At 48.2% G+C, this 144,179-nt stretch overlaps 2 protein-coding genes across 2 annotated transcripts; both read left to right on the top strand.

The window, feature by feature from the left end:
- Positions 1 to 52,206: 52,206 nt before the first annotated feature.
- Positions 52,207 to 130,381, top strand: LOC140386464 (alpha-tectorin-like). Its single transcript, XM_072468833.1, has 11 exons — positions 52,207 to 52,270; positions 54,716 to 54,770; positions 61,000 to 61,026; positions 64,834 to 64,857; positions 66,319 to 66,438; positions 68,496 to 68,680; positions 74,582 to 74,745; positions 103,108 to 103,356; positions 103,467 to 103,629; positions 106,418 to 106,496; positions 127,621 to 130,381. Exons 2-11 carry the CDS (start codon positions 54,731 to 54,733, stop codon positions 127,707 to 127,709), a joined length of 1,140 nt encoding a protein of 379 aa, XP_072324934.1. The 5' UTR covers positions 52,207 to 52,270; positions 54,716 to 54,730; the 3' UTR covers positions 127,710 to 130,381.
- Positions 130,382 to 138,475: 8,094 nt separating this feature from the next.
- On the top strand, positions 138,476 to 142,445 carry LOC140386463 (protein FAM187B-like). Its single transcript, XM_072468831.1, has one exon. It carries the CDS (start codon positions 138,611 to 138,613, stop codon positions 139,829 to 139,831), a length of 1,221 nt encoding a protein of 406 aa, XP_072324932.1. The 5' UTR covers positions 138,476 to 138,610; the 3' UTR covers positions 139,832 to 142,445.
- The last annotated feature ends 1,734 nt before the right edge of the window (positions 142,446 to 144,179 follow it).

Genomic DNA, 144,179 nt, shown 5'->3' with positions numbered 1-144,179 from the left:
ACAAAACTAATGTATTAGAAAACTATTGATTAAATGAACTTCGCACATTTTACTGAGCTACAGTTAATAATTAAATTATATTGAATCTGACTAGCAGTACTCAATAATCTAAATAGTCACTGACTGCACTATGATCGAACCTCGTGTGAACTCTAATCTAATCTTCTAATTGCTGTCACTATGCTTTCTCCTTCAGCTACTCTTCACACGATACCCAGAATTCCCACAGCGTCCGATTTATATAGAGAGAAGTGGTGGTGCCCTCTAGTGTTTGAATTACACAGAGATGTAATAATTAATTCTTCACTACCCTGACTATATACATATCATTACAGATTTGTTCGTTTTTGGGTCCTGCACACAGTCAAACTCTCCCGTCAAGATGAGTTGGTGAGAGTCCAGGTCAGAGAATTCTGCCATTGTTTTCTTTATGAATTTGGTGTTGTCCCAGTTTCGAGAGTATATATTTACTAGAACCACCTGGGCTCCTTCCACTGACCATTACAACTCATCCTCCTGGGTCCGTCACCGTATTCATTGCTGCAAATGCTACCTTTTTGTTAAAGAGTATGGCCAACCCCCTCACCCTTGGGTCGAAACACGCCTGATATGTCTGATGTACCCACACTTTCTTCACCTTTTTTTAAAAATTAGAATACGCAATTCTTTTTTCCCAATTCAGGGGCAATTTAGCGTGGCCAATTGACCTACCCTGCACATCTTTTTGGGTTGTGGGGATGAAACCGACTGGTAGATTACTGATTTGTTGATTCATTGATTAATTTGGTGCCTTTAAGAAGGTGCATTGACAGAGAATAGAATAGTCACAAGGCCAGAAATGTGGAAAGATAGTCATTGTTTCAGATAATGCATAATCCATTGCCGTGTTTTTCAAACGTTTTTGCCCAGGACCCATTTTTACCAACCGGCCATCCTTCAGGACCCACGCCGGCCAACCTTCGCATTCCACGCAGGCCGACATTCGTGACCCGTGCCGGCCAACCTCCGCGACCCACCATTTTCTTTTACCTGAATGCGAGAGGTGAGCCTGGGCTTATATTCCATCGTCTAGAGTAGCGAAGAATGAGAAATGGCCTCATTGAATCAGGCATTATTCTCTCAGGACTCTACAGAGCAGATGCAGAATGTGAGTTTTCCTCGGAAACGTGGTTCACAGCCTGGGGATATAGTCGGCAAATTACAACGCAACGATTTTAAACATAGATGAGGAGGAATTACTTAACTCAACGTATTGTGAATCTTTTTAATCTCGAATATTCACTACCAAAGAGAGTTCTGAAAGCTCAGCCATTGAGCATGCACAAGACAAATGCAGGAAGAATTTTTATAAAAGTTTCCCCGAGGTCAGCGCGCTGACGTCAGGAGGAGGCGGTGTTTCTCTCTGGGCTCCAGGCGTGCGCACTGATGAGCAGGCACGCATGCGCAGCACGCCCGCATTTTTAAAAGCCGGCTGCTGCAGCCGTTGTGCCTGAATTCCCGCGATCGAGAATGCCGTGATGGATGGCTCCACTACCCTCCCGACATCCCCTGCGACCCACTCCCCCACCCCCCCCCCCCCCCCCCCCCCCCCCCCCAAGCAGGAGACGCAGGGTGCGGCCTCCGGACCAAGCAGAGGGGACCGAAGCGGGGACCGACCAACCGACCCCTCCCGGCGGCGACCACCACGAGGCAGGAACAAAGAGGGACTCCCGACCAGAAGCCTCTGTCCCTCTCTCTCTCTCGACCCTAGGTGAGTAAGAGAAAAGAAAGAAAAAAATAACTTTTGCAAAAACAAAACTTTTCAAGAGAGGCGGGAAAAAAACCTCTTTTTGCACTTTTTTTTTCTCACCCAAAACAAGTTCTCCTGAAAAAATGTTTATAAAAGAGGAAAAATAAAGTGGTAAAGGAGAGAAAGGAGGGGAAAAGAAAAAAGTAAGAAACAAACAAACAAACAAAAAGGTGGGGGGGGGGAAAGAAAGGGGGAAAAAAGAAAAAAAAGAAAGGGAAGGGGAAAAAAAAAAATGCCAGAAGGGAGCCAAAGCAGAGGGAGAAGGGGCACCAAAGTCAGTTGGGGCAATGGGCGAGCCAGTTCAGACGAGCTAATCAGCGCACGAAGCGGCAGGACGGAAGTATCGCCGCATCAAAAAGAGCTGGGCAGAGAGGTGCATTCTCCCCCGGGGCCAGGGGGGAACTGGAACTGGAAGGCAGCCTTTGCCGAGGCGCTGAGGGAACATCAGCAGGTAAACAAGGCAGAGGCTAGGGCAGACATAGAGGCCGCAGTGCAGGCAGCAATGGCCAAGGTCCTGATGGAGGTGCAGCATGCCCTGGGCAGAGCAGAGGAGAAACTGGAGGCCCAAGGGGAGAAGCTGGAAGCCCAAGGGGAGAAGCTGGAAGCCCAAGAGGCGACCATTAAGGAGCTGGAGAAAGCAGCGACTGACATGAGCGACCGGATCACGGCCCTGGAGAGGGAGATGGCGAGACTGGGCACAACACAGGGGAGCCTGAAGGGCAGAGTGGACGACCAGGATAACCGCTCAAGAAAGCAAAATGTCAGGATAGTGGGCCGCCCAGAGGGGATCGAGGGTAGAAACCCCACGACATACGTGGCCGAAATGCTGGGCAACTTAGTGGGCAGGAAAACCTTTCCCAACCCACCAGAAATGGACAGAGCACACCGGTCGCTGCGCCCGAAGCCCAAAGCAGGGGACCACCCGAGAGCAACTTTATAAAACACTCGCTGAGGCCGCAAGTCTCGTAAGGAGCCTACCGATCCCGTAGTTTCTGCTCCAGGGCTGTCCCCGAGAACAGGCCCGAGTTAGCGGCTGCCATCTTGTTTCGGCGGGCAACGGAGCTCAAGCGCGGACTCTGCAGGCAGAGTGGGCGGGGCTTCAGGTCCCAGTGACCCGGATGATGACAACACTGGAGAACTTTCCACTGCCCAGATTAGCCTTTCACTGCATTTATTGGTTGGCCTTCGGCTTCACTGATTGGTTGGCCAGTCAGAAGATTCAAATTGAAACAAATTCCTGCAGATGCTGGTAATCTGAAGTAAAGACATAAAATGCTGGATAAACTCAGCCGGTCTGGCATCATCTGTGGAGAGAAACAGTTAATGTTTTGGATCTAAATAATAGCCACAGGGAATGGGGAACAAAGATCGGGGAAAGTAGATTCTGAGTGAGCAGGGGCAGTTGGAGTAAGTGGGGGAGGACATCTGAAGAGAGGAACCTCTGAGTGAGAAGTGGAGGGGGGTTTGAAGGGCTTCTGAGTGAGTGGGGGAGGAAGTTTGATGCAGGGTCTTCTAACTGTGCAAGGGTAATTAAATGTGCATTCGCAGGGTTAGGGAGGTAGGCTTCAGGGGAGGGTTGCTGGACAGAGGTTTTGTGTTTATATGTTGGGGACCAGCATGGAGTGTCTCGGAACAGCATGAGGCCTGATGGGGCTGTGTGCACATTGTTGGTGGTAGAAGAGGCAGAGTGTAAGTCAAATATTTAAATCTGGGATGTTACAAGAGTATATTTTTGTTTTTGGACAACTCTTTGGCCTCCACCACCATGTAAATGGTGTCCACTTGGCACCCCTAATAAACCCACATGGCTCCAGTTTCCACAATCCAGTCTCAAAAGATTTTTCCCATTCGCCCCTGCCAATGGTTTCCTCATTAAGACCTCCCACCATCCACCCCATCTCGCAAGGCAATGGCAGGCATTCAAGCAGTAAAGAAGGCAAATGGTATATTGGTCTTCATAGTGAGAGGATTTGAGTGTAGGAATAGCGATGTTTTACTGCAATTTATAGGGCAGTGGTGAGGCCACACTTGGAGTATTGTGTGAAGTTTTGGTATCTGAGGAAGGATGTTCTTGCTATGGAGGGAGTGCAGCGAAGGTTTACCAGGCTTATTCCTGGGATGGCGGGATTGTCATATGAGCAGAGAATAAGTCGGTCAGGATTATATTAATTGGAGTTTAGAAGAGTGAGAGGGGATCTCATTGAAACTTACAAAATTCTAACAGGATTAGACAGAATAGATTCAGAAAGAATGTTCCCGATGGTGGGGGAGACCGAACTAGGGTTTATAGATTGAGGATAAGGGGTAAATCTTTTAGGACTGAGATGAGGAGAAATTTCTTCACCCAGAGAGTGGTGAATCTGCGGAATTCGCTACCACAGAAAGTAGGTGAGGCCAAAACGTTGTGGAATTTTGAGAAGGAATTAGATAGAGCTCCGAGTGTGCAAAAAGATTCACTCATTTATCCAACCTGCGGAAACACCAACGCAGTCACACTGCGGAGAAGCCGTTCACGTGCTCCGAGTGTGGGGAAGGATTCACTCATTTATCCAAACTGCGGAAACACCAGCGCAGTCACACTGATAACCTGTTTGAACGCTCACCTCCAGGGAGTGCTACAGAGGTTCGGGAGAACTGATATCCCATTAACGTGTTCCCACTGACAAGTGACCGTTCAGGTGCTCTCATACGAGACTGGGTTCAGGCGATCATCTCAACTCACTAACACCAGTGTGCTGATGCCGGAGAGAGGCTGTTCACCTGCTCAGTGTGTGGGAAGGGATTTATTGTTTGTCCAGCCTGTTAATACATCAGCGAGGTCACATGTAATTACTGTGATTGGATTCTGCTGTGGGTAACATCCAGGATGCAATAGTGTTCATTGGGTCTGTTTCTGCTGATGCTAATATACTCCTGCTCAATTGGGGGTTAATATTCTGGATAAAGGATAAATATTCTGGATAAAGGATAAATAAATGGATTGCCGTCCCGCCAATTCCGGGAGAATCCCAACCAATATCTTTGAGTGTAAAGGGTTTTGGAATGTCCCAAATTCCTGAAGGGTGCGATATCAATGACAGTCTTGCTCGCTTTCATGAAGAATTTAAAAATAAGCATCTATAAACAAACATGCATTTTTTATGAGTGTTCCGGGAATTAGGGATGGGAAGAATGTAATTACTGAAATAGTTGATTAATCACTGAACAAGGGTTTACCGTCAAATTCACATGGTTTACATCAAATACTTTAGAACTTTTGCTCTTGAATTGAGAGTGATCAGAACCGGTTCTGCCAGTCATAAGATCACTTTATTATTTACATAGAACACAGAACATTACAGCGCAGTACAGGCCCTTCAGCCCTCGATGTTGCGCCGACCTGTGAAACCACTCTAAAGCCCATCTACACTATTCACTTATCGCCCATATGTCTATCCAATGACCATTTGAATGCCCTTAGTGTTGGCGAGTCCACTACTGTTGCAGGCAGGGCATTCCACGCCCTTACTACTCTCTGAGTAAAGAACCTACCTCTGACGTCTGTCTTATATCTATCTCCCCTCAATTTAAAGCTATGTCCCCTCGTGCTAGACATCACCATCCGAGGAAAAAGGCTCTCACTGTCCACCCTATCCAATCCTCTGATCATCTTGTATGCCTCAATTAAGTCACCTCTTAACCTTCTCTCTAACGAAAACAGCCTCAAGTCCCTCAACCTTTCCTCATGAGATCTTCCCTCCATACCAGGCAACATTCTGGTAAATCTCCTCTGCACCCTTTCCAATGCTTCCACATCCTTCCTATAATGCGGCGACCAGAATTGCACGCAATACTCCAAATGCAGCCGCACCAGAGTTTTGTACAGCTGCAACATGACCTCATGGCTCCGAAACTCAATCCCTCTGCCAATAAAAGCTAACACACCGTACGCCTTCTTAACAACCCTCTCAACCTGGGTGGCAACTTTCAGGGATCTATGGACATGGACACCGAGATCTCTCTGCTCATCCACACTGCCAAGAATCTTACGATTAGCCCAGTACTCTGTCTTCCTGATATTCCTTCCAAAATGAATCACCTCACACTTTTCTGCATTAAACTCCATTTGCCACCTCTCAGCCCAGCGCTGCAGCTTATCTATGTCCCTCTGTAACTTGTAACATCCTTCCGCACTGTCCACAACTCCACCGACTTTAGTGACATCTGCAAATTTACTCACCCATCCTTCTACGCCCTCCTCCAGGTCATTTATACAAATGACAAACAGCAGTGGCCCCAAAACAGATCCTTGTGGTACACCACTAGTATCTGGACTCCAGTCTGAACATTTCCCATCAACCAACACCTTTGTCTTCTTCCAGCTAGCCAATTTCTGATCCAAACTGCTAAATCACCCTGAATCCCATGCCTCCGTATTTTCTGTGGTAGCCTATCTGGGGAACCTTATCTAACGCTTTACTGAAATCCATATACACCACATCAACTGCATTATCCTCGTCCACCTGTTTGGTCACCTTCTCAAAGAACTCAATAAGGTTTGTGAGGCATGACCTACCCTTCGCAAAGCCGTGTTGACTATCTCTAAGCAAATTATTCCTTTCCAGATGATTATACATCCTATCTCTTATAAACCTTTCCAAGATTTTGCCCACAACAGAAGTAAGGCTCACTGGTCTATAGTTACCTGGGTTGTCTCTACTCCCCTTCTTGAACAAAGGGACAACATTTGCTATCCTCCAGTCTTCTGGCACTATTTCTGTAGACAAATTATTTATATTGAATTTAGGTCAGAATTAAAAACACATAAAGGTGCATTTTATTTCTCGGAGTGTTCAAGTGAGAAAGAGACATCAGGGGGTAAATAAGTAGAGTGGGATTAGCGGCTTGACCCACATCAATAAGAAACTGGTGCTTCACCTGATGAAGGAGCTGTGCTCCGAAAGCTAGTGATTCGAAACAAACCTGTTGGACTTTAACCTGGTGTTGTAAGACTTCTTACTGTGCTCACCAGCATCTCCACATCATAAGAAACTGGACCAGGCTTTGAAAAGCAGCTCAGCCTGCCCACTCTGTCTCCTCGATTCAGGATTTTTAATCAGCTTTTTGTCTCACAAGATCCTGAACCATCCAATGTGTTGCCTGTCATGGTATGCAGACATGCACATAATGAGATATAAACAGGCAGCTAATGAATGCGAGCCAGGACGGCATCGGCGCGGTGTTGCTCCAGCGTGATGACACCTCATCCTGGGCACCGGTTGCCTACGCATCACGGGCAATGACACCCACCGAGCAGCGGTACGCCCAACTTGAAAAGGAATGCCTGGGCCTGCTTACTGGAATTCGCAAGTTCCACGATTATGTCTACGGCCTGCCAACATTCACTGTCGAGACGGACCACAGGCTACTGGTCCACATTATCCACAAGGACCTGAATGACATGACGCCCCGGCTGCAGTGCATCCTCCTCAGACTTCAGAGGTATGACTTTGAACTAGTGTACATGCCTGGCAAGGAGCTCATTATTACGGATGCCTTGTCCTGCTCCATAACCTTGCCTGCTGACCAGCCGGCATTCGTCCAACAGATCGAATCATAGATGCAGCTGTGGACCAGCAACCTCCCGGCGTTGGATGAAAAGGTGATTCGTATTCGCGACGAGACAGCCAAAGACCCTCTTCTGCCACCTCGTCACGCGCCACCTCGCCAATGGCTGGCAGTGCCCTCAATTCTTCAATGTGAAGGATGACCTGACGGTGATTGATGGCATCCTCTTCAAGCTGGACTGCATTGTCATTCCACTCAGTCTCCAGAGCTTGGTGCTCCGGCAAATCCATGAGGGACATCTGGATGTCGAGAAGTGCAGGTGCAGAGCCCGGCAAACTGTCTACTGGCCTGGGATGAGTCAGGACATCTCAAATATGGTCCTCAACTGTCCGACCTGTCAGCACTTCCAACCAGCACAGAGCAAGGAGACGCTTCAGCAGCACAAAATCGTGACTTCCCGGTGGTCCAAGTTGGTTATCGACCTCTTTCATGCCAATGGTCATGATTATGTGTTAATCATTGATTATTTTTCTAACTACACAGAAGTTGTGAAGCTCTCGGACCTCACATCCAAGACCCTCATCAAGGCCTGTAAGGAGACATTCTCCAGGCATGGTATTCCACTCACTGTCATGAGTGACAACGGTCCTTAATTCAGCAGCCAAGAGTGGTCAAGATTTGCCCAGCTATATCAATTTCATCACGTCACTTCCAGCCCACATTACCCGCAGTCCAATGGGAAGCTTGAGAAAGGGTTGCACATAGTGAAGCAGCTCATCTGCAAGGCCGCGGATTCTGCTTCTGATGTCAACCTTGCGCTGCTTGCATACAGGGCAACCCCTCTGTCTACCGGCATGTCACCGGCTCAACTTCTGATGAACAGGGACCTGCGGACGACTCTTCCAGCCACACACTTGCCTGACCTGGATCACCTCCCGGTTCTGCAGAAGGTGCAGAAACTCAGGGACCGCAAAAGCAGAGCTATGATGCTCATGCCACTGATTTGCCTGTGCTACTCCCGGAGGATGCTGTTCGGATCAAGCTACCTGATGGAGGCTGGTCAGCTCCAGCTCCAGCTGCTCCCCGATTGTATGTTGTGCGTATGGCTGATGGCTCTGTTGTGTGCCGCAACAGACGGGCACTGCGCACAGTTGCCCGCCCGCAATCACATTCTTCATTGTTTCCATCCGTTATTGTGCCACCTCCTGATACCTCGAACCAAGAGGCCATCAGTCAGGCTTCAATTCCACCTATCAAGGTGCCGTTGTCCCTACCACCACCTCTCCGGCGGTCGACCAGGATCAGATGCAAGCCCCAGAGACTGGACTTATGAACACTTGTTTTGTTTGCTATGTTCTGCTTTCGCACCTTAAACACCTGTAAATTACATGTACATATGTTCCCATCTGCTATGTTCCCATCTGCTACTGTATGTAAATAAGTTGATTTTTCGGCCTACACATGTAAATACTTTCACATAGGCCATGTTAAAACGGTAAGATGTTAAAACATACTGCTGTGCAGGGGGACCTGGGTGTGCTGGTGCACGAGTCGCAAAAAGTTGGTGTGCAGGTGCAACAGGTGATTAAGAAGGCTAATCAAGTTTGGTCTTTCATTGCTAGAGGGATGGAGTTCAAGACTAGGGAGGTTATGCTGCAATTGTATAAGGTGTTGGTGAGGCCACATCTGGAGTATTGTGTTCAGTTTTGGTCTCCTTACCTGAGAAAGGACATATTGGCACTGGAGGGAGTGCAGAGGAGATTCACTAGGTTGATCCCAGAGTTGAGGGGATTAGATTATGACGAGAGGTTGAGTAGACTGGGACTGTACTCATTGGAGTTTAGAAGGATGCGGGGGGATCTTATTGAAACATATAAAATTATGAAGGGAATAGATAGGATAAATGTGGGCAGGTTGTTTCCACTGGTCGGGGAAAGCAGAACTAGGGGGCATAGCCTCAAAATAAGGGGAAGTAGATTTAGGACCAAGTTTAGGAGGAACTTCTTCACCCAAAGGGTTGTGAATCTCTGGAATTCCTTGCCCAGTGAAGCAGTTGAGGCTCCTTCTTTAAACGTTTTTAAGAAAAAGATCGATACCTTTCTAAAGAATAAAGGGATTCGGGGATATGGTGTACGGGCCGGAGAGTGGAGCTGACTCCACAAAGATCAGCCATGATCTCATTGAATGGCGGAGCAGGCTCGAGGGGCCAGATGGCCTACTCCTGTTCCTCGTTCTTATGTTCTTATGTTCTTATGGAAAAACATTTCAAAAGGGGAGATGTCATGATATGCAGACATGCACATAATGAGATACAAACAGGCAGCTAATGAATACAGAGAACAGGACATAAGCAATCAGCAGGCAGAATACTTGGGGGTGGATTCCCACTATAAAAGGCACGAGGCACTCACACTCCATCTCTTTCCACGGGTGACATCTACAGTGTGAGTCAGGGTGTACATATCATATAAGTCCTATAGCACGTGGCTAAGAGCTAGTCTGGTTCAGTCAGACAGATTAATCATACTAGGTTAGCAGAGAGTCGAAGTCTCGAACGGCGTGAATCCTGCCCCGCCGCTCCGACACCGGCTGCCGAATTCTCCAGCGCCGTATTTTGGGTGGGTGCGGGGTATCACGCTGCGCCGGTTGGGGGCCGTTGGCAGTGGCCCCCCCCCCCGGCGAATCTCCGGGCCCCGATGGGCTGAGCGGCCGCCCGTTTTTGGCAAGTCCCGCCGGCGTGGATTGGTGAAGGTCCATACTGGCGGGACCTGGCTTTGAGGGTGGCTTGCGGAGTCCTCGGGGGGTCGTAGGGGGATCCGGCCATGGGGAGGGAATCCACGGTGGCCTGGCCCGTGATCGGGACCCACCGATCTGCAGGCGGGCCTGTGCCATGTGAGCACTCTTTCCCTCCGCGCCGGCCTGTGTAAGGCTCCACGTTGGCCAGCACGGAGAAGAAGCCCCCTGCGCATGTGCAGGAATCACGGCAGCGGTTCTGCGCATGCGCCAGAACACGCTGGCGCTCCTGTGCATGCGCCAACTCGCGCCGGCCGGCGGAGGCCCTTTGCGGCGGTCGGCGTAGCGCCGACCACTCCAGTGCCAGCCTAGCCCCCGGACGTGCGGAGGATTCCGCACCTTCCGGGCGGCCCGACACCGGAGCGGTTCACGCCACTCTTTGGTTCCGGTACGGCCCACCCCACCAATTGCAGGAGAATCCCGCCCTTTGGGTGGGATTCTCCGTTTCAGAGACTAGTGTTGACTCCGGGACAGAATTGGTGGACTTCCACAACAGCAAAATTGGCACCAATCCTCGAGCCATTCCGGAACTGTTAATGGGCTAGCGGTAATACGGGGAACCCGAGCGATTCCAATGAAAAACGGTGTCCGCTTCGCCAGGGTTCAGATTGACACTCGAGAGGCTGACAAGCTGCAGCCACATATTAGCACTCCGCTCCCCACACACGCTCATCCCAGCCAACAAGATGGCAGCAAGGAGAGCGGCATCCCGGCTTGCGGGTGCGGAGATTTAGAGCTTGCTGGACACCATGGAGGAGAGGCGGGCTATCCTGTACCCCAGGATGGGAAGGTGGCTGCCATCCACTGCTATACATTGGGCCTGCACACAGGCGGCAGAGGCCATGAGCACCATGGGCCCCATCGCCAGGAGCAGCCAGCAGTGCCGTAAAAAGCTGCACAACCTCCTCAGGGCAGCCAGGGTGAGTAGGCAGCACTGTGCTCTGGTACTAACTCCACGGACCGGTAACTCCACCCCCCCACCCCTCCACCCCCACCCGGAGGGTGACTGGACCCCACCTGTCGGCAGTGTGCACGCACCCCATCCTACACCACATGCCAACATTCATACCAGCCACCATGGCCAGATGCCCTGGCCATGAAGACCACCACCCCCTGTGCTGCATGCGTCTGTGTGGTAGTATGTATTAGGGGTCATGTGGGACTGGAAGCCCTAATGTCATTGGCTGACAGATCCCGGGTCCTGGTTGGCCGTTGACCTCTAGCTCCGCCCTGAAGGCGGAGTATAAGAAGCCGGAGTCCTCCCCCGCAGGCCATTCTACTATCGAGCTGCGGGGGAACAGACACGCTTAATAAAGCCTCATCGACTTCGCTCTATTCGTCTCACGGAGTCTTTGTGCGCTACAATTTATTAAGCGTGCCTAAAAAGGACTATGGAGCTCAGGATCATCCCGGAATGCCTGAGGATCAGCCCCCACGCAGTGAACGCAGCAGCAGCCTTCAAGCACTGGCAGACCTGTTTCAAGGCCTACCTCAGAACGGCCACCGGCCGGGTCACAGAAGACCAAAAACTACAGATCCTGCACTCGAGGGTGAGCACGGAGATTTTCTCCCTCATCAAAGACTCGGCGGATTTCCAGATGGCGTTCGCAGCACTGAAAAGTCTCTATGTCCGCCCAGTTAACCAAATCTACGCTCACTACCAGCTCGCGACGAGACGGCAAGGTCCTAGAGAATCGATGGACGAATTCTACGCCGCGCTGCTGATTTTGGGACGAGACTGCAGCTGCCCTTCGGTGAATGCAAATGAACACACGGACATGTTAATGCGTGATGCTTTTGTGGCAGGTATGAATTCCTCCCAAATCCGCCAAAGACTTCTAGAAAGAGAGTCGCTAGGACTCTCAGAGGCCCGGGCCCTAGCAGCCTCCCTAGACGTGGCCGCGCGTAATACCCGCGCCTACGGCCCTGACCGCGCGGCAGCCCATTGGGCTCCGTACGTACCCGTCGCGACAAACCCACCCCCCCCGGACACCCCACAGGCTTGCGCGGTCCAAACGCCAAGTCGCACCGGGGGCGCCCGCTGCTATTTCTGCGGCCAGGCGAAACACCCCCGACAGCGCTGCCCGGCCCGCGCAGCTATCTGCAAGTGCTGCGGGAAAAAGGGCCATTTCGCGGTTGTGTGCCGGTCCCGCGAGGTCGCCGCTGTCCCGGGAGAACAGGGAGCCCTGCAAGCCGTTTACGCTCCCCAACCCACCCAGCGCACCATGTACGACCCGCAGGCGCAGCCGCTCTGGGTCCCGACCACCGCGGTCCCGGGAGAACAGGGAGCCCTGCACGCCGCTTACGCTCCCCAACCCCCCCCCCCCGCACCCCATGTATGACCCGCCGGCGCTACCGCTTTGGGTCCCGACCACCACTCTCCACGGAGAAGAGGGAGTTCTGCGCATCTCTAACGCCCCCCTAACCCCCCCTGCGCCCCACGTCTGACCCGCCGGCGCTACCAACTTGGGTCCCGACCACCGCTGTCCCCGGAGATGAGGGAGCTCCGCGCGGTCCTAACGCTCCCCAACCCCCCCAGCGCCCCATGTGCGACCCGCAGATGCCGCCATTTTGGGTCCCGACCACCACGAGGGGAGGAAGGGCGCCGCCATCTTGGACCACCCCAGACCTGTACGACGCGTGGGGGTGGCCATTTTGTCCACCCCCGCCGCCATCTTGTGACCCCCCAGCCATGTGCGATGTATGGGGGCGGCCATTTTGTTCATCCCCGACGCCATCTTGGACGGCAACAACGGACCCCACTCCACTACTACAACCACGTCTCGCTTCAATTACGCTCGATCAAGCTCGGCCCCGGACACTCCAGACGACGACGACAACGGTGCTAATAAACGGCCACGAGACACCATGCCTAGTCGACTCCGGGAGCACGGAGAGCTTTATCCACCCCGACGCAGTAAGACGCTGTTCCTTGACCACCTATCCCAGCGCACAAAAGATTTCCCTAGCTGCAGGATCCCACTCCGTACAGATCCAAGGTTTCTGCATAGTTACCCTAACGGTGCAGGGGAGGGAGTTCAAAAACTACAAACTACACGTCCTTCCCCAACTCTGCGCCCCCACCTTACTGGGATTAGATTTCCAGTGCAATCTACAGAGCCTTACATTCAAATTCGGCGGCCCAATACCCCCACTCACTATCTGCGGCCTCGCAACCCTCAAGGTGCAACCCCCGTCCTTGTTTGCGAACCTCACCCCGGATTGCAAACCCGTCGCCACTAGGAGCAGACGGTACAGCGCCCAGGATCGGACCTTCATTCGGTCCGAAGTCCAGCGGCTACTAAAGGAAGGCATAATCCAGGCCAGCAATAGTCCCTGGAGAGCACAGGTGGTAGTAGTGAAGACAGGGGAGAAACAAAGGATGGTCATCGACTATAGCCAGACCATCAACAGGTACACACAACTAGATGCGTACCCTCTCCCCCGCATATCCGACATGGTCAATCGGATTGCCCAATATAAAGTCTTCTCCACCGTGGACCTCAAGTCCGCCTACCATCAGCTCCCCATCCGCCCAAGTGACCGCAAGTACACAGCCTTCGAGGCAGACGGGCGATTATACCATTTCCTAAGGGTCCCATTTGGCGTCACAAACGGGGTCTCGGTCTTCCAATGGGAGATGGACCGAATGGTTGAACAACATGGGTTGCGGGCCACGTTCCCATATCTCGACAATGTAACCATCTGCGGCCACGACCAGCAGGACCACGACGCCAACCTCCAAAAATTCATCCAGACCGCCAAAGCCTTGAACCTCACGTACAACGAGGACAAGTGCGTTTTTAGCACCAACCGGCTAGCCATTCTGGGCTACGTAGTGCGCAATGGGATAATAGGCCCCGACCCCGAACGTATGCGCACCCTCATGGAATTTCCCCTCCCGCACTGCTCAAAAGCCCTGAAACGCTGCCTGGGTTTTTTTTCATACTACGCCCAGTGGGTCCCCCAGTACGCAGACAAGGCCCGACCCCTAATACAGACCACGACCTTCCCTCTGTCGACAGAGGCTTGCCAGGCCTTCAGCCGCATCAAAGCGGATATCGCAAAGGCCACGATGCGCGCCATCGACGAGTCCCTCCCCTTCCAGGTCGAGAGCGACGCCTCCGACGTAGCTCTAGCGGCCACCCTCAACCAAGCGGGCAGACCAGTGGCCTTTTTCTCTCGAACCCTCCACGCTTCAGAAATCCGCCACTCCTCAGTGGAAAAGGAAGCCCAAGCCATAGTGGAAGCTGTGCGACATTGGAGGCATTACCTGGCCGGCAGGAGATTGACTCTCCTCACCAACCAACGGTCGGTAGCCTTCATGTTCGATAATGCACAGCGGGGCAAAATCAAAAACGACAAGATCTTAAGGTGGAGGATCGAGCTCTCCACCTTCAACTACGAGATTTTGTATCGTCCCGGAAAGCTGAACGAGCCGTCCGATGCCCTATCCCGCGGCACATGTGCCAACGCACAAATTAACCGCCTCCAAACCCTCCACGAGGACCTCTGCCAGCCGGGGGTCACTCGGTTTTTCCATTTTATCAAGTCCCGCAATCTCCCATACTCTTTAGAGGAGGTCCGTACAGTCACAAGGGACTGCCACATCTGCGCGGAATGCAAACCGCATTTTTTCAGGCCGGATGGTGCGCTCCTGATTAAGGCTTCCCGCCCCTTTGAACGCTTTAGTCTCGATTTCAAAGGGCCCCTCCCCTCCACCGACCGCAACACATACTTTCTTAATGTGGTGGACGAATACTCCCGCTTCCCATTCGCCATTCCCTGCTCTGACATGACCGCGGCCACAGTCATTAAAGACCTGAACACCATCTTCACACTGTTCGGTTGCCCCGCATACGTCCACAGCGACAGGGGGTCCTCTTTCATGAGTGACGAGCTGCGCCAGTTCCTGCTCAGCAAGGGCATAGCCTCAAGCAGGACGACCAGCTACAACCCCCGGGGAAACGGGCAAGTAGAGAGGTAGAACGGCACGGTCTGGAAGACCGTCCTACTGGCCCTACGGTCCAGGGACCTCCCAGGAGGTCCTCCCGGACGCTATCCACTCCATCCGGTCGCTATTATGTACGAGCACTAATCAAACGCCTCACGAGCGTCTCCTTGTCTTCCCTAGGAGGTCCTCCTCTGGAACGTCACTGCCGACCTGGCTGGCGGCCCCAGGACCCATCTTGCTCCGTAAGCATGTGCGGGCACACAAGGCGGACCCGTTGGTCGAAAGGGTTCACCTCCTCCACGCGAACCCGCAGTACGCTTATGTGGAGTACCCCAACGGCCGACAGGACACGGTCTCCCTGCGGGATCTGGCGCCCGCCGGCAACACACACACCCCCCCGACACCATTCACCCTTCCTGCCACCGCCGCACCCCGCGACCGCCCCCTTCCCAGGAGGATCGGTTCCCCTCCCCTCAGGCCCGACCAAGGATAAAGCCCAAGCTGAAACCGTAAGGCTCCCGGAGACAACAACACCGGTACAAGCACCACCACCACCACCGGGGCCGAGGCGATCGACACGGACGACCAGACCGCCCGACCGACTCGTGGCGTCGATCTAAACCAATATATGGACTTTTCACAAGAACATTTTGCTTTTCTCCCGATACTTTCTGTAAATAGTTGAAACAGGACAAAATTGTACATACTGTATTGCCATACGAATGTTTTTCCCTCCCAGGACCAGCCCTGTAAACCCTTACCACCATGCGAAGCATCACCCCGCCGGGTTCATTTTTGACAAGGGGTGAATGTGGTAGTATGTATTAGGGGTCATGTGGGACTGGAAGCCCTAATGTCATTGGCTGACAGATCCCGGGTCCTGGTTGGCCGTTGACCTCTAGCTCCGCCCTGAAGGCGGAGTATAAGAAGCCGGAGTCCTCCCCCGCAGGCCATTCTACTATCGAGCTGCGGGGGAACAGACACGCTTAATAAAGCCTCATCGACTTCACTCTATTCGTCTCACGGAGTCTTTGTGCGCTACAGTCTGACTGCCTAATACTGCGCACTCTCTGTCTCCCCAGCCCCCCCCAGCCACTCCAAGGAGAAGGCGGCGCAAAACTGCCAGGAGATAGAAAAGACCGGAGGGGGAACCGCTGGATCTGTGGCACCTCACCGCAGTGGAGCAGCAGGCACTGGACCTGTTTGATGGGCCCAGAGAGAGGACAGTCGCTGAGGCGGAGGTCAGCAATGGACGTGCCAGTGAGACCTCACAGAGTTGTGGTTTCCCATGACACATGTGGCACAACCCCCACACCACCCCACATCAACCCCACCACCACCCACCATTCCTACACCCCCCACTACCCCTAGGATTCCAGGACCGGCATGTTCCTGTGAGGAAGAAGGATAAGTATGGCAAGTTTCGGGAACGAGGGATATTGTTAGCCTAGCCCGAAAGAAAAAGGAAACATTTGCAAAGGCCAGAAGACTGGGAACAGATGAAGCCCATGAGGAATATAAGGAAAATAGGAAGCAAGGAGTCAGGAGGGTAAAAGGAGTCACGAGAAGTCATTAGCAAATAGGATTAAGTAAAGTCCCAAGGCTTTTTACACATATATAAAGAGCAATACGATAGCCAGGGAAAGGGTTGGCCCACTCAAGGGCAGGGAAGGGAATCTATGCGTGGAACCAGAGGAAATGGGCAAAGTACTGAATGATTACTTTGCATAGTATTCACGAAAGAGAAGAACTTGATGGATGATGAGTCTGGGGAAGGGTGTGTAGGTAGTCTGGGTCACTTTGAGGTCAAAAAGGAGGACGTGATGGGTGTCTTGAAAAACATTAAGTAGCTAAGTCTGATGGGGTCTACCCCAGAATACGGACGGAGGCAAGTGTTACGTTCTAGTGCATTGCAATGATTGAGTCAGTGCACCAGAGAACGTCTAGTTCGTGACTATTTAAAGATTTATTAAATTACAATAACGTGGGAAGGAAAACAATACTAATACTACTAAACTATGAACTGTTAATAACTAGAATATGAGAGCTAACCGTAAACATGACAATCCACGACGACCTCGAACCCCAGACTCCTCGAGGCTGCAGTAACACGGGTACATTTCTACTGCCACCTGCTGGCTGGAGGTCTGACATGTCAACATATAGAATTGCTTATGCATATCATTACATCCCCTTTCCTTTAGAGTATAACAAAATTAACATACATCATTTAAATCAATTATCATGCAGATGATATGCATAACATAACAATTCCAACTATTTACAATTTCAGTGTCCATTACAGGTTTGGTCTCGCTGTCTTCTTTCGTGGCCTGGTAGACCTTCTAAGTTTTTGTTGATTGGCTGAATCTGATTGGCATTCAAGTGGTTCTGAAGATGTTTCTGGTGGAATTACCTTACTGTGTTCATCTTCAGATTGTTCATTTTTGTTCAGGTTGCATTGGTTTGGTTAGACAGAGACTGTCACATACATCATCTGCTGGCAATGAAGTAACAGGTTGCTGAAACGTTACCAAAGCTCTCCTGTTCCTTCTGAGTTCTTATCCTTATTCTGTGCTGACTGTATATGACTTTAGACCTATCTTTTGCATGAAATTTGTCCAGCCATCAGGATCTTCCACCCTGACTGTGTTATTTTGTTCTAAAGGTTGTAGATACCTGGTTGACCTGTCATAGTATCTCTTCTGCTTCTTCTTCTGAGACTGCAGTTGATTTGCTATGTTATGACTGGTTGGCTGATTTGACGTTGTTCTTATCTTCCTATTTATAATAACTGAGACAGTGATAAACCATTGCTCAACGGTAATGCTCGGTAGCTGAGCAATGCCAGATAGGGATCATCTTGGCTGTTCATTTATTTCTTCAGCAACTGTTTCATGATCTGTACACCTTTCTGTGCCTTTCCATTGGACCATGGATATAAAGAACTGTGCAGTGATATGCATGTACACATAAATGTATATAGTTGTATATCAGTGCGCATAGTTGTTGGTACGACCTCCGACCAGCAGGTGGTGGCAGACATCCATCACTTGACTGGAGACACATGCCGGTTGGTAGCAAGTCGTACAAGAAGATGGCCGCACGTGGAGTAGCTCCAGGAGGATTCACTGAATTCACCTAATAGCCCTTCTCTGTATAATAGTCTGTTAGTTATCTCTCCACGTATTTGTCAATAAATCATCTTTCTAGTTAAACAATTGTTATATTACTTGAAGTAATATATGTTACTCATTTGTTTATGCCGAGAAGTTCTTAACTTTGATGATGATGAATACCCAAAGTCGTCCAGTGATAACAAATAATCTATTGAGTAACTAATCAATTAACTTGTGAGTTCAATTCTTTAATGCTTTTACTAGCTATTGAATTAAACAGGATAGAATTAGATTAAACTATGAATATTATACTTGTACTCTGAGCTAACTCTATACCTCTGTCCTCTAGTCACAACACACTCGAAGAGAGCGGGAAAACAGATTGAGCTTGTAGTGTTGCCCTCTAGTGATCATTTGACTGTGCTGACTAACCATTAACCCTTTATGTATATACATATACAGAGATCTCTACATCCCCTTTTTTTGTGTTACATATTTTCTGTATCCTGTAAAGAAAATTGTACATAAAGAAACGATGCTGTGAACAGCTGTACAGGTTTGTAATGCATTATATATATAGCCAATTAATTAATCCAGTTCAATGTTCACAAATTCAAACGATTGGGTTTACGTCTTCTTCTGCTTGATCTCCTTGGTTGAATTGAAGTGGTTGAAGCTTTAATGTCCTTCTGAGCAATGTCAGTTGGTTGGTTGATATTCAAGTGCTGCTTGGTAAGTGATTCATGTAAATTCAACGTGGGAAAGACAGATTTTGGAAGTTGTATTTTAAGTAGGTCTTGCCGATTTCGTCGAAAAAGTACACCCTCTGCAGACTTGGCAATGTATGAACACGGTGCTGCTTGCCTGAATACTGTGGCGGTAGTAGACCATTCTCCTTCTGGATGTCTCAGCTGAACAATGTCATCCTTCATTCGTGGTTTTAGTGGAATCGCATGCAGATCATAATACTGTTTTTGTTTGTTGCATTGCTGTTTGATCTTTTTTCGTCCACACGATTGATCCGGATTGCTGATTTGAATTGTGGGTAGCATTGTTCTCACATCGCGGTTGAAAAGCATTTGAGCTGGAGATACCCCTGAGCTTAATGGTGATGCTCTGTAAGAAAGCAAAGCCAGGTGAATGTCGAATTGCGAGGCATTCGCCTTGCTTATGAGTTGCTTGATAATGTGCACACCTTTCTCAACTTTGCCATTTGACTGTGGAAAGTGAGGACTCGAGGTGACATGATGAAAATTGTACTGATCGGAGAATTCTGTCCACACCCAGCTCGCGAAACAAGGACCATTATCGGACATAACCGTTTGTGGAATCCCATGTCTCGAAAATATCTCCATACAGGCTTTTATCACTGATGAGGAAGTAAGAACCGGAAGTTTCATCACTTCAGGAAAATTTGAGTAGGTGTCTATGATGAAAACATAGTCACGTCCTGTAGCATGAAACAAATCGATGCCTACTTTTGTCCACAGTGACGTTGTTAACTCATGCTGCTGGAGTGTCACCTTACATTGGGCCGGTTGATGTTTCTGACAAGTGGTACAAGTAATTATCATGTCGGTTATCTCTTTATTAATACAAGGCCGATACATGGCCTGCCGTGCTCTTCTCTTGCATTTCTCGATTCCGAGATGTCCCTCGTGAACCTTGCTGAGCATTTCTGACCTTAGACTTAGTGATATGACAATCTGGTCATTTCGGAGTAACAGTCCATCTATGACCGTCAATTCTGTCTGTATGTTCTGATACTGTGGACACCGTCCCTTTGGCCAACCATGCTGGAGATGATGTATTACTCAGGGGCAAGGTTGCATCTTTTTGTGTCTCGAGACAAATTTGTTTCAGCTTCTCGTCAGATGCCAGAAGATTCTCCTTGTACAACTGCATTTGAGCTTCAATATCGTCAATGGACTCAGGTGGTGAGCTTTCAGTATCGATAGATCTAGATAGTGTTTCAGCTATGATGAGGTCCTTCTGGAGTGTATACTAGTGTGAAGTCATACCTCCTCAACTTCATCATCATGCGTTGTAGACGAGGAGTCATGTCATTTAGGTTTTTAAAAAATATGTTGACTAGTGGTCTGTGATCCGTTTTTACGATAAACGTAGGAAGCCCATACACATAGTCGTGAAATTATGTGATGCCTGTGATCAGCCCAAGACATTCTTTTTCGACCTGTGCACACCTGCACTCCATGGCAGTCAATGCTCTGGATGCATATGCAACTGTAACCCAGTCTAATTGATCATCTTGTTGAAGAAGCACTGTGCCGATCCTGTCTTGACTGGCGTCGGTGGAGATTTTGGTAGTTCTGGTTGGGCCAAAGAAAGTAAGAGTTGGAGCTGTCATCAGTTGATGCTTGAGATCCACCATTCATCTTGGCGGCGTTGTGATTTTATATTGGTAAGGTAAAGTAACCAGACCGCAAAATACGTCAGGGTATTCATTAAGCAGTTGGTGGATGTCATCGTCCAGTCTTGATGTGTCTTTGGTATTCATGAACATTCTTTGGACAAGCCGCAAGTCCTTGCAGGCTTGGGCACCTAACAGCCAAGATTTCTGGTCACCCACGATCTCAAACCGTAGTATTTTCTTGGCCTGCTTATTAACTACTTTTAAATAGCACGATCCTCTTGAAGTTATCTGGTTGCCATTGTAGTCTTACAGCCTACATGCAACAGATATCATCTCATGTTCCTCTGGAATCGATGCAAGATCTTTGCTTATCATTAAGTTTGCTGAAGCCCCAGTGTCAAGCTTGAACAGGATTGGGAAGTTGTTGACTTGCACTGTCAAGGTCCATTCACTGTTAGAGTCAATGACATTTATTTGTTGAGGAGCCTAGGTCGTCGCTTGAAGTTCCTCTGTTTTGTCAATGGTTCCAATAAAGAAAGTGTTCTCCAAGGAAAAATTATCCTCTTCGTCTGAAAAATCTTTCTTTGATTTGTGATTCTCCGTCGTATCAATGCTACAAACATTGATGTTTTGTTGTTTCTGTGTTGGAGAATAGTATGTCGCTGTAGATTTGCATTGTGAGGCAAAGTGATTGAGTTTGGAGCATTTCATACATCTTTTCCCCAGTGCAGGGCATTTCCCCTTTAATTGGGCGTTACTACAGTGGTAGCATGTCATGACGTTGTCTCTCTGATGCATGGTGCACGTTCGCGCATGTGCAGACTTCTTCTCTTGAGCCCCGCATTTTTGTACGAACTGCGCATGTCCCAGGCAAGAGTGTGCACGCGCAAGATAGCTGCCATCCAGAACGTGTTTCTATGCTGCCTGCGACACCATTTTTACACTCTTGACCTCGTGGTGGATTTTCGCGCGCCCTTTCCCCGGTGATAAAACTCGAAATATTGAATCTTGCTTTGTTCATGCGAAATACATTTTTCAATTGCGATTTTAAGCGTTGGATCGTTTTGTCTCAATAATGCTTCCCTGAAACTTTCATCACAAAGCCCATAAACAATTTGATCCCTTATTAGTGAACTATGCAAATCAGCAAAGTTACATGTCTGTGCTAGCAACTTTAAGTCGGTGACAAAGCTTGTGATCGGTTTGCTATGTTTCTGCAACCTTTTATGAAATCTAAATCTTTCCACGGTCTCATTAGTCTGCATCGTGCAGTGGTCATCAAACTTTGCGATTATCACATTATATATGCTTTTGGACTCCCCTTCAGAGAATATAAATGAGAATATAAATATAAATTTCGAAAGCTTGCTGACCTGTCATTGACTGTAAGAGTGCTATTCTTCTAGCTTCAGAGGCAGTGTTTAAATCATGCGCTTCCAAATATAACTGAAACTGCTGCTTAAAGAGTTTCCAGTTTAAGTTTAAATTACCGATAGTTTTTAGTTGCCGTGGAGCTTGAACATGGTCCATTGAGTCGATTGGTCGTCAAGGATCCAAATACTGCGAAGTCTTCCACAGTCAAATAGTCGGTACTGGTTTCTCTTGTTTTCTTGTCTAATCTTACTAGTAATCTTTCTTAAAGCTAGTTTCCTGGTACCATGTTATATGACTTGAAGTAATATGTTACTCATTTGTTTATGCCGAGAAGTTCTTAACTTTGATGATGATGAATACTCAAAGTCGTCCAGTGATAACAAATAATTTATTGAGTAACTAATCAATTAACTTGTGAGTTCGATTCTTTAATACTTTTACGAGCTATTGAATTAAACAAGATAGAATTAGATTAAACTATGAATATTATACTTGTACTCTGAGCTAACTCTACACCTCTGTCCTCTAGTCACAACACACCCGAAGAGAGCGCAAAAACAGATTGAGCCTGTATTTATACCCCCTGTTAGTGTTGCTCTCTAGTGATCATTTGACTGTACTGACTAACCATTAACCCTTTATGTATATACATATACAGAGATCACTACAACAACTAGATGTTCTGTGTACACCATTATAAAGGTTATATCACAGAACACAACAGACTGGATGTGATATGTTTGAAATCGTCTTTCTGCGCAAATTCCCTCCTTTCCTGACAACTAGAACATGGACCATTGTCACTCATGACAACTTGTGGAATGCCATCATGAGCAAAAATAGGCTAAGTATGCATGATGACACACCTGGCTGATGAGCTGGATAACTGTGCCACTTCAGGAAAGTTGAAAAAGTAGTCTATGACCAACAAATAGTCCTTTCCTTCGACATAAAATGAGTCCATCCCTACTTTATGCCATGGAAGTGCCACTATGTCGCCCATCTGCATTTGTTCCTTCATTTGTTTATGTTGGAATTTTTAACATGTTGCGCACTCTTCTACCATCCTTTGAGTGTCCTTGTTAATCCCTGGCAAATATACCGTGTCTCGCGCTCTTCTTGTACACTTTTCAATTCCAAGGTGGCCCTCGTGAATTTTTTGTAAAATTTCAGCTCGCAGAGACCGTGGTATCACTATTCTTTGTTGCCTTAGGAGGGATCCATTGGCTACACATAGTTCCGCTCAAATACTGTGATACTTTGAGCATGACCCTTTTGACCGTCCCTCGTTGAGGTTCTTGATGATCATCTGCAGAATTTCGTCCTTTTTGGTTTCCTCGAATATTAGCTTCGATTTTTCAGTGTTTTCGCCTACATGCGTATTTTTCGATAACCGGCAGTGTCTCCGTTATCATATTGACATTCACTTGCACATCATCTTCAATATGTCTGTCTTCCAGCACAGCTGTAGCTCTTGATAGGGCATCTGCAACAACGATGTGCTTGCCTGGAGTGTAAATGAGATCAAAATCATACTGCTGGAGCATCATCATCATCATTCTCTGGATTCACGGTGGCATCTCACTTAATTTTATTCTGACAATGGCGACTAATGGTCTGTGATCCATTTCGACCAGGAAAGTCAGTAGGCCATATACATAGCTATGAAACTTTTCCAAGCCATTAACTAATCCAAGACATTCCTTCTCAATTTGAGCGTATTGACACTCAGAATCGATCATCGACCTAGATGCATAGGCAACTGGCTTCCAATCTTCTCCATCTTCCTGCTATAACAACACTGCACTTAACCCACCTTTCAACACATCAGTCAAGAGTTTTGTTTTCTTGGTCGGGTAAAAAAATGTTAGCACTGGAGCTGTTGTCAAAGCTGTCTTCAGAGTAAGCCATTCTTGATTAAGCCTCTCTGACCATTCAAAAGTATTAGCCTTTTTTATAACTTTTCTCAAGCATGTTGTATTCGCAGACAAATTCGGAATAAATTTGGAAGTTGATCATTCCAAATATCCTCAGAACTTCTTTCTTGTCTGATGGTAGTGGCATATTCTGTGTTGCCTCTAACTTCATCTGTTTGTACGCTTGAGCAAACAATTTGGCCCCAGAAACGTAAATTCTTTAACACCAAATTGACACTTGGCTTTGTTCAACCTGAGCCCACATTTCTTTAGACTTATATTACTTTGTTAAGTCTGTCATTGTGACGAATGTGATATAAAATAGTTACTTTAGAGATATTAGTTACTGTAATGTAGAGATAGGCCAGTCTCATTCTGGTGAGTTCACAGACAAAGGATTTCAGACCGCATGGCAAAGCAAGGAGGAGGTGTGTCCACCAAAGGAGGAGAAAAGGATGCTGGGTAATAGGGGCCAGAGGAAGGGATTGGAAGTGAGCCAATCAGAATATATCAACAGGTCAGGATGGATATAGGATGACCTATGGGCATCGTGTATGTGAAACTTGATGCCATTTGAATGTATCAGTACAGACTCCTTTGTTCTACAGCCTCACTTGATTCCAGAAGTCTACGAAGCAGGATGTGCTTCGTGCTCCTGAGAATTGAGGAAAGCTTGCAAGCTAAATAAAATAACTAATGCTGTACCTGCAAATCCATCTCGACTTTTATTGAGGCCAGACTGACGGGTAAAGAAATTTGGGATTTGACAATTGGTGCCGAAAACCCGGGATTTCTCAAGACGGTTCTGACCAACTGCGAAATCGGAATTAGACTGATTATGAACAGGAGGATGGGGAAAAAGGGCCCACAATGTACAGCTGGAAAATGACCGCGCATTGATTTTTCCCCTCTTCTTATCGTCTGATTAGTCTGGTCACTCGGTTGGTACGGAAAGATCGTCTCGATGAAATCAAAGGTCAGTCTGGGGATTAGAAATTTAATTGATGGGATTTCATATTGTTGATTCGGCTTGGGTTAGGTTTTGGGTTGATGGGACATCTAAAATGATGATTCAGTTCCAAGTATAAGTGTTTTTATGGCTGATGGGACTTCAGTAGATGGAGGTTCAGTCAAGTATAAGTGTTTTTATGGCTGATGTGACTTCAGTAGATGGAGGTTCAGTCAAGTATAAGTGTTTTTATGGCTGATGTGACCTCAGGATGAGGGTTCAGTTCAATGAGTGTTTTTAAATCTGAAGATGATTCAATTCCATGTGTGAGTGTTTTAAATCTATAGTTGATTAAGCTAAAAAAGAATTGTACCCTTGGACTGTAGTGGCGAAAAACGCAGTTCTGAGGGCTAGTTGAGATTGTGGGGAATTGCTTGGATAAATTTCAAGACAAGAACATCCTGTCTTGAAAGCTGGATGCTGCATATTGGTTGAAGCAGAAGTCTCTCAAAGGGTTAACAGCAGCAGCCAAAGTTAAACACGACAGACAGTGCTTCTCACTCAGGCCTTGAGATAACAGCAGCAGCCTGTAGTGTAATCGGATACCTTTCCTTTGAGTCAGTGAACTCCAGCAAAGTTACGTTTTGAATTAATTAAAGGAAACCAGTGGGTTTCTCCACCTCTTTGATAAAAGTTATTATTTTCGAAAGCAATTGATTGAAATTGCCAGAATCTTAAGTTTTACTTACTTGAAATAATGTTTATCTCATTTTATTTGTGAATTAATAGAAACTTAAAGAAGATCACTGACACCATTTTAAAAAGTGTAAATCTGGAGATGATAGTTGACTTTGCCAACATTTTTGTGAATGTAAGAAAAACTTGTTAAAAGAAAAATTGTTAAGATAAAGAATTAAGTTGTAAATGTTATACAAGTTGTGTTAAGCAAATCGTAAATTTAGTTCTGAGTTGAGATCAGAGCTAAGCTTGCAAGTTGCAGTAATTCAATTTGAATTTTCAAACATTTTTAAGTTTTAAAAGAACACTGTTAGAACCTTTTCAATCGTTTTGCCAAGAAAAAAAACAAAAAAACGGGCAAGTAGAGACAGGAAAGTCTCGGGTCAAAGAAAAGATGAGCTACGCAGTTCAATGGCTGGCCTTGATTTGACAGAAAATGATTAATTCAATAATTTAAAAATGTCAGTAAAGGTTTTGACTGCACCTGTAGCATTGTCTGCACTAATTCCAGAACCACCAGAGTATAATAATTTATATCCAGTCACTGCTCCCCAGATTCCAATCATGCAAGTAACTCCAGCCCTTTTTCGTTGATAGTGTGGGTCCTGATTTACCATCTTCACGATCAGTAGAGAAAGAGGAGCTCTGTTCCGCAAGCCCAGTTAGCTCTAGGACCAGATCTCGGACAGCGAGAGAAGGGCTTGATCCTAACCAGAAACAATTAAGCATACCAACTAAATCCCTCCAAACCAAGGGGAAACCGCAAATTTCAGAACAAAGGGAGCTGCAACAGATGATTTTGAAGAGAAAGAACTCCCTCTAGTGACAGGGAGGGACGTCGAAGTCTTGGAAGAACCAGAGGAAATAGCTAGAGTGCCCCCTGGTGAGACTCGGAGACAGTTACCGATTAGGAAGATACCAATCACCTGAATTATGCTAGCCACGTCGCACTTCAGCAAGCCCATGCATTAGACGACGATAGACGGACACAGATCCTGAATGCGTTGAATAGCACATTTCAAAAGCCCATAAATATTTCTGCTATCTTAGACCTAAAACCTAAGAAGACTGAAGAGCCAGAGGAATTTCAGGAGCGTTTTAATGAAATCTACCGTGGGCAATCAGGCGACTTGCCATATCAAAATGGTCAGAATTGCCCTCAATATTGTGCTATGTTAATGCATTGCCTAGCACCTTCCGTGGCTACTGCTGTGAAATGTAATAACATGAATTGGACAGAGAACGACCCTTCCCAGATGGCAAGGGCAGTCAGATTTTATTGGAAGGAGGGTGTAGGCCAGGAAGGAGGCTCAGTTACAAAGGTTAAGACTGAGTATGTAATGAAAAAGGATGATCTGCGACCCCAACAAGCGGCAGAAATGGTAGTTTACCAGCAGGAGCCCCAATATTGTGACTTTGGGTGGGTGAATCAGCGAGGGGGAGGATACCAAACCCACCCAAAGGGACCCTCAGCTCCTTTTTATGGCCCACCGTAGGCATCAACAGCTTTACAACCGCCGCCCCCTCTGAGGGGCCATTGGTCTACTGGGAGAAGAGGACGGGGCAGATATAGAGGGAACAATGCATGTTTTAATTGCAGCCGTGCAGATCACTGGCAACAGGAATGCCCCTTTAAAAGACAGGCAGCAGAAGGAGATTATCCGACCCAAAGGAGGGGGTACCCACCAAGGGGAGGACAGACGAGATACACTGACTTCTCCCAGGCAAACCCTTTCCCAACACAGGATTGACTAGCTAATTTAGTCATAAGGACTCTCCAATCGGACAGGGAACCTATTATCTCTCTGCAGATAGGAGATCAACATCACTCATTTGTGATCGACACTGGATCAGCCATGTCTTCTGTGCAATCAGAACTTCGACTACCACTATCCGACCACACGCAGCAATTGTCGGGGTTCCAAGGACAGGTGTGTGAGTATCCTATTTCTGAACCTGTGACAGTCACTTACGAGAATAAGTCTGCAGATCATCAGTTTGTAGTGACTACTGGATTGGACTGTAACTTGTTGGCCCGAGATTTACTGTGTATCTTCAAGCTACAGCTAGAGTGCGGAGACGAGGGGATAACGGTTAAATGGAGGATGAGACAACTGTGCTATATTTCTATCACCCCCCAGTGATGGACGTTAGACATTGAACATTCACTGCATCACGTTACCCTGGCCTATGACAGAACTGGACAAAACAGGGAGTTGGAGGACAAATACCGGCCATTAATTGGGACCGAATGGCCAGTCAAATGTACAGCCACAGTCACGGGAAAAGACGGTACAGCCGATTTTGTTACAATACCACCACATTTATGGCCACAGTCAGCTTCGGTAAGCCCTCATATTACACATCAGGTCCACGACCAGTACCATGCCAGGGATCTGGGGCAAATGGTAAGGAGGGTAGTGGATCATTCGGATCCAACAGAGTACGCACTTCAAGTCATGCCGGACGGCACTGCCATAAAATATTTTGAGGTCCCTGAAACAATTAACACTCGACTGCAGCATCACTGGGGACATGATGTTTTGGAATATGTCAATCCACAGGTCTGGGCGAAATACCCATCACAAGTGGGAAAGACAAATGTTACACCTATTAAGGTAACGATTAAGGATCATGTAAAGCTACCTTCCATTCGACAATACCCCCTGAAATCCCAAGCTGCTCCGTCTATAGACAAATTAATTCAAGAGCTGTTGCAACAGGGTATTTTGGTCCCTTGCCAATCAGAATGTAACACCCCCATACTTGCTGTGCCTAAACTAGCCAAACCAGACCAGTACCGATTAGTACAGGATTTATGTTCAATCAATGCCATCGCATAGCCGTTACATGCTCTCACCCTCCAACAGGATATTACGGTGTATAGCTCCCACTCGGTCATCGCACTACTGAGGCAACTGCAGACGCAGCATCTTACCGCAGCTCGTCAGAATAGGTATGAGATATACCTTTTGAACAATCCACGTCTGACATTTAAACACTGTACCACTATCAATCCAGCCTGTTTTCTTAGTGGTCCCCCTGTCCATGAAGACGCACCTGGCCACGACTGTTTAGCCTTGATTCAGGAAACTACCACAATAAGGGACGATTTGAGTGACATTTCATCAGAACAACCTGACATGATTATGTGTGGTCAAATATCCCACCGGGGTTTAGTTAATGACTTACTGCAGGCCCTCCTTATGTCCGCGCAGATTTCCGTTATTAAATGCGCTGCCCACACAAATGGTAAGACCCCAGTTGACATTGGTAATGAACAAGCAGATTGTGCAGCGCGGACAGCCGCGCAAATTCAGCAAGTGATGGTGCCTAAAATGTTAAGTCAGACTAAACAATCTACTATAAATATGTCTGCTTCTGACAAGCCAATGCCAACCATCCAAGACGTCATAAGGTTACAGGAGGATGCTCCTGAGAATGATAAACAAATGTGGAAACGGTTAGGTTGTACATATGATTCTGTTTCCTCTTTATGGACCACGCCAGCACATCAGAGTTGTATGCCTGATGTACTGGCTTTATGGGTCATCGAATGTGTACACTTTGCAACTCATTGTGGGGCTCGGGGGACTAGTGATTTGTTGCTGGACACTTGGTGGCACCCTAAAATGCAGGGGTTGGCCCAGAGTATCAGTAATCGGTGTTTGATTTGTCAGCAATATAACACCGGAAAAGGTATCCCTTGTGGGATGGGGCAAACCCCGTTGCCCAGTGGTCCCTTTGAGACGCTCCAAATGGATTACATTGAGTTGGAAAGGTGTCAATGTTATAAATATGTTTTGGTCATTGTGGATGGGTTCAGCAGATGGGTCGAGGCGTATCCGACTACCGATAATAAAGCTGCTACTGTGGTTAAAGTTCTGATGCGGGGAATCATTCCCCGGTACAGTAGACCAGCTCAGTTGAGTTCTGATAACGGGCCTCATTTTCTTGGACAGATTAACCTGCCTTCCTTCTCCAGTGCTATTTTACAGGTGTGGAGCATGATGGGGTGGCACGCACCGTCTGTGTGATATTTGGCCTCACTTCGCTTGGAGTGTTATTGGCGACGGACATGGAAAAGGGGAATATTAACTACATTTGTAACCCCAACCAATCTACAAGGATACATCACCTATGCAAAGGTGATGTTCTTCGCTGCCCCCATATACGAGGACATGGTATCGACTCATGGAAGGTCGTCAAAGTTAAGGAGAATGCAGGACTCATGAAGCAATTGCACCGGTCCCGGCGATGGGAAGGGAACATTATATGGACATTGCCTTGTTTTTGGAATACATGTAAATTTGATTTTGGATGTGTTAAGATTGGTGCAATAAAGGTAACATCAGGCCGTCAGGAGAGCGTAGGAAGAGGCTATGAGAAAGAGAGAGGGACTAGAGAGAGGACGGGGCGTGTGAGAAGGGAAGTACAGCTAGAACGTAGGTTACCGGGAGATACACTTAAGTTAGTTAAAGGCCAAACTGAGGAAAACCTGGGTAGTATGAATCTCTTCTACCAGATTTACCACCGCTTGTATGGCCACGGACGGGTTGTCTGCTACCCGAACCCCGCAGCAGTGTCTAGGTTATTTTCTGTTTCACCGCTTTGGGGCACTCCCCAAACGGTGGTTCATTGTCAGCATTCCGAGCCACTGCCCGAGCAAGTCACTCTTCCTTACGATCCGGGTTCAGCACCACCGGCTATTTGCCTTCCCCTTCCTCGGGATAATTCCCATTCACAGTATGATAGGCTGCAACGGTGGAGGGCATATATACCTAGCCACTTCACTCCCAATAGGGATTCCCGGTCGTACGAGAATTGTTTCAGCAGTGAAGGATACGGCTGTTTGCTGGTAGAGGTGGAAACGAATATAACATGTCTGTTCCCCACCTGTACGGACAGGAGGTGCCATATCACCCAGGCGTCTGGCCAATGCGTTTGTTCCAACACCACTTGCGTTCCATTGAACGCCGGCCTCCAGCTCTTTTGTGGCTGGGCGAATGTCTCTCATATCACTGTTGGGACTAGGGCTTTCCACATTGCTAGGCGGCCCGAATGGGCGTTTCGAAGCTGGATAAACTGGGCTACTGGGGGATCCTTACGCAACCGATATACTGATTGTGATGCTAGCCTGCACACAGAACAAGGATACTACTTTTTATTTAATGGCACAGCGACCAATGTTTTGTCACCCCCATTTCCCCGCCAAATTGTTATTGGGACTCTAGTCCCTACCACAGTCCCCTACCCTTCGGCGTGGAAGCTGCATAATCAGTTAGCACGACGGGCAGTCTCGGCTGTATTTTGCGAGAACTGGAAAAAACCTCAGGTTCTCCCACCCAACCGGGGCCACTCAGCCAGGTGGGGGATTCTGAGCGTCTTGACACTGGGAGGTGTGGGGGGGTTCCTTGGCTGTCAGCAATAGGAATTATTTTATTTGTGGCCTTACCATCTTGGGAAATGAAACCTTGGGAGCCCTCGGGGCAATAACCAAGGAATTGTCTCAGCTACGGTTGTTTGCAATGCAGAACCGGTATGCTCTTGACTATCTTCTGGCTCGTGAGGGTGGGGTATGCGCCATAGTGCAGGGCAAGTGTATCATGGGAGTTCAGGACTTGACCGCTAACATCACTAAATTTATGGATCACATACGGGATCACCTGGACGGAATGCAGGATCCTGGCTCTTGGGGTAACTGGGGATTTGGAGGTTGGAAGGACTGGTTGATAAATATGGTCATGTATTTAGTGGTGGCTATCGGCTGCATCTTTGTGGGCCCAGCCATCCTTAAATGTGTGATGGGTAGAATGCGGGTTACACTGGAACAGATCAACGCCCCTCAAATCTTAACTGTTAAAATCCATGAGGGTGCAGCAGATGAAGGGGGGCTAAGCCAGGAATTGGAAATGCAGCGACGGATCTTTTTAGATGAGGAACCATAGCTATGTATTGGATAGTTCGGTTATCATGGAATGATAAAAGGAGGGAATGACGAATGTGATATAAAATAGTTACTTTAGAGATATTAGTTACTGTAATGTAGAGATAGGCCAGTCTCATTCTGGTGAGTTCATAGACAAAGGATTTCAGACCGCATGGCAAAGCAGGAAGAGGTGTGTCCACCAAAGGAGGAGAAAAGGATGCTGGGTAATAGGGGCCAGAGGAAGGGATTGGAAGTGAGCCAATCAGAATATATCAACAGGTCAGGATGGATATAGGATGACCTATGGGCATCGTGTATGTGAAACTTGATGCCATTTGAATGTATCAGTACAGACTCCTTTGTTCTACAGCCTCACTTGATTCCAGAAGTCTACGAAGCAGGATGTGCTTCGTGCTCCTGAGAATTGAGGAAAGCTTGCAAGCTAAATAAAATAACTAATGCTGTACCTGCAAATCCATCTCGACTTTTATTGAGGCCAGACTGACGGGTAAAGAAATTTGGGATTTGACAATTGTGTTTGTCCTTCATAGAACCCCATACTATAATATTTCATCGTACACACAAACTCCTTGAACACCTTCCACAATGTGCTCCATTGCCCTGTGAAAGATTTCAGATGCGGATATTATCCCAAACGGCATCATAAGAAAACAGTAGCGCCCAAATAGAGTGTTAATGTACAAAGCTTCGTACTCTCCTCATCCAATTTAAGTTGCCTAAAACCCTGCAATGCATCCAGTTTACTGAAGCACGTCGCACCTGACATTTCGCTCGTAATTTCTTCATGTGTTGGTATTGGATAGTGTTCTTGCTTGATGTTGGCTTTGAGGTTTTTAGGATCAATGCAGATTCTGAAATTGTTATTGCGTTTTTTCACGCACACCACTGAATTTACCCAATCTGTTGGTCCTCCAATTTTCTTAATCACCCCCATAGTCATCATTCTATCCAGTTCAGCTTTCAACCGATCCTTTAATGGTGCCGGTACTTGGCTTGGAGCATGTATTACCGGTTGCGCATTATCCTTCAGTTGAATTCGAAGTAAACGGAAAGACACCGAAACCTTGAAAATTTTCTGGAAATGCTTGTACTATTGAATCCACCGACGCACTGTGCGCAGTCAAAACACAGTCAGCGCTGTATACAATTTTGACTAACTCATGTGTTTCACAAGCTTCCACTTGTACATTGTAATCTTTTAAAAATAGCAGTCTGTTCAAAATCACACGGAGCACAGTTGCTTCACAGCGCCATGGTCCCAGGTTCGATTCCCGGCTTGGTTCACTGTCTGTGCGGAGTCTGCACATTCTCCCCGTGTCTGCGTGATTTTCCTCCAGGTGCTCCGGTTTCATCCCACAAGACCCGAAAGGCGTGCTTGTTAGGTGAATGGGACATTTTAAATTCTGCCTCTGTGTACCCGAATAGGCACCAGAATATGGCGACTGGGGGATTTTTACAGTAACATCATTGCAGTGTTAATGTAAGCCTACTTATGACAATAATATAGATTATTATTATATTTACAGTTGCCTGCTTCGTCTCTCTTTGGTGGCTGTGGGTGTTGTTTGGCCGGTCAGCCTCTGCTGCATTGCCTGTTGTTGGCCCTGGCTTGTGCTTCACTGTTTGTTATTATGTCCTCTAGTCTTCTTTTTGCCCTTAGCTTTATCCCCCTGTCTCTGTGCCCCTTGCATCTTGATTTATTGATTTGATTTATTGTCACATGTACTGAAGTATACTGCAAAGTATTTTTCTGCGGCCGAGGGAACATACACAGTACGTATATAGTAGACAAAAAGAATAATCAACAGAGTACATTGACAAATGGTACATCGACAAACAGTGACTGGTTACAGTGTGGAACAAGGGGCCAAACAAAGCAAATACATGAGTAAGAGCAGCATAGGGTGCAGTGAATAGTGTTTGTACAGGGAACAGATTAGTCCGAGGGGGAGTCGTTGAGGAGTCTTGTAGCTGTGGGGAAGAAGCTGTTCCTATGTCTGGATATGCGGGTCTTCAGACTTCTGTACCTTCTGCCTGATGGAAGGGTCTGGAAGAAGGCAATGCCTGGGTGGGAGGAGTCTCTGATAATGCTGTCTGCCTTCCTGAGGTAGCGGGAGGTGTATACAGAATCAATGTGAGGGTGGCAAGCTTGTGTGATGCGTTGGGTTGAGTTCACCACACTCTGCAGTTTCTTGCAATCTTGGGCCAAGCATTTGTCATACCAGGCTGTGATGCAGCTGGATAGGATGCTCTCTATCGCACATTTGTAGAAGTTTGTGAGAGTCAATGCAATCTTCTTGTGGGTTTTTACCACCCCCCCCTCTTCTCCCCCCCTTCCCTTCCTTTTGTTAACCATGGCTCGTCTGTTTCTCACCCCCTTCCCCCCCGCTGTGTTGGCTGTTGGCTACAAACAGGTCCTGGAACAAGCTCGTAAGATGTGGAAGCCCTTTTCTGACACCCGGATGGCGAATATGATTTTCTCCAATTGGAGAAATTCTGACAGGTTGGCCAGCCAGTCTGCAGCTTTGGGTGGTGCTGATGATTGCCCGTCGAGCAGGATTCTTCAGTGGGCGGTTAGGGAGGCAAAGACAAGGGCGTCAGCCTTCCTCCCCATGAAGAGTTCTGGCTGGTCTGATACCCCGAAGTCTGCCACTTTTGGGCTTGGCTCCACCCTCACACCCACAAGCTTGGACATTGCCTCAAAGAAGGCTATCCAGAATCCGGGGCATGCCCAGAACATGTGGGTGTGGTTGGCCGGGCCTCCCTGGCACCGTTCACATTTGTCCACCGCCTCCGGGAAGAACCTGCTCATTCGAGTTCTGATTTGGTGTGCTCTGCATCACTTTCAGCTGCATTAGGCTTAGCCTTGCACATGTGGAGATGGAGTTTGCCCTGTTCAGCACTTCACTCGAGACCAGAGTCCCCACCCTATTTCTGTCACTAATTTTTCCCCCCATTTTTCCCGTGTCTCGTCCAGCGGGAATATGCCTCTTCTAACAGTCGGCCATACATGTCCCCGCAGTTCCCCCTAGCTAAGTCGCCTTGACCTCTATCATTGATTGTCTTGACGGTCATGGGTATGTCCTTGCGGAGAAAAATTCTGATTTGTAAATGTCTTAGTTCATTCCCTTTGGGCTGTTGCAACCTTTCCATAAATTCCTCTAGCGTCGCGAGTCTGTCGTCCATGTAAAAGTCCCTAAATGTCAATGTCCCCCCATCCTGTCTCCACCTCTTAAAGGTGGAGTCCATTGTGGTTGGTGCAAACCTGCGATTTATGCAGATGGGGGCCGCGGTTGACATTTCGGTCAGGCCGAAGTGCTGCCTAAGCTGGTTCCAGGACCGTAGCCTGGCTATTACCACTGGATTTGTAGATTGCGTGGCTGTCGGGAATGGGTGTGTTGCTATGGCAAGGGCCTGGAAGGACGTTCCTATGCAGGAACTCTCCTCCATCCTTACCCATTCTGTTCTGGCTCCCTTACTCATCCTCTCACTCTTTCCGCTGTGGCCCACAGTGGTAATAGTGCAGGTTTCGGAGGGCCAGGTCTCCATTGCTTCTCTTTCTCTGTAGAGCTATTTTGAGGATCCTTGGATTTTCTTCCCCACCCCCTAACACAGACGCCATGTGCTTTTATCTATTATGTTAAAAAAGGCCTTGGGATGTAGATTGGGAGGGACCTGAACAGGAAGAGGAACCTAGGCAGTACGCTCCCCGTCAGGGAGAGTGGGAGTTCATCCCACCTCTGCAGATCCATCTTTACCTCCTCCACCAGACTAGACAGGTTCAATTTCTGGGTCCGTGTCCAGTTGCGGGCAATTTGGATCCCCAGGTAGCAGAATTTGGTTTGGGCCTGTTTAAATGGCATTTCCTCCAGCTTTGCCCCTCTCCCTTGCGGGTTCACTGAGAAGATTTCACTTTTACTCAAGTTGTGTTTGTCGCCCGAGCAGGCTCCAGACACTTTCAGGAGCGTCATGATTCCCTCCATGTTGCTTTGGGGGTTCGAGACATAGAGGAGAAGGTAATCCGCATAGAGTGAAACCCTGTGTTCTCTGCTCTCTCTCTCTGGAACCCCTTCCAATTTTACGCCGCTCTGTGAGCGCTCGCCAGTGGTTCGATTGCCAGGGCGAATCGGAACAGAGACAGCGGGCATCCCTGCCTTGTGCCCCTTTGCAGTTGGTAGTATTTAGAGCTGGTGGTGTTGGTCGGCACACTCGCCGTCGGAGAGATGAATCCTGTTTCGAGCCCAAACTGCTCCAGTATCACATTCAGGTATTTCCATTCGACTCTGTCCAAGGCCTTTCCTGCGTCCAGGGAGATGATCACCCCTGTGTTCTCCACCTGGGTAGGATCACTATCACACTCAGCAGGTGCCTAATGTTCGATGTTAGCTGCCTGCCATTAACAAAGCCCATCAGATCCTCTGCGACCACCTCTGGCACCCAGTTTTCCAATCGTCTGGCCAAGATCTTGGCCAATATTCTTGTGTCTACAGTAAGCAACAAAATAAGCTTGAGGACCCACATTCAGTCTGGTCTTTGTCCTTCTTGGGTAAAAGCGAGATTGAGGCTTGTGTTACCGTTGGTGGCAGCGTGCCCCTTGCTAGCGAGTCTGTAAACATCTCCCGTAAGCGCGGGGCCAGTGCTGGTGCGAATATTTTGTAGAAGTCCACCAGGAATCTGTCTGGTCCTGGGCCATCCCCGCCTGCATGGAGTTGATGCTCTCTATGACTTCTCCCAGTTCAAATGATGCTTCCAACCCCTATTTTCTGTCCTCCCCCATGACTGGCATGTCCAGTCCATCGACGAACTGCTTCATTATCGAGTGCCCTTCGGTGGGGACTCGGAGGTGTACGGTCTCTGGTAGAAGGCCTTGAATATTTTGTTGACCTTTCTAGGCTTGGTTTCTAGTCTGCCATTGTTGTCCCTAATCTGAGCTATTTCCCTCGTGGCTACCTGCTTTCTCAGCAGGTGAGCCAGCAGGCGGTTGACTTTGTCTCCGTGTACATAAACCTTCCCCCGTGTCTGGTGAAGCTGGTGTACTGCCTTCCTCGTGGAGAGCAGGCCAAAGTCCATTTGTCGCTTTTTCATCTCCGCCAGATGCTTTACGGTCGGGACCTCGGAGTATCGCCAGTCCACCTCCAGTATGGAGTCGATAAGTTGTTGCCTAACTGCCCTCTCCTGCCTACCTCTATGTGCTTTATAAGCAATTACCTTACCCGTCATCATGGCTTTCAGCACCTCCCAGAACATGGAGGGTAAAACCTCCCCATTCTGGTTGTTGGTAGCCTGTGATAATTTCTTGCAAAATGCCTTATCGGCAAGGACAGCCGTGTCTGACCCCATGGGGGCTGGAGGGGGGGGGGCCTAATTAGTCGGTGGGCATTTATGTTGGAGATTTCCACCCTGGTCTTCTTTATAAACTCCATGTCGTCCCAGTTGGGAGCATACACATTGACAAGGATCACTGGTACCCTGTCCAGGACACCACAGACCATGACGTCCCGTACCTCTTGGTCCGTAACCGTCCTCGTCATGGTAAATGCTGTCCTCTTATTAAGTAGTATGGTTGCCCCCCCTAGCTCTCGTCCCATAGCAGGAATGGTAGGTCTGTCCCACCCAGCCCTTTCCTACCTGCAGTCAGTCCTTCTCCCTCAGGTGTGTCTCTTGGAGGAAGACTATGTCGTCTTTCATACATTTCAGGTGGGCAAAGACTCTGAAATATTTTTACTGGGCAATTAAGTCTTCTGATGTTCCAGGTGACTATTCTGATGGGGGGGTTTGTCGTCCACCCGCCCCCCCACCCCCTGCCTTGCAAGATGAACCATAGTTACCTTGTGGATACGCCCCTGCACTCCAGAGTTTCCCTTTGTTTGAGGGTAATCCAAAATGGCCACAGTCACCGTATCCACCATGAGACCAGGCCCCTGCACTCCAGGGTTTCCCTTTGTCCGGGGCCCACCCAACATGGCCGGCAACTATGTGTACGCCTTGTGGGTGAGCTCCTGCACTCCGTTTGGGGACCCTCCAAAGTGGCTGTTTGCGGTGCCATTTTATTCCATGTCACCATGTGTGGCCTGTTTTAGACAGCCTAGAGCCCTTCCCCCCTTATCACTCTGTTCCCCCGTCTTCTTCCTATTGTTGTTCATCCCTCACCACTCCCCCTCCCCCATTTACTCCTCTGGCTATGCCCCCCCTGGTGTTGTATAACCCGCCCCCGTCACCAGGCGCTCCCTCCCCTACGGGAGATGTTCCACCGCCACCCCCTCACTAGTACTTCCTGGCGCTAGCTTTCCCGCTAGTGTGGTGACCCACCTCCTGCGGTCAGTTATAAGTCAACCCTTCACATGCTGTGTAGTTACCCATCTTTTCATCCTCCTCACCCTCCTGCGCTCCTCTGCCCTTGCCCCTTCCTTCCTACATTTTGGCTCCCAGATTCAGAGTGAGGTGGTACAGTCCTGCACAAAGTGTCTCTCAGATCATTTCAGTCCCTCCAGGTGACCTTTTCACTGCTGTCTTTGTTGCTGTTTCCCAGCCCGTTCTCCTGGACATATTTGGCTGCAGGGTTTGTGACATAATGCTCCCAGCCCTGGAATGTGACCCAAAGTTTGGCCAGGTACAGCATCCCAAACTTCACTTTGCTCTTGTACAGAGCCACCTTCTCTCTGTTGAATTCTGCCCTGCGTTTGACCAGGTCTGTCCCGATGTCCTGATAATTCCTGATCTGGTGATCTTCTCGGTTGCAGGTCTTTGTTTGCCTGGCCCAGCGCAGGATTCTTTCCCGGTCCTGGGACTGGTGCATTTATGCAATTGTCACCCTCAGCTGCTCTACGATCTTGATTTTTGGCCGGAGTGACCTTTGGCTGTGTCTATTTCCGGCGGGTTTTGGAATCTGTCCCTTCCCACCAGCTTTCCCGACATTTGGGCCAAATAGTCCGTGGTGTCCCTGCCTTCGGTTCTCTCCGGTAGGCCCACTATCCTTAAGTTCTAGCACCGTGATTGGTTCTCCTGTTCCTCTATTTTCCCCTTTAGACTTCCCTGCATCGTCACCAACCTCGCTATCCCTGTCTCTTCGGCGGCGATCCAGTCGCTCTGATCCATTGAGGCTCTTTCCAATTCCTTGATGGTGTTCCCCTGGGCCTCCAGTTTTCTCTCTGACTTGTGCAGGACCACCTGCATGGTGGCCAGGGCCTCTGCGACTGCCACCCTGACCGCCGCTTTAATGTTGGTCTTGATTTCCTCCTTGAGCTCTCTTAGCCCCCTGGTGAGGAACTTCCTCCATCCATCCTCCGGTGACAGGAACCCCGTGTGCAGCTTGCCGGTCCCTCCCGTTCTGATGTGGCCGGCGTTTGTTCGCCTCGTGTGTCCACTGTCTTGATCGCTCGTTGCTCCTCACTTCTGCCACTTTTTGTTTCTTTGCGGCCTCTGGAGCTTCTGTTGCTCAGCATCTTCTCTTGTGTTGTCGTTAGGTAGGGTGAGAGGATACTTTTTCCCTGATCTAATGGCTATTTTGAATAAAAGAGTCCAATTTTGGGTTCTTAGGAGGGGAGCCATCTTTCATGCGTCCACTTAACACATCCCTGTCACCGGAAGTCCACACACAATAACATACCATTAGGTTGGGCTATAATCTGAGGGCAGGTGAATTGTATTCTCTTATGATTTAGGATTGCCATGTCTCTTGCCCTGCCATTAAAACTGGAGTGCAAAACCTGCCCAACTCAACCCTTACCTAATCTGGTCTGGTCTTTGACATGCAAGTAGGCTCCTGCAAGGAGATTACATTGGAGTTTAGGTTCTTGAGATGGGTGAATGCCCTCTACAGTTTTATTGGGCCATTTAGACCCCGAACATGCAAGGTAACCAAATGAATTGGAAGTCTACAGCAGATCCACAGCAGGTGCTATTTCTCTGATCCTACAATCAACACTCAAACATCTCGGCAACAAGGATACCTGCGTCAGACTGCTGTTCATCGACCAAAGCTCCACCTTCAACACTATTATCCCAACAAGATTAATAACCAAACTCTGCAATTTTGGACTTGACCCCTCCATGTGCAGCTGGATCCTTGACTTCCTCACCAAAAGACCGCAATCTGTCAGGATAGGTAACAGCACCTCCTCCACAATAGTCCTTGACACCGGGACCCCGCAAGGATGTGTGCTCAGCCCTCCACTGTACTCCCTATACACATGACTGCGTGGCAAGATTTAATTCCAATTCGATCTATAAGTTCGCGGATAGTACGACTGTGGTTGGTTGTGTCTCAAACAACGACAAATCAGACTACAGAAGGGAGATAAATCACTTGAGTGCATGGCGCACTGTAAACAACCTCTCTCTAAATGTTGGAAGGACCAAGGAACTGATCATCCACTTCAGGAAGCGTAGCACGACACACACTCCCGTCTGCATCAATGGCTCCCAAGTGGAGATGGTCGATAGCTTTAAGTTCCTGGGGGTCACCATCACCAATGGTCTGTCCTGGTCCACTCACGTTGATGCAACAGTCAGGAAAGCCCAACAACGTCTCTACGTCAACTCTCACAAACGGCCACAGATGTGCCATAGAGAGCATCCTATCCAACTGCGTCACATCTTGGTATGGCAACTGCTCGGCCCAAGATCGCAGGAAACTGCAGAGTGTGGTGAACTCAGCCCAACACATCACACAAGCTGGCCACCCCTCCCATTGATTCTGTCTACACCTCCCACTGCCTCAAGAAGGCAGACAGCATTGTCAGAGACCCCTCACACCCAGACATTACCCACTTCAGGTAGAAGATACAGATATTTGAAGACTTGCACATCCAGACATAGGAACAGCTTCTTCCCCACAGCTACGAGACTCCTCAACGGCTCTCACTCGAACTGATCTGTTTCCTGTAAGAACACTATTCACGACACCCTATGCCGCTCTTGCTCATGTATTGCTTGTTTGGCCCTTGTCCCGCACTGTAACCAATCACTATTTGTTGATGTACCATTTGTCAAAGTACTCTATTGATTATTCTTTTGTCTACTATGTACCTACTGTGTGCGTTCCCTTGGCCTCAGAAAAATACTTTTCATTGTACTTCAGTACATGTCACAATAAATGCCAACCAATCAATCAATCAATCTCCCACCACACCTCAATCTAGAGTCAGCCATTCCCAAAGAGAAATACCAAACAAGGGACTCTGGAAAGGTAAAGCAAAGAGATCCACCCAAGATCTCCACCGAGCCAAGTTAGACAATTTGACAAAAAAACACCGTCGGCAAACTAACTCTAAAACCCCTCCCTCCCCACCCTCATCATTTCAATAACACCCTTTTTTAGCAGTAAATACTGTTACGTTCTGGTGCTTGGCCAGTTGGAATAAGTGCACTAGCGAACGCCTAGTTCGTGACTAGTTAAAGTTCCATTGTTCAACAATAACGTGGGTTAGATAACCATGAGAATATTATCAAAATCTACTAACTATTATAAATTATCTAAGAGCTACTACAAATGTGACTATCCACTACGATGATTATCTCCAGACTCCCTGAGGTAACAGTGTCACGTGGTTGTTCTTTACTGCCACTTGCTGGTTGGAGGTTGCATTTAATATTATTTACCTGATTGCTTGTGCATATCATCACAAATACAATACCCTATCCCAAAACCCACAATCAACAAAACACAACTAACTATGCGTTCAAAGCTCATTCTCACAAACTAATTGTGAAAAGCTGCAGTAAACCCTCTGTCTCCGCTTCCGATAGCTAATCCATTCATTAGCAGGTAAAATTCCCACTCGAAAATAAAACTTTGTCTAATTTACAACGCCACAATAGTGTTCAATTATCAAACCCAAAAACAACGATGAAAAGAGAAAGAGAATTATAACCTGATCACCAATAAACGCCGAATATGAAAAGACAGGAATATTAAACCCTTGTTCTCAGGATCATAAAATAGAATAGACATGTTATTATGAGGTCTGGAAAGGAGTCCACACTGATCCAAACAGGTTGAGTCAAAGGAAACATGTTTAATGCAACAGGACTAGAGTACAGAGCAGTTACTCGACCACAGGCCCCAGCTCACAGTTCATGGCCCTCCAGTTTAATGCAGGATGTAGAAGGGGGCACCCCGCCCCTCAGTGGGGGAGTGTGTATTCCCCGTTTGGGAATGTCAATCCCCCAGTCTCATACGTGCCCCATGACCTCCAGGGTCCCAGGTTCGATTCCGGCTTGGGTCACTGTCTGTGCGGAGTCTGCACATCCTCCCCGTGTGTGCGTGGGTTTCCTCCGGGTGCTCCGGTTTCCTCCCACAGTCCAAAGATGTGCAGGTTAGGTAGATTGGCCATGATAAATTGCCCTGAGTGTCCAAAAATTGCCCTTAGTGTTGGGTGGGGTTACTGGGTTATGGGGATAGGGTGGAGGTGTTGACCTTGGGTAGGGTGCTCTTTCCAAGAGCCGGTGCAGACTCGATGGGCCGAATGGCCTCCTTCTGCACTGTAAATTCTATGATGATTAAGGTTTCATTAGTGTCCCATGACCTGCTTAACCTCAGGTTATGACTCATGGATGTATCATTCTTGTAAATCGATGTTGCACTCCCTCCAAAGCAAATATATATTTCCTAAGGTGTGATGCTCAGACCTGCTCACAGTTCTCCAAGTGGGATCTAATGATGGTTTTGTATAGCTGCAGCATGGCCCCTGTGTCTTTATATTCCAATCCCCGCGATATAAAGGTCAGCATTCCATTAGCCTTCTTGATTATTTTCTGCACTTGCTCGTGGCATTGTAAAGACCTGTGCACTTTGAACCTCTTTGGACATCCATTGAATTTAGCTTTATATCATCGAGAAAGTTCTCTGATCTATGCTGTTTTGGTGTAAAATGGATAACCTCCCACTTGCTTACATTGAAATCCATCAGTCACAGTTTTGGCCATTCACCTAGTCTATCAATATCCCTTTGTTATTTTATGCTGTCATCTATACTGTCCACAATGCCACCCAACTTTGTGACATCTGACATCAGGAAGTTTGGATACATGACTTTGTCTGCCATTATCCAAGTCATTAATGAATAATGTGAACAATTGAGGCCCCAACACAGGTCCCCGAGGCATGTTAGCCAATTTGTCTCTCCTTCAATCTACATCACTCTGTATCACTCGGCACTCAGTCACTCGGTATTCAGCCCCTTGCTCCATCAGCCACTTCAAAACCTGCCTCTCAGTTACCTGGCCTTTTGATCCATCAGTGACTTGACCTCTTATTCTGTCGATTTTTCAATTATTTGACCCCTGGTTCACCCGATCTTCAAGTCATTCTCTCTCTCATCTCTGCCCTTCAACTAATTTACAGGGTCTCCACTCTTCCTATTGATCCGTTATCATTTATTTATCCCAACTGCTGGTGTTCAAGAGGCCTGTGAATGAGCTCTTTGCGATGGCTATCAAGACCAAGTGGCCTGACTCCTTTACCATTATAAGGTTGGTCACTTGGGTAACTTCTACTCCAGCAAAATGATTAGCTGTCGCTTTATACAAATCAATTAAACAAGTAAAACTGTATCTGTCTGTTGGCGTAGTCCCTGTTCTGGGGGTCTGAGCACAACACAAGAGACTCTGCCAGTTCTGCAAGATTCTCATGATAAACCCATGAATAGAAACGTATTCAAGCCTGAATCAGTGAGGCCAGCGACCTCTCTGCCATCAATTACATAAAAAGCCACTCCCTGGCTCACTCCCTGCTTTGTTTCTGGTAAAAAGCAGATTGTTTCCTGGACTGAGCAACAATTGGGTCAGAAAGCAATCCAGACAAAAGATATTTTATCTAGTAGAGATTCAGGTGAAAAAAGGCGAGGCATTTATCATCTTCATCTGTGGTAAATTAGCCGATGTATCAGCAACCTGGCTGTTCAGACCGCAGCTGTTAATTGACACACAAACCAAATCCACATGGAAAATCTGACCCGCGTATCACAGCTCCTTTTATTGTATTCTGACTACGAGAAGATTAATTTACTGAGTTCAGAAGCCACAAATTACAGTGACACTTTTGGGATTTAAAGCGTTAATTTAAAACATTTCTTAACAAAAGAAAACTTAAGCACACAAGATTACATTAGCAGCACAGTGGCACAGTGGTTAGCACTGCTGCCTCAAGGCGTCAGGGACCCGGATTCAAATCTGACCTCAGGTGACTGGAGTTTGCACGTTCTCCCCGTGTTTGCGTGGGTTTCGCCCCCGCAACCCAAAGATGTGCAGGCTAGGTAGATTGGTCACGCTAAATTGCCCCTTAATTGGAAAAAATGAATTGGGCACTCTAAATTTATTTAAAAAAATAGAATCCCTACAGTGCAAAAGGAGGCCATTCAGCCCATTAAGTCTGCACTGCCCCGTGGAAAGAGTACCCTACTGATGCCCCATCCCTAGCCTGCCCACACCCTGAACCAACCCTATCCCCAAAACCCAGTAGCCCCACCTAACATTTTGGACTGTAAGGGGCAATTTAGCGTGGCCAATCCACCTAACCTGCACATCTTTGGATTATGGGAGGAAACCGGAGCACCCGGAGGAAACCAACACAGACACAGGGAGAAAGAGCAAACTACATACAGTTACCCAAGGCCGGAATTGCACCTGGGTCCCTGGCGCTGTGAGGCAACAGCTACCCACTGTGCCACCATGCTGCCCGTAAAACATTTACTACTAGGAAAATTCAAGTGCACTATTGCATGGAAGAGGATGGATTCCATCCATCGACCTGTGGGTTATGGGCCCAGATCGCTTCCGCTGCGCCATTCTGCTACCTACTTAATGAATATTCACTGGCCATTGTAGTTCAAAAGCCGTGCCTTTAACACCTACATTTCTTTCAAGTCTCCAACCATACCAGAGAAGCATTCCCCAGCTTAATTAAAGTGTGTTCACACACAGCCACGCGTGTAGATACTCAATATGGCATCAAGGAGTCCTAGCTAAACTGGAGTCAATGGGAATTAGGGGGAAAATTCTCTGCTGGTTGGAGTCATACCTGCCACAAAGGAAGATGGTAGTGGTGGTGGAGGTCAATTATGTATTATGTATTTTCTTGTATTCCCTTTTCTTCTCATGTACTTAATGATCTGTTGAGCTCCTCGCAGAAAAATACTTTTCACTGTACCTCGGTACACGTGACAATAAACAAATCCAATCCAATCCAATCATTTCAGCTCCAGGACATCTCTGTAGGAGTTCCTCAGGGTAGTGCCCTGGGCCCAACCATCTTCAGCTGCTTCATCAATGACCTCCCTTCCATCTTAAGGTCAGAAGTGGGGATGCTTGCGGATGACTGCACAATGTTCAACACCATTCGTGACTCCTCAGGTAATGAAGCAGTCCATGCCCAAATGCAGCAAGACCTGGACAATATCCAGGTTTGGGCTGACAAGTGACAAGTTACATTCACGCCACACAAGTGTCAGGCAATGACCATCTTCTACAAGACAGGATCTAATCATCGCCCCTTGGCATTCAATTGCATTACCATCGCTGAATCCCCCCACTATCAACATCCTGGGGGGATACAATTGACCAGAAACGGAACTGGACTAGCCATATTAATACTCTGAATACCAGGGTAGGTCAAATGTGAGAATCCCCCCTCCTGACCCCCCCAAAGCCTGTCCATCATCTGCACGACACATGTCAGGAGTGTAATCGAATACTCTCCACTTGCCTGGATGAGTGCAGCTCCAACAACACTCAAGACGCTCAACACCATCCAGGACAAAGCAGCCCGTTAGATTGCTTCCCCTTCCACAAACATTCAAACCCTCCACCACTGACAAACAGTGACAGCCATGTGTACCATCTACAAGATGCCCTGCAATAACTCACCAAGGTTCATTAGACAGCACCTTCCAAGCCTACGACCGCTATCATCTAGAAGGACAAGAGCAGCAGATACCTGTAGGTTCCTGTCCAAGTCACTCACCATCTTGACGTCGAAATATACGGTTGTTCCTTCATTGTCGCTGGGGCAACATCCTGGAACTCCCTCCATAACAGCACTGTGGGTGTACCACACCCCAAGGATTTCAGTGGTTCAGGAACGCAGCTCAGCACCACCTTCTGAAGGGCAAGTAGGCATGGGCAATAAATGCTGGCCTAGCCAGCGACGGCCACATCCTGTAAATGAATTTTGAAAAACACACAGACACACACATGCACAGACACACACATTCACAGATACACACTCACAGGCACACACTTGCACAAACACAGACACACATGCACAGACAAACACACAGGTCAGCCACACAGAATAACACAACAAACACCAAAATATTAAATATAACACCATCCCATCTCCCACGGTGCAGAAACCAATGACAATGTGAGCAACGCACATGGACAAGCTGATCCTGACCTGTGCTTTTCACCGTTTTCTGTTCAAATAAGAAGTTTATTTAACACTGTATCCCATTAAATCCTGAACCATAAAACCTCCAATTGTCCTTCCTTCTGTTTGGAAATTAAATTGCCTCTTTAGAATCAGCTCCTGAAATGTTATATTAATTATATTGTCAAGAATGAGTTGTTGTGATATTATGGATTTTGTCAAAAAAAATCTAATCTTTCTGTTTAAATGGGCACACGAAGTTTAATCGATGGCTGATAAAAGTTCCTGACCTTTTCCTACTGCAGTACGGCCAAGTTCTAGAAGGTTCCACATGATTGCAAGTAGACATACAAGACAAGTCAAAACATTTGATATTGAATTTACATCTCCACACGGGGTAAACAAAAACTGGTTGTGATGTTCCTGAACGTGGGAATAGCACTTTCCTATCGCCTCAAAACTGGGAGAAGGTGAAACATTCAAGTCAATGGTTGAGGCAGTAAAAGGTTATTGACCTTGATGAAAAAGGCAGTGGTTGGGTTCATGCATCGTGCCTCCGCAAACTACCCCCCACCCGCGGCAAATTAACAAAGGCATTGTCAAAATCGGGGGCACGACCGAGTCGTGGGGGGTCGCGGACGAGTGTCAGGGGGTCGCAGAGCCGTCCATCGCGGCGCTCCTGATCGCGCAAATCCGCATGCAACAGCCGGCTTTTAATAACGCCGGCTGCAAGCGGCCTTCAAAATGGCACGAACATATAAAAAAGATGCGGCCGCACTGCGCTTGCATGCCCGCTCATCGGTGCGCACGCGCAGAGTTTTGCGCCTGCGCACTGATGAGCGGGCACACATGCACAGTGCGGCCGCATTTTTTGTATACGATCGCAGCCTTTTTTTTACAAGTTCGGGGGAGTTTTTATTTGATAAAACTTTACAGGAAAAAAATGCAGAAACTGAAAATGTTTTCATCCTCTAGAAATTGGAGGTTCACCACATTTCACCTAAACATTACAAGGTAAGAGAAAATGGTGGGTCGCACAGGTCAGCCAGCGTGGGCCGCGAAGGTCGGCCGGCGTGGGTCGTGAAGGTCGGCCGGGTTGGGTCCCGAAGGTTGGCTAGTTGGTAAAAATGGGTCCCGGGAAAAAATTTTTGAAAAACACTGAATTAACACATTGTCCAATATGGAAGTATGATTTGGTGGTCTGGGATAGTTTTGGAACTGTATAAAATCCAGCTGAAAACAGACAGCTCGTGTGTAGAACCCATGAAAGAACTCTGATAAACAACATCAGAGATGATTCTTGGCCAAGGGATAAAAAGAGGAAGGCATTGAGAAATCAACTGCTGTTCCGCTGGAAGAGTCCAGGCAATCTGCAAATGCAGTAACAGCAGAATTAGTGAGGAAAAGGAAACCTTCTCCCTCTCCCCAATAAAAAACCTGTTGACCTCCTTAGTGCAACCTGCAAATCTCCAAATAGTTGACTGCAGACGCTATCGCAGTTCCTCAGTGGAATCTCAATTTTCAATCCCTTCCTCCTGTTATGGGTCCGGGTTGACAGAACCCCAAAGTGTTTCATGGAGTTCAACTGACCCACAACTTTTAATAGATTGTGGTGTGGGAAGCACACGGCGTACTCTCCAGGTGTGATACAGCAGAAATGGACAAATTATTTTTAAAACAAAATAATGTTTATTCTATGAACTCGTTAACCTTTTAAAAACAAACGTTGAATATCTTAACACCCCTTACTTCAAAGATAACCCCAAAAGACTACAACACTAAATAATCCTTCAAACTGTTCCTTTAAACATCCAAAAGACTTCAAACCTTCAAAAATTGGAACACATTAGATTACATTCAATATATTTATAGTCTTTGGATTTCAGAAATCAACAGACCAGCTCTGTGTTTTCTTCCTGCAGCTCTCAGCAAAACACACAGACACTCCCAGCTGCCTTCTCAAACTGAAACTCAAAAATGCAGAAGTGAGCTCAGCTCCCCCCACCCTCTGACATCATTTCAGTAATATGATCAGCTCCATTTCTTAAAGGTACATTGCTTAAACATCCATTTCTTAAAGGTACTCTCACGTGACACTCCCTTGAAGGAAAAAAGGAATTACTGCAATGGACCAGCAATTATATGACACACAGACAGGTTGGAAATCTCATATTTAAATATATTTTTCCTTTATTTGCATTTTAATCTTTGCAGCTGTATTTAGATCAACATTTTTATCTCCGTTACCTAAATAACTTACAGCAGAAAGCTTTGTAATAAAGTAATATTTATCTTGTTTAAGAAAAAAGTGTGTCTGCCCTGTTATTTTTAAATCAAACCTAACAATTTAAAAATGGACTAAGAGGACACACACACAAATTATTAATTCATGGGTCACTTTAAGGAAATGTCTTTTTCGTGGTTGTGATAATATTTGTTACACTATATTGCACTGCATTATATTTTCCTCCTGTCACTGAGATTAAGGTCCTCAGTGTTTCAGTCATGTAATATGTGTGATATTAAACAGGGACAATTGAAACCAATATGCTTTCTAACACAGTTTCTGCGCATGTGTCGGGATGAAGTGGCTAAATGGCAGTACAGGTGGGGCTGGAGAGTAAGCATGTTTAAGAGTTGTTTTATCTTTACTGTTTCTCTTCTTCTTGGTGCCTCTCAACATTTAAAATTATGCCAAAGGGTGAGATTAGAGCCATCCTTGAGAGTTATTGCGTCGGAGGAAACCCACGCAAACCCGGGGAGAAAGGACAGATTCCACACAATAACCCGAGGCCGGAATCAAGCCTGGGTCCCTGGCGCTGTAAGGCAGCAGTGTTAACCACTGTGGTTCACCATCTCTGGCTTTCATAGGAACATAGAAAATAGGAGCAGGAGGAGGCCATTGGGCCCTTCAAGCCTGCTCCGCCATTCATTATTATCATAGCTGCTCATCCAACTCAATAGCCTAATCCCACCTTCCCCCCATATCCTTTAATCCCCTTCATACCAAGAGCTTTATTTAACTGCCTCTTGAAAACATACAATGCTTTGGTCTCAACTGCTTCCTGTGGTAGCAAATTCCACAGGCTCACCATTCTGTGGGTGAAGAAATTTCTCTTCATAGAGTCCCTACAATGCAGAAGGAGGCCATTCAGCCCATCGAGTCTGCATCATCCTCTGAAAGAGTACTCCACCCAAGGTCCACTCCCCCATCCACCCTGCTTTGTACCCATAATCCAACATCCTAATCTGCACAACCCTGAACGCTAACGACAATTTATCATGGCCAATCCACCTAACCTGCACATCTTTGGACTGTGGGAAGAAACCAGAGCACCTGGAAGAAACCAGCGCAGACACAGAGACAAAGTGCAAACTCCACACAGACAGTCACCCGAGGCCAGATTTGAACCAGGGTCACTGGTGTTGTGATGTAGTAGTGCTAAACACTGTGCCACCATGCTACTCATCTCAGTCTTAAATGATCTACTGCACATCCTCAGACCATGACCCATGGTTCTGGACTTCCCAACCATTGCGAACATCCTTCCTGCAAGTACCCTGTCTAGTCCTTTTAGAATTTTATAGCTTTCCATGAGATAGTAACATGGAAACATAGAAAACAGGAGCAAGAGGAGGCAATTTGGCCCTTCAAGCCTGCTCCGTCATTCATTAAATCATCATGGCTGATCATCCAACTCAGCAGCCAATCCATTTTCCCCCCATATCCTTTGATCCCCTTCGCCCGAAGTGCTATATCGAACTGCTTCTTGAAAACATGCAGGATGGGCTTCCCAATCCCGCTGGGGCTGGATTCTCCATTTCAGCCATTAAGTGCCGGATCGAACTGAGAATTTGCGGGTGTTTTACAATGCTAAAATCAGTACTGAACCCTCACCGATTCCGGGACAGGTAAGGGGCTAGCAGCAGTACAGGGTGAAACTCCTGATTCCCGCGCCGAATACGGACAGAGAATGACCGGGTCCCTGCTCGCGCATGCGCATGCTGATGACCTGCTGTGGCCGCGTCATACAACATGGCGCCAACCCTCCATCCGCGACCCCACAGCCAACCCCCTGGACACCCCCCAGCAGTGTCCCCAGCCCTCACGGAAGCCACTCCGGCCAACAGCACAGATCCCGGCCGAGTGTGGTGGCGCTGGACACAATCCGCAGCCACCACACCGGATACTGACCGCTGAGACCACACGTGTCCCGCGTGGTTGGGAATTCGGCCCATCGGGGGTGGAGCATCATGGGAGGAACTTCCGATGATGCACCAACGCCGTTGCAATAGCGCATGACTCACAACACGATGATGCCATTTCGGAGGGAGCTGACCAGCGTCAAACCAGCGCCGGCCCCAATTTGGGCTTTGGACACCATTCTCCGCCCGATTGCCAATTATGATATTGGCGTCGGGCAACAGAGAATCTCGCTCAAGACGAGCCCTCGGGAATTTCTGTCTCGCCAGCCGGCCAATGGGGTTTCCCATTGTGGGCAGCCCCACGCTGTCAGAAAACCTTCGGCTGCCAGCGAAACGGAGAATCCTGATAGCAGAGAATCCAGCCCCAATGTTTTGGCCTCAACTGCTTTTTGTAGTAACGAATTCCACAGGGCTCACCACTCTCTGGGTGAAGACATTTCTCCTCATCTCTGTCCTAAATGGTCTAGCCCGTATTCTCAGGCTGTGCCACTGGTTCTGCACTCCCCAACCATCGGGAACATCCTTCCTGCATCTACCCTGGCTAGTCCTGTTGGAACTTTATAGGTTTCTATGAAATCCCTACTCATTCTTCTGAACTCCAGAGAATACAATCCTTACCGGTTGAGGCTTGAGCACAACACAAGATGACTCATTGCCAGGCCTGCAAATGTCCGTGATAAACCCATGAATAGCAGCTTGTTTAATCCTGAATCAGTGAGGCCAGGGACCTCTCTGCCATCAATTACATAAAAAGCCACTCCCCGGCTCAATTCTTCCTTTGTTTCTGGTAGAAAGCAGATTGTTTCCTGGACTGAACAACAATCGGGTCAGAAAACAATCCAGACAAAAGATATTTTGTCTAGCAGAGATTCAGGTGAAGAAAGGCGAGGCATTTATCATCTTCATTGGTGGTAAATTAGCCGACCTGGTTGTTCAGACCCCAGGTGTTAATTGACACGCCAACCAAATCCAAATGGATACCTGACCCACATTCCAACTCTTTTTTTATTGTAATCTGACCACGTGAAGATGACTTTACTGAGTTCGGCAGCCACAAATTTCAGTGACAATTTGGGATTTAAAACATTAAATTACAACAGTTATTAGCAAAAGAAAACATAAGCGCACAACGATACATTTACTTTTTTCATGTTGTAAAACCTTTTACTCTCCTGCAAACAGCTCAAAATCCAACCCCTTGCTTATCTCCGAATGCAAATTTCTATCCACTCCTTATTTGCATACGGAATATTCACTGGCCATTGTTGTTTAAAACCATTAACATCTACATTCCCTCCAAGTAATCACCAGATAATCATTCCCCAGCTTATTAAAGTGTATTCACACACAGATACACACATGTGCACTGACACAAACACAAACACACATGCACAGACACAGACACGCATGTGCACAGATACACACACACAGATACACATCTGCACACACATGTGCACAGACACACACACAGACACTGACACACACAGACACACATGCACTGGCACACAGACGTACATACACAGACACACATGCACTGACACATAGAGACACACATATGCATTGACACACACACGTGCACAAACACAGACACGTGCATTCCATTTTGCAATCGTTAATCAGCTTTCAAATGAGCAATCAGATTAATTATTTTTGCTTTAATTCGCTGTTTTACATGTTAAAATGCATGAGTTTCGGGCAAGGATGGAAGTCGGCAATTGAGTTACACTAATTAAAGTGAATAGCTTCAGATGAGGTCAGGGATAGAGGCTTCGTCCACAGTGATGTGATGTGTGAATTATTCTGAACTGAAGTTTGATTGTGACAGGAAACGGGAATAAAACGGTGAAACGAAATAAGAAAAGGCCTGACTCAATTAATCGATTGATATAAGTAAGGGGGGGGGGGGGGGGGGGAGTGTTGGTGGAAGTGGAGAGGGGAATGTTTGACATTGGCCCGCGGGCTCGGATGTCGCCAGCAGCTTCCTGGCAGTGACAGAACTAGGTCCCTGTGACAAGTGGCGCGGCCTCCAGGTGTGGGATGTGGGCAATGGGCCATTGACGTTTCCTCCACAACAGTGGCTCCCTTCAATGTGAGCACAATCACACCGCAGCCGCTACATAAACCGCAGGACAGTTTCCTCTGGAACAGGCGACAGCAGCCCCGGGTCTAACCTCACAGGCGCACAGGCGAAAGGTAAGGATGGATTCCAACCTGGATTTCTTGTGAGCATTTCCCCAAATTCAGGCACTGGCCAATCTCGCCTCGGGGTTCAGTGGGGGATTGGGCATTGACATTTGCAAGCATTCAATAGGATCAGGGACTGCATTGGCTCCATTCTCAGACCCTCTCTCCAGGAGCCCCCAAATCCCTCCGTCTCCATCTTGGACACACTCAGAAGAGGGCGAGCACCCGGAGCTCATCCTGGGGTTGAACAAAAAACTCTCTTCGTTCATCTCATTAATTTACATTCTGCAATGTGCTTTGCAGTCAGAAAATATAATTTAATTTTCCTTGTCTGTTTTCTCTGTATCGGGGTGGAATTTGGGTCCAGGTCAGGTTGTTACAGCAGCGAGTGTGGTATGTAAAATAAAACCCGTGTTAAATAATGTGAGACAAACTGTACCGGGACAGAAGCGGCTCCCTGGTCTCGATGAGAGGTGTGTTACAATATATGGAGCAAAAGGAATGAATTGAGTGAATTGGAAGCTCATGAAGGTTAAGGCAACAGGCCCATCACTGATGGCAGCATCATGTCACAGAGTTGATGATCCAGTGGGCCCAGCTGGGATTTGGGATGGGGGCCCAGCTGGGATTTGGGATGGGGGCCCAGCTGGGATTTGGGGGCCCAGCTGGGATTTGGGGGATGGGGGCCCAGCTGGGATTTGGGGGTGGGGGGCCCAGCTGGGATTTGGGGGTGGGGGGCCCAGCTGGGATTTGGGGGTGGGGGGCCCAGCTGGGATTTGGGATGGGGGCTCAGCTGGGATTTGGGGGTGGGGGCTCAGCTGGGGTTTTGGGGGTGTGGGGCTCAACTAGGATTTGGGGTGGGGGGGCTCAGCTGTGGATTTGGGGGAGGGGGCTTAGTTGGGGGTGGGGGCTCAGCTGGGGTTTGGGGGGTGGGGGGCTCAGCTGTGGATTTGGGGGTGGGGGCTCAGCTGGGATTTGGGGGTGGGGATTCAGCCGGGTTTTCGGGGTGGGGGGCTCAGCTGGGATTTGGGGGAGGGGGGTTCAGCTGGGATTTGGGGAGGGGTGCCCAGCTGGGACTTTGGGGAGGGGGGTTCAGCTGGGATTTGGGGGAGGGGGCCAGCTGGCATTTGGGGGAGGGGGGTTCAGCTGGCATTTGGGGGAGGGGGGTTCAGCTGGGATTTGAGGGATGGGAGCTCAGCTGTGGATTTGGGGGAGGGGGGCTGTCTCCCACCACAGTAGCTGATAGTTTAAATTCGGTGAATGAATGAGTGAAGGCTGGAATTGTGGGCTGGCCTGTGGTGATGGTCAAGAAAACTGTCAAATGAACCAGCTGAATAGTCCCAGGAATGAGAAACTTCAGTTTTGAGGAGAGGTTGGGACTGTTGGTCTTTGGAGAGAAGGAGGATGAGAGAAGTTTTGATAGGGATGTTCAAATTTATCAGGGGATGGACAGAGTAGACGGAAGCTATTCCCACTCGGGAATGAATCAGGAACAAGATGGAACAGATTGAAAACGATTCCGAAAAGAAGAAAACATGATGTGGGAATAAACCTTTTCACAGTGAGTGGTTGGGGTGTGGAATGCACAGCCTAGAAGTGTGCTGGAGGAAGTTCAATCGAGGGGTTCAATAGAATATCAGATGATTACTTGAGCAGAAACAATGTGCAGGTGTCCGGGGAAAGGGCAGGGGAAAGGCACTAAGTCAGGATGCTGGTTTGGAGAGTCAGTGCAGACTCGATGGGCCGAATGGCCTCCTGCAGCCCTGTAACAAGTCTGTGGATCGCTAGTGAAGCACTCCCGCATATCTTTCATCCAGGATGCGCCGACCTGGAATTTGAAATGAAATGAAAATCGCTTATTGTCACAAGTAGGCCTCAAATGAAGTTACTGTGAAAAGCCCCTAGTCACCACATTCCGGCGCCTGTTCGGGGAGGCTGGTATGGGAATTGAACCGTGCTGTTGGCCTGCCTTGGTCAGCTTTAAAAGCCAGCTATTTAGCCTGGAATTTAAGTTCTGCCCATCAATTACTGGGACTTCTCCTCATTCAGCTCGGGGACAACAGACCCATGACCAGAATTACTGTCAATGCATCAACTATTCCTGCTTCTCTACCTCTCCGTGATTCCATTCTGCGAGAATGCTGCAGAAAAATGAGGGGCATCCCTGCCAGCGCACTCCGGGATGTGTTAACTTCCTCTCAAACAATTCAATCTTTGATTTCACTGCTCCTATTTACTTTCCGTTCTCATTTTCAATGTAATTTTCTGCTGTGCCCTGCCGGCTATTTTCAAGAATTACCCGGCGCTGCTGAACAGCAAGATCCCACCACAGGGTTGAGTCACTCACCTGCCTCTCTTACATTCTGCCGGTTCGGGCCACCTAGTAGTCAGTGAGGGTAATCTGTGAATCTTTATTGCAGGGTCATTTCATAAATGTTACTCTTTGTCTTGCAGGGTCTTTATTCCAGGATGCATTTGCTATTACTAATAAGCATGTTAATACCCCCGGGTAAGTAGCGACATGGCGATATTATTCACAACTTAATCAAAGCTCTGGCGATGTAAATGTGACATGAAAATGGCTAACATTCGATATGAGAATTTTATTTTATTTTCCTGAAATTTGTCCACCAAAACTCTGGTGTGAACAACTGAGGAAATCCCAATGACTTCCGGTCACAATCCTCAGGGCATATTGTCAATCTGACTCTTTGATCAGCAAAGCTCGTTCAAGCAAACGACTCATATATTTGAAAAGTTAGACATCTGTCTTGGATGTCTTGAAATGAGGACATTTGAATCGCTGCATCCTGATCAGTGAGCTTTGTGCACAAGCAGTGGGAGAGAGCACATCCTGAGTGAGACACAGTCAGACTGAGTGTGGGTAGCAGGAATTCGGTGCAGAGTGGAAAGAGGTAGTTTATTTTTTCTTTGCTTTCTAACTTTTTTAATCTCCGGAGAGTGGGCGTGCCTTGCTGCAGCAGTAGAGGCTACAGGGGAGAGAGCTGATCGGTAAGTACTGGGTAAGGTTGGTAAGTATTTCCCACTTTTATCACTTAGAATCTGTAAAGTCTTTTGTGGTTTATAGTTTGTAAGGACTATATTGTGTAGTAGCAAGGACTAGGGAAGAAGGGCCCTGGAGAATTGGATATAATCTGATATTATGCATCTTCCACAGGTTTAACTTAAAGCGGCAGGTCATGGCAGCAGAGCTCCAAGCCATGGTTTACTCCTCTTGCGCCATGTGCGAAGTCGGGAACATTTCCAGTGCCGGGGCCAGCATGTGTGCAGGAAATGTCTCCGGCTGCAGCTCCTGGAAGCCGGGTTACAGAGCTGAAGCAGCAGCTGGGGACACTGTGGGGCATCCGTGAGGTAGAGAGTATTTTGGATAGCGGGTATAGAGTGGCGGTCACACCACAGGCTCAGACTCCACAGGCAGGAAGGGAATGGGTGACCACCAGGCAGAACAAGTGGGATAGGCAGGCAGTGCAGGAATCTCCTGTGGCCAGTCCCTGCAAAAACAGATATAACATTTTGGATACTGTTGTGAATGTGTCTCATGGGAAAGCAGCAGCAGCCAAATCCGTTGCAGCAGAGAGGAGGAGTAAAAAGCATGGGAATGCTATAATTATAAGGAATTCAGTTGTACCGGAAATAGATAGGCATGCCTGAGGATGTAAACAAGCCTCCAGGATGGGTATGTTGCTCCCGTGGTGCGAGGCCCAAGGATGTCTCAGAGTGGCTAGAGGACATTCTGGAGGGGGAGGGTGAACAGCCAGTTGTCGGGATACACATGAGTACAAATATCATAGGTTACAATAAAGGAATGAGGTCCTAAAAGCTGAATATAGGGAGTAAAGAAGTAAGTTGAAAAGTCGGACCTCAAAGAATTACCACCAATGCCATGTGCCAATCAGAGTAGAAACAACATGATATAACGGGTGAATATGTGGCCAGAAGGATGATACAGTGGGGAGGGTTTCAAATTCCTGGGACATTGAGACCAGTTCTAGGGAGGTGGGACTAGTACAAACCGGATGGGTTACACCCTGGGCAGGACCATATCCTGGGGTGAGTATTTACTAGTGTGGTTGGGGAGGGCTTAAACTAGAATGGCAGGGGGGGTGGGAACCTAAGCAGGATGACAAGGGAAAGAGAAACAAGGACAGTAATTAAAAAAAAGAGTAGTAAAATGGTAGACAGGGTAAGCAAGGGCAAGAGACAAATGTGCCACGGTACAAAGAAAGGTTTGGATGATTAAAAATGACAAAAAGTCAAGCCTCAATGTTTTGTACCATAATGCATGAAACATTCAGAATAACGTCGATGAACCAATGGTGCAAATCAAGTTAAATGGATATGATCTCATAGCCATTACGGAGGCATGATTGCAAGGTGATCAAAACTGGAAACTCAGGGATATTTGACCTTTTCGGAAGGAAAAGGTGGTGGGGTAGCACTGTTAATAAGAGATGAAATGAAGACAGTCATTTGAGATGATCTAGACTCAGATGAGGTAGAGTCCATTTGGGTGGAGGTAAAGAAACAGCAAGGGAAAGAAGGCATTGGTGGAAGTAGTGTATAGACCCCCAAATAGTACTCACACTATAGGAAATGGTATCAATCGACAAATAATAGGAGCATGGAAGAGCATGGGTGACTTTAATCTTCATGTTTATTGGGTTGATCAAATTAGTAAGGGTAGCCATGACAACAAATTCAGAGAGTGCATTAGGGACAGTTTCCTCAAGAAATATGTTACGGAACCAACCAGGGAACCTTAGATCTGCTAATGGGTAATAAGGCAAGTTTATAAATTTCTCAGAGTAAAAGATCCCCTGGAAAGTAGTGATCAAAACAAGATAGAATTTAATATTCAGTTAATATAATGAAATGAGGAGATAGTTAGTTGAAGTGGGAAGGGCGATAGATTATCAGGGAAGATATTGAACAAGCAGTGGCAGACATTTAAGGAGGTAGTTCATGACTCTCAGCAAAAGTATATCACAGTAAGGAGGAAAGGATCTAAGAGTGGGATAAACCAACCATGTCTAACCAAAGAAGTTAAGGAGAGTATTAAGTTGAAGAAAAAGCATATAAGGAGACAAAAGTCAGTGATAGCCCGAAGACTGGGATACATTCAGAATCCAGCAAAGAGAATTCAAAAGAAAATAAAGAGAGTGAGAAAATACACTACGAAGGCAAACTAGCAAGGAATATAAAAACTGACAATATGAGCTTCTAGAAATATATAAAAAGGAAGAGGGAGGCCAAAGTGAACTTAGGCCCCTTAGAAAATAAATCTGGGGTGATAGTTATGGGGAACAAGGAAATGGCAGAGGAGTTCAACAGATATTTTGCATCAGTCTTTACAGTGGAAGATACTTCTAACATCCCATTAATATGAAAGAATATGGGGTGGAATTAAATACCATCAGCATCACTAGTATTGGGCAACTAATGAGGGCTAAAGGCAGATAAGTCCCCCTGGCCCAGATGACTTGCATCTGAGATTCCTAAAAGAAGAGAAAGTGGATGCATTTGTTGTAATTTTCCAAAAATCCGTGAATTCTGGAGAAGTACTGGAAGATTGGAAAACTGATAATGTGACACTCCTATTCAAAAGAGAGGGAGTCAAAAAGGGGGTAACTGTAAACCGATTAGCTTAACATCAATTGTTGGAAAAATGTTGGAATCAATTATTACAGAAGTAATAGCAACACATTTGGAAAATCATAATCTAATCAAGCAGAGTTCGCATGGCTTCGTGAAAGGGGAATTGTGTCTGACTAATTTCTTCGAGGTTTTCGAGGAAGTCTCAACAAGAGTGGATAAAGGGAACCAGTAGATATATTGTATTTGGACTTCCATGAGATGTTTGACAAGCTATCTCAGAAAAGGGCAGGAAACAGCGGGTGGGAGTAAGGGATTCTTTTTCAGGTTTGCGACCTGTAACCAGTGGGGTTCTGCAGGGATCAGTGCTGGGACCACAACTGTTTACAATATATATAAATGACTTGGAGGAAGGAAGTGAATGTACTGTAACCAAATTTGCAAACAACACAAAAATAGGTGGAAAGGCAAGTTACAGGAGGGATACAAACAGTTTGCAAAGAGATAGGGTTAAGTAAGTGGGCAAAAAGTTGGCAAATGTAATATCATGTGGAAAAATGTGAAGTTGTTCATTTTGGAAGGTAGAACAATGGAAAGAAACTGCAGAAAGCTGCAACACAAAGGGACTTGGAGTCACTTGTGCACGAAACACAAAGCTAGCCCACTAGTGTAGCAGGTAAACAGGAAGGCAAATGGAATGTTAGCCTTTATTTCAAGGGAGTTGGAATTTAAGAGTCGGGAAGTCTTGCTGCAACTTTATAAGGTACTGGAGAGACACACCTGGAATGCTGAGAGCAGTTTTGGTCCCCTTATTAAGAATTATATTATTTTATTGGAGGCAGTTCAGAGAGTGTTCACTCGGATGATTCTCGGTATGGAGGAATTGTCTTATGGACAAAGGTTAAACAGGTTGGAACTCTACCCATTGGAATTTAGAAGAATGAGAGGTGATCTCATTGAAACATGTAGGATTCTTAATGGGCTTGACAAGGTGAACGCTGAGAGGATATTTTCTCTCATGGGAGAGTCTAGGACCTGAGGTCATAGTCTCAGAAAAAATGGAGCCAATTTAAGACTGAGATGTGGAGGACATTTTTCTCTCCGAGGGTTGTGAGTCTTTGGAACTCCTTGTTACAGAGAGCTGTGGGGGCAGAGTCCTTGTGCATATTTAAGGCTGAGAAGGATTCTTGATCGATAAGGGAATCAGGGGTATGAGAGAGTGTAGTCTCCGAAACACTCAGTCAAGCCCTTTGGGACTTGGAAGTTTTTTGTTCCCTTTAATATCTCACGGTTAAGGAACCATGTGCATGAAGAATCTGAGCTGGAATTCTCCGGCCATGGGATGTCCTGCCTGCAGCGCACTCCCGCCCATGGTGTTCCCAGTGGCGTGGGGTGACTTCAGTGGGAAATCCCATTGACAAGCAATGGGAAAAGAGAACCCCGCCGGCAGCTAACGGAGTGCCATCAAGAAACACGCGGCTGGGGGACCGGAAAATCCAGCCGGTAATGTCTGGGTTCCCATCTCGTTTTTATTCATTCATGGCATGCATGTGTCGCTGGCTGGGCCAACATTTGTCGCCAATCCCTAATTGCCTTTGAACTGAGTGGCTTGCCCATCCATTTCGGAGGACATTAAGTGTCACCCACATTGCTGTGGAACCAGACTCACCTGTAAGCCAGGCCAGGAAAGGATGGCAGATTTCTTTCCCTAAAGGATATAAGACCATAAGACGTAGGAGCAGTAGGCCACTCGGCCCATTGAGTCTGCTCTGCCATTATTGACTGATCTAATGTGATAATCCTCAACTTAACTTTCCCACCTTATCCCCATAGCCCTCAATTCCCTACTGATTGAAAATCTGTCTATCTCAAGCCTTGAACATACTTAATGACCCAGCCTCTACAGCTCTCTGCAGTATGAATTCCACAGATTCACCACCCTCTGAGAAAAGAAATTCCTCCTCATCTCAATCATAAATGGGTGACCCCCTTATTCAGAGATTATGCCCTCTGGTCCTAGACCAGTGTTCTTCAAAGTCGGGGGCACGACCCACGGGTGGGTCGCGGGCAGGTGTCGGGAGGGTCGCGGAGCCGTTGTCCGCGGCGCTCCCGATCGCGCAAATCCCCGCGCAGCAGCCGGCTTTTCATAACGCTGGCTGCAAATGGCCGCGAACATGTTAAATAAAATATTTGGCTACATTGCGCATGCGCGCACGATGATCGGGCACACATGCGCAGTGTGGCCGCTATTTTTTTTTTACGGTTGCAGCTTTTTGTTTTACAAGTTCTGTAGTGGTTTTTATTCATTTATTCATTTATTTTATTATTTTTTTTTTTTTTACAAGTTCGGGGGGGTTTTATTTGATAACATTTTACAGGAAAAAAATTCAGAACTTTGGACAGTTGGAGATTCCATATTTTCCGACACCAGAAGGCTTCACCTTCATCCAACAGGTTCCATTGGAGGAACGTGTACGAGGGCCCAAAACCATTTCCTCCACTTTTGTCAGCAGCAAACAAGGTAAGAGAAAATGGTGGGCCGCGAAGGTCGGCCGGCGTGGTTCTCAAAGGTTGGCCGGGTTGGGTACCGAAGGTTGGCCGGTTGGTAAAAATGGATCCCCGGAAAAAAAGTTTGAAGAACACTGTCCTAGACTCACCCACATGAGAAAACATCCTCTCAGCATCTACCCTGTCAAGCCCCCTGAGAATCCTGTATGTCTCAATAAGATCACCTCTTAAGCTTCTAAACTCCAATAGGTACAGATCCAACCAACTAAACTGCTCCTGAGAAGAAAATCCCTCGATACCCGGGATCGATCCAGTCAACCTTCTCTGGACTGCCCCCGATGCCAATATATATTTCCTTAGATAAGGGGACCAAAACTGTTAGTGAACGAGATAGGTTTTTACAACAATCAGTAAAAGTCTTCTGGTCACCATTACTGAGATGAGCTTTATATTCCAAGTTTATTAATCACAGAATATTTATTGTGTGGAAGGAGACCATTCGGCCCGTCAAGTTTGGACAGGCGCTCTGAAAGAGGATGTGTTCACAAAAGTAAACTTGAAAAATAAATATCATTATTAAAATTAAATATTTAACCAACATTTCTGATTTGTTGCAGCATTCACCACAACACCGGCCGACCAAGGTAATTGTACACTGCTGATTGCTGACAGGCTCACTCTCATTGACATGGGGGCTGGCTGGGGAAATAGTGTCAGGGGATTGGGTGGCAGGGCTGAAGGATGTGGCTTGTGGGTACAGCTGCATTGATGAGGCAACATTTATTTAATAAGTAGGAACAAGAGGACGTCTTTCAACCCTCGAGCCTTCGGTAAGAACATGGCTAAATCTTATACCTCAAACCACTTCCAAGTCAGTCCAAGGATCCCACGATCAAACGTGGAGTCTACACATTTTCCTTGCATCTGCCTAGGTTTCCACCGGGTACTCCGGTTTCCTCCCGCAGTCCAAAGATGTGCAGGTTAGGTGGGTTGGCCATGATCAATGCGTGGGGGTTACAGGGATAGGGCGGGGGAGTGGAACTGGGTTATGGTGCTTTTTCGGAGGGTCAGTGCAGATACGATGGGCAGAATGGCCTCCTTCTGCACTCTGGAGATCCGGTGGATTCTCAGTCTGGAATATACTCAAAGAGGGAGAGGCCCCTAGGTTGGAGCTCACTGGGCTGGAGAATTCCAAAGATTCACAGCCTTCTAAGTCAAGACATTTCACCTCACCCCAGTCCTAAATGTTTGGCCCTAATTCTAAGAGACACTTTAAATCTTTCTCGGACGTCTGATGGCGGCCATGGTGTGACTGGTCACACATTTGGTAGCTCCCTCTCGTGGCATTTTTTCCGGACCTTTTCCCCAGTTAACGTGTGGATGTGTGGATTTAAAAGGGTGCAGGAGTGTTGGTAGAAGAGAGTGAACCACCGGTGCATGGAATCGAGGACCAGGAGCGGTCGCAAAAGAGGGGAACAGACTGCAAAGACTGGTGCGGTGCCTGTGACACTCGTGGAAATGGCAGAGGGGCAGGGAACGGCCCTGCCGGCTCAGAGGTCAACTGAGCAGCTGGTGGGCTTCCTGAACGGGAAGTTCACCCAGCAATGAAAGGAGAGTCTGGAGGACCTGGCCCGGGCGGTGGAAACGATAAAAACGGTGATTGACGGCGTGGAGACGAGGCTAGTGTCCCAGGGTCAGGTGATCCAGAAGATAAAGGAGGTGGCAGGGGAACAGCAGAGGCGGCTGCAAGAGAAAGTTGAGGACCTGGAGAACCGGTTACTCAGGCAGAATCACACTTTCACCAAAGGAAACATTAATTTGGCAGATTTTTATTAATGCACAGCGAGACGAGCAGAATGGTGTGGTTGAGGCCACAATCAGGCCCGCCAAGTTCTGGTCGAATGGTGGAGTAGGGCCAAGGGGCCGAATGACCTCCTCCTGTTGCTGTTGCTTATCAGATAACGGGCGGTGCCTCTCAGCTCAATCCTGGATAGGTGACCGGGACAAACCGGGTGCTCGACCGTCTCGGCAAAGTGAAGTGGGGAGGGGCTCGAGGGCAAGGTGTGCGTCTGACTGCAGGTAGGACAAGCAGGGAAATGTCAGCCCAACCCCAGGGGCTGGTTAGAGGACTCGGGGGGGGGGGGGGGGGGGGGGGGGGTGCCAAGAACCTGCTCTAACTCCGAGTTAGTCACAAGTTTACCATCATTCATTCAGGAAATGAAACTCCCATCAACATTTTGGGCATCAACATTTGAGCGGTGCGGTAGCACAGTGGTTAGCACTATTGATTCACAGCGCCAGGGTCACTGGTTCGATTCCTGGCTTGGGTCACTGTCTGTGTGGAGTCTGCATGTTCTTCTGTGTCTGCGTGGGTCCCTGAGAATAACAAATTTCAACGTGCCAAGGTGGACGACTTGGAGAATCGCTCCAGGAGGCAAAGCCTCAGCGTGGTGGGCCTGGTGGAGATTCTGGGACAGGGAGTGAAAGCGGATGTCCTCACTTTCCCCTTGTTGATAGCTGTTATATTTTAAATAGTGACTTATCTAAAATATATACATTACTCTTGAATCCACCAGGATGATAAAATGACCAATAGTCTTCTTGTTGAAAGATGAACTATTTAATGAGTAATAAAATAATAAACTGAGTTATTTTACTCAATACTAAACTAACAAGAAAGAATTAAAGTATAATACAGATAACTACATAACTATACACTATTATAACAAACTAGTTCTAACTTCTCTCACTCTAGCTATTCTATGTCTTGCTTGTTCACTGTTCTGAATCACATAATCATCTGACTTAGAAAAGGCGGGAATCCAGTTCTTGTAGTATCTGACTGAGCCATCTAGTGTTGAAATTACTGTACTACATTTACATACATTGATCGTGTATATTGATAACTGAATATCACTACAATAGCCTGAGGGCGAGTTCCGCTGGGATGGAGTTCTCCCACTCCGCTCAGCGCCTCGATGTGGCTCGGTGATCAAATGGATTTCCTATATCTTGAGAAGGTCAAGAACACCATTGGAGGGTCCGTAGATGGATTCTACTCCAGATGCCAGCCATTCATTTCCTTTGTCAGAAAGTTAGTCTCTGTCAGCTGTTAGGGGGATTATTAAGTGTTAGTTGGGGGTTTCTTTGTTATGTGTTACAGGGGTAGGGTTAGTAGGGTTGACAGTGATTGAAATGTGTTATTTTTGTACTGTATCTGTGATTATTGTCGTTGTATTTTGTAATATTGAAATTCCTTCTTTGTGATAATAATATACTTTTAAAACATTTGTCATGTGAGAGTACCTTTTAAGAAATGGGTATTTTTCATTGAATAACTGTAGTGGGTGTACCTTTAAGAAATGGGTGTTTATTAGAGAGCTGCAGTGATGTCAGACAGTGGGTGGAGCTGGGCTGTCTGTCTGCTTTACTTTTGTTTTTGAGCAGGCTGCTATAGAGTGAGGTTTCAGTTTTGTTTTCAGAGAGAAGAGCTGCAGTGAAAGCCAGCAGATGTGCATGGATCTCTCTACAAGCTAAAGAGTGTTCATTTGGATGATTTCAAAGGGGTAACTGCTCTCATTAGAGAATTTAAACCTGATCTCTGTATTAAAAGAGTCTTTAGTCTTCTGGATGTTGTTTGGGAATTTATTAAGGATTACTTAATGTTGTATTCTTTCGGGGTTGTATTTGAATTGATGGTTGCTAAGATGTTCACTGTATGGTTAAAAAGGTTAACTTGAGTTCATAGAATAAACATTGTTTTGCTTAAAAAAAATACTTTTCCATTTCTGCTGTACCACACCTGTAGAGTGGGCCGTGTGCTCACCACACCACAATCTATTAAAAGTTGTGGATCAGGTGAACTCCATGATACGCTTTTGGGGTTCTCTAAACCAGTGTTCTTCAAACTTTTTTTCCGGGAACCCATTTTTACCAACCGGCCAACCTTCAGGACCCCAACCGGCCGACCTTCGCGACCCACGCCGGCCGACCTTCGCGACCCACGCTGGCCGACCTGCGCGACCTGATCTTTGGCCCGTATGCGCATAGTTTTGCGCATGCGTGCCGACGATCTAGCACTCCTGCACAGTGTGGCCGCATTTTGTTTACATGTTTGCGGCCATTTCGAAGGCTGGTTGCAGCCGGCGTTTTCAACAGCTGGCTGCTGCAGCTGTTGCACGCAGATTTGCGCAATCGGGAGTGCTGTGATGGACTGCTCCGCGACCCTCCCGGCACCCGCCCGGGGGCGCACCCCCGAGTTTGACAATGCCTGCTCTAAACCCTGGCCCATAACACATTTATAACATTCACAGGTACTTGTTCCCAGAAGAGTGCTTTAGAAAGGTTTACTTTGTGGTTTTATCGAGATGAGTTAATTAAATTATTTAATTCTCAGTCTGTGCTTGCTGATGACAAGTGATCAATTTCCTGGTTTCTTTAATCTTTTTCAGCCACCAGCAGTCCAATAAATCCAGGTAAAATTTACAGTTCCATTAATTTTTTTTAAAATCTAATATAAATTTAGTGTACCCAATCAATTTTTTCCAATTAAGGGGCAATTTAGCGTGGCCAATCCACCTAGCCTGCACATATTTGTGTTGTGTGGGCGAATCCCATGCAAACACAGGGAGAATATGCAAACTCCACATGGACAGTGATCCAGATCCGGGATCGAACCTGGGACCTCGGCGCCGTGAGGCAACAGGGCTAACACACTGCGCCACCGTGCTGCCCTACAGTTCCATTAATTTGCTATTTATTGACCAATTTAACTTTCCTTTCTTGCACACAGATTCCCCTGTGTATTCCAGCACAAAGCCTCTTACTTCCTTTTAATTTCATTGTTTATGTTTCTAATTTACTAAGTAACTCATTTTATTTTATACACTGGAATAGATTTTCAACTTGAAATTCATATAAATTTCTCTAAGACCATCCAGCCCATCAATTTGTCCATAAAAATTGGAAAAGATATTCGTCTTTAAATTAATTTTTGGCAAATTGAGAAGGTGGAGAAAAGTGATCAACAATATGCATAATGCAATTCAGGCATAAGGGGCCTTAGGTCCCCATCAAACACTCCCAGGACAGGTACAGCACGGGGTTAGATACAGAGTAAAGCTCCCTCCACACTGTCCCCATCAAACACTCCCAGGACAGGGACAGCACGGGGTTAGATACAGAGTAAAGCTCCCTCTTCACTGTCCCCATCAAACACTCCCAGCACAGGTACAGCATGGGGTTAGATACAGAGTAAAGCTCCCTTTACACTGTCCCCATCAAACACTCCCAGGACAGGTACAGCACGGGGTTAGATACAGAGTAAAGCTCCCTTTACACTGTCCCCATCAAACACTCCCAGGACAGGTACAGCATGGGGTTAGATACAGAGTAAAGCTCCCTTTACACTGTCCCCATCAAACACTCCCAGGACAGGTACAGCACGGGGTTAGATACAGAGTAAAGCTCCCTCTTCACTGTCCCCATCAAACACTCCCAGCACAGGTACAGCATGGGGTTAGATACAGAGTAAAGCTCCCTTTACACTGTCCCCATCAAACACTCCCTGGACAGGGGCAGCACGCAGTTAGATACAGAGTAAAGCTCCCTCTACACTGTCCCCATCAAACACTCCCAGGACAGTACAACATGGAGTTAGACACAGAGTAAAACCCGTTTAATGTAATTGTGTTACGTGCTGTATACATGATCTTCTTTATTTAAGTAAATGTCTTGAACTGTGATTTGGTGATGGACTCTGCTGTTGGGTTAACATTCCAGCTGACATTAACAATGTTGTTTTGATGCACTTTGTTCAACATTCATTCCATTTGGCCATTTGGGTCTTGCTGTTGGATCAACGCAATAGTCACTGTCAGTGGATCAGGGACTTTGCAAACCTTTCCCTCAAACCTTTTATTTTTCAATTGCTTCAGCCTCGCAAGACCCTTGTGCAGGGGAATCCTGTGTCGAGTGGGAGACCTGTGGGTTACGGTACGGAAAATATGGCTGTCGTTGCACTAATGTGTCTGACAATGGGAGCAGTGACACCTTTGGTGAGTGGCCCTCAACTCCTGCGTGAAAACATTGCTCACTGGCACTCCGTCTAAATGCTGTTCCAAATGATTAATCTGAAGAGACAAAAGCAACTAAACAGAGGTTTACAAATCCACCAGGTCTGAAGAATTGCAGATTTCGCATTTCCCAAAATGTTTCCTCGAAAATTAATCTGGTCAGAGTTACTCCACCTGCTCTGAAGATCTGGGGCTGGATTCTCCGGTTTCTTGGCCGCACGCCGTTGGTTGGCGGTGGGATTCTCTCTTCCCGCCACTTGTCACTGGGAATTCCCGTTGAAACCACCCCCATGCCACTGAGAGACCCGTGTGCGGGGGAGTGCGACCGGTAGGAACAGAGAATTCCCAACGGGTGTAAAACTCCGGCCATTATCCTGATGTGAATAAGACTGTAATTAGCCTGGGTCCCCTCCCAGAGGGAAACTCTTGTTTCTCTCGGCCCCTGAATGTCAGATTGCTGACTATTTTGAGCACAGTCCCAGGCTGGGCGGCTCCCCCACCAAGACTGGCCATCGGGGTTATGCCCTGGCAGGGGCGGGCTGAGCTGCTGACCCATTGCACCATCTGGGACCAACATGTGATTCTTGAACTGGGAGAGTGGGGCTGTAGCTATAGAACCACAGAATCTCTACTGTGCAGAAGGAAGCCATTCGGCCCATTACAGAAGAATGCTGAATATGAAAGAGATGTGTAGAAAAATGCTGCCGAACTGTTTCCAGACATTCAATCCCACCGATGCATGGTACAGTATGTATAACATGCAGACACATCTGTCCATGACAGTGTCAGAAGAAGCGAACAATGCACAATCCTCGCGGAGACAAAGTCACGTTTTCACATTGCAGATGCCCTCCATCGTGTCGTGTGACACAACCGCCATGCTAATTGGGTAGATTCAGAACAGATTTGGAAACTCTAGTCTGGGCAGCCGGTTTAGCTCAGTTAGCTGGGCAGCTGGTTCGTGATGCAGAGCAAGACCAACAGCGTGGTTTCAATTCCCATACCGGGCGAGATTATTCATGAAGGCCCACCTTCTCAACCTTGCCCCTCGCCTGAGGTGTAGTGATCCTCAGGTTGCAAATCGCCACCGGTCAGCTCTTCCCCTCAAAGGGGTGAGCAACCTATGGTCATCTGGGACTATGGCAAATTTACTTTCCTTTTTTTTTAACCAGCTCACTGACACTCAGTTTGGGATCCACCAGGGTCACTCACCTCCTGACCTCATTACAGCTTTGGTTCAAACATGTTCAAAAATGCCGAATGCCAGAGGTGAGGTGAGAGTGACTGCCCTTGACATCAAGGCAGCATTTGACCGAGTGTGGCTTCAAGGAGCCCCAGCAAAACTGGGGTCAATGGTAATCAGGGGGAAAACCCTCCTCTGGTTGGAGTCATACCTGGCACAACACCTGGGTGTTGTTGTTAGAGTTCAGTCATCTTAGTTCCAGGACACCACTACAGGAGTTCCTCAGGTGAGTGTCCTAGGCCCAACCATCTTCAGCTGTTCTGACAATCTGCTACATTCCACAATAAGTTCAGAAGTGGGGATGATCGCTAATAACTGCACAATGTTCAGCACCATTCGCGACACTGAAGCAGCCCATGTCCAAATGCAGCAAGACATGGACAGTAAGATTCACGCCACACAAGTGCCAGGCAATGACCATCTCCAGCAAGAGAGGATCTAACCATCTCCCCTTGACATTCAATGGCATTACCATTGCTGAATCCCCCAGAATCAACATCCTAGGGGTTACAATTGACCAGAAACTGAACTGGACCCAGTCATATTAATACTGTGGCTACCAGAGCAGGTCAGAGGCTGGGAATCCTGTGGAGCCAAACTCACCTCCTGACTCCAAAGCAATCCGTCTGGGTAAATTAACCCTTTTTAGCCCCAGAACCATTCTGGTAAAACTGCACTGGGCCCCTTCAAAATCTATCCATACTGCGAGAGGTGGGTTACCTAACAGGTCCCTTAAGGTTTTCCTGTTGTTGCAGATATGAGCCGTTTTCTAGTCTATGTTCTCTGTCTATTGCAGACTATGCTTTGAGCTGTAATGGTACGAACAGTTCGGTGTCCCTCTCCCGCTGCATGTTATTTGATGTTGGGTTCTCCAGCAGTGATTTCCAGCTGAATGACCCCAGGTGTGTCGGATATGTTAGCCAAGGACGGATAATCTTTTCATTTGCGAGTGACAGAATCATTTGCGGCAACAAACTCCAGGTCGGTATAATTCCACTTAATTGGTTTACCCTTTTCTCAATGTTGTTTTGTCCCTTTCCTGATGGTTGGTGGTGGTTGGATTGAGGTCAACTGGAGCCTTTGAGTATTTTTTATGTTTCTATGGGGAAAGCGGGATGAGGCTATTGAGTTGGATGATTAGCCATGAACATATTCAATGGCGGAGCAGGCTCGAAGGGCCAAATGGCCTCCTTCTGCTCCTATTTTCTATGATTCCAAGTTTAAGTGGTTAATCAAATGTGTAAAGGACAAATTTAATCATCTTCACTCGTTATTTACAAAGGAGACAGTCAGCATAGCCCCGGACACTATGTTAAGTTGATGTTATCTTGAAGAGCTGCTGATCTTTAGAACTATTAAAAAATGAGCATGATGTTTCCTGATGGAGCAAGTAAATCAGAATGACATTCATGTGGTGCAGCACTGCCATCTAAAGGTCATGCGACATATTACACCCAGGTAAAAATCCCCTGAAATACAACATAAAGTGTGAAGCAACTCAAAAGCCAACTTGTAGATCGGTGTGATTAGGTTTAGGCTGGGCACTGTGTACACAGGTGTGAATAGCATTAGGAGGAGCACTGTGTACACAGATGTGATTAGGTTTAGGCTGGGCTCTGTGTACACAAGTGTGATTAGGATTAGGATGGGCCCTGTTTACACAGGTGTGAAGAGCGATAGGGTGAGCACTGTGTACACAGGTATGAATAGAATCAGGATGAGCACCGTGTACAGAGGTGTGAATAGAATTAGGGTGAGCACTATATACACAGGTGTAATTATGGTTAGGGTGAGCACTGTATACACAGGTATGATTAGGGCTATGGTGAGAAACGTGTACATATGTGTGATTAGGGTTGAGGTGTACAATGTGTACATCACTATGATTCACGTTTGCTTAGGGTTAGGTTGGGCGCTATGTACCCATTTGTGATTAAGGTTAAGGTGGGCACTGTGTACACATGTGTGATTAGGGTTAGTGTGAGCATCATGTAAATATGTGTGATCAAGGTTAGGGTGTACAATGTATACATCAATGTGATTCTTGTTTGCAAGCACTGTGTACATCACTGTGATTAGGGTTAGGGCGAGTACTGTGTACACAGGTATGATGAGGGTTATGATGGGCACTGTGTATACAGGTGTGATTAGGGTTATGATGGGCACTGTGTACACAGGTGCTATTAGGGTTAGGGTGGGCACTGTGTACACAGGTGTGATTAGGGTTAGGATGGGCACTGTACACAGGTGTGATTAGGGTTAGAGTGGGTACTGTGTATACAGGTGTGATTAGGGTTAGAGTGGGCACTGTGTACACAGCTGTGATTAGGGTTAGGATGGGCACTGTGTACACAGGTGTTATTAGGGTTAGGGTGGGCACTGTGTACACAGGTGTTATTAGGGTTAGGGTGGGCACTGTGTACACAGGTGCTATTAGGGTTAGGGTGGGCACTGTGTACACAGGTGCTATTAGGGTTAGGGTGGGCACTGTGTGCACAGCTGTGATTAGGGTTAGGATGGGCACTGTGTACACAGGTGCTATTAGGGTTAGGGTGGGCACTGTGTGCACAGTAGTGATTAGGGTTAGGATGGGCACTGTGTACACAGGTGCTATTAGGGTTAGGGTGGGCACTGTGTGCACAGGTGTGATTAGGGTTAGAGTGGGCACTGTGTGCACAGGTGTGATTAGGGTTAGGATGGGCTCTGTGTGCACAGGTGTGATTAGATTTAGAGTGGGCACTGTGCACAGGTGTGATTAGGGTTAGAGTGGGCACTGTGCACAGGTGTGATTAGGGTTAGAGTGGGCACTGTGCACAGGTGTGATTAGGGTTAGAGTGGGCACTGTGCACAGGTGTGATTAGGGTTAGAGTGGGCACTGTGTGCACAGGTGTGATTAGGGTTAGAGTGGGCACTGTGTGCACAGGTGTGATTAGGGTTAGAGTGGGCACTGTGTGCACAGGTGTGATTAGGGTTAGAGTGGGCACTGCGTGCACAGGTGTGATTAGGGTTACAATGGGCACTGTGTGCACAGGTGTGATTAGGGTAGGGTGAGCACTATGTACACAGGTGCTGTTAGGGTGGGCACTGTGTACACAGGTGCTATTAGGGTTAGAGTGGGCACTGTGTGCACAGGTGTGATTAGGGTTAGGGTGGGCACTATGTACACAGGTGTGATCAGGGTTAGCGTGGGTACTGTGTATTCAGGTGTGATTGGGGTTCTGGTGGGCACTGTGTACACAGGTGTGATTAGGGTTCGGATTGGCTCTGTGTACACACGTGTGATTAGGGTTAGAATGGGCACTGTGTACACATGTCTGATTAGGGTTAGGAAGCGTACTGTGTACACAGCTGTGATTAGGGTTAGGGTGGGCACTGTGAACACAGCTGTGATTAGGGTTAGGAAGGGCACTGTGTACAGTGGTGTGACTAGGGTTAGGAAGGGCACTGTGTACACATGTCTGATTAGGGTTAGGAAGGGTACTGTGTACACAGCTGTGATTAGGGTTCGGATTGGCTCTGTGTACACAGCTGTGATTAGGGTTCGGATTGGCTCTGTGTACACAGCTGTGATTAGGGTTCGGATTGGCTCTGTGTACACAGCTGTGATTAGGGTTCGGATTGGCTCTGTGTACACATGTGTGATTAGGGTTAGGATGGGCACTGTGTACACATGTCTGATTAGGGTTAGGAAGGGTACTGTGTACACAACTGTGATTAGGGTTAGGATGGGCACTGTGTACACACGTGTGATTAGGGTTAGGATGGGCACTGTGTAAATAGGTGTGCATTAACTCAGACACATCCTCAAGAACATGTTTGCTGGACTGGGACTGCAGCAGGTGGTGAGGGAAACAACAAGGGTGGAAAACAAACTTAACTCATCCTCACCAACCTGCCTGCGGAGATGCATCCGTCTATAACAGTATCGGTAGAAGTTCCATCACAGTATCGGTAGAAGTGACCATCGCACAGTCCATGCGGAGTCGACGTCCCATCTTCACATTGAGAATAGTGTTGAGGCAGTATCACCAGACAAATTGGAATAGATTTCAAATGAATTCAGCAACTCAAGACTGGACGTCCATGAGGCGCTGTGGACCATCAGCAGCAGCAGAATTGTATACAACCACAATCTGCAACCTCATGGCCCAGCAAATCCCCCACTCTATCATTACCACCAAGCCAGGATCAACCCTGGTTCAATGAAGAGTGCAGGAGAGCATGCCAGGAACAGCGCCAGGCATGTCGAAAAATGAGGTGTCAACCTGGTGAAGCTACAACACGGGTCCAATTGTGTGCCAAACAGCATAAGCAGCAAGTAATAGACAGAGCTCAGCGTTTCCACAACTAACGTATCAGATCTAAGCTCTGCAGTCCCGGCACAACCAGCCGTGAATGGTGGTGGACAATTAAACAACTCACTGGAGGAGGAGGCTCCACAAATATCCCCATCCTCAATGGTGGAGGAGCCCAGCAAATCAGTGAAAAAGATAAGGCCCAACCATTCACAACAATCTTCAGCCAGAAGTGCCGAGTGGATAATCTATCCTGGCCTCGTCCGAAGGGCCCCTCCAGGTATCAGTCTTCAGTTAATTCCATTCACTCCATATGGTATGAAGAAATGGCTGAAGGCACTGGACACTGCAAAGACTATGGGCACTGGCAATATTCTGGCAATAGTCCAGAAATGACTGTGCTCCTGGCCAAGCTGTTCCAGCAGAACTACAATACTGGCATCGGCCCAGCAATGTGGAAAATTGCCCAGATGTGTCCTGTACATAAAAGGTCAGATAAATCCAACCCACCAATTACTGCCCCACCAGTCTACTCTCAATCATCGCTAAAGTAATGGAAGGGTTCTTCAACAGGGCAATCCAGTAGCACCTACTCAACAATAACCTGCTCCCAGACACTCCGTTTGGGGTCTGCCAGGATCACTCAGCTCCTGATCTCATTACAACCTCGGTTCAAACATGGAAAAAAAAGCTGAATGCCAGAATTAAGGTGAATGTGACTGCCCTTGACAGCATTTAACCAAGTGTAGCATCAAGGAGCCCTAACAAAACCAGAGTCATAGGGCGTCGAGAAATCTCTCTGCTGGTTGGAGTCTTATAGAGGTCTATAAAATAATGAGGGACATAGTAAGGTAGATAGTCAACATCTTTTACCAAAGGTAGCGGCGTCTAGAACTAGACGACATAGGTTTAAGGTGAGAGGGGAGAGATACAAAAGAGACCAGAGGGGAAATTTCTTCACACAGAGGGTGGTGAGCATCTGGAACGGGCTGTCAGAGGCAGTGGTAGAGGCGGGTACAATTTTTTCCTTTAAAAAACAGTTAGACAGTTACATTGGCAGGGTGGGTATAGAGGGATATGGGCCAAAAGCGGGCACGTGGGACTAGCTTAGTGATAGAAACTGGGCGGCATGGACAAGCTGGGCCGAAGCGCCTGTTTCCATGCTGTAAGCATCTATGACACTTGGCAGAAAGGAATGTCAATCATCTCAGTTCTAGGACATCACTGCAGTGGTTCCTCAGGGTAGTATCCTAGGCCCAACCATCTTCAGCTGCTTCATCAATGACCTTCCTTCTATCGTAAGGTCAGAAGTGGGGATGTTTACGGATGACTGCACAATGTTCAGCACCATTTGCGACTCCTCGGGTAATGAAGCAGTCCGTGTCCAAATGCAGCAAGACCTGAACAATGTCCAGACTTGGGCTGACAAGTGGCAAGTTACATTCATACCACACAAGTGCCAGGCAATGACCATCTCCTTCAAGAGAGGATCTAACCATCGCTCCTTGACATTCAATGGCATTAGCATTGCTGAATCCCCTATTATCAATATTTGGGGGATTACCATTGACCAGAAACTGAACTGGACTAGCCATATAAATACTGTGGCTACAAGAGTGGGTCAGAGGCTAGGAATCCTCACATCCTGACTCCCCAAAGCCTGTCCACCACCTACAAGGTGCAGGTCAGGAGTGTGGAATGAACATATGAACACACAAAGAGCAGGCCCCTTCAGCCCCTCGCATGTGGTCCACCATGACTGCTACAGTGGGTAGCACAGTGGTTAGCACTGTTGCTTCACAGTGCCAACGACCGGATTTTGATTTCCGGCTTGGGTCACTGTCTGTGGGGAGTCTGCACATTCTCCCCATATCTGCGTGGGTTTCCTCCGGGGGCTCCGGTTTCCTCCCACAGTCAAAAAGATGTGCAGATTAGGTGGATTAGCCACACTAAATTGTACCTTAGTGTTCAAAGGTGCACAGGTTAGGTGGGGTTATGGGGATAGTGCGGGGGATTGGGCCTAGGTAGGGTGCTCTTTCAGCGGGCTGGTACAGACTTGATGGGCTGAATGGCCTCCTTCTGCACTATAAGAATTCTGTGGATTACGATTTGTTTTCAGGCTAGGGATGGGCACTGTTTTCATAAGTTTATACTAGCGTTTGTGTTAGGGTTAGGGACTTGCGCTGTGTACATTGGTGTACATTAACAGCAGGGTTACAGGTGGGCCCTGTGCATATAGGTATGCATCAGCATTTGGGTTGGGGTGGGCACTGCGTATGTACGGAGGTGTGTATGAACTTTAGGGTTTGGTTTGGGTTATGGGTGGGCACTGCTATGTAGGCGTGCATTAACTTTAAGGTTAGAGTTATGGTTGGGCACTCTGTACACAGGTGTGTATTTGCCTCTATGTGTATGAGCCCTTTGAGGCAAACTGAGTCCCCCTGGGTTGAAGAATGTATCTGAATATCATGTTCACAATGGAAATGAACCTGAATTCCTATTGTCAGCACCTTGGCAATAACCAGTTGAAGTAAATCTAATGATGTATTAGTCACTAAATGTTCAACATATGTTCATATTTATCAAGGTGAACAGCACACACTTTATATATTCCAACACTATCCGAGTTACAGCTGAAACGGGATCAGCATCAATCGTCATAAGAAAACCGAATGTTACCATCGATTTCTTGTGCGTCTACCCTCTAACCATGAATATATCCTCAACAGTGGTCATCTCAGCTGTGCACAGGTAAGTTAAACATGGCCATTGGCAGTGCCAGTATAGTGGTCAAGTTAGTGGGCTGTACTTTCTTTACACATGACTCCAGTCTGCCAATCCTCTTCTTCTTCTTCGGTGGTCACTCGTTAACTAGTATGATTGCCCACCTAAGAAACTCCGTGTCTCTGGTCATGGGTTTCTCAGGGTCCTTGCCTGGCTGATGAGTCCGATCCGAGAGCCGCATTTCTGGCATCAAACTTGGCAGGTGTTTCCAGGAGCTGTGATTCGTCCTTGGACTCTAGATCAGTGGTATTCCTTTCTCAGGCTCCTTTTCCAGGTCTCCTCTTGCCGTCGGGTGTCCTTGAACAATTATGTCCCTTCAATCAGGAGGATCCTCCAAGTAGGTCTCTTCGGAGAAAGGGTCTCCTTGACATCTGTGCGGATTAAACAAGTGGTGATTGGTGTGCAAATTGGCTGCAGGTTCACAGGACAGAATCATTATTTGGCAGAAAGAATTGGTGTGCAAGAAACATCATTCGTCCTGAAAATAATAAGGAGCAAAATTAAATATTCAAATATAGTTAAACATGTGGGAGCAATTCTCAAAGCTAATTGGATTATTATCTGAAAGATCATCTGCTAATAAAGATTTTGAGTGGCAGTTTAGGAGAATGTTAGGGTGTGGGGGGTTGGGTTTGGGCTGTGGGAAGTTAGGGGTGGGGGATGGGGTGTGGAGGTTGGGGTGTGGGGGATAGGGTGTGGAGGTTGGGGTGTGGGGGGTTAGGGGTGGGGGTTGGGGTGTGGGGGGTTGGGGGTGGGTTTGGGCCGTGGGGGGTTGGGCTGTGGGGGGGGGGGTTAGGAGTGGGGGTTGGGGTGTGGGGGGTTGAGGAGTTGGATTTGGGGTTTAGGGCCAAGGTTTCAGGTTTGGGGTTGGCAGGGTCTAGGTTGGAGTGTGGGGGTTAAGTTTGTGGGTTAGTGTCACGGATTGAGGGTTCAGGTACGGGAGTGTTAGGTGTGAGGTTGGGGTGTGGGGTTTGGGGTTGGGTTTGGGATTTTAGGGTCAGGGTTGGAGAGTCAGGGTATGGGGGTTGGGGTGTAGGGGTTAGAGTTTGGGGATAGGAGTTGGGGTTGGATGGTTGGGGTGTGAGGCTGGGTTTAGGAATTAGGTTTAGTGTTGGAGGGTTAGGGTTGAGGTGTGGGGTGTGGGGTTGGATTTGGTGGTTAGAGTTGGGGTAAGAGGTTTGGGGTATGGGAATTAGCATTTGGGGTCAGTGTTGGGGGCTGCGGTGCAGTGTTGGTTTGGGGGTTAGAATTAGGATTGGAGGGCTAGGCCCCGGGTATGGGGGTTGGAGTGTGGGGTCAGGTTGGAATGTTGGGGTGTGGGGTTGGGTTTGGGAGTTAGGGTTAATGTTGGACGATTAAGATTGGGGGTGTGGGTTGTCGGGGTTGGGGTGCAATGTCAAGATTGGAGGGTTGGAGTGTGGGGGTTGGGACGTGGAGTCAGGATTGGAGGGTTGGGGTGTGGGGGTTCAGTATGGGGTTTGGGGTGCGGAGGGTGGGGGTTAGGGTCAGGGTTAGTAGATTTGGGTTGGGGTGTGTGGGATGAGTTTGAAGATTAGTGTCAGGGTTTGAGGGTTGGGCTGTGGGGTGAGGTAGGGTTTGGGGTGAGGGCCAGGGTAGGAGTGTGGGGTTGGGGGTTAGGGTCGGTTTGGAGGGTTTGGGCAGGGGGTTCAGGGTCAGTGTTGGATTGGGTGTTGTAGGTGGGTGTGGGGGTTGGGGTGTAGAGATTGGGGGTTAGGGTCAGGGTTGGAGAACAGGGGTGTGCAGTTGGGGTCAGGACTAGTAGGTTTGTGGGTTTGGGTTGGGGTTAGGGTTGGGAGTATGAGGGTTGGGCTGTGGGGGTGGGGTGGCGGTTGGAGTGTGGGGTTGGATTTGGATGTTAGGGCCATGGTTAGAGGGTTGGGGAGGCGTTTGGGCATTAGGGTCCGTTATAACCTGCCTGCTTACCATTGGCTGAGGACTAATGACAATCCCACAATCCTGTGGGAGTATGAGCCAAGTTACATTCATGGCCCTCACAAAACTGGCGACGAGGGTTAAAGTGAATAGCTGTCTACACTGCTGAAGTCACCTCCCTGGATTTTTGTTGGATACAGGTTGGAAGTTGTTTTCTATTATACCATGCCTCTGTACGGACGTTTGGATGTTTTTGATGCTGCGCTGGAAAGCTGGAACCAGTACGCACAACGGATGCGTTACTATTTTGGGGCAAATAATATCACCGAAAACGAGCGCCAGGTGGTCAGATTGCTCACCGCCTGCGGCCCACATACATTTGGGGTGATTAGGAGCCTTACGTACCCAGCTGCGCCGGACACCAAGATGTTTGATGAACTTGTGAATTTAGTGGGGCAGCATTTTAACCCAACCCCGTCCACGAAAGTCCAACGTTACCGGTTTAATACCGCTGAGAGGACCCTCGCCGACTTTCTATCCAGGCTACGCAGGATTGCAGAGTACTGTGACTATGGTGAGACCTTGTCAGAAATGTTACGCGACCGTTTGGTTTGCGGTATTAACAATGTGGCCACCCAGAGAAAGTTGTTAGCTCAGCCAACATTGACTTTTCAACAGGCCATTCAAATAGTATTGTCCCGAGAGAGCGCAGAACGAGTAGTGCAGGAGATACTGGGAATGGAAGTGCAGGCCTTGGGCGCAACCTTTTCCGTCCAAAAACGTCCCCCCGCACTCCTGCGGTACCTTGGGCGAGACGACGTCCGGATCGACGCCATTGGCCATCGGACATTCCTCCCCGAAGGGAGCCTTCTCCAGAACCAATGGATGAGGAGCCATGTCGACCCCGTCGCGGACGCTGGTTCTGGGGGCGCCAGAGGCGCCGTCGTTCCGAGAGGCCCTACCTTCCATGTGGATGAACCTGCGGCGACTACTCCTGAGGACGTGGAGACGGAGGACGTCTGCCAGCAGCTGCATTGTGTGGCAGCTCCCCGTGTGGCCCCCATTAAGGTGACAGTGCGGGTCAATGGTCACCCGCTTGAGATGGAGTTGGACACTGGCGCAGCGGTCTCCGTGATCACCAGAGGACATTCGACCGCATCAAGCAGGGTATACAGACCCTTACATTAACCGACACACAGGCCAGGTTGGCCACCTATACGGGGGACCCATTTTACATTGCAGGAACTACGATGACCCCTGTTGTTTATGGATGCCAGGAGGGGTGTTTCCCACTTATCGTGGTGCGCAGCCATGGGCCCAGCCTGTTGGGTCGGGACTGGTTGCGCCATTTGCGGTTGCAGTGGCAGCACATCCTCCAAACAGTTTCTGGAGGGTTGACCGAGGTGCTAGGACGATACCCAGATGTATTCCAGCCCGGTTTGGGGAAAATAAAAGGGGCCATAGCCCATATCCAAGTCGAACCAGGAGCCACGCTGTGCTATTTCCGGGTGCACCCGGTGCCTTCCGCCTTGCTCGAGAAGGTAGAAGGGGAGCTCACTAGTTTGGAAACTTTGGGTATTATCAGGCCCGTCCGTTTCGCTGACTGGGCAGCACCAATTGTACCTGTAATGAAGCCAGATGCCACAGTTCGCTTATGCGGCGACTATATACTTACAGTGAATACGGCTTCCCGACTCGACCGATATCCAATGCCTCGCATAGAGGATCTCTACGGAAAGCTTGCAGGTGGACTCTCGTTCACAAAATTAGATATGAGTCACGCCTACCTGCAGTTGGAGCTGGACCCTGCCTCCCGACCATATGTGACGATTAATACACACCGGGGCCTGTATGAATATACACGTTTGCCCTTTGGAGTATCCTCTGCCTGCGCTATTTTTCAACGCGTTATGGAGGGCATTTTGAGAGGTTTACCGCGTGTCGCTGTCTACTTAGACGACGTTTTGATCACAGGGACGTCGGAGCAGGAACATTTGGAAAATCTGGAGGCTGTCCTTCGAAGCTTTTCAGAGGCTGGAGTCCGTTTACGTCGCACAAAGTGCGTCATTCAGGCGAAGGAATTAGTCTACCTGGGTTATCGGGTGGACCACGAAGGTTTGCACCCCGTCGCAGAGAAGGTGCGCACGATTCAACAGGCCCCCACCCTGACTGACACTTCGCATCTTTGTTCTTTTCTCGGTCTCGTAAACTATTACGGGAAGTTCCTCCCCAATCTGGCAACTACGCTGGCCCCTTTGCATCTTCTGCTAAAGAAAAATCACACCTGGGTTTGGGGTCAACTGCAAGAAACCGCTTTCCGGCGGGTAAAGCAACAATTGTCGTCGTCTGGGTTACTAACCCACTATGATCCTGGAAAGCCTTTGCTCGTCACATGTGATGCATCCCCGTATGGTATTGGGGCCGTCCTGTCCCACAAGATGGAGAACGGGGCCGAGCGGCCGATAGCTTTCGCCTCCCGCACATTGACTGCAGCGGAAAAAAAGTACGCGCAGATCGAGAAGGAGGGCCTGGCAGTGGTCTTTGCGGTGAAACGTTTCCACCAGTACGTGTATGGCTGCCACTTCACTATCGTAACTGATCATAAGCCTCTGCTGGCCTTTTCAGAGAGGATAAGCCAATACCGCCCATTGCTTCCGCACGGATCCAGCACTGGGCTTTGTTGCTCGCTGCATACGAGTATTCTCTGGAGCACAAACCAGGAACGCAGATAGCGAATGCCAACGCACTGACCTGATTGTCTTTATCGACTGGCCCCATGTCGACCCTAGGTGGTTGCAACCCTAAATTTTATGGACACCTTGCCTGTCACAGCATCACAGATCCGTGAGTGGACCCAGACGGAGCCAGTCCTGTCAAAGGTTCGACACATAGTCCTGTATGGTGGGCAGCATAGACAGCTCCCAGGCGAGTTGCGGGCATTTTCCTCCAAGCTGTCAGAATTCAGCGTGGAAGACGGCATCCTTTTGTGGGGGACACGTGTGATTGTCCCGGAAAAAGGACAAGAGCTGATACTAAGAGACTTGCACAATGGGCATCCAGGTGTGACCAAAATGAAAATGTTGGCCCGGAGTTATATTTGGTGGCCAGGCCTCGACGCCAACATTGAGAAGGTGGCCCAAAACTGCTCCATTTGTCAGGAGCATCAGAAGTTTCCGACGGTCGCGGCCCTACATCACTGGGAATGGCCAGGGCAGCCTTGGGCGTGCTTGCATGCGGATTGTGCCGGCCCTTTTCAAGGATCCATGTTCCTTTTATTAATCGACGCCCAGTCTAAATGGCTAGAGATGCATAAGATGCTAGGCACAACGTCCTGCGCAACAATTGAGAAGTTGCGTTTGTCTTTTAGTACACATGGCCCTCCCGAAGTGCTGGTCACGGATAACGGCACTCCATTCACCAGTGAGGAGTTTGCGAGGTTCATGAAGATGAACGGCATACGCCATATCCGCACTGCCCCCTACCACCTGGCTTCAAATGGGTTGGCAGAGCGCGCAGTGCAGACATTCAAACAAGGCCTAAAGAAGCAGTCTTCCGGATCAATGGACACGAGACTGGCTCGCTTTTTGTTTTCGTATAGGACCACCCCCCATGCAGTGACTGGGGTAGCTCCCGCAGAACTCCTAATGGGCCGGAGACTTCGCACCGACCTTAGTATGGTTTTCCCGGACATTGGCGCAAAAGTACGCCGCACACAAGAACGGCAGGGACATGGTTTTTCTCGGCATCGGCCGATTCGGCAGTTTGTGCCCGGTGACCCAGTGTTCGTTCGCAATTTTGCTTGTGGTGCCCAGTGGGTCCCTGGCATAATCTTTCACCAAACGGGCCCTATATCTTACCAGGTGCAAACCCAGGGTCGTCTCCAGCACAAGCATGTAGACCACGTTCGGTCCAGAAGACCATCCCTTCCAAAGATTTCCTGCCCCCGGAGCTCATTTCTACAGCCGCAGAGACCAGAGACAATAGAAAGTAGTCCACACAATCTTCCTCTGGTGCCTCACTCAAAGCCTGCGCAGGTCGTTACAGAACTGCGCGGAGATAGAGACGCCGAGATGACAGAGGCACCAGAGGTGTCCGAGATGGAGACACAGGACGCATCAGAGGGGGAATGCTCGGGCCCACGGGCCGTGGATGTACAACCGTTACGCCGTTCATCACGGAAGCGACGGTCTCCGTCTCATTACACACCGCCCGATCCAGTGCCTCGTGCAAATGGTGTCCGGCCTGCGGCAAAACGAGTCTGACGCCCTCCTTCGCCAAGGTCTTCGGTGGATTCCTTGGACTTTGGGGGAATGTTATAACCTGCCTGCTTACCATTGGCTGGGGACTAATGGCAATCCCACAATCCTGTGGGATTATGAGCTTCCCCAATGAGTGGGGCGGAGAAATCATTAGCAGACTCCCTGTATAAATAAAGCTGGCCAGTTTGGAACCAGCAGGAAGGAGTAAGCAGCAAGTGAGGTTGCTGCTGTTATGTATATATATGTTATTGTAAATAAATGTTATTTCTTTGTATCCTTGAAACTCGTGCTGGATTCTTCGTGGCCCTCACAAAAGGGTCAACGTTGGAAGGTTGGGCTATGGTATTGGGTATGGGTGTTGGGTTTGGGAGTTCGGGTCAGGTTTGGGGGTTGTTGGGGTGTGGGGTTGGGGCTTACGGTCATGGTTAGAGGGTTGAGGTATGGGAGTTAGGGTGTCGGTTTGGGGTCAGGGTTGGGGTGTGGGGTTGGAGAATGGGTTTAGGGTTGTAGGGTTGAATGATTGGGGTGTGGGGTTGGAGTGGGGAGTAGGGTTTGGGGATGAGGTCAGGGTGTGGGGTTGTGGTGTGAGGTTAAGGGTCAGAGTTGGTGGGTTGGGTGTGGGGTTTGGGGTCAGGGTTGGTGGGGTTTGTGGTCCGGACTGGAGTGTCAGGATGTGGGGGTTGGAGAGTGGGGTTGGGTTTGGGGTCAAGGGTGTGGGGGTTGGAATGTGAAGTTGGGTTTGGGTGTTATGGTCAGAATTTGAGGATTGGGGTGTGGGTGTTGGGATGTGGTGGTTGGCACCAGAGTTGGAGGGTTTGGGTGTGAGTGTTGGGGTCAGGGTTGGAGGATTGACTTATGGGAGTTGTTTTTTTTAAATTCATTTACGGGATGTGGGCGTTGCTGGTTAGGTCAGCATTTGTTGCCCATCCCTAGTTGCCCTTCAGAAGGTGGTGGTGAGTTGCCTTCTTGAACCAATGCAGTGCTAGAGGTGTAGGTGCACCCACTGTGCTGTTAGGGAGGGAGTTCCAGGATGTTGCCCCAGCGACAGTGGAGGAACGGCAATGTATTTCCAAGTCAGGGTGATGGGTGACTTCGAGGGGAACCTCCAGGTGGTGTTCCCAGGTATCTGCTGCTCTTACCCTTCTACATGGTAGTGGTTGTGGGTTTGAAAGGTGCTGTCTAAGGAACCTTGGTGAGTTACTACAGTGCATTTTGTAGATGGGACATGTGGCTGCCACTGCTCGTCGGTGGTGGTGGGTTGAATGTTTGTGGAAGGGGGAGCAATCAAGCGGGCTGCTTTGTCCTTGATGAGTGTTGTTGGAGCTGCACTCATCCAGGCAAGTGGAGAGCATTCCATTACACTCCTGACTGGTGCCCTGTAGATGGTGGACTGGCTTTGGGGAGTCTGGAAGTGAGTTACTCACCATCAGAATCCTAGCCTTTGACCTGTCCTGGTAGCCATAATATTAACATGGCTAGTCCAGTTCAGTTTCTGATCAATGGTAACCCTCAGGATATTAGTGTTGGTAGGTTCAGATTGGGGTCAAGGTTAGAGGGTTGGGGTATGAGGTTGGGATTTGGGTTTAGTGTCATGGTTGGAGGTGGAGGTTTGGGAGTTGGGGTGTGGGGTGCGGTTTGGGGTTAGGGCCAAAGTTGGAGAGCTGCGGTGTTGGAGTGGGTTAGGGTCAGGTTTGGAGAGTTGGTGTGTGGAGGTTGGAGTGTAGGCTTGGTTATTATGTTCTGTGTGGGCATGGGTATGGGGATTAGTGTGTGGGGCTGGATGAATGGGTGTGGGGTTGAGGTCAGAGGTGGATGGTTGAGGTGTGGAAGTTGGACTGTGGTGTTAAGCTTGTGGGTCAAAGTTAGAGGGTTGGGGTTTGGGGTTGGGCTTTGGGGTTATGGTCAGGGTTTAAGGGTTAGGGTGTGGGGTTTGGCGTCAGGGTTGGAGGGTTGGGGCCGTGCGGGTTGGAATCAAGGCTGGAATATCAGGATGTAGATGTTGGAGAGTGGGGCTGGAATTGGGGGTCAAGGTTGGAGGGTTGGAGTGTGGGATTGGGGTGTGAGGGGGTCAGGGTTGATGGGTTAGGATGTGGGGTTTGGTGTCAGTGTTGGAGGGATGGACTGTGCAGGTTGGGATCAGGGCTGGAATGTGAGAGTGCGGAGGTTGGTGAGTGGGGTTGGGATTGGGAGTCAAGGTTGGAAGATTTGAGTGCAGGGGGGGTTGGAATTTGGGATTGGGTTTCGGTGTTACGGTCAGGTTTTAAGGATTAGGGTGTGGGGGTTGGGGGTGTGGTGGTTGGCATCAAGTTTGGAGGGTTTGGATGTGGGGTTGAAGTCAGTGTTGGAGCGTGGAGGCTGGAGTGGGGGGGGGAGGGTGTAAGGGTCAGGTTTGGGTGTGGGGTTGGAGTCAGTGTTGGAGAGTTGGAGCGTGGAGGCTGGAGTGGGGGGGGTAAGGGTCAGGTTTGGAGGGATTGGGTGTGGGGTTGGGGTCAGGGTTGAAGGGTTGGAGCATGGAGGCTGGAGGGTCAGGGTTGGAGGGTTCAGGTGTTTGTGTTGGGTGTAGGGGGTTGGAGTTTTGGAGTCAGGGTTAGGGATTTGGGGAGTTTGGGGTGGGGGGGTGGATTTTAGAGTCAGGTTTGGGGGTTTGGGGAGTTTAGGTTGGGGTGGGGGGATTTTCGAGTTGGGGTTGTGGGTTTGGGTTGGGGGTCTGGGGGTTTTAGAGTCCGGGTTGGGGTTTGAGGGTTTGGGGTGGAGGTGGGGGGGTTTTAGAGTCCGGGTTGGGGGTTTGGGGAGTTTGGGTTGGGGTGTGGGTTTTTTAGAGTCAGGGTTGGGGGTTTGGGGAGTTTGGGTTGGGGGTGTGTGGATTTTAGAGTCAGGGTTGGGGGTTTGGGGAGTTTGGGTTGGGTGTGTAGGGCGTTTAGAGTCAGGGTTGAGGGTTTGGGTTGGGGTGGGGGGGTTTTAGAGTCAGGGTTGGGGGTTTGGGGAGTTTGGGTTGGGGATATGGGGGGTTTATAGCCAGGGTTGGGGGTTTGGGATGTGTGTGGGGTTTTAGGGCCAGGGTTGGGGAGTTTGGAATGGGGGTGTGGGGGTTTTAGAGTCAGGGTTGGGGGTTTGGGTTGGGGTGTGGGTTTTTTAGAGTCAGGGTTGGGGGTTTGGGGAGTTTGGGTTGGGGGTGTGGGGGTTTTAGAGTCCGGGTTGTGGGTTTGGGGAGTTTGGATTGGGGGGTGGAGCTTTAAAGTCAGGGTTAGGGATTTGGGGAGTTTGGTTGGGGGTGTGGGGGTTTTAGAGTGAGGTTTGGATTGGGGGGGTGGACGTTTTAGAGCCAGGGTTGGGGGTTTGCGGAGTTTTGGTTGGGGTGGGGGGGTTTTAGAGTCAGGGTTGGGGGTTTGAGAAGTTTGGGTTGGGGATATGGGGGGTTTAGAGCCAGGGTTGGGGGTTTGGGTTGTGTGTGGGGTTTTAGGGCCAGGGTTGGGGAGTTTGGAATGGGGGTGTGGGGGTTTTAGAGTCAGGGTTGGGGATTTGGGTTGGGGTGTGGGTTTTTTAGAGTCAGGGTTGGGGGTTTGGGGAGTTTGGGTTGGGGGTGTGGGGGTTTTAGAGTCCGGGTTGGGGGTTTGGGGAGTTTGGATTGGGGGGTGGAGCTTTAAAGTCAGGGTTAGGGATTTGGGGAGTTTGGTTGGGGGTGTGGGGGTTTTAGAGTGAGGTTTGGATTGGGGGGGTGGAGTTTTAGAGCCAGGGTTGGGGGTTTGCGGAGTTTGGGTTGGGTGTGTGGGGGTTTTTGAGTCAGGATTGGGGGTTTGAGAAGTTTGGGTTGGGGTATAGGGTTTTTTAGAGTCAGGGTGCGGGGTTTGAGGAGTTTGGGTTTGGGTGTGGGGGTTTTAGATCAGTGTTGGGGGTTTGGGTTTGGGTGTGGGGGTTTTAGAGTCAGGGTTGGGGGTTTGAGGAGTTTGGATTGTGGGGTGGGGGTTTTAGAGTCCGGGTTGGGGGTTTGGGGAGTTTGATTGGGGGTGTGGGGGGTTTATAGTCAGGGTTTGCACTGAGTGCTGAATTTGGTGCTTTTTGAGTGCTATAGTGAGAGTTTGGTGACCGAGGGAGGATAAGGCTTCATTTTTATCTAAAGTATAGTCTTTCTTTTATTTAGTTAATTAACTTAAAAGTTGCTGTTTGGTTTAGAAGAAGGTGAATTTTCAATCAGCTTTAAACAGGCTTCTACTTGTAGGCACTTGCAGCTGGAGCTTGTTAATTGGATTAGGCCAGTTTTCAGAGGCTAGATTCACAGTATAAAAGTGATCCCCTACAATGCAGACTTTGTTTGCACTGAGTGCTGAATTTGGTGCTTTTTGAGTGCTATAGTAAGAGTTTGGTGACCGAGGGAGTGCTGAATTTGGTGCTTTTTGAGTGCTATAGTAAGAGTTTGGTGACCGAGGGAGTTAGGTGAGGAGTGAGTAAGGTGCTGCTTTCATTTTGTTTCCGACATTTCCGCAAAGAGTGAGAAGAGAGCCAGGAGTTCACAGAAAGTGTAGCTGACTGGGAGCAGAGTCGGAGGGCGGAGATCTAGTTAGTCCACAGGGCAGCTATATTCTGTCAGGTAAGAGGGGATGGAGGCTAGGCCAGTTGCATGCTCCTCCTGTAGGATGTGGGTGATGAAGGATACTACCGGTGTCCCCGCTGACTATACCTGCGGGAAGTGCACCCAACTTCAGCTCCTCAAAGACCGTGTTAGGGAACTGGAGCTGAAGATGGATGAACTTCGGATCATCAGGGAGGCAGAGGGGGTGATTGAGAAGAGTTACAGGGAGGTAACCACACCCAAGGTACAGGACAAGAATAGCTGGGTGACTGTCAGGGGGAAAAAAACAAACAGGCAGACAGTGCAGGGATCCCTCGTGGCCATTCCCCTTCAAAACAAGTATACCGTTTTGGATGCTGTTGGAGGCGATGACCTACCGGGGGAAGGCCCTAGCGGCCAGGTCTCTGGCACTGAGTCTGGCTCTGGGGCTCAGAAGGGAAGGGGGGAGAATAGAAAAGCAATAGTTGTAGGAGATTCAATGGTTAGGGGAATAGATAGGAGGTTCTGTGGTCGCGAGCGAGACTCCCGGAAGGTATGTTCCCTCCCGGGTGCCAGGGTCAGGGATGTCTCGGATCGTGTCTTCAGGATCCTTAAGGGGGAGGGCAAGCAGCCAGAAGTCGTGGTGCACATTGGTACCAACGACATAGGTAGGAAAAGGGGTGTGGAGGTAATAAACAAGTTTAGGGAGTTAGGCTGGAAGTTAAAAGCCAGGACAGACAGAGTTGTCATCTCTGGTTTGTTGTCGGTGCCACGTGATAGCGAGGCTAGGAATAGGGAGAGAGTGCAGTTGAACACATGGCTGCAGGAATGGTGTAGGAGGGAGGGCTTCAGGTATTTGGATAATTGGAGCGCATTCTGGGGAAGGTGGGACCTGTACAAGCAGGACGGGTTGCATCTGAACCAGCGGGGCACCAATATCCTGGGAGGGAGGTTTTCTAGTACTCTTCGGGAGGGTTTAAACTAATTTGGCAGGGGAATGGGAACCGGATTTGTAGTCCAGCAACTAAGGTAGCCGATATTCAGGACGCCAAAGCGTGTAATGAGGCAGTGGAGAAGGGAACACTGACAAAGGAGAGTACTTGCAGGCACGGAGATGGGTTGAAGTGTGTATACTTCAACGCAAGAAGCATCAGGAATAAGGTGGGTGAACTTAAGGCACGGATCGGTACTTGGGACTACGATGTGGTGGCCATCACGGAAACTTGGATAGAAGAGGGGCAGAAATGGTTGTTGGAGGTCCCTGGTTATAGATGTTTCAATAAGATGAGGGAGGGTGGTAAAAGAGGTGGGGGGGGTGGCATTATTAATTAGAGATAGTATAACAGCTGCAGAAAGGCAGTTCGAGGAGTATCACCCTAATGAGGTAGTATGGGTTGAAGTCAGAAATAGGAAAGGAGCAGTCACCTTGTTAGGAGTTTTCTATAGGCCCCCCAATAGTAGCAGAGATGTGGAGGAACAGATTGGGAAACAGATTTTGGAAAGGTGCAGAAGTCACTGGGTAGTAGTCATGGGTGACTTTAACTTCCCAAATATTGAGTGGAAACTCTTTAGATCAAATAGTTTGGATGGGGTGGTGTTTGTGCAGTGTGTCCAGGAAGCTTTTCTAACACAGTATGTAGATTGTCCGACCAGAGGAGGGGCAATATTGGATTTAGTACTTGGTAATGAACCAGAGCAAGTGATAGATTTGTTAGTGGGGGAGCATTTTGGAGATAGTGACCACAATTCTGTGACTTTCACTTTAGTAATGGAGAGGGATAGGTGCGTGCAACAGGGCAAGGTTTACAATTGGGGGAAGGGGAAACACGATGTTGTCAGACAAGAATTGAAGTGCATAAGTTGGGAACATAGGCTGTCAGGGAAGGACACAAGTGAAATGTGGAACTTGTTCAAGGAACAGGTACTACGTGTCCTTGATATGTATGTCCCTGTCAGGCAGGGAAGAGATGGTCGAGTGAGGGAACCATGGTTGACAAGAGAGGTTGAATGTCTTGTTAAGAGGAAAAAGGAGACTTATGTAAGGCTGAGGAAACCAGGTTCAGACAGGGCATTGGAGGGATACAAGATAGCCAGGAGGGAACTGAAGAAAGGGATTAGGAGAGCTAAGAGAGGGCATGAACAATCTTTGGCGGGTCGGATCAAGGAAAACCCCAAGGCCTTTTACACATATGTGAGAAATATGAGAATGACTAGAGCGAGGGTAGGTCCGATCTAGGACAGTAGCGGGAGATTGTGTATTGAGTCTGAAGAGATAGGAGAGGTCTTGAACGAGTACTTTTCTTCTGTATTTACAAATGAGAGGGGCGATATTGTTGGAGAGGACAGTGTGAAACAGACTGGTAAGCTCGAGGAAATACTTGTTAGGAAGGAAGATGTGTTGGGCATTTTGAAAAACTTGAGGATAGACAAGTCCCCCGGGCCTGACTGGATATATCCAAGGATTCTATGGGAAGCAAGAGATGAAATTGCAGAGCCGTTGGCAATGATCTTTTCGTCCTCACTGTCAACAGGGGTGGTACCAGGGGATTGGAGAGTGGCGAATGTCGTGCCCCTGTTCAAAAAAGGGACTAGGGATAACCCTGGGAATTACAGGCCAGTTAGTCTTACTTCGGTGGTAGGCAAAGTAATGGAAAGGGTACTGAAGGATAGGATTTCTGAGCATCTGGAAAGACACTGCTTGATTAGGGATAGTCAGCACGGATTTGTGAGGGGTAGGTCTTGCCTTACAAATCTTATTGAATTCTTTGAGGAGGTGACCAAGCATGTGGATGAAGGTAAAGCAGTGGATGTAGTGTACATAGATTTTAGTAAGGCATTTGATAAGGTTCCCCATGGTAGGCTTCTGCAGAAAGTAAGGAGGCATGGGATAGTGGGAAATTTGGCCAGTTGGATAACGAACTGGCTAACCGATAGAAGTCAGAGAGTGGTGGTGGATGGCAAATAGTCAGCCTGGATCCCAGTTACCAGTGGCGTACCACAGGGATCAGTTCTGGGTCCTCTGCTGTTTGTGATTTTCATTAATGACTTGGATGAGGGAGTTGAAGGGTGGGTCAGTAAATTTGTAGACGATACGAAGATTGGTGGAGTTGTGGATAGGGCTGTTGTCGGCTGCAAAGAGACATAGATAGGATGCAGAGCTGGGCTGAGAAGTGGCAGATGGAATTTAACCCTGAAAAGTGTGAGGTTGTCCATTTTGGAAGGACAAATATGAATGCGGAATACAGGGTTAACGGTAGAGTTCTTGGCAATGTGGAGGAGCAGAGAGATCTTGGGGTCTATGTTCATACATCTTTGAAAGTTGCCACTCAAGTGGATAGAGCTGTGAAGAAGGCCTATGGTGTGCTCGCGTTCATTAACAGAGGGATTGAATTTAAGAGCCGTGAGGTGATGATGCAGCTGTACAAAATTTGGTAAGGCCACATTTGGAGAACTGTGTACAGTTCTGGTCACCTCATTTTAGGAAGGATGTGGAAGCTTTGGAAAAGGTGCAAAGAAGATTTACCAGGATGTTACCTGGAATGGAGAGTAGGTCTTACGAGGAAAGGTTGAGGGTGCTAGGCCTTTTCTCATTAGAACGGAGAAGGATGAGGGGCGACTTGATAGAGGTTTATAAGATGATGAGGGGAATAGATAGAGTAGACTGTCCGAGACTTTTTCCCCGGGTGGAACAAACCATTACAAGGGGACATAAATTTAAGGTGAAAGGTGGAAGATATTGGAGGGATATCAGAGGTAGGTTCTTTACCCAGAGAGTAGTGGGGGCATGGAATGCACTGCCTGTGGAAGTAGTTGAGTCAGAAACATTAGGGACCTTCAAGCAGCTATTGGATAGGTACATGGATTACGGTAAGATGATATATTGTCGATTTATTTGTTCTTAAGGGCAGCACGGTAGCATTGTGGATAGCACAATTGCTTCACAGCTCCAGGGTCCCAGGTTCGATTCCGGCTTGGGTCACTGTCTGTGCGGAGTCTGCACGTCCTCCCCGTGTCTGCGTGGGTTTCCTCCGGGTGCTCCGGTTTCCTCCCACAGTCCAAAGATGTGCAGGGTAGGTGGATTGGCCATGATAAATTGCCCTTAGTGTCCAAAATTGCCCTTGGTGTTGAGTTTGGGTGGGGTGCTCTTTCCAAGAGCCGGTGCAGACTCAGGGGGCCGAATGGCCTCCTTCTGCACTGTAAATTCTATGATAATCTATAATTAATCTAGGACAAAGGTTCGGCACAACATCGTGGGCCGAAGGGCCTGTTCTGTGCTGTATTTTCTATGTTCTATGGGGAGTTTGGGTTGGGGATGGCGGGGTTTTAGAGTGAGGGTTGGGAGTTTGGGTTGGGGTGTGGGGGTTTTAGAGTCAGAGTTGGGGGTTTGGGGAGTTTGTTTGGGGGTGTGGGGGTTTAAGAGTCAGGGTTGGGAGTTTGGGGAGTTTGGTTGGGGGTGTGGGGTTTTAGAGTCAGTATTGGGCGTTTGGAAAGTTTGGGTTGGCGGTGCGGGGGTTTTAGAGTCCGGGTTGGGGGTTTGGGGGGTTTGGATTGGGGGTTTGGGGGGTTTAGAGTCGGGTTTGGGGAGTTTGGGTTGGCGGTGCGGGGGTTTTAGAGTCCGGGTTGGGGGTTTGGGGGGTTTGGTTGTGGGTGTGGGGGTTTTAGAGTCAGGGTTGGCGGTTTGGGTTGGGGTATGGTGTTTTAGGGTCAGGGTTGGGGGTTTGGGTTGGGGGTGGGGCTTTAGAGTCAGGGTTGGGGGTTTGGGATGGGGGGGTGGGGGTTTTCGAGTCAGGGTTGGGGATTTGAGGAGTTTGGGTTGGGGTGTGGGGGTTTTTGTTTTGCAGTCAGGGTTAGGAATTTGGGGAGTTTGAGGTGGGGGGGGGGAATTTTAGTGTCAGGGTTGGGGGTTTCAGGAGTTTGGGTTGGGGGTGGGGGGTTTTAGAGTCCGGGTTGGGAGTTTGAGTGTTTGGGGAGTTTGGGTTGGGGATGGCGGGGTTTTAGAGTGAGGGTTGGGGGTTTGGGTTGGGGTGTGGGGGTTTTAGAGTCAGGGTTGGGAGTTTGTTTGGGGGTGTGGGGGTTTAAGAGTCAGGGTTGGGGGTTTGGGGAGTTTGGTTGGGGGTGTGGGGTTTTAGAGTCAGTATTGGGGGTTTGGAAAGTTTGGGTTGGCGGTGCGGGGGTTTTAGAGTCCGGGTTGGGGGTTTGGGGGGTTTGGATTGGGGGTTTGGGGGGTTTAGAGTTGGGTTTGGGGAGTTTGGGTTGGCGGTGCGGGGGTTTTAGAGTCAGGGTTGGCGGTTTGGGTTGGGGTATGGTGTTTTAGGGTCAGGGTTGGGGGTTTGGGTTGGGGGTGGGGCTTTAGAGTCAGGGTTGGGGGTTTGGGATGGGGGGTGGGGGTTTTTGAGTCAGGGTTGGGGATTTGAGGAGTTTGGGTTAGGGTGTGGGGGTTTTAGAGTCAGGGTTGGGGGTTTGGGGAGTTTGGGTTGGGGTGGGGGGGTTTTAGAGTGAGGGTTGGGGGTTTGGGTTGGGGTGTGGGGGTTTTAGAGTCCGGGTTGGGGGTTTGGGGAGTTTGGTTGGGAGTGTGGGTGTTTTAGAGTCAGGGTTGGGGGTTTGTGGTGTTTGGATTGGAGTGGGGGGGTTTAGAGTCAGGGTTGGGGGTTTGAGGAGTTTGGTTGGGAGTGTGGGGGTTTTAGAGTCAGGGTTGGGGGGTTGGGGATTTGGGTAGGGGGGTGGGGGTTTGAGAGTCAGGGTTGGAGTTTTGAGGGTTTGGGTTGGGGTGTGGGGTTTTTAGAGTCAGGTTTGGGGAGTTTCGATTGGGGGGTCAGGTTTTAGAGTCAGTGTTGGGGGTTTGGGGAGTATGGGGTGGGGGTGGTGGGGTTTTAGAGTGAGGGTTGGGGGTTTGGGGTGGGTTGTGGGGGATTTAGAGTCAGGGTTGGGGGTTTGAGGAGTTTGGTTGGGAGTGTGGGGGTTTTAGAGTCAGGGATGGGGGTTTGGGGAGTTTGGGTAGGGCGGTGGGCGTTTTAGAGTCAGGGTTGGAGGTTTGGGTAGTTTGGATTGGGGGTGTCGGGTTTTAGAGTCAGGGTTGGGGGTTTGGGAAGTTTGGGGTGGGGGGTTTTAGAGTCCGGGTTGGGGGCTTGGGGAGTTTGGGTTGGGGTGTGGGGGTTTTAGAGTCAGGGTTGGGGGTTTGGGGAGTTTGGGGTGGGGGTTTGGGGGGTTTAGAGTCAAGGTTGTGGGTTTGGGGAGTTTGGGTTGGGGTGTGGGTGTCTTACAGTCAGGGTTGGGGGTTTGGGGAGTTTGGGTTGGCGGTGCGGTGGTTTTAAAGATTCAGTGTTGGGGGTTTGGGGGGTTTAGAGTCGGGTTTGGGGAGTTTGGTTGGGGGTGTGGGGGTTTTAGAGTCAGGGTTGGGGGTTTGGTTGGGGGTGTGGGGGTTTTAGAGTCAGGGTTGGGGGTTTGGGGAGTTTGGGTTGGGGGTGTGGGGGTTTTGTTTTGCAGTCAGGGTTAGGGATTTGGGGAGTTTGAGGTGGGGGGGTGGGAATTTTAGTGTCAGGGTTGGGGGTTTCAGGAGTTTTGGTTGGGGGTGGGGGGATTTAGAGTCAGGGTTTGGGCTTTGAGCAGTTTGGTTGGGGGGTGGGAGTTTTAGAGTCAGGCTTGGGGGTTTGGGGAGCTTGGGTTGGGGGAGTGGGAGTTTTAGAGTCAGGCTTGGGGGTTTGGGGAGCTTGGGTTGGGGGAGTGGGTGTTTTAGAGTCAGGGTTGGGAGTTTGGGTTGTGGGTGTGGGGGTTTTAGAGTCAGGGTTGGTGGTTTGGGTTGGGGTATGGTGTTTTAGGGTCAGGGTTGGGGGTTTGGGTTGGGGTGGGGCTTTAGAGTCAGGGTTGGGGGTTTGGGATGGGGGGTGGGGGTTTTTGAGTCAGTGTTGGGGGTTTGAGGAGTTTGGGTTGGGGTATGGGGGTTTTAGAGTCAGGGTTGGAGGTTTGGGTTGGGGTGGGGGGGATTTAGAGTCAGGGTTGGGGGTTTGGGGAGTTTGGGGTGTGGTGGTTGGGGTTTTAGAGTTAGGGAGGGAGGTTTGAGGGTTTAGGTTGGGGTGTGGGGTATTGTGAGTCAGGGTTGGGGTTTGGGGAGTTTGGTTGGGGGTGTGGGGGTTTTAGAGTCAGGGTTGGGTGTTTGGGGAGTTTGGGTTGGGGTGGGGGGGTTTTAGAGTGAGGGTTGTGGGTTTGGGTTGGGGTGTGGGGGTTTTAGAGTCAGGGTTGGAGTTTTGAGGGTTTGGGTTGGGGTGTGGGGTTTTTAGAGTCTGGTTTGGGGAGTTTCGATTGGGGGGGTAGGGTTTTAGAGTGAGGGTTGGGGGTTTGGGGTGGGTTGTGGGGGTTTTAGATTCAGGGTTGGTGGTTTGAGGAGTTTGGTTGGGAGTGTGGGGGTTTTAGAGTCAGGGTTGGGGGTTTGGGGAGTGTGGGTAGGGCGGGGGGGGTTTTAGAATCAGGGTTGGAGGTTTGAGGGTTTGGGTTGGGGTGTGGGGTTTTTAGAGTCGGGGTTTGGGGAGTTTGGATTGGGGGTGTCGAGTTTTAGAGTCAGGGTTGGGGGTTTGGGGAGTTTGGGGTGGGGGGTTTTGGAGTCAGGGTTGGGGGCTTGGAGTTTGGGTTGGGGTGTGGGGGGTTGGGGGTTTGGGGAGTTTGGGGTGGGGGTTTTAGAGTCAGGGTTGGGGAGTTTGGGGTGAGGGTTTGGGGGGTTTAGGGTCAAGGTTGGGGGTTTGGGGAGTTTGGGTTGGGGGTGTGGGGTTTTTAGAGTCAGGGTTGGGGAGTTTGGGGTGGGGGTTTGGGGGGTTTAGAGTCAGGGATCGGGCTTTGGGGAGTTTGGGTTGGGGGTGTGGGGGTTTTAGAGTCAGTGATGGGGCTATGGGGAGTTTGGGTTGGGGGTGTGGATGTTTTAGAGTCAGGGTTGGGGGTTTGGGGAGTTTAGAGTCAGGGATGGGTGTTTGGGGAGTTTGGGTTGGGGTGGGGGTGTTTTAGAGTGAGGGTTGCGGGTTTGGGTTGGGGTGTGGGGTTTTTAAGAGTCAGGTTTGGGGGTTTGGGGAGTTTGGATTGGGGGTGTCGAGTTTTAGAGTCAGGGTTGGGGGTTTGGGGAGTTTGGGGTGTGGGGGTTTTAGAGTCAGGTTTGGGGTGGGGTTTTAGAGTCAGGGTTGGGGAGTTTGGGGTGGGGGTAGAGGTTTGGGGGTTTAGAGTCAGTGATGGGGCTTTGGGGAGTTTGGGTTGGGGTGTGGGGTTTTTAGAGTCAGGGTTGGGGGTTTGGGGAGTTTGGGTTGGGGATGTGGGGTTTTTAGAGTCAGGGTTGGGGAGTTTGGGGTGGGGGTAGGGGTTTGGGGGTTTAGAGTCAGGGATGGGGCTTTGGGGAGTTTGGGTTGGGGTGTGGGTTTTTTAGAGTCAGGGTTGGGGGTTTGTGGAGTTTGGGTTGGGGGTGTGGGGTTTTTAGAATCAGGGTTGGGGAGTTTGGGGTGGGGGGTGGTGGTTTTAGAGTCAGGGTTGGGGGGTTGAGGGTTTGGGTTGGGGTGTGGGGATTTTAGAGTCCGGGTTCGGGGTTTGGGGAGTTTGGGTTGGGGGTGTGGGATTTTAGAGTCAGTGTTGGGTGTTTGGGGAGTTTGGGGTGGGAGGTGGGGGTTTTAGAGTCAGGGTTGGGGGTGTGAGGCTTTGCGTTGGGGTGTGGGGTTTTAGAGTCGGGGTTGGGTGTTTGGGGAGTTTGGGATGGTGGGGTGGGGGTTTTAGAGTCAGGGTTGGGGGTTTGGGGAGTTTGGATTGGGGATGTGGTGGTTTTAGAGTCAGTGTTGTGGGTTTGGATAGGGGATGTGGTGGTTTTCGAGTCAGGGTTGGGGGTTTGGGTTGGGGTGTGGGGGTTTTAGAGTCGGGGTTGGAGGTTTGGGGAGTTTGGATTGGGGATGTGGGGGTTTTAGAGTCAGGGTTGGGGGTTTGGGGAGTTTGGGTTGGGGGTGTGGGGGTTTTAGAGTCAGGGTTGGTGGTTTGTGTTGGGGTATGGTGTTTTAGGGTCAGGGTTGGGGATTTGGGTTGGGGGTGGGGCTTTAGAGTCAGGATTGGGGGTTTGGGATGGGGGGGTGGGGGTTTTCGAGTCAGGGTTGGGAGTTTGAGGAGTTTGGGTTGGGGTGTGGGGGTTTTAGAGTCAGGGTTGGAGGTTTGGGTTGGGGTGGGGGGGGATTTAGAGTCATGGTTGGGGGTTTGGGGAGTTTGGGGTGCGGTGGTTGGGGTTTTAGAGTTAGGGAGGGAGGTTTGAGGGTTTGGGTTGGGTTGTGGGGTATTTAGAGTCAGGGTTGGGAGTTTGGGGAGTTTGGTTGGGGGTGTGGGGTTTTTAGAGTCAGGGTTGGGGGGTTTGGGGTGGGGGTGGGGGTTTGGGGGGTTTAGAGTCAGGGCTGGGGCTTTGGAGAGATTGGGTTGGGGTGTGGGGGTTTTAGAGTCCGGGTTGGGGGTTTGTGGAGTTTGGGTTGGGGGTGTGGGGTTTTTAGAATCAGGGTTGGGGGGTTTGGGGTGGGGTTGGGGGTTTGGGGGGTTTAGAGTCAGGGATGGGGCTTTGGGGAGTTTGGGTTGGGGTGTGGGGTTTTTAGAGTCAGGGTTCAGGGTTTGGGGAGTTTGGGTTGGGGGTGTGGGGTATTTAGAGTCAGGGTTGGGGGTTTGGGGAGTTTGGTTGGGGGTGTGGGGGTTTTAGAGTCAGGGTTGGGTGTTTGGGGAGTTTGGGTTGGGGTGGGGGGGTTTTAGAGTGAGGGTTGCGGGTTTGGGTTGGGGTGTGGGGGTTTTAGAGTCAGGGTTGGAGGTTTGAGGGTTTGGGTTGGGGGTGTCGAGTTTTAGAGTCAGGGTTGGGGGTTTGGGGAGTTTGGGGTGGGGGGTTTTAGAGTCAGGGTTGGGGGCTTGGGGAGTTTGGGTTGGGGTGTGGGGGTTTTAGAGTCAGGGTTGGGGGTTTGGGGAGTTTGGGGTGGGGTTTTAGAGTCAGGGTTGGGGAGTTTGGGGTGGGGGTTTGGGGAGTTTAGGGTCAAGGTTGGGGGTTTGGGGAGTTTGGGTTGGGGTGTGGGTGTTTTAGAGTCAGGGTTGGGGGTTTGGGGAGTTTGGGTTGGGGATGTGGGGTTTTTAGAGTCAGGGTTGGGGAGTTTGGGGTGGGGGTAGGGGTTTGGGGGTTTAGAGTCAGGGATGGGGCTTTGGGGAGTTTGGGTTGGGGTGTGGGGGTTTTAGAGTCAGGGTTGGGGGTTTGTGGAGTTTGGGTTGGGGGTGTGGGGTTTTTAGAATCAGGGTTGGGGAGTTTGGGGTGGGGGGTGGTGGTTTTAGAGTGAGGGTTGGGGGGTTGAGGGTTTGGGTTGGGGTGTGGGGTTTTTAGAGTCAGGGTTCGGGGTTTGGGGAGTTTGGGTTGGGGGTGTGGGGTTTTAGAGTCAGTGTTGGGTGTTTGGGGAGTTTGGGTTGGGGGTGTGGGGTTTTAGAGTCAGTGTTGGGTGTTTGGGGAGTTTGGGGTGGGGGTTTTAGAGTCAGGGTTGGGGGTGTGAGGCTTTGCGTTGGGGTGTGGGGTTTTAGAGTCGGGGTTGGGTGTTTGGGGTGGGGGTTTTAGAGTCCGTGTTGTGGGTTTGGATAGGGGATGTGGTGGTTTTCGAGTCAGGGTTGGGGGTTTGGATAGGGGATGTGGTGGTTTTCGAGTCCGGGTTGGGGGTTTGGGTTGGGGTGTGGGGGTTTTAGAGTCGGGGTTGGAGGTTTGGGTTGGGGGGTTTAGGGTCAGTATTGGGGGTTTGGGTTGGGAAGTGGGTGTTTTAGAGTCAGGGCTTGAGAGTTTGAGTTGGGGGTGTGGGGTTCTAGGGTCAGGGTTGGGTGTTTGGATAGGGGGTGCGGGGTTTTAGAGTCAGGGTTGGGAGTTTGGGTTGGGGTGTGGATGTTTTAGGGTCAGGGTTGGGGTATGGATTTTAGGGCCTGGGTTGAGGGTTTAGGGTTTTTGGTTGGGGTGTGGAGTTTTGATTGCCCAAGCTCTCAGATAATTCAGAAAAGGTGACAGGCCTGAATGTCTGGATCATACTCAACCAGTCCATATTTGCAAAACCCATTTCTTTTACATAGAGTCATGCATAGAAAATAGAAGCAGACGGAGGCCATTCGGCCCTTTGAGCCTGCTCCACCATTCATTATGATCATGGCTGACTATCAAGTTCACTACCCTGATCCTGCCTTCCCCCCCCATATCCCTGATGTATTTTGTCCCAAGAGCTATATGTAATTCCTATAATCAGTCAGGGAATCAAGGGCTATGGAGATGAGGTGGGAAAGTGGAGTTGAGGATTATCATATCAGATCTGTTATGATCCCATTGAATGGCAGAGGAAACCCGATGGGCAGAATGGCCTTTTTCTGCTCCTATGTCTCATGGTCAAAACCAAATTGCTGTTCGATGTGAATCTACAATTGGACAGTAATTGCTGAACAACCCTGAGTATGCTGATAGCTGCACTCAGAACCAATTTGAGATAATCAGTTGAGCACATAACAGAGCTGATTTATACTTTCTCCAAGTGCTATACATTCACACAGTCCTGTTCTTTGCTAACAAAAGGAATATGTTCAAGCCTTGTGCTATTTTTGCATTACCCGGGAGGGTGAGGATTTATTTTGGGGTCCAATCAACTTAACAGAATAACAACCCTCTTTAAGAAGGGGGTGAAGTTTGGGATGCTGTACCCAGCCCGTCTGTGGGTCACACATGAGGAACGGGACTTCTACTTTGAAACGCCAGACGAAGTATGGACCTTTATTAAAGAAATGAAGCTGGAGGCGAATTAAAAGACACTTAAGCCTTAGAGAAGTACTCTGGCGGCGATTTGTGGTGCTGGATTGTATAAATTTAAGAAGCTCTATGTGAAATAATGGGCTGTGTGGATGTTTAAAGGTTGCTTTGTCTTGCAGGGACCTTGTTAGAGGGGGGGTGGGCTTTGAATTTGGTTCTGCTTTTTGGGTAACTATTTTTCTAAAGTGACTGTTTCTTCACTTTTTTTTTCTGATGTTTGTTTACTGGGGAATGTGATGCTTTTAAAACGTTTATTTATGTGGTGGGGAGAGAGGAGAAAAAAATAGGGAGACAGACTACTTGGTGCCAGGGGCGGGAGCTACCGAGTCAGCATGGGTCAGCTGACTCTCTGAAGAGCAGTGGGGGGTGAGCAGATGTTAAGCTGGAGCTTGACTTGGGGGATTGGGTTTCTAGTATTGGTGCTAGGGGGGGGAGGGAGGGGGAGCTGCTTTGCTGACAGGGGGGGAACTGTTACTAGGGTTCAAATGAGAGGTCGGGAACGGCGGCAGCCCGAATGGGGACTCGAGGAAGCGGAGGGCGCGAGCTCGAGGCTGGCCTAAAAAGGGTGATGGTAATTCGACGTGGGGGGGGGAAGTTAGAAGCCCCCTGTCTAGGCTGATCACATGGAACGTGAGAGGACTGAATGGGCTGGTCAAGAGGGCTCGCGTGTTCGCGCATTTGAGGGAACTGAAGGCGGACGTGGCAATGCTACAAGAGACACACCTAAAGGTTACAGACCAGACGAGATTGAGGAGGGGATGGGTTAGCCAAGTGTTCCACTCAGGACTGGACTCAAAGACCAGGGGGCTAGCGATCTTGATCAGCAAACGTGTGGTATTCGAGGCAGGGATAATCGTGTCAGACAAGGGGGTAGGTACATAATGGTGAGTGGGAAGCTGGAGGGGGTGCGGGTGGTACTCGTGAACATATATGCTCCGAATTGGGACGACGTGGAATTTATGAGGCGGGTGTTAGGTAAGATCCCAGGCTTAGAGTCACATAACCTGATCATGGGAGGGGACTTCAATACAGTCATTGATCCGAAAGTGGACCAGTCAAAATCCAGGACAGGGAGGAGGCCGGCTGCGGCAAAGGAATTGAAGGGTTTTATGGAACAGATGGGGGGAGTAGACCCATGGAGGTTTGCACAGCCGAGGATGAAGTTTTCCTCTTTTTCACATGTCCACAAGGTATACTCTCGCATCGACCTTTTTGTTCCGAGCAGGGTGCTAATACCGAAGGTGGTGGATACTGAGTGGCAATTGCAGTGTTGGACCATGCCCCGCAATGGGTGGATCTACGGGTTAGTGTGGAGAGGGGGCAACGCCCGCCGTGGAGACTGGATGTGGGGTTGCTAGCGGACGAAGCGGTTTGTGGGCGGGTTAACAAGTCCATCCAGAACTACCTGGAAACAAATGATACAAGGGAGGTCTCTGCAGCGACGGTCTGGGAAGCTTTGAAGGCAGTAGTCAGAGGGGAATTAATCTCTATATGGGCCCACAGAGAAAAGGCGGAACGGGCTGAGAGGGGCAGGTTAGTTGAGGAGATACTCCAGGTGGACAGGAGATACTCTGAGGCCCCGGTCGGGGGGGGCTACTGAGGGAGCGGCGGAGGTTACAGGTGGAGTTTGGGCTGTTGACCACCGGGAAAGCAGTTGAGGAAGGCAAAGGGGGCGATATATGAGTACGGGGAAAAGACAAGCAGGTAAAGTAAAGAACAGAGACGGTAATACTGTCCTGGACCCAGCGGCTGTGAACGAGGTGTTTAAGGACTTTTATAGTAAATTATATGAGTCGGAGCCCCAGGCTGGGGTGGAGGGGATGAGGCAGTTTTCGGATCAGTTGAGGTTCCCGAGGGTGGAGGAGGACCTGGTGGAGGGGCTTGGAGCTCCAATTGAGATTGAGGAAATAATCAAAGGGCTGGAGGGCAAGCTGTCGGGCAAGGCCCCTGGGCTTGACGGCTACCCGGTGGAATTCTATAAGATGTTTTCAGAGTGTTATGGGCCAGGGTTTAGAAAACCCCAAAGTGTATCATGGAGTTCACCTGACCCACAACTTTTAATAGATTGTGGGATGGGGAACACACAGCCCACTTTACAGGTGTGGTACAGCAGAAATGGAAAAGTATTTTTTAAAGCAAAACAATGTTTATTCTTTGAACTCAAGTTAATCTTTTTGAAACATACAGTGAACATCTTAGCAACCATCAATTCAAATACAACCCCCAAATAATACAACACCAAGTAATGCTTACGCTGTCCTTTTAACATCCCGAAGACTTACAGAAGAAACACCTTTTAACAGAAGCACATCAGGTTAAAGTCACTACTGAAAATATCGATAATTCTGAATTCACCAAATGATCGAGATAGTCTTTTCATGGCAGAGAGATCAACAGTACACCTGCTCTGTCTGGCTTCAGCTCCAACACTGAAAACAAAACTAAATCACACCCTGCAGCCTGCTCAACAACGAAAGTAAAAAGCTGACTGACAGCCCAGCTCCACCCACTCTCTGACATCACTGCAGTAGTAAACACCCATTTCTTAAAGGTACTCTCACTACAGATATTTATATACACACCCATTTATAAACACCCATTTCTTAAAGATACTCTCACATGACAAGAGATATTGAGCCCACTGCTGGTGAGGCCGTTTAACGAAGCAAGAGAGAAGGGAGTCCTCCCCCCAACAATGTCGCAGGCCTCGATTTCATTGATCCTGAAATGGGAGAAGGATCCGGAGCAATGCGGATCATACAGGCTGATTTCTCTACTGAATGTGGATGCCAAACTGCTGGCTAAGATACTGGTCACAAGGATAGAGGACTGTGTCCCGGGGGTGATAGGGGAAGACCAGACGGGATTTGTTAAGGGCAGGCAACTCAAGGCCAATGTTCGAAGGCTTCTAAATGTTATCATGATGCCCTCAGAAGGACAGGAGATGGAGGTGGTGGTAGCGATGGATGCGGAGAAGGCTTTTGATCGGGTGGAGTGGAATTACCTGTGGGAGGCGCTGGGAAGGTTTGGGTTTGGTGAGGGCTTCATTGACTGGGTGTGGTTACTCTATCAGGCACCAGTAGTGAGTGTGTGTACGAACCGGCTGAGGTCGGGGTATTTTGAACTACACCGAGGGACGAGGCAAGGGTGCCCCCTCCCCCCGTTACTGTTTGCTCTGGCCATAGAGCCATTGACCATGGCGTTAAGAGCCTCTAGAAATGGGAAAGGGCTGGTTCGGGGGTGGGGTGAAGCACCGGGTCTCGCTCTATAAAGATGACCTGCTCTTGTATATTTCAGACCCGTTGGAGGGGACGGGGGAAGTAATGTGAATCCTGGGGGAATTTTATAATTTTTCAGGATATAAATTGAACATGGGGAATAGCGAGGTGTTCACGATCCAGGCAAGAGGACAGGAGAAGAGACTGGGAGAGCTGCTGCTTAGAATGGTAGGGAAGAGCTTTCGGTATCTGGGAATCCAGGTGGCCCTGGAATGGGAGGCGCTGCACAAGTTAAACTGATCCCGGTTGGCAGAACAAATGGAAGGGGACTTTAAGAGATGGGACATGCACCCGCTATCACTGTCGGGGAAGGTGCAAACCGTGAAAAATGACGGTCCTCCCCAGATTTCTGTTTGTCTTTCAGTGCCTCCCCATCTTCATCCCAAAGGCCTTTTTCAAGCGGGTGAATAAGATTATTTTGGGCTTTGTGTGGGCTAGTAAAACCCCACGAATGAAGAAAGTGTTGCTGGAGCGCAGTGGGAGGCAGGGTGAGTTGGCGCTGCCGAACTTCTGCAATTACTACTGGGCGGCTAATATAGCCACGATTAGGAAGTGCGTAGTGGAGGAGGGGTCGGCATGGGAGTGGATGGAGGCAGCGTCATGTAAAGACACCAGTTTGGGAACACTGGTAACGGCACCTCTGCCATCCTCGCTGGCCCGATACTCCACATGTCTGGTGGTAGTGCTAGCTCTGAGGATCTGGGGGCAATGAGGAGATATAAGAGAGGGGAGGGAGCATTGATTTGGACACCGATTTATAATAACTACAGGTTTGTACCGGGTAGGCTAGATGGCGGGTTCCGGAGTTGGCAGAGGGCAGCAATTAGAAGGATGGGGGAGCTATTTATAGACGGGAGCTTTCCCAGATTGAAAGCTTTGGAGGATAAATTTAAATTGCCAGCAGGGAATGGGTTTAGGTATTTGCAGGTGCGGGACTTCCTGAGAAAACAGGTGCCGGCCTTTCCGCTGCTGCCATCACGGGGGATACAGGATAGAGTAGTCTCCAGTATCTGGGTGGGAGAGGGGAAGGTTTCAGCTATTTACCAGGAGCCTTTGGAGGCGGAGGAAACTCCGGTGGAGGAGCTTAAGGGCAAATGGGAGGACGAGCTAGGAGGAGAGATAGAGGCGGGGCTATGGGCGGATGCCCTAAGCAGGGTTAATACCTCCTCATCATGCGCCAGGCTTAGCCTGATACAATTTAAGGTAGTCCACCGGGCACACATGACAGCGGCTAGGATGAGTAAGTTCTTCGGGGTTGAGGATAGGTATGCGAGGTGCGCGGGAAGCCCAGCAAATCATGTCCACATGTTTTGGCATGCCTGAAGCTTCGAGGGTTTTGGCAGGATTTTGCTAAGGCAATGTCCACGGTACTAAAAACACGGGAGTTAGAGATCTTTGGAGTGTCGGAAGATCCGGGAGTTCAGGGGGCGAAAGAGGCCGATGTCTTGGCCTTTGCCTCCCTGGTAGCCCGGAGACGGATCTTGTTAATGTGGAGGGGCTCAAAGCCCCCGAGTGTAGAGACCTGGGTTAGTGACATGGCTGAGTTTCTCAGTCTCGAGAAAATAAAGTTTGCCTGAAGAGGGTCAATGTTAGGGTTCACTCGGAGGTGGCAGCCGTTCATCAACTTTCTCGGGGAAAATTAAAATGCCAGCAGATGCAGTATTCCAAAAGGGGGGCTGGGCGGATTGTTGTTGTATGGTTGAGGTGTGTGAAGATTGGACTGGGGGGGTAGGAATGTTTATTTTACCATGTTGATGTCATTGTTTATGTTACTGTTATAAAAATTTTCAAATACCTCAATAAAATATATTTTTTAAACTTAACAGGGGCTGCTCCTCGTAGGGCTATTGCCCAAAAGTAACAAAGAACAATGGAAAATTATCAACATCAAATCATAATGTGAAAAGAGGGGTTGATAAAGCAGTCCAACCCCTGCGTTACCCACTGGGCACGGAGAGCCTCGAGAGTGTCCGTGGACAATGCATGATCCCTTTCCACGGACACCCGGCCGCAAGTGAAGCCGTGGAAGAGGGGCGGGCAGTCCGGCTGGACAATCCCGTTGGTCTCCCGCTGGAAGACTTTCTGGAGAAGGTTCAGGAGGAGATCCTCCGCCTTCCCCGCCCCTTTCTGGACCGGGCACCCATAGATCAGGACGTGAGGCTGAATGCAAACAAAATTTCAATAAAAGAGTTGACCAGAAGCTAAAAAGGGAGTGGAGCCCAGAACATTGAACGTAGATATAGCTCAGGGACTCCACAAGACCAAAAATGGCAGGGTTCTTGGGAGTTTGTGAACTGGCGTGAGCGTGAGGAACCCACAGTTCCCCATTGGTTTCCTCATGACAATGCCTCAGCCAATTAGTGTTGACTTGCCAATCAATCAGTCCCTTCTTTTCCTGTAGTATAAATTGTTAGAAATTAGTCATTCCTGCAATTGCCCTGAAGAGAGTGGGGAGCAAGACTTCAGCAACACGTTCTTCAACGGGATACATGTTTTTTTTAATTGTTACAATGCCGATTCCAAAGTGCTGACATTTCTACACAAATTCACTTTTTTCCTCAGTGTTGTGAACATAACTTTACCATCAGGCAAGGGGCTGTTTGAAACCAAGATGCTTGTTTATCGTGAACCTGGGTACAGTGAGCCCTTCACCCAGATCCCAGTCCTGCTTGGTGTCAATGACAAAATCTACGTTGGAACCATTGTTTCCGGCATCGATGCCAATCAATTCGTGCTGACCCTGAGCCATTGCTGGGCAACCCCTCGCAGAGATCCCAACACACCGACGCATTGGTCCTTTATAACTGGCCAGTGAGTATCTTACCTTCTGGGGAAAACAGGCAGAATATGCCCAAAATGCTTTCCTCTGAAATAAATGTTCAGCCTTCACGAGGTTTTATTAGTCGTTCTGTCTGAAACAGGTGCCCCAGTGTCCTGGATGGTTCGGTTAGCATTGAAGAAAACGGACTTTCCACCATTGCTCGCTTCTCTTTGAATATCTTTCGATTTGTCGGAGATTCGAGCGAGGTTTATATACACTGCCAGATACACCTGTGCAATTTTCAAAGCACCAACTGTTTTACAGTAAGTATGTGTGTCCTGCTGTGTACAGAGTTCACATTATAAATAAATGACCGCTGGCGAATTCTATGTGGAACTGAAAGTCAGAAAGACCAGGGAGGTAGAGACAGAGTTAGAATCCATTCAGTTTAGCACAGTGGGTAGCACTATGGCTTCACAGCATCAGGGTCCCAGGTTCGATTCCTGGCTTGCGTTACTGTTTGTGCAGAGTCTGCACGTTCTCCGTGTCTGCTTGGGTTTCCTCCTGGTGCTCCAGTTTCCTCCCGCAAGTCCCAAAAGACATGCTGTTAGGTGAATTGAACATTCTGAATTCTCCCTCTGTGTACCCGAACAGGCACCGCGGTGGTAAATGTGGCGACTGGGGGCTTTTCACAATAACTTCATTGCAGTGTTAATGTAAGCCTACTTGTGACAAGAAAGATTATTATTAGATTATTGTTCAAAAAAACTAATTTAAAACTAACCACAAACCAGAACCTGACCTCCAGAAGAGATAATAAATGTTTATCTCAGTGGATTCAAATTGAATAACCTGTTTTATATTCAGGCATGTTTCATCCTGAAAATCTGAATGGAGAAGGCATGGTTTAGCAGAATATCAATAACACAGAGACATCGACATTTGTCTGTGTGATGTTAATTTGTAACTCCTCTAATAACCTGTGACCCATTTGTATAATAGAAAGTTAAACATGTTCACAAAGCTTCTGATTTGCATTTACTCAAATTTGCAGCAACATCTGACTCAGATAACCCCTCAGAATGAAATCCAGAAAGTTCTGGAAACACTCAGCAGGTCAGGCAGCATCTGTGGAGAGAGAGAAACAAAAGGTTCACATTTCAGATCACCTTTGTCAGTCCTTTGTAAGGCAGGGGTTAAAAAAATAAACCATTCATGTAAATATCTCTGTCAATTGGCTCCTGATATTTAATGGTTGTTTGTCTGTTGGAGAATCTTCTGTTGTTTCTGGGAAATAATTAGCAGAAATTGTAGATCGGGTGATCACATGTGGATGTTGGGATGAGGCAGGTAGAAAAGAGGTCATATGTTGGGAGAACTGGTGAGCAGATTGGAAGCAAAATGTTGGAATGAATGGGTCTTTTTCTGATTAGCAGGCAGTAACTAGTGTAGTCCTGCAGGGATCTGTACTGGGACCCCAACGGTTTGCATTATATATTAATGATTTGGACAAAGGAACTAAATGTATTACCTCCAAATTTGCAGAGGATACAAAGTTGGATGGGAGGGTGAGTTGTGAGGAGGATGCAGAGATGCCCTGGAGCGGGATTTGGTCAGGCTGAGTGAGTGGGCATATGCATGGCAGGTGCAGTATAATGTAGATAAATGTGACCGTTATCTGCTTCAGTGGCAAAAAATGTGGCGATTAGGGGCTTTTCACAGTAACTTCATTGCAGTGTAAATGTAAGCCTACTTGTGACAATAAAGATTATTAAAAAAAAAGGAAGGCAATTATTTGAATGGGTGAAAATTGAGAGGTGAATACTCAGCTAGACGTTGATGTCTTGTGCATCAGTCGCTGAAAGTAAGCGTGTGGGTACAGCAGGCAGTAAAGAAGGCAAATGGTATGTTGGCCTTCATAGCAAGTGGTTTTAAGTATTTACTACAATTGTATACGGCATTGGTGAGGCCACACCTGGAGTATTGTGTGCGGTTTTGATGTCGTTATCAGAGGAATGATGTTCTTGCCATGGAGAGAGAGCAGCGAAGGTTTACCAGGCTGATTCCTGGGGTGGCCGGATTGTCATATGAGGAAAGATTAAGTTGGTTAGGATTATGTTCATTGGAGTTTAGAAGAGTTAGAGGGGATCTCATAGAAATTTATAAAATTCGAACAGGATTAGGCAGGGTAGGTACAGAAAGAATGTTCCCAATGGTGGGGAGTCCAGAACTAGGGGTCATAGTTTGAGGATAAGGGGTAAACCTTTTAGGACTGAGGTGAGGAGAAATTTCTTCACCCAGAGAGTGATGAATCTGTGGAATTCACTACCACAGAAAGTAGTTGAGGTCAAAACATTGTGTGGTTTCAAAAATGAATTAGATTTGCTCTTGGGACTAAAGGGTTCAAAGGGATATGTGGGGAAGGCAGGATCAGGGTATTGAGCTTGATGAATGAATGGTGGAGCAGGCTCAAAGGGCCGAATGGCTTCCTCCTGCTTCTATTTTCTATGTATGTTTCTATGTACAATGGGAGTTCTCCCAGAGCGCAGGTTCAGACATGACATGTCAGAGATGCCCAGTTACTGTTTACAAATATATTCTGCTCATCAGTTATTGGAGCCCAATATTTCTACAGAAATAAATTCTACTGCCTGAGAATATCATTTTTCCAAATTGTGCCATGGTAGCACAGTGGTTAGCACAGTTGCTCCGCAGATCCAGGTTCGATTCCCGGCTTGGGTCACTGTCTGTGCAGAGTCTACACGTTCTCCCCATGTCTGCGTGGTTTTCCTCCGGGTGCTCCAGTTTCCTCCCACAGTCCAAAGATGTACAGGTTAGGTGGATTGGCCATGATAAATTGTCCTTAGCGTCCAAAAAGGTTTGGTGGGGTTAATGGGTGATGGGGATAGGGTGGAGTCGTGGGCTTAAGTAGGGTGCTCTTTCCATGGGCCAGTGCAGACTCGATGGGCAGGATGGCCTCCTTCAGCACTGTAAATTGTATGATTATCTTGTAACAGCTATTTACATGAAGATTATCCATTGTTTGTTGGATTTGAGGCAGATGGCTTTTTATTGAAGTAAAGTGTTTATTCTACTTTGTCCTGAATGTAGCAGTGTCTTGGAGAAAGATCTGACGTGAGTCAAACCAACGGGACCGTTCACACCACCGGCCCATTTAAGAAAATGGAAGGTACGATGTATTATGAAGAAATGTTATTCATTTAAATCCATTTAAGAATCATTTAATTTTGATTAAGGGCAGTACGGTGGCACAGTGGTTAGCACTGCTGCCTCACAGTGCCAGGGACTCAGGTTCAATTTTTGCCTTGGGTGACTGTGTGGAGTTTGCACTTTCTCCCCTTTTTGAATGTTTTTCTCCAGGTGCTCCGGTTTCCTCCCACAAGGATGGCAGGTTAGGTATATTGGCCATGCTAAATTGCCCCTTAGAGTCCAAAAGGTTAGGTGGAGTGACTGGATTATGGGGATCGAGTAAGAGTGTGGGCATAGGTAGGGTGCTCTTTCAGATGGTCGGTGCAGACACAAAGGGATGAATGGCTTCCTTCTGCACTGTACGGATTCTATCATTTACTGCTTTCCATTTTCTCTCTTTCCATCTCCCCCACCCGTGCGTTGTTCAGTTCTGACTGTCCATTAGATGAGTGCAACTCTAGGGTGAACTTTATACAATACTTCCAATTCGTAACTTTGTGCAAAAGGCTTTTCTCTCATTCCCCTTGTCACCAACATCCTCCCTGTTGAGGAAGATTCTGTCTTTAGCTGGGTCTGGTATGGGAGTATTTTGAGTATCTATGGCCAGATCTTAACAGTGGAATCGGCCCCAGTGGATAAGTTGAAGGCAAAGTGGGAGGGGGAATTGGGACCCATTTTGGACTAGGAGGTGTGGAGTAAAGCCCTTCACAGGGTAAACTCCATGTCCTCCTGTGAACGGCTCAGCCTGATCCATTTTAAAGGGGTGCACACGGCTCATCTGACCAGGGCTAGCATTAGTGGCTTCTTTGCAAGGGCAAAAGACAAGTGTGAGCGGTGTTAGGGCATTGTTGTAAAACCTTTGTCTGCTCTGTGTTTCCTTTATGTAATTCCTGACCTGGCTGCCTTTAATCTGCAAACATCTTGCTAGCTGCTGGAAAATGAGACACCCCTGATCTAATGGACTTGCCCAGGACTTCCCTTTTAGGTTCTGTGGCAGAGCCGTGATGCCAGTTTGATAGATTGGCAAGCAGCCAGTCAGTGAAGCTGAAATTCTGAAATTTCTCTTGTTGCTTGCGATTGATCGAGCCATTCAGAATATTCCGGAAGAAAGGCGGGACATCTGAAGAGCTCCATTTTGGCCTCAATTCTGTGAAGAGTTAAGCCTGGAAGCAGCTGGAAGACACTGTCTCTCTCGCTCTCTGCCAGGCAATTTTAAAAACTCCTCGTCATATCCGTGAAGGCACTCCTCTTTAAAAGACAGACAGCAGTCAGAACTGGAGTTGAAAATTGAAGCTGCTTCTCAACCAGGTCTCTGATTCTTTAATCCTCTGTCTGAATGGCTGGGAAGAATCCAATCTGCAAACACGGTAGCACAGTGAGCACTGTTGCTCCACAGCGCCAGGTACCCAGGTTCGATTCCCGGCTTGGGTCACTGTCTGTGCGGAATCTGCACACTCTTCCCGTGTCTGCTTGGGTTTCCTCTGGGTGCCCCGGTTTCCTCCCACTGGTCCTGAAAGACGTGTTTATTAGGTGAATTGGACATTCTAAATTCTGCCTCAGTGTAACCGAACAGGCACTGGAGTGTGGTGACGAGAGGATTTTCACAGTAACTTCATTGCAATGTTAACATAAGCCTACTTGTGACACTAATAAAGATTATATAAAAATCCTCTTTATAATACAAGCCAGGGTTTCTGTACAGAGATCAGATAAACGGAAGACACTGTAAAATTCTCAGGTTTAAAGTTCCAGTAATATCTCCGGGGGATGGTCAGAATTGCACTGACCTGAATTTTCTGTGTGAGGCTCCATCTAGTGGTCGGAGGTGAGAATTGCAGTGACCTGAATCTCCTGTTTGAGCTCTATTGGTGGTCAGAGGTCAGCATTACACCAACCTGAATCTCTTGTACAAACCAATTCGCCAGAGGGTTGCATTCGGAGAAGATCGGTGCCGATAGAGGCCACAGTGAAGATTCATCTCAAATCTTTTCTTTCAATTCCCATTGTTTTAATTCTTCCCCTCCACTTACCAAGTGTCTGTCTTGTATTTGTCTGGGTGCATGGTGGTACAGGGTTTGGGGAATAGGTAGACCAGTAGACCATAGTGCCAATTATTTCATTTATATTGTTATGGGCCAGGATTTAGAAAACTCCAAAGTATATCATGGAGTTCACCTGACCTGTAACTGTTTATAGATTTTGGTTACGATGAGCACAAGGGCCTGCCTTTCAGGTGTTATTCAACTGAGATCTTAGGCGCTTTTAATCAAAAAACAATATTTATTCTACAAATTTAGTTAACATCTTTATAAACACACACTGTAAGCATTTTTATCAACTACAAACATAAATACCCCACACAGCTACAGTAATCAATGTATAATCCTTAGTGAACCCCCCCTTTACTGTTCCAATTCAATAACAAGATCCCATGAACCAAAAAAAACTTCTTTTTTTTTTTAAAAAGTATAAACATTGGGTTTCTTCCTTGGAATAACTCTTTAAAATTGAAACTAGAGAGACAGGCTAAGATACTTCTCTGTCTGAGTACAGCAGCCAAATGTGAAAACAAAGTAAAAACTCAGAGCCACAAACCAGCTCCAAACCAAAGCAAAAGTAAAACCAACACCCAGAGCCACCGCCCAGCTCCACCCACACAATGACATCACTGAAACATTTCTTAAAGGGACACTCCCATGACAATAAGTTATTTTTTTGCTCTTGCTATAAATAAACAGTTTGTAATGTTTTACTTAGCAATCTGGTGTCTATAACACATTGGAGCAGTCGGGTTAAAGATCTCAGGAAAACACAAATTATTGGTTAATTCATTTATTTTGGGACTCCGGGGTCTGCGGGGCTGGAACTGACTGGACACTCACCCTGGGTGTCGTAGCAATGATGTTCTTGGGGGCCAACCAACCACACTCCTATGTTCTGGCCATGTCCCAAATTGCTGAGCTGTTTGATCTCCTTCTTTCGCGCCATGTTAGTAATTCTTTTTCTTAATGTTATTATTGAGGTTTTTACATTTTATGCAGTATACATTCGGTGAGAATAAATGTGCAGGTTAGAATGTACATGTCATTTTCCTCTGTACTGATCCTCTTTCACTTGTTGTTTCAGGGTCCTTTCTTGTGCCCTTTTTCTGTACAATGGGCAGTTATCTCGTATTTACATGTGGGTGGTGCCTACCCCTTCCCTCCCCCCCCCCCCCCCCCCCCCCCACGTTTTGTCATTTGGCCTCCCCTCTTTTCTTCTCCCCTCTCTCTATCCTATTTTTGGCATTCCCTTGGGGGTTCCTTTTCTTGTGGCCTTGTTCTCAGCCCCCTGGCATTTGTGCCAGTTGTTTTCTAGCCTCCCCCACGTTTTTTCTCTAGCCTTCCCCCCTACCTTTCCTGTCTGCTCTCTGTGGTCCTGTTGGCCCCCATGCTTCCCCCCTCCGCACTGATCTATTGGCTGTTGGCCTCGAACAGATCCTGGAACAAGTTGGTGAATGGCCTCCAAGCTTTGTGATAGCCATCCTGACCCTCGGATGGTGAATTCGATTTTTCTCCAGGTGGAGAAATTCCGATCGGTCTGTCTCCTGTTTTAATCAAATTGCAGCTATGGATGGTGTTGCTGATCGCGAGCTGAGCAGGTTTCTCCGGCGGGCGATTAGAGAAGCAAAGACAAGGGCGTTGGCCCTCTTTCCCATGAATAGTTTTGGCTGGTCTGACACTCCAAAGGCTGCCACTCTTGAGCACGGCTCCACCCTCACCCCCACAACCTTGGACATTGCCTCAAAGAAGGCTGTCCAGAGCCCGACAAGTCTGGGGCAGGCCCAGAACATGTGGGTGCGATTGCTTGAAGCTCCTGGCACCGTCACATTTGTCCTCCACCTCCGGGAAGAACTTGTTCATTCAGGTTCTTGTCAGGTGTGCTTTGTGCACCACTTTCAGCTGTGTGAGGCTTAGCCTTGTGCATGAGGAGGTGAAGCTGGCCCTGCACAGTGCTTCACTCCAGAGCCTCTACCCTATTTCCGTGCTGAACCCTTCCTCCCATTTTTCGTCCAGTGGCGAGCGCGTCCTTTCTAAGAGTTATCTGTACAGGTCCCCACAGTTTCCCTTCCCCAGACTGTCCGGGTACAGTAACTCCTCTAACATAGTCCTTCTCTGGGTTCATGGGTATGCAGTGGTCTCCTTGCGAGATGTCGGAGTTCGTTCCCATTTGTTAGTCCTAGTCTCTCCATCAGCTCCGAAAGTCGCTAATCTGTCTTCGGTATAAAAGTCCCTGTCAGTGCTCTCTCTCCCCGCCCCCTCCCTGTCCTGTCCAACCTCTTTTCGGTGGCATCGAGCATGGCTGGTGCAAACCTGTGGTTGCCGCAGATTTTTTTCTTATTCGTTCTTGAGATGTGGGCGTCGCTGGCTAGGCCAGCTTTTGTTGCCCATCCCTAATTGCCCTTGAACTGAGTGGCTTGCTAGGCCATTTCAGTGGGGAGCAGTTAAGAGTCAACCACATCGTTATGTGGGTCGGAAGTCACATATCGGCCAGCAGATTTCCTTCCCTGAAAGACATTAGTGAACCAGGTGGGTTTTTACAACAATCTGCAAATGCACTTTCATGGTCATCATGAGACTTTTAATTCCAGGTTTTTTAATTGAATTCAAATACCACCAACGCCCATGGTGGGATTCAAACCTGGTATCCCAGACCGTAGCCTAGATCTCTGGATTACTAGTCCAGTGACAATACCAACACGCCACCGCCTTCCCACGAGGGATGGAGGCCATAATGGACCGAATAATTGCCTCATTTGGTTCTAAATTCTCAGGGTAGCTACCACCACTTGGCGTGTTGAGTGTTTTGCTGCTGGGGATGGGACTGTTGCTGTGGTGAAGGCCCAGAGCATTGTTCCTGTACAGAAGGGCCAGGCTCCCCATGTTTCTTCTCCTTTGTAGCACTGTTTTGTAGATTCTTGGATTCTGCACCCCCGACACACACATGCCATAATCGTCTTGGCTGTTCAATGAAAAAAGGCCTTGATGTAGATCGGTATGGATCTAAACAGGAAGAGGAACCTGGGCAGTAGATCTCTCTTGATCATCTGTACTCTTCCCACCAGGGAGTGCAGGAGTTGTCCCATCTCTGTCGGTCCCTTTTTACTTCCTCCGCCAGACTGGTCAGATTCCACTTGTGGATCTGTTATAATCTTCCTGATTATTATTGACTAGGGACAATTGGCTGTCCCACAATCCTTAATGAGTATAAGCTCCCCCAATGAGGAGGGCGGAGAAATCATTAGCAGAGTCACCTGCATAAATTGAGCTGGCCAGTGTGGAACCAGCTAGAGGAGAGAGCAGTGGTGGAGTACTGCCGCTATTGTATATATGTAATTGTAAATAAAGTTATTTCTTACAATTCTACAAACTCATGATGGATTCTTTGTGGCCTCACAAAAGGACCCATCTCCAGTCTTCGGCAATCTGGATCTCCAGGTAATGGAATTTGTTTCAAGCGATTTTAAACGGTATACCATCCAGTTCTGCCCCACCCCCTCTCGGATTCACCGGGGATACTCCGCTTTTTTGCCCAGGTTAAGTTTGTAGCCCGAGAAGGCTCCAACTCTCCAGGAGTTTTATGATTTATTTCATGCCGTTTCGTGGGTCCGAGATGTAGAGGAGCAGATCATCCACATAGAGTGGGACTCTGTGTTCTCTGCCCCCTCTTCTGTTTCCCTTCCAGCCAGCTGCCACTCTCAGGGCGATTGCCAGTGGCTCAATTGCCAGGGCAAACAAGAGTTCAGACAGCGGGCATCCCTGCCTGGTGCCTCTGTGCAGCTGGAAGTATTCAGAGCTGGTGGTGTTTGTCCTTGGGGTGCTATACAGGAGCTTCACCAATGAGGTGAACCCTGTCCCTAGCCCAAACCGCTCTAGTATCGCAATGAGGTATTTCCACTCGACTCTGTCAAAGGCCTTCTCTGCGTCCAGCGAGATGATCACCTCTAGTATTCTCTCCCTGGATGGGGTCATTATCACGTTCAGCAGGTACCTGATGTTTGCAGTTAGCTGCCTACCCTAAATAAAGCCTGCCTGGTCTTCTGCGACCACCTCTGGTATGCAGTTCTCCAGCCGCTGAGCCAGGACTTTTGAGAGTATTTTCACGTCCACATTGAGCAGCGAAATGGGGCTGAATGATCCACAATCGATAGGGTCTTTGTCCTTTTTGAGTATCAACCTTATGATAACCTGTGTCAGTGTTGGAGGTTGGGTTCCCCTCGCTGGCGATTCTGCGAACATCTCCCACAGGTGTGGGGCCAGTGCCGTCGCAGCAGAGGTCCACTGGGAACCCGTCGGGTCCTGCCGCCTTCACTGCCTGCATGAAGTTGATGCACTCTATGGCCTCTCCCAATCCTAATGGTGCTTTCAGCTCCTTCCATCTATCGTCCCCCACAACTGGCATGTCCAGTCCATTGAGGAACCATTTCATCGCCAAATCCCCGTTGGGAGGTTCGGAGATGTACAGACCCCAGTAGAAGGCCTCAAATGTTTGGTTGACCATTTTTGGTTTGTCTGCCTCTGCTGTCCTTTACCTGGGCTATTTCCCTCATGGCTGCCTGCTTTCTCAGCTGGTGAGCCAACAGGAGATAGCCTTGCCTCCACGCTCACAAAAGGTCCCTCGTGGCTGGCAGAGTTGGTACTCTGCTTTCCTGGTGGAAAGCAGGTTAAAGTTCATTTGTAACTTTTTCCTCTCCACCAGAAACTCTACGGCTGAGGCCTCAGCCCACTTTCAGGATGGAGTCAATCAGTTATTGCCTAGCTGCCTTCTCTTCCATATCTCTGTGAGCCTTGTAGGCAATAATTTCTCTCCCAATCACTGCCTTCAGTGCATCCCAGAATGTGGAAGGTGAGAATTCCCCATTCTGGTTGTTCGTAATGGACTCGTCTAGAGCCTGTGATGTTTTCTGGCAGTAGATTTTGTCGAACCTCCATGTGGGGCATTGGGCATGGTCCATCTCCAACCTCACATCCATGTAGTGTGGAGCGTGGTCGGAGATTACAATCACGGAGATTTCCGCTCCTACCATCCCTGGAAACACCGATTTCCCAACTACAAAGATGTCAATGCAGGTGTAGACCTTGTGTACTGGTGTGAAAAATGAGAATTCCTTCACGCTGAGTGAATGAATCGCCATGGGTCCACTGCCCCCATCTGCTCCATAAATGTTCCCAGATCCTTAGCCATGCCTGCCATTTTTTCCATTCTGGGGTTTGATCTGTCCATCAGTGGGTCTTGCACACAGTTAAAGATCCCCGCACCGCCCCCCCCCCGCCCCCCCCCCACCCCCACGATCAGTCAGTGGGTGTCTTTGTCGGGGATTCCCGCCAATCTTCTTTATAAATTCTGTTGTCCCAGTTGGCTGCGTATACATTCACCAGGATTACCGATGTCCCATCTCGGACCAATGACCATGACGTACCGTCCCCCTTGGTCCATAACTGTCGTCGTAATAAACACAGTCCTCTTACTTATCAGTATGGCTACTCCCTAACCCTCATCCCGTAACAGGAATGGTAGGTTTGTTCCACCCAGCCCTTCCTTCCCTGTAGTCGGTCCTTCTCTCTCAGGTGCTTCCCCTGGAGGAAGACAATGTCGTCTTTCATGCCTTTCAGGTGGGCGTAGACTCTGGATCTTTTCACTGTGCCATTAAGACCCCTGACATTCCAGGTGACTATCGTGATGTGGAAATTTTGTCTCCCCAATTGTTGCGAGATCAACCATGCTTACCTTGTGATGTGTCCCTGCACTCCGGAGTACCCTCAAGTGGCTGCTTACGGTGCCATCTTGATCCATGTTCCCGGGATTAGCCTGCTGAAGCCAGTCTAGAGCTCGCCGTGTCCCCCACCACCACCTTATCATTTTGTTCCCTCTGTGGTTTTAATTCCCCCTTCTGCCTCCCCCACCACGTAACCCCCATATTCTGTCTACCCCTCTACCTTTCTGCACACCAGGCGCTCTCTCCTCGGTGGGTTATGTGCCGTGGCCCTCCACTCTCATACTTCCTTGAGCTAGCTTTCCCGCAAGTGTGGTGGCGACCCCCCCCCCCCCCCCCAGCGTTGATCTGACCCCCTCCTATGCCTGCTTTGCTGATGTCCCTTCTATCTCCTCCTCAACCTCTCCTGCGCTCTGCTGCACTCGCCCTCTCCTTCCTATGAGCTGGTTCCCCTGTTCATAGCGATACGATGCAGTCCCATGTAATATTATCCGTTGACACACAATCAGGTCAAACAGAATGCCGGTAGTAAGTTTCAAGGGAGTAAGACAAGGCTGGATGGCCTCTACTTTAATGCCAGGAGTATCAAAGGTAAAACGGATGAGTTGAAAATGAAATGAAAATCCTTATTGTCACAAGTAGGCTTCAAATGAAGTTGCTGTGAAAAGCCCCTAGTCGCCACATTCCGGCACCTGTTCGGGGAGGTTGTTACGGGAATTGAACCGTGCTGCTGGCCTGCCTTGGTCTGCTTTCAAAGCCAGTGATTTAGCCCTGTGCTAATGGTGATGATTGACCCATGCAATTATGATGATATAGCTATTACAGAGACATGGTTGAGTGAGGGACAGGATTAGCAGCTCAACATCCCGGGATATAGAACCTTCAGGCAAGACAGAGGAGGGGGTAAAACAGGAGGAGGCATTGCATTATTAGTTAAGGAGACAGTTAGTGCAGTGAGGAGAGATGATACCATGGAGGCGGCGTCAAATGAAGCTTTGTGGATAGAGCATAGGAATAAAAAAGGGACAGCTACGTTGCTCGGTGGGTATGATAGACCCCCAGATAGTTGGAAATTGAGGAGCAAATATGTGCGTAACTTGTGGACGGGCGTAAAAATAATAAGAGGGTAATTATATCAGGTGATTTCAACTTTCCAAAATTAATTGGGATACCCATCATGTTAAGGGCTTAGATGATGATGTGGAGATGCCGGCGTTGGACTGGGGTGAGCACAGTAAGAAGTCTTACAACACCAGGTTTAAAGTCCAACAGGTTTGTTTCAAACACTAGCTTTCGGAGCCTGGGAGCACTGCTCCTTCCTCACTCCGAAAGCTAATGTTTGAAACAAACCTGTTGGACTTTAACCTGGTGTTGTAAGACTTCTTAAAGGGCTTAGATGGAATAGCGTTCTTGAAATGTATAAAGGAGAACTTTTAAGCTCAATATGTAGAGGATCCAATAAGGGACGGTGTAGTGCTGCACCGAATTCTGGGGAATGAAGTCAGACAGGTGGTTGATGTGCTAGTTTGATTTGATTTTGATTTAATTTATTGGCACATGTACCGAAGTACAGTGAAAAGTATTTTTCTGCAGCCAAGGGAACGTACACAGTACACAGATAATAGTCAAAAAGAATAATCAACAGAGTATATTGACAAATGGTACATGGACAAATAGTGATTGGTTACAGTGCGGAACAAGGGGCCAAACAAAGCAAATACATGAGCAAGAGCAGCAGAGGGTATTGGGAATAGTGTTCTTACAGGGAACAAATCAGTTTGAGGGAGAGTCGTTGAGGAGTCTAGGAGCTGTGGGGAAGAAGCTGTTCCTGTCTGGATGTGTGGGTCTTCAGACTTCTGTACGTTCTGCCTGATGGAAGGGTCTGGAAGAAGGCAATGCCTGGGTGGGAGGGGTCTCTAATAATGCTGTCTGCCTTCCTGAAGCAGCAGGAGGTGTATACAGAATCAATGGGAGGGTGGCAAGCTTGTGTGATGCTTTGAGCCGAGTTCACCACACTCTGAGTTTCTTGTGATCTTGGGCCGAGCAGTTGCCATGCAAAGCTGTGATGCAGCCGGATAGGATGCACTCTATCACACATCTGTAGAAGATTATGAGAGTCGATGCAGACATGCCAAATTTATTTAGCTTCTGTAGGAAGTAGAAACGCTGTTGGGCTTTCTTGACAGTTGTATCAACGCGAGTGGACCAGGACAGACTGTTGGTGATGGTGATCCCCAGGAACTTAAAGCTATCAACCATCTCCACTTCAGAGTCATTGATGTCGGGGGGGGGGGGGGGGGGGGGGGGTCATGCTTCCTGATATCGATGATCAGTTCCTTGGTCTTTCCTACATTTAGAGAGCGGTTGTTTTCAATACACCCTGCAACTAAGTGATTTATCTCCCTCCTATAGTTTGATTCGTCGATGTTTGAGATACGACCCAATACAGTTGTATCATCCGCAAACTTATGGATCAAATTGGAGTTGAATCTGGCCACACAGTTGTGCGTGTATAGGGAGTACAGTAGAGGACTGAGCACACATCCTTGCGGGGCTGCGGTGTTGAGGACTATTGTGGAGGAGGTGCTGTTACCTATCCTGACAGATTGCGGTCTGTTGGTGAGGAAGTCAAGGATCCAGCTGCACAGGGAGGGGTCAAGTCCAAGATTGCAGTTTGGTTATTAGGCTTGTCAGGATAATGGTGTTGAAGATGGAGCATTTTAATGATAGCGACCACATCATGGTACAATTTAAATTTGGTCTGGACAAAGAAATAGACAAGTTGGGAAAAAAAGGTTTTGGATTAAGGCGGAGTAGATTTTAACAAAATAAGGCAGGATCTGGCCAAGGTAGACTGGCAAGAGTTACTTGTGGAGAAATCTACAGAAGAGCAGTGGGGGGTGTTCGAAGATGAAATGGGGAGTGTCTAGGCCCGATATGTTCTCTCTAGGGTAATAGGAAGGAGTAACAAGCCCAGAGAACCATGGATAGAGGATTGGTTAATTAATAGAAAGCAAAGAGTGGGGATTAATGGGTGTTTCTCTGGTTGGCAATCAGTAGCTAGTGGTGTCCCTCAGGGATCAGTGTTGGGCCCACAACTGTTCACAATTTACATAGATGATTTGGAGTTGGGAACCAAGGGCAATGTGTCCAAGTTTGCAGATGACACTAAGATAAGTGGTGAAGCAAAAAGTGCAGAGGATACTGGAAGTCTGCAGAGGGATTTGGATAGGCTAAGTGAATGGGCTAGGGTCTGGCAGATGGAATACAATGTTGACAAATGTGAGGTTATCCATTTTGGTAGGAATAAGAGCAAAAGGGATTATTATTTAAATGATAAAATATTAAAACATGCTGCTGTGCAGAGAGACCTGGATGTGCTAGTGCATGAGTCGCAAAAAGTTGGTTTACATGTGCAACAGGTGATTAAGAAGGCAAATGGAATTTTGTCCTTCATTGCTAGAGGGATGGAGTTTAAGACTAGGGAGGTTATGCTGCAATTGTATAAGGTGTTAGTGAGGCCACACCTGGAGTATTGTGTTCAGTTTTGGTCTCCTTACTTGAGAAAGGACGTACTGGCACTGGAGGGTGTGCAGAGGAGATTCACTAGGTGAATCCCAGAGCTGAAGGGGTTGGATTACGAGGAGAGGTTGAGTAGACTGGGACTGTACTCGTTGGAATTTAGAAGGATGAGGGAGGATCTTATAGGAACATATAAGATTATGAAGGGAATAGATAGGATAGATGCGGGCAGGTTGTTTCCACTGGCGGGTGAAAGCAGAACTAGGGGGCATAGCCTCAAAATAAGGGGAAGTAGATTTAGGACTGAGTTTAGGAGGAACCTCTTCACCCAAAGGGTTGTGAATCTATGGAATTCCTTGCCCAGTGAAGCAGTAGAGGCTCCTTCATTAAATGGTTTTAAGATAAAGATAGATAGTTTTTTGAAGAATAAAGGGATTAAGGGTTATGGTGTTCGGGCCGGAAAGTGGAGCTGAGTCCACAAAAGATCAGCCATGATCTCATTGAATGGTGGAGCAGGCTCGAGGGGCCAGATGGCCTACTCCTGCTCCTAGTTCTTATGTTCTTATGTTCTTATGACAGAGATATTCAGGATACGATGAGAAGGAAAAGAGAAGATTTTAACAAGTATAAGGGGGGCATGTCTGCAGAGGCATTAGTGGAGTACAGAAAGCGCAGAATGGAGCTTAAGAAATCAATTAGGAAAGCAAAAATGGGATAAGAGAAAGCTCTGGCTGGTAAAAGTAGGGATATTCCAAAGATATTCTATATCAATGGTAAGAGGATAACTAGGGAAAGAGTCGAGTCCATTAAGGACCAAGGGGGAAATCTGTGAGTGGAGCCGGATTGGATTTGTTTATTGTCACGTGTACCGAGGTACAGTAAAAAGTATTTTTCTGCGAGCAGCTCAACAGATCATTAAGTACATGGGAAGAAAAGGGAAGAAAAGAAAATACATAATAGGGCAACACAAGGTATACAATGTAACTACAGACACCGGCATTGGATGAAGCATACAGGGGTGTAGTGTTAATGAGGTCAGTCCATAATAGGGTCATTTAGGAGTCTGACAACAGTGGGGAAGAAGCTGTTTTTGAGTCTGTTCGTGCGTGTTCTCAGACTTCTGTATCTCCTGCCCGATGGAAGAAGTTGGAAGATTGAGTAAGCCGGGTGGGAGGGGTCTTTGATTATGCTGCCCGCTTTCCCCAGGCAGCGGGATGTGTAAATGGAGTCAATGGATGGTAGGCAGGTTCATGTGATGGACTGGGCGGTGTGCACAACTTTCTGAAGTCGTCTCAGAGGACATGGTCGGGTGTTGAACGAATATTTCACATCTGTCTTCATCTAAGGGAATGAGGAGGTGGTAATGGAACTGGAGGAGAGAGATTGTGAGGTTCTTGAGCAAATTGTCATGGGGAATAACGAAGTATTGGCAGGCTTAAAAGTGGACAAATCTCCAGGTCCGGTTGAATTGTGTCCCAGGCTGCTGTGGGAGACAAGGGAGGTGATTGCCGGGGCTCTGACCCAAATTTCTAATTCTTCTCTGGCCACAGGGAAGAGGTACCAGAGGACTGGAGAACAGCTAATGTGGTCCCACTATTTAAGGAAGGTTGTAGAAACAAGCCAGAGACCTACACACCAGTGAGTCTCATATCAGTGGTTGGAAAAATACTGGGGAAGATTCTGAAGGAGAGAATCTATCTCCACTTGGAGAGGCAAGATTTGATCAAGGACAGTCAGCATGATTTTGTCAGAGGGAGGTCATGCCTAACAAATGTGATTGAATTTTTTGAGCATGTAACCATGTAGATGAGGGTGTCATGTGAGGGTACCTTTAAGAAATGGGTGTTTATAAATGTGTGTGTATATAAATATCTGTAGTGAGAGTACCTTTAAGAAATGGGTTTTTACTACTGCAGTGATGTCAGAGAGTGGGTGGAGCTGGGCTGTCTGTCAGCTTTTTACTTTCATTTTAGGTTGTTTGCTGCAGGGTGTGTTTTAGTTTCATTTTCAGGGTTGGAGCTGAAGCCAGACAAAGCAGGTGTACTGCTGTTCTCTCTGCCGTGAAAAGACTATCTCTTGATCATTTGGTGAATTAAGAATTATAAATGTTTTCAGGAGTGAATGTAAACCTGATGTGCTTCTGTTAAAGGGTGTTTCTTTTGTCTTCTGGATGTTGTTTAGGAAGTTATTAAGAGTTACTTAGTGTTGTATTCTTTGGGGGTTGTATTTGAATTAATGGTTGCTAAGATGTTCACTGTCTGTTTTAAAACGGTTAATTTGAGTTCATATAATAAACATTGTTTTGCTTCAAAAAACACTTTTCAATTTCTGCTGTACCACATCTGTAGAGTGGGCCGTGTGCTCCCCATGCCACAATCTATTAAAAGTTGTGGGTCAGGTGAACTCCATGATACACTTTGGGGTTCTCTAAACCCTAGCCCATAACAAGGGTAGTGCAGTTGATGTAGTTTACGTGGATTTCAGCAACGCCTTTGACAAGGTCTCACATGGGAGACTTATTCAGAAGGCAAATGCACATGGGATACAGGGTGATTTGATAAGGTGGATTCATAGTTGGCTTTGCGGTAAGAGACAGAGGGTGATTATAGAAGGCAGCTTTATTGTCTGGAAGCCAGTGTCCAGTGGCATACCATAGGGTTCTGTGCTGGGTCTCCTATTGTTTGTTTTATATATATATATATATATATATATATATAAATGACATAGATGACTATGATGTGGAGATACCGGCGTTGGACTGGGGTGAGCAGAGTAAGAAGTCTTACAACACCAGGTTAAAGTCCAACAGGTTTGTTTCAAATCACTAGCTTTCGGAGCTAGATGAGCTAGATGACTATGTGTGAGGTAGGATCAGTAAGTTTGCGGATGACACAAAGCTTAGCCGGGTGGTTAACAGTGAGGTTGAGTGTCTTGGGTTACAGGAAGATATAGACTGGATGGTCAGATTGGCAGTTGGAATGTAATCCTGAAAAGTGTGAGGTGATACACTTTGGAAGGAGTAATGTGACAAGGAAGTATACAATTAAAGGTCTGACGCTGGGAAGTTCCGAAGAATGATGGGACCTTGGTGTTTCTATCCATAAATCTCTGAAGGCAGAAGGGCAGGTTAATAGGTTGGTACATACATAGAACATACAGTGCAGAAGGAGGCCATTCAGCCCATTGAGTCTGCACCGACCCACTTATGCCCTCACCTCCATCCTATCCCCGTAACCCAATAACCCCTGCTAACGTTTTTCGTCACTAAGGGCAATTTATGATGGCCAATCTACCTAACCTGCACGTCTTTGGACTGTGGGAGGAAACCAGAGCACCCAGAGGAAACCCACGCAGACACGGGGAGAACGTGCAGACTCCGCACAGACAGTGACCCAGCGGGGAATCAAATCTGGGACCCTGGCGCTGTGAAGCCACAGTGCTATCCACTTGTGCTACCGTGCTGCCCCCTAGTGTAAAAGGCATATGGGACACTCACTTTTATCAATCGGGGCATAGATTACAAAAGCAGGGAGGTCATGATGGAGCTGTATAGAACTTTGGTGAGGCCATAGCTGGAGTACTGTGTGCAATGTTGGTCACCATATTACAGGTTGTAATTGTGCTGGAATGGGTGCAGAGAAGATTCATCAGAATGTTGCCTTGGATAGAAGATTTAAGTTATAAAGAGAGGTCTGATAGGTTTGGGTTACTTTCTCTGGAGCAGAGAAGACTGAGGGGTGACCTGATTGAGAAGTACAGGTTATGAGGGATATGGTCAGGGTGGATGGGGAGCAGCTGTTCCCCTGTTGAAGGGTCATTTATGAGGGGACACAAGTTCAAAGTGAGGAGTGGGAGGTTTAGGGGGAATTTGAAGAAAAGCTTTTTTACCCAGAGAGTGGTGATGGTCTGGACTGCACTGCCTGGGAGGGTGGTAGAGGTGGGTTGTCTCACATCCTTTAAAAAGTACCTGGATGAGTACTTGGCATGTCTTAACATTCAAGGCTATGGACCAAGTCCTCGCCGTGTCTGCGTGGGTTTCCTCCGGGTGCTCCGGTTTCCTCGCACAGTCCAAAGATGTGCAGATTAGATGGATTGGCTATGCTAAATCGCCCTTAGTGTCCAAAAGGATAGGCGGGGTTACTGGGACAGGGTGGTGTGGGCTTAAGTAGGGTGCTCTTTATAAGGGCTGGTGCAGACTCGATGGGCTGAAGGGCCTCTTCTGCACTGTAGTATTGTGATTATGGAATTTCCTTCGCCTCCTCTGTGTGTTCCTCACTGTTGCCTCTCTTGCTGCTTGTCCAGACCGTTCTTACAGATGAACCCGTCCACCACTGCTCAGGCAATAAAGTAATTTTCTTTGCCCTGGTGTGTTACCCAGAGCCTGGCTGGCAATAACATCCTGAATCTGACCTTGTTCTTGGATAGGGCCGACTTTGCATGGTTAAATTCGGCCTTGCGCTTTGCCAGGTCTGCCCCAATGCCTGCTGCACTCTTATTTTATGTCCCTCCCAGTTGCACGCCTTCATCTGTCGTGCTCAGCGAAGGATCCTTTATCCTTTCCCGGTCCTAATATTTGTGCAGCTTGGCTATTATCACCCTCGGGTGCACCCCGGCCCTGAGCTTTGGTCGGAGCGACCCATGAGCCCTGTCGATCTCCGGCGGTTTGGATAAGATGTCCCTCCCAACTAGGTTGCCCAGCATTTGGGCCGCACAGTCGGTTGGGTCCCTGCCCTCGATTCCCTCTGGCAGGCCCACTATCTGAATGTTCTGCCACCTCGACCGATTCTCCTGATCTTCGACCTTCCCTTTCAGGCTCCCCTGGGTCGCCACCAATCTCTTGATCTCGGCCTCCAGAGTGACGGTTCTGTCGCCCTGATCCGTTGACGCCTTTTCCAGCTCCCGTATCGTGCTCCCCTGGGCTTCCTGCCTCTTCCTCATGCCGTCGCGTGCCTTCTGCATGGCAGCTAGCGCCTCTGCCACCGCCATCTTGGTTGTCGCCTTTATCTCAGTCATGAAGTGATCCTTTATTGCTTTTATTTCCTTGGTTAGGAACATCTTCCACCCATCGCCTGGGGGAGGGGGTCTTTTTCCCTCTCTTGGAGGGGCTCTCACTTTCTTAGAGGTGGCCGGGGACCCCTTGCCTTGCCTCGTGGGACCGCTGACCCGCTTGCTTGCTGCTCCTGTCCTTTGCTGCAATTCCTGGTGTTCCTGCGGCCTCTCAAGCTGCTGCTTCCTGGCATTTTGTCGTCCGTGTTATTGTTGATGGTGAGGAGATGTTTAAGTTTGGTTTTGCGGGCTAAATCCACTCAAACCCCGGGTCTGACGGGATATATCCAAGGATTCTATGGGAAGCAAGAGATGAAATTGCAGAGCCGTTGGCAATGATCTTTTCGTCCTCACTGTCAACAGGGGTGGTACCAGGGGATTGGAGAGTGGCGAATGTCGTGCCCCTGTTCAAAAAAGGGAATAGGGATAACCCTGGGAATTACAGGCCAGTTAGTCTTACTTCGGTGGTAGGCAAAGTAATGGAAAGGGTACTGAGGGATAGGATTTCTGAGCATCTGGAAAGACACTGCATGATTAGGGATAGCCAGCACGAATTTGTGAGGGTTAGGTCTTGCCTCAAGTCTTATTGAATTCTTTGAGGAGGTGACCAAGCATGTGAATGAAGGTAAAGCAGTGGATGTAGTGTACATAGATTTTAGTAAGGCATTTGATAAGGTTCCCCATGGCAGGCTTATGCAGAAAGTAAGGAGGCATGGGATAGTGGGAAATTTGGCCAGTTGGATAACAAACTGGCTAACCGATAGAAGTCAGAGAGTGGTGGTGGATGGCAAATATTCAGCCTGGATCCCAGTTACCAGTGGCGTACCACAGGGATCAGTTCTGGGTCCTCTGCTGTTTGTGATTTTCATTAATGACTTGGATGAGGGAGTTGAAGGGTGGGTTAGTAAATTTGCAGACGATACGAAGATTGGTGAAGTTGTGGATAGTGAGGAGGGCTGTTGCCAGCTGCAAAGAGACATAGATAGGATGCAGAGATGGGCTGAGAAGTGGCAGATGGAGTTTAACCCTGAAAAGTGTGAGGTTGTCCATTTTGGAAGGACAAATATGAATGCGCAATACAGGGTTAACGGTAGGGTTCTTGGCAATGTGGAGGAGCAGAGAGATCTTGGGCTCTATGTTCATAGATCTTTGAAAGTTGCCACTCAAGTGGATAGAGCTGTGAAGAACGCCTATGGTGTGCTAGCGTTCATTAACAGAGGGATTGAATTGAAGAGCCGTGATGTGATGATGCAGCTGTACAAAACCTTGGTACGGCCACATTTGGAGTACTGTATGCAGTTCTGGTCGCCTCATTTTAGGAAGGATGTGGAAGCTTTGGAAAAGATGCAAAGGAAATTTACCAGGATGTTGCCTGGAATGGAGAGTAGGTCTTACGAGGAAAGGTTGGGGGTGCTAGGCCTTTTCTCATTAGAACAGAGAAGGATGAGGGGCGACTTGATAGAGGTTTATAAGATGATCAGGGGAATAGATAGAGTAGACAGTCAGAGACTTTTTCCCCGGGTGGAACAAACTATTACAAGGGGACATAAATTTACGGTGAATGGTGGAAGATATAGAGGGGATGTCAGAGGTAGGTTCTTTACCAGAGAGTAGTGGGGGCATGGAATGCAATGCCTGTGGAAGTAGTTGAGTCGGAAACATTAGGGACCTTCAAGCAGCTATTGTATAGGTATATGGATTACGGTAGAATGATGGGGTGTAGATTAATTTGTTCTTAATCTAGGGCAAAAGTTCGGCACAACATCGCGGGCCGAAGGGCCTGTTCTGTGCTGTATTTTTTTATGTTCTAAAAATACCTATTTTGTTGTCTTATGAAGGGGAGCCACCTGATGTGTGACTACTCAGCACATCTCCGTCACCTGAAGTCTCCCATGCCAGTAATTCCTAACGTCAAACTGGAGCCTTGTCCTCTGTGGCCATTTTCAGGGTATGGGACTCGACGGGGGTGAAGGTGGATGGTCTTATCTTTGCCTCACTAATAGCCCGGAGGCGGGTTCTGCTGGGATGAAGATCTCCTACTCCACTGGTGCTCTGGCTTCCTCCCACAGCCCAAAGACGTGCAGGTTAGGTGGATTGGCCACTCTAAATTGCCCTCAGTGTCCAAAGGTTAGGTGGGCTTTCAGGGATAGGGTGGAGGTGGGCTTAAGTAGGGTGCTCTTTCAAGGGCTGCTGTAGACCCGATGGGCCGAATGGCCTCCTTCTTCACCGTTGATTGTTGATTCTGCCTGTAATGTTGGTTATTTCTTTTATAGTGTAACCTGTAACATCTGTTTTTATATAATTCTATTGTTAAAGATGAAATATTTTCAAGAAAAATATTTTTTTTTATAAGATGAGCGTAATTCCAACACCACTCAAGAAGCTCAACACCATCCAGGAGAAAGCAGCCCGCTTGATTGGCACCCTATCCACAAACATTCACTCCCTCCGCCACTGACGCACAGTAACAGCCTTGTGTACCAGCGACAGGATGCACTGCAGTAACTCACCAAGGCTCCTTAGGCAGCACCTTCCAAACCAACAACCACTACCATTTGGAAAGACAAGAGCATCAGATACATGGGAACCCCACCACCTGAAGATTCTTCACCAGTCACTCACCATCCTAACTTGAAAATATATCGGCCGTTTCTTCACTGTCGCTGGGTCAGGATCCTGAAATTTCCTTCCATGAGTCGGAGGAGATTTAGGCTATTCAGCTCATTGACTCTGTTCTGCCATTAAATGCGATCATGACTGATCTGATATCATCTTCAAATCCCAGTTTCCCGCCTTATTCCCATAACCCTTGATTCCCTCACTGATTAAAAACCTGTCTATCTCAGCCTTGAGCATATTTAATGACCCAGCCTCTACAGCTCTCTGCGGTAAAGAATTCCACAGATTTACTCACCTCCGGGAGAAGAAATTCCTCCTCAACTCTGCACTGTAAGTGTACCTAAACCACACGGACCGCAGCAGTTAAAGATGGCAGCTCACCACCACCTTCTCTGGGATAGTTAGGGATGGGCAATAAATACTGGGCAGGGACAGCGACACCCAGATCCCCTGAATGAATTAAACAAAATCTGGTATTAAAACATTGGGTGGGATTTACTGACTGTTCACACCGGTGGGATAATCCGGTCTCACAGACGGCGCTCACAGACGGCGCACGTGTTTCCCGGCGATGAGGGGTGCAGTCAACGGGAAATCCCGACAACGGTGAGAGCAGAAAATCACACTGGAGGGCTGCCTCACCCGCCGAAAAATACACAGTGGGTTGCTCCGTAAATCACGCCAATTATTTATCTATTTATTTAGAGTGTGTACAGGATAAATGGCCATGTAGGCATCACATTTGAGTCTGATTCTATTCACCCTCCGCTGCAGATAGCAGAAGTGGGGTTGGCACAGTCGCAACTTCACTGGATTCATAATCCAGAGACCTCGGCGAACAACCTGGAGATGTGGGTTCAAGCCCCACCACTGAAATTGGTGGAATTTAAATTGAAATGATCAATGGATGTGGCGGCACGATAGCACAGTGGTTCGCACAGTTGATTCACAGCGCCTGGGTCCCAGGTTCGATTCCCGACATGGGTCACTGTCTGTGCGGAGTCTGCACTTTCTCCCTGTGCCTGCGTGGGTTTCCTCCGGGTGCTCCGGTTTCCTCCCACAAGTCCCGAGAGACGTGCTTGTTAGGTGAATTGAACATTCTGAATTCTCCCTCCGTGTACCCGAATAGGTGTTGGAATGTGGCGACTAGGAGATTTTCACAGTAACTTCATTGCAGTGTTAATGTAAGCCTACTGGTGACAATAAAGATTATAATTTGAAAGCTGTTCTCAGTGTTAGCAACCATGAAACTATTGCCAATTTGTTAAAACCCCTGAATTTTTGACCGGGCCTACATGTGACTCCAGGCACTCAGCAATGTGATGACTCTTAACTCCCCTCCGAAATGGCCGAGTCAGTTCAGGGGTCAGTTAGAGAATACTGGCCAACCTCCCATCAGAGAAAGAATCTTTTTTTTTAACTCGGCGTCCCGCAGGCGTGAGTGGCCGGTGATTAGGATTGGGGTCTCTGGGTAATACATACAGACGCACATCCTCAATATGGACTGGTGCAATCGCTAAGAGGCTGCCGCCCGCGGTAATTCAGCCCGTCTTTCAACATTACATTTCTGATCAGCGGATTGCAGCCACTTTTGCTAAACCAATAACAGAATATTATTCAGTAGTAACATTTACCAAAGGTGACGCTTCTGATCATGGGTTGTTGCTAAACATTTACAAATTAGGAATGAATTTGGAGCAAAACGCATATTTCTGAGTATACATGTGTTGTAGCAAAGGGAGAGCGAGGCTTCTAACCCCCTGGATTCAGAGATCCAGTGAGAACTCAGTGAACAGACAGGTCACTGTCTGTGCGGAGTCTGCACATCCTCCCCATGTATGCGTGGGTTTCCTCCGGGTGCTCCGGTTTCCTCCCACAGTCCAAAGATGTGCAGGTTAGGTGGATTGGCCGTGATAAATTGCCCTTAGTGTCCAAAATTGCCCTTAGTGTTGGGTGGGGTTACTGGGTTATGGGGATAGGGTGGAGGTGTTGACCTTGGGTAGGGTGCTCCTTCCAAGAGCTGGTGCAGACTCGATGGGCCGAATGGCCTTCTTCTGCACTGTAAATTCTATGAAATCTATGAACAAGCTGCTTTGAGTGTCTGATGTATAAGACTGTGGTGCCTGTGTGAAAGATCTCAACCTTGATCTCTTTTTACCAACAGGACAATCTAATCATGCAAACTCCCGACAAACACCCTGGCTGGCCATGACGACGCTGTGTTTCACAGTGATAATTGGATGTTTCCGTTAATTGGCAGCTAGTTTTGTCAGTGCTGATGGATGACCAGTTGGACACGAATCAATGATGTCCCAACAAAATAGAGGGGGAAAGGGTTCTGATTTCCAATGTTAATCACGGCTCTAGTTTTAGCACTCAATGCACTCTGTATTCAGGGTTAACAAATGCCCTGAAAGAAATATTGTTAATAAATCTCCATCTCTTGTGTAAGGACATGAACTGAAATAATCTTTAAACCCAAATCATTATTTTCCCATTAACAAGTCCAGCTGCTGTTACACCACAAATATTTTCAGCGTTTGCAAATCAGTCTCACACACTCTGTCACACACACAGTCGCACACACACTCTCAGACATACACTCACACAAACCTACTCACACATACATACTCACACAAACCTACATACTCACATACATACTCACACACACTCTCACACACATACATACTCACACTCTCATACACACACATATACATACTCTCACGTTCTCATAGTCGCGCACACCCACATACATAGATTCTCACACACACATATAATCACACACACCTACATACACACATACTGACACTCAAATTCACACTCATACACATCCACACATTCTTACACACACATCCAAACACTCTCACACACATGCATTTTCACGCACTCACATTCTGTCTTTAAGGGGCATCTTGACAAATACATGAATAGGATGGGAATAAAGGGATACGGACCCCGCAGTGTAGAAGATTTTAGTTTAGACGGGCAGCATGGTCGGCACAGGCTTGGAGGGCCGAAGAGCCTGTTCCTGCGCTGTACTTTTCTTTGTTCTTTTGTTCTTTGTCCCTCACATATTCTCTCATACACGCACTTTAACACACACACTCTCACAAACTCTCTCTCACAACTCTCACACTCATCTCCATCACACTGTCACACACACTCTCTCCCTCACACTCTCTCACACAATCTCCCTCACATACACATTCATCTCTCACACTCTCAGACACACACTCACACCCTCTCTCACACACACTCTCTTACATACACTCATGCACACTCCCTCCCCCACACTCTCACAAATTTTCTCTCCCACATACACATTCTCACACTCATCTCTATCACACACTCTCTCATGCACTCTCAAACTCTCTCACACTCATCTCTATCACACACTCTCCCACACATTCACATTCTCTCACACGCACACTCTCACACACACTCTCACTCTCACACACACTCTCTCTCACATACACACTCATCTCTATCACACACTCTCACACACTCTTTCTCACACAAACTCTCAAACTCTCACACAAACTCTCTCACATGCACTCTCACACACACTCTCTCTCTCACACTCTCTCATACACACACTCTCTCTCACACTGGGCGAAATATTCCGGCCACGCTGGGCCAGAAAAGTATCTTGCCAAGGTGCAGCGTAGCCGGTGAAAGCTGGAAGACCCCATTCCCGGGATCCACCCAGATCGCAACGTCGCGTGAAATTAAAAGCAATCTCGCGGACGTTGCACAGAGAATCCCATTGTAAAAAAAACAGGGCTGGGTGCGTCTAGGCCACGCATCCCCCATCCAGGCCCCTTATTCAACACGAGTAGCTCATGCACTCTCTCTCACGCGCACTCTCTCATGCGCACTCACACGCACCCTCTCTCACACGCACTCGCTCTCACACGCACTCACAAACACTCTCACACACTCTCACTCCCTCAGTTCCTCTTCTCTCTCACACTTACACGCACTCTCTCATGCACACTCACACACTCTCTCACACTCTCTCTCTCACTCTCACATACACTCCCTCACACACACTCTCACACATACACTCGCAGACACGTTCTCCCTCATGCACACTCACACTCCCTCACACTCATCTCACTCTCACACACGCTCACTCTCGCACATGCACTCGGTCACACGCGCACTCGCGCACTCGGTCTCTCCCTCACACGCGCACACATACTCGCTCTCTCACACTTACACGCACTCTCTCACGCGCACTCTCTCTCACGCGCAGTCTCTCACACGCACACTCACACTCTCTCTCCCTCAGTTCCTCCTCTCTCACACACTTACACGCACTCCCTCATGCATACTCTCACACACACTCGCAGACACACTCGTAGACACATTCTCCCTCATGCACACTCTCTCACACTCATCTCTCTCACTCACTCTCACACCATCGCAGACACAACACATTCTCTCACACTCTCACTCCCTCACACTCACGTCTTTATCACACATTCACACTCTCACTCACTCACATTCTCTTTCTCACACTTACACTCTCTCACACACTTTCACAATCTATTTCACACACTCTCTTTCACACACTCAGACACACACACACGTCTAGTTTACACAATTGCAAATTTTACTTCTGCCCACAGATTTCCAATTGTTTATTTGAGTGATTAGTGACAGAGTCCCTGGTCCTGGTGGAGACCCACTGCCACCATCTGAGATTTTTCCTAGTCCTTTGCCCAGCTGCCTAACCGCTGACTTGCTGCATTTTTATCCAGAACGTGTTGATTAGGTGAGACCTTTGATTAAATGCTCTCCAACTCATTTAAAAATGTAATAAAGATATGTGTAAAGTGAGATCTGACTGCAACTAAAGGCCACAAACACCTGAGGTTTCAGATGTACAATTTCAATATTAAAGTTCAAATAAATTTGATGCAACCACAGTTTATGACTTTCAAAATTTCTACCTGTTTGAAACATTTTCAAGATTGAAGTTAAATAAATGCAAGGGAGGCAATGTGATGCAAGGAGGATTCCCCCTAACCCCTGTGGAATGGACAGCACGATTTCAAAGCATAGGTTTTACTGCCTGTAACCTGCATCTGTCTCTCTCACTCTCTCTCCACACTCCCAAACACACCCATGCTGTCATAAAGAGCAGAGGTAGGCCACTTGGCCCATCAACTCTGCATCAACCTTCCAAAAGGACATCCTACCGAGGCCCACTCCTCCACCCTATCCCCGTAACCCCACCTTGGACAGCAAGGGGCAATTGATCATGGCCAATCCACCTAACCCGAACATCTTTGGACTGTGGGAGGAAAGCGAAGCAGCCGGAGGAAACCCACAAAGACATGGGGAGAAAGTGCGAACTCCACACAGACGGTCACCCAAGGCCGGAATCGAACCCGGGTCCCTGGCACTGAGACAGCTGTGCTAACCACTGTGCCACCAGGCTGGTCTCACTGTGTGCGAGTGTGTGTGAACCTTTGCCAGGAGGAGGAGGACAGGGAGGATGGTCAGGGCCAGGACCCTGTGACTTTCTGGTGCTGGCGGATTTGGCTGCAGTAGGTGTAGAGGAAGGTCAGCAAGCTGAGAATGAGAGAGGTCAACCCCACGGCAAGCCAGGGTGGTCCAGATGAGCCCCATGGCGATGCCGTCCACACCCGTGTGTCCTGAAGGGGTTGAAGACCCTGAGCTGGAAGGAGGTGACCAGTGTCTCTGACACGAAGCATCTGTAGAGTCCCTGGTCTGTCAGCTGGGCGTCGGTGATGGTGTAAACGCTCCCGCTGGTGGCCCTCCCCCCCCCCCCCCCCGCCCCGCCGCAGCTCACCCGCCCCCCCCACCAATGTCCCCCCCCCCCCCCTCGGCTATCCCCCCCTGCGGTTGTCCCCCCCCCACTGCGGATACCCCCCACTGCGAACCCCCCCCGGCGGCTGCCCCCTCCCCCACTGCGGCTCTCCCCCCCCCCCATTGCGGCTCCCCCCCTCCAACTGTTTGCTCCCCCGCAACCCCCCCCCCACTGCAGCTCCCCCCACTGTAGCTCCCCCCCCACACCCCGCCACGGCTCCCCCCATGGGAGGACCCCCACAGACAGAACCCCCAAGGTGGATGGACAATCACCCCGCCAACCACAGTGAGGTAGGTGAACAATTGCTGCAACAATGGTAATTTCCTCTGACCCGTTCTCTCCACCCCAAACGGGGGCCACACATCATTCTGTTACAAGTCATCAAGACATACAGCACAGAAAAGGCCCTTTGGTCCATCGAGTCTGTGCCGGTCAAAAACAACCACCTAATTATGCTAATCCCATTTCCCAGCACTTGGCCCATATCCTTGTATGTCCTGGGATCACAGGTGCACATCTAAATACTGCTTAACTGTATTGAGGGTCTCTGCCTCCACCACCCTTTCAGGCAGTGCATTCCAAACTCCTACCACCCTCTGGATGAAAACGTTTTTCCTCACATCCCTTCCCCTCACCTTAAATCTATGCCCCCTGGTCATTGCTCTCTGCACAAAGGGGAAGGTTTCTTGTCTATTCTCATAATTACATTCCCTCATAACTTGTATATATCAATCATGTTCTCAACTCTGCCCCCCAAAAAACAACCAAATCTATTCAAACTCTCTTCAGAACTACAATTCTCCAGCCAGAACATCCTGGTAAATCTCCTCTGCACCTGGGACTTCGATGTTGTGGCCATTTCGGAGACATGGATAGAGCAGGGACAGGAATGGTTGTTGCAGGTCCCGGGGTTTAGATATTTCAGTAAGCTCAGGGAAGGTGGTAAAAGAGGGGGAGGGGTAGCATTTTTAGTCAAGGACAGTATTACGGTGGCAGAAAGGACGTTTGATGAGGACTCGTCAATTGAGGTAGTATGGGCTGAGGTTAGAAACAGGAAAGGAGAGGTCACCCTGTTAGGGGTTTTCTATAGGCCTCTGAAAAGTTCCAGAGATGTAGAGGAAAGGATTGCAAAGATGATTCTGGATAGGAGCAAAAGCAACAGGGTAGTTGTTATGGGGGCCTTTAACTTTTCAAATATTGACTGGAAACGCTATAGTTCGAGTACTTTAGGTGGGTCCGTTTTTGTCCAATGTGTGCAGGAGGATTTCCTGACACAGTATGTAGATAGGCCAACGAGAGGCAAAGCCGTATTGGATTTGGTACTGGGTAATGAACCAGGACAGGTGTTAGATTTGGAGGTAGGTGAGCACTTTGGTGATAGTGACCACATTCGATTACGTTTAGTGATGGAAAGGGATAGGTATATACCGCAGGGCAAGAGTTATATCTGGGGGAAAGGCAATTATGATGCGATAAGGCAAGACTTAGGATGCATCGGATGGAGAGGAAAACTGCAGGGGATGGGCACAATGGAAATGTGGGGCTTGTTCAAGGAACAGCTACTGCGTGTCCTTGATAAGTATGCGCCTGTCAGGCAGGGAGGAAGTGGTCGAGCAAGGGAACCATGGTTTACTAAGGCAGTCGAAACACTTGTCAAGAGGAAGAAGGAGGCTTATGTAAAGATGAGACATGAAGGTTCAGTAAGGGCGCTCGAGAGTTACAAGTTAGCTAGGAAGGACCTAAAGAGAGAGCTAAGAAGAGCCAGGAGGGGATATGAGAAGTCTTTGGCAGGTAGGATCAAGGATAACCCTAAAGCTTTCTATAGATATGTCAGGAATAAAAGAATGACTAGGGTACGAGTAGGGCCAGTCAAGGACAGTAGTGGGAAGTTGTGCTTGGAGTCCGAGGAGATAGGAGAGGTGCTAAATGAATATCTTTCGTCAGTATTCACACTGGAAAAAGACAATGTTGTCGTGGAGAATACTGAGATTCAGGCTACTAGTCTAGAAGGGCTTGAGGTTCATAAGGAGGAGGTGTTAACAATTCTGGAAAGGGTGAAAATAGATAAGTCCCCTGGGCCGGATGGGATTTGTCCTAGGATTCGTTGGGAAGCTAGGGAGGAGATTGCTGAGCCTTTGGCTTTGATCTTTAAGTCGTCTTTGTCAACAGGAATAGTGCCAGAAGACTGGAGGATAGCAAATGTTGTCCCCTTGTTCAAGAAGGGGAGTAGAGACAACCCCGGTAACTATAGACCAGTGAGCCTTACTTCTGATGTGGGCAAAATCTTGGAACGGTTTATGAGAGGTTGGGTGTACAATCATCTGGAAAGGAATAATTTGATTAGACATAGTCAACACTGTTTCGTGAAGGGTAGGTCGTGCCTCTCAAACCTTATTGAGTTCTTTGAGAAGGTAACCAAACAGGTGGATGAGGGTAAAGCAGTTGATGTGGTGTATATGGATTTCAGTAAAGCGTTTGATAAGGTTCCCCATGGTAGGCTACTGAAGAAAACACAAAAGCATGGGATTCAGGGAGATTTAGCAGTTTGGATCAGAAATTGGCTAGCTGGAAGAAGACAAAGGGTGGTGGTTGATGGGAAGTATTCAGACTGGAGTCCAGTTACTAGTGGTGTACCACAAGGATCTGTTTTGGGGCCACTGCTGTTTGTCACATTTATAAATGACCTGGAGGAGGGCGTAGAAGGATGGGTGAGTAAATTTGCAGATGACACTAAAGTCGGTGGAGTTGTGGACAGTGCGGAAGGATGTTACAAGTTACAGAGGAACATAGATAAGCTGCAGCGCTGGGCTGAGAGGTGGCAAATGGAGTTTAATGCAGAAAAGTGTGAGGTGATTCATTTTGGAAGGAATAACAGGAAGACAGAGTACTGGGCTAATGGTAAGACTCTTGGCAGTGTGGATGAGCAGAGAGATCTCGGTGTCCATGTACATAGAGCCCTGAAAGTTGCCACTCAGGTTGAGAGGGTTGTTAAGAAGGCGTACGGTGTGTCAGCTTTTATTGGTAGAGGGATTGAGTTTCGGAGCCATGAGGTCATGTTGCAGCTGTACAAAACTCTGGTGCGGCCGCATTTGGAGTGTTGCGTGCAATTCTGGTCACCGCATTATAGGAAGGATGTGGAAGCATTGGAAAGGGTGCAGAGGAGATTTACCAGAATGTTGCCTGGTATGGAGGGAAGATCTTACGAGGAAAGGCTGAGGGACTTGAGGCTGTTTTCGTTAGAGAGAAGTAGGTTAAGAGGTGACTTAATTGAGGCATATAAGATGATCAGAGGATTGGATAGGGTGGACAGTGAGAGCCTTTTTCCTCGGATGGTGATGTCTAGCACGAGGGGACATAGCTTTAAATTGAGGGGAGATAGATATGACAGACGTCAGAGGTAGGTTCTTTACTCAGAGAGTAGTACGGTCGTGGAATGCACTGCCTGCAACAGTAGTGGACTCGCCAACACTAAGGGTATTCAAATGGTCATTGGATAGACATATGGACGATAAGGGAATAGTGTAAATGGGCTTTAGAGTGATTTCACAGGTCGGCGCAACATCGAGGGCCGAAGGGCCTGTACTGCGCTGTAATGTTCTATGTTCTCTATGTTCTATGCAAACTTTCCGGTGCTATCACATCCCTCCTATAATGTGGATTCCAGATCTGCACACAATACTCTAGCTGTGGCCTAACCAACATTTTGTATAGAACATAGAACATAGAACAATACAGCGCAGTACAGGCCCTTCGGCCCACGATGTTGCACCGAAACAAAAGCCATCTAACCTACACTATGCCATTATCATCCATATGTTTATCCAATAAACTTTTAAATGCCCTCAATGTTGGCGAGTTCACTACTGTAGCAGGTAGGGCATTCCACGGCCTCACTACTCTTTGCGTAAAGAACCTACCTCTGACCTCTGTCCTATATCTATTACCCCTCAGTTTAAAGTTATGTCCCCTCGTGCCAACCATTATCATCCGCGGGAGAAGGCTGTCACTGTCCACCCTATCCAACCCCCTGATCATTTTGTATGCCTCTATTAAGTCTCCTCTTAACCTTCTTCTCTCCAACGAAAACAACCTCAAGTCCGTCAGCCTTTCCTCATAAGATTTTCCCTCCATACCAGGCAACATCCTGGTAAATCTCCTCTGCACCCGCTCCAAAGCCTCCACGTCCTTCCTATAATGCGGTGACCAGAACTGTACGCAATACTCCAAATGCGGCCGGACCAGAGTTCTGTACAGCTGCAACATGACCTCCCGACTCCGGAACTCAATCCCTCTACCAATAAAGGCCAACACTCCATAGGCCTTCTTCACAACCCTATCAACCTGGGTGGCAACTTTCAGGGATCTATGTACATGGACACCTAGATCCCTCTGCTCAGCCACACTTTCAAGAACTTTACCATTAGCCAAATATTCCGCATTCCTGTTATTCCTTCCAAAGTGAATCACCTCACACTTCTCTACATTAAACTCCATTTGCCACCTCTCAGCCCAGCTCTGCAGCTTATCTATATCCCTCTGTAACCTGCTACATCCTTCCACACTATCGACAACACCACCGACTTTAGTATCGTCTGCAAATTTACTCACCCACCCTTCTGCGCCTTCCTCTAGGTCATTGATAAAAATGACAAACAGCAACGGCCCCAGAACAGATCCTTGTGGTACTCCACTTGTGACTGTACTCCATTCTGAACATTTCCCATCAACCACCACCCTCTGTCTTCTTTCAGCTAGCCAATTTCTGATCCACATCTCTAAATCACCCTCAATCCCCAGCCTCTGTATTTTTTGCAATAGCCTACCGTGGGGAACCTTATCAAACGCTTTGCTGAAATCCATATACACCACATCAACTGCTCTACCCTCATCTACCTGTTCAGTCACCTTCTCAAAGAACTCAATAAGGTTTGTGAGGCATGACCTACCCTTCACAAAGCCATGCTGACTATCCCTGATCATATTATTCCTATCTAGATGATTATAAATCTTGTCCCTTATAATCCCCTCCAAGACTTTACCCACTACAGACGTGAGGCTCACCGGTCTATAGTTGCCGGGGTTGTCTCTGCTCCCCTTTTTGAACAAAGGGACCACATTTGCTGTCCTCCAGTCCTCTGGCACTATTCCTGTAGCCAATGATGACATAAAAATCAAAGCCAAAGGTCCAGCAATCTCTTCCCTGGCCTCCCATAGAATCCTAGGATAAATCCCATCAGGTCCCGGGGACTTATCTATTTTCAGCCTGTCCAGAATTGCCAACACCTCTTCCCTACGTACCTCAATGCCATCTATTCTATTAGCCTGGGGCTCAGCATTCTCCTCCACAACATTATCTTTTTCCTGAGTGAATACTGACGAAAAATATTCATTTAGTATCTCGCCTATCTCTTCAGACTCCACACACAATTTCCCATCCCTGTCCTTGACTGGTCCTACTCTTTCCCTAGTCATTCGCTTATTCCTGACATACCTATAGAAAGCTTTTGGGTTTTCCTTGATCCTTCCTGCCAAATACTTCTCATGTCCCCTCCTTGCTCGTCTTAGCTCTCTCTTTAGATCCTTCCTCGCTACCTTGTAACTATCCATCGCCCCAACCGAAACTTCACACTTCATCTTCACATAGGCCTTCTTCTTCCTCTTAACAAGAGATTCCACTTCCTTGGTAAACCACGGTTCCCTCGCTCGACGCCTTCCTCCCTGTCTGACCGGTACATACTTATCAAGAACACGCAGTAGCTGATCCTTGAACAAGCCCCACTTATCCAGTGTGCCCAACACTTGCAGCCTACTTCTCCACCTTATCCCCCCCAAGTCACGTCTAATGGCATCATAATTGCCCTTCCCCCAGCTATAACTCTTGCCCTGCGGTGTATACTTATCCCTTTCCATCATTAACGTAAACGTCACCGAATTGTGGTCACTGTCCCCAAAGTGCTCTCCTACCTCCAAATCCAACACCTGGCCTGGTTCATTACCCAAAACCAAATCCAACGTGGCCTCGCCTCTTGTTGGCCTGTCAACATATTGTTTCAGGAAACCCTCCTGCACACACTGTACAAAAAACGACCCATCTATTGTACTCGAACTATATATTTTCCAGTCAATATTTGGAAAGTTAAAGTCTCCCATAATAACTACCCTGTTACTTTCGCTCATATCCAGAATCATCTTCGCCATCCTTTCCTCTACATCCCTCGAACTATTAGGAGGCCTATAAAAAACTCCCAACAGGGTGACCTCTCCTTTCCTGTTTCTAACTTCAGCCAATACTACCTCGGAAGAAGAGTCCCCATATAGCATCCTCTCCGCCACCGTAATACTGCTCTTGACTAGCAGCGCCACACCTCCCCCTCTTTTGCCTCCTTCTCTGAGCTTACTAAAACACCTAAACCCCGGAACCTGCAACATCCATTCCTGTCCCTGCTCTATCCATGTCTCCGAAATGGCCACAACATCGAAGTCCCAGGTACCAACCCACGCTGCCAGTTCCCCTACCTTGTTTTGTATACTCCTGGCATTGAAGTAGACACACTTCAAACCACCTACCTGAACGCTGGCCCCCTCCTGTGACGTCAAATCTGTGCTCCTGACCTCTATACTCTCATTCTCCCTTACCCTAAAACTACAATCCAGGTTCCCATGCCCCTGCTGGTATAGTTCCAGCATAACCTCCCTGCTCTTAAACTCTATTCCTCCGCTAATAAAAGCAAGTAAACCGCATGCCTTCTTAACCACTGTATCCACCTGCTCTGCTACTGCAAGGTCCGTGTACATGCACACCCAGATTCCTCACTGTCAGCTCAGGTCGCGGCAGAAAGGCACCAAAATCTTAAATAAGCTGAACCACATCCTCCCTGTCATCCGAACCCCACACAGTTTGCCTTTCACTGACAATGTCTACACAGGTTTAATGTTAAAGGGGAGGGGGGCTTTGAGGAGAGACATGAGGTGATTTCTCTTCTTCGCAGAGGGCTGTTAGGATGGCAGAGAAGTTGTGGGTCAGTTCATTTGAGTTTTTGGCGCCGTTCTACCTCGGCCTGAGCTGACAGTGAGGAAGTGACAGAACGATGTGTGGCCCCTGTTTGGGGTGGAGAGAGTGGGTCAGAGGAAATGACCATTGTTGCAGCAATTGTTCACCTACCTCACTGTGGTTGGCTGGGTGATTGTCCATCTCTCTGGGGGTTCTGTCTCTAGGGGGTTCTGTCTCTAGGTCTCTCTCGGGCCCCCAGTCTAAACAGTCACTCTCGTTGGGAAAGGTGTGAACAATATTCCCTGGGTGGGAATTTGAGTGATGCTGCTCCCAGCTCTCTCCATCCTGGCTCTGGTCATGGACAAGCTGCTGCCAGTACCCGGCGGCCAGGACGGCTCCTGCTTGCCTCCCCAAGCCTGCCAGATCCCCCTGCTGAGCCGGAACGCGGCCACCCTGGTGTGTGTGGTGGGGCCTGTGCAGGAGGGGCCGGTCGCCTGGTTTTATGTGAACAGTTCGGATGCAGAAGCCAGGGCGCAGCTGCTGCTGGGGGAGGGCAGCCAGGGCGCCCCCAGCCAGGACGCCCCCAGCGCACAGCTCCAGCTGCTGCGATCCCGCTCGGAGGTGAAGGACGACAACCTGATCATCAGCCCGCTCGCCCTGTCGGACTCCGGCATCTACTCGTGCAGAGCGGCCGACAAAACGCTGGCCTATTACGAGGTGGACGTGCAGGATGTGGACAGTGTGCATGTGTCGGACAGGTGGCTGGGCCAGGCGGCGCTGCCCCGGCTCAGGGTGCAGCTGGGCAGGAGGCGCCTGCAGATGTTCACCCTGTGGAATTCCTGGCAGGAGTGTGACCGCTGCTCCTCCCCGGGCCAGAGGAAGCGCCTGGGGTACTGCTACGCCCGGGCCGCCGGGGCGGCAGGGCCGCCGCTCCCCTGCGGCCTGCAGGCGCTGCGGGAGGGGCGGCGGCTCCCCCGCCGGGGCCCCGAGCTCGCCCTGGCGGCCTGCCACGTCCCCTGCGCCACCGGCCCCTCGCCCGAGGACCAGCTCCGCCGCCTCGAGCTTCCGGGGAGGCGCTTCGTGCTCCTGGACCAGGCCCCGGTCCTCCTGCTGGAGACGCGCCTGGTCACCGTCCACAGCAACGTGACTTTCCGGTGCCCCGGGGCCTCCATCTACAGCCCGGTGTCCTGGCAGTGGAATTCCACCCAGGTGGGGGGCCTGGAATCCCCCCAGGAGGCGGCCGACACACATTCCCTGGATCCAGGCACCGGCGGGAGCGTTTACACCATCACCGACACCCAGCTGACAGACCAGGGACTCTACCGATGCTTCGTGTCGGAGAGACTGGCCGCCTCCTTCCACCTCAGGGTCTTCAACCCCTTCAGGACGCACAGGCGGGTGGGCGGCAGCGCCATGGGGCTCATCTGGACCACCCTGGCCTGCGTGGGTCTGACCTCTTTCACTCTCATCTTGCTGACCCTCCTCTACACCTACTGTAGCCAAATCCGCCGGCACCAGAAAGTCACAGGGTCCTGGCTCTGACCATCCTCCTCCTCCTGGCAAAGATTCACACACACTCACAGATTGTGAAAGGCTCCAGCACAACCAACTGGGAGAGGGTAAAGTGTCAGCAGAGCCCATCTCAGTGCCACAGGGAGATTGTGACAAATAGTGTGTTAGAGAGTGAGACAATGTGAGGAGAGTGTGAGGGACAGAGTGTGTGTGAGAGACAGTGTGGGGAGAGATTGTGAGGAGTGTGTGAGAGAATGTGGAGTGATTGAGAGAGTGTGTGAGACAGTGTGAGTGTGGAGAGAGAGAATGTGGAGAGTGAGAGGAGAGAGAGTGTGTGAGTATGAGGAGACAGTGTGAGGAGAGAGAGTGTGTGAGTGTATGAGGAGACAATGGGAGGAGAGTGTGTGAGAGTATGAGGAGACAATGGGAGGCGAGAGGGTGTGTGAGAGAAATTGTGTGTGAGAAACAGTGAGTGAGAGACAATTGCAGGAATTGTGCTGCCCATTTCACAAGGGGTATGGGGCATCCTCATTACATCAATGTTGTCCACCTTTCTTTCCCCCCCCCCCCCCTTTTGATCGGGAAGACATTTTTAAAGTCATTTACTGTGTTGTTGAAATGTGTTTGATCTTTAATATCGAAATTGTATGTATTAAACCACAGGTGTTAGTGACCTTTAGTTGCAGTCAGACCTCACTTTACACATCTCTTTATTACATTTTAAAAATGTGTTGCCGAGCATTTGATCAAAGGACTCACGAGGGTCTCACGTGGCAAGGATACTGGACAGAAACCCCAATATTTTATTTTAATTTTGTAAGACTGTGAGGAAAGGATACCTTGCTCCAGGAGTGATTTCACAAAGAAATAGGGATATGGTTTATTAAAACAAACTTTATTACTAACACAGTATTAAAATATCTTTAACATCATATCAGAAAATAGCTTACAATTACCCCTTAAACAATGCTAATTCTTACAGCGAATACAATAACCCTTAACTGCGATCTTTATTCCCACTCTAAACTCCATCTAAACAGTCTTGTATTTCGATCTTTAAACTTTTCCAAAAACTTTAATGGATTACGGTCTATATACACAATTGCCTCCCATGAATTGTTAGCAACATAAATGTCAAATGTTGTAACGCCAATGGCAAACTTCATGTCTTCCTCTCGATAGTTGAATATTTCTTTTGATGAATATTTCGTTTCCGAGAAAAATAACCAACAGGCCTTTCGATTCTTTCATCATCTTCTTGCAACAATACTGCACCAAGGTGACTGTGTGGAGTTTACTTTTTCCCCGTGTCTGCGTAGATTTCCTCCGGGTGCTCCAGTTTCCTCCCGCAGTCCAAAAGTTGTGCAGATGGTGGATTGGCCACACTAAATTGTCCCTTCCTGTCCAAAAAAGGTTAAGTGGGGTTACTGGGTTACACCGATAGGGTGGATGCATGGACTTAAGTAGGGTGCTCTTTCTCAGGGTCAGTGCATATTCAATGGGCTAAATGGCTTCCTTCTGCACTGTAAATTCTATGAACACCCACATCACTCATATTAATTGCCACCTTAAATTGCTTTACACAATTAGGTGTCTCAAACACTGGTGCAGTGATTAACACAGTTTTGAGGTTATCAAATGCCTCCTGACATCCACTGAAAGTGCCTGTGTTTTTTCAAAAGTTCACTCAGAGGAACAACCCACTGATAGAAACCACTCATGCCCAGAAATTCCAGAACTTCTCTCCTCATTGATGGTATTGGAAGCTCCCATAATAGATTTTTTTTCACATCCCGTGGGCCATCTGACCACGTCCAATTGTATGGCCTAAGAATATGACTTGAGCTTTCACAAATTCACTTTTAGCCAAATTTACCACCAATCCAGCATCCTGTGGTCGATTGAATAATTTCTTTAAATGTTCCCAATGCTTCTTCCTGTTTGAGTGAACACCACCAAATCATCAATGTACACTGCACAATTGTTTTGTCCAGAAATGACCTTGTTGATTAATCATTGGAATCATCATAGAATAGGGTCATAGAATCCCTACAGCCCAGAAGGAGGCCATTCAGTCCAATGAGTCTGTGCAACCCTCTGAAAGAGCAATCAATCCAACCCTACTTCCCCACCCTATCCCAATCACCCCTTAACCTAACCTGCACTAAGGGCCAATTTAGCATGTCCAATCCACCTCACTATTCTTCATTCCAAATGGCGTAACTTTAAACTGATACAGACCATTTGGGGGTCACAAAAGCCAAAACTTCCTTCACACTATCTGGTTAAGGTACTTGTCAATATCCTTTAAGCAAGTCATGTTTGGTAATAAAATTCACTTGGCCCACCCTTCCAACACAGTCTTCCAAAATGAGAAATAGGATACAAATGTGACTTTGTAACTGCATTGACGTTTCTGTAGTCCACACACAATTGTTGTGTTCTATACGGTTTTGGTACCATCACAATAGGTGTGCTCCAATCGGTACAGCTCACTTCAATGATATCATTCTTAAGCAAGCTTTCAATCTCCTTTTGTACCTGTGCTTACTTTAATGGATTAATCCTGTATGGATGTTGTTTAATTGTAATACCATTTCCTACACCTACATCATGTATAATTACTTTAATACTTCCCAATTTATTTCCACATTCAGGTCTATGTGACTGTAATTTTTTTTAAAGATATTTTTGATTTTCTTCTGAAGATAACTCAATAATTTATCCCAATTTCTTATTACTTTATCTCTTCTCTCTGAGTTACATCACATAACTTAGGGGCTGGTTTAGCACAATGGGCTAAACAGCTGGCTTGTAATGCAGAACCAGGCCAGCAGCACGGGTTCAATTCCCGTACCGGCCTCCCTGAACAGGCGCCGGAATGTGGCGACTAGGAGCTTTTCACAGTACCTTCATTGAAGCCTACTTGTGACAATAAGCGATTATTATTAGTATTCTAACATCTCCTTTCCATCTCTATCAAAATGCGTTTTCAGCATGACACCTTTGTGAGTTTTCTTTCTATCTAGCATTCTTATCAAATAATTCACCACACTCAATTTCCTTTCAATTTGATAAGGCCCACTTAATCTTACTTTTAATGGTTCACCTATCATTGGTAACAATACTAATACTTTCTCCCCACTAACGAAACAACCAATGTTTGATTTTTTTTTAGCCACCTCTTTTTCTCATCACATGTTATGACAATTTTAAATTCTTTCTAGCCAGTCCTAGTTAATATATCTCCCTAACGTTTGACACATAGTCCAACAACATAGTCTCCAACTGTTGACTCATCAATTTCTCTTTGATAAATTAAAGTGGTCCTCTCATCTCATGACCAAAGATCAATTTGAAAGGACTGAATTTAGTTGAATCATTAGGTGCATCCCTAATTACAATTAGTACAAATGGAATTCCTTTATCCCAATCCTCTGGATAATCCTGACTATAGGCTCCCAACATGGTCTTTTAAATTTGATGCCACCTTTCTAATGCCTCTTATGATTCCGGATAATACGCAGTTGAGTTAAATTGCTTTATTACTAAACTATCCATAGCTTCCCTGAATAACTTCAACATAAAATTGGATCCCTGATAGATTGAATTTCGTTTGGTAGTCTGTATCTAGTTTAAAAACAAATAGTTTCTTAATGGAATGGCCTCTAGAAATCATATAATAAAATAGAATCCCTAGAGTGCAGAAGGAGGCCATTCAGCCCATCGAGTCTGCACCAGCCCTTTGAAAGAGACCCTGTCCCTGTAACCCAGTAACCCTTCCTACCCATTTGCACACTAAGGGGTAATTTAACATGGCCAATCCACCTAACCTGCACATCTTTGGACTGTAGGAGGAAACCAGAGCACCCAAGGGAAACCCACGTAGATAGTCACCCTAGGCCGGAATTGAACCTGGGTCCCTGGAACTGTGAGGCAGCATTGCTAACCACTGTGTCACCATGCCACCCAACCTAGTAGACACATCCAATATGGGCAACAAATAATGATTCCCACGTTTGGTTTTAGGTACCACTCAATCAATTAGGATGGTAGTAAAAGGTTCCTCAAATGCTGGAATGGTATTAAAGGTGTTGGTTTGATTACCACTTGAGATTTCCCCATTGCCTGACATATGTGACATGTATGGTAAAATTCCACAGCATCATTACGCAGTCTAGGTGAATAAAAATGTTTTGGTACTTTTTCAGTTTTCCTTCCTCTTAAATAAACCCAACTGGAACCTTATGCACTACCCGCAAAACCTCCTTTCTATAACCTATTGGTAATACCACTTGGTGAACTCCTCCCCATTTCTCATCTGCCTGAATATGTAAAGTGCTCCATTTGCTCATTAATACATTATTTCTAATGTAAT

This window comes from Scyliorhinus torazame, chromosome 12 (assembly GCF_047496885.1).
Source record: "Scyliorhinus torazame isolate Kashiwa2021f chromosome 12, sScyTor2.1, whole genome shotgun sequence".
In the NCBI taxonomy this organism is placed as follows: Eukaryota; Metazoa; Chordata; class Chondrichthyes; order Carcharhiniformes; family Scyliorhinidae; genus Scyliorhinus; species Scyliorhinus torazame.
This window is presented reverse-complemented; position numbering and strand designations above follow the sequence as displayed.

Excerpts from the sequence above, each read along its gene's own strand:
- LOC140386464 (XM_072468833.1), top strand. The coding sequence starts at position 54,731 with ATGCATTTGCTATTACTAATAAGCATGTTAATACCCCCGG. Across the intron at positions 61,027-64,833 it reads CACAACACCGGCCGACCAAG|CCACCAGCAGTCCAATAAAT; the intron begins GTAATTGTACAC and ends AATCTTTTTCAG. Across the intron at positions 103,357-103,466 it reads TGGTCCTTTATAACTGGCCA|GTGCCCCAGTGTCCTGGATG; the intron begins GTGAGTATCTTA and ends TGTCTGAAACAG.
- LOC140386463 (XM_072468831.1), top strand. The coding sequence starts at position 138,611 with ATGCTGCTCCCAGCTCTCTCCATCCTGGCTCTGGTCATGGACAAGCTG.